General features: G+C 42.9%; 1 protein-coding gene across 1 annotated transcript; it reads right to left on the bottom strand.

The window, feature by feature from the left end:
• Positions 1-53,990: 53,990 nt before the first annotated feature.
• VPS37D (VPS37D subunit of ESCRT-I) lies at positions 53,991-112,535 on the bottom strand. The gene is made up of 4 exons (XM_082246024.1): positions 112,201-112,535; positions 86,459-86,630; positions 79,088-79,170; positions 53,991-55,372 (listed from the first exon to the last, which is right to left on the bottom strand). The coding sequence occupies exons 1-4, from the start codon at positions 112,420-112,422 to the stop codon at positions 54,581-54,583; spliced, it is 1,269 nt and encodes a 422-aa protein (XP_082102150.1). The 5' UTR covers positions 112,423-112,535; the 3' UTR covers positions 53,991-54,580.
• Between the last annotated feature and the right edge of the window lie 3,760 nt (positions 112,536-116,295).

Genomic DNA, 116,295 nt, shown 5'->3' with positions numbered 1-116,295 from the left:
TGGGGCGACCTGGAGGCGACTTGCATTGACTTCAATTATATGAAGTCCGTGCATGTCGTGCCGAGGTGCACCGCGACTTCCCAGGTCGCCCCAGCAAGTCGTGTCGCCCCTGTGTGAATGGGCGCTAAGACAAAATACCTTTCCCTAAATGAGACTTTGATTCTGCTGCCACATCCAAGCTTCCGTAACAAGTAATGAAAGTGGTTTGGGGTTCACCAATTGCAGCCCTATTTTTTTCTGCTGGAACACCTATGAAAAAGTTTGCCTCTGGTCAAATGCACCTTTAGGTGGACTGGAGAGGAACACCTCTAACTCTAAGCAGCTGCTGTCTCAGGATGCAATGATTTTTGTGGATGTCAACTGCCCTTTTTTTGGGATCCCATAAAATAATAAGCAAACTGTCTTAGAAGTTGGTGCTTGCTGACCTCTTTGGATTGATCAAGATGAGCCATGTATAAAGTGCGTGTTCCCGTTTCCTCTTCTGCTTTCTTAAAAAGAAAGAGCGAAGCTGGCACAAATTATTTTATTGGCTAGTCAACAGGCTGTCCTGGGGGCAGAGCATGTCACAGATGTGCTGGCAGGAGGTATCAGTGGTAGCCCTAATGTGGATGCGATGCCAGCCTTATGCCATCACATATGGCACCATTCCAAAATAGGCACCAGTGGATTGTGCAGTCAGAACAGCCAGATGTTTACGTTTAGCCGAGGACAAAAAGCCTGTAAAAAGCAATGACAAGATTGACATCGTCCATAGCTGTTTACATGTAATCCCTTCATGTGCGATTACATGCAGAGGGTGTCAGGCCGTCATCGATTTGTACAGGCTTCCTGTGCACAGCTGATCAGAAACACCTGGCTGTTCTCACCACAGCATGGGAAACGCGTATTTGGGCAATGTTCGGCCCTAATTGGCCATATGCATGATCCCTAAGGAATATAGCTGTTGTATGTGGCTTTTAAGGTGCTGGGACTTTTAGTACAAGTGAAAAATTGAGAGCCTCTAGTTGCCTACTCTTGGTAGTAAACCTGTTACAAACTTGAGCAATTCACCCTAATGAAAAATCCATGTACAGAGTTTACCTTTAATGGAAACTGTATGCCAGGAAGTTGGGTAGCCCAGAGAATAGATGGCTCTTATTACATTTGGATCTCAGCTTGCCCTGTCTTATTATTGGCTCCTTAAGATCAACAAATAGGTTACCGTATTTGTAAAATCAACTTTAGATATACCAAAGCTATGTAATCTTAAAGAGGATCTTCACCCTGCAAACTACTGTAGCTTCTGACTTTTAAAGCACACACTTACCTGTCCCTGGATCCAGCAATGTCCTCACCTGACCCAGCTCTTTGCCAGCCTTCAGGTGCAGGCGCCAGCATCCTAACTGTGGGCAGCCGATTGTGACTCCTTGCAGCTTCACAGCTGGCTGCCCACTGAGCATTTGCAAGCCATACTGGGCCCCATGAATGGCCCTGCATTCCCCTGGGACATGTCACATGTCCCAAGAGGCTGGGAATGGGGGGGGGGAACATCTGATTAGATTGCCATGGCGATCTGACCGGAATTTGAAGCGGGTACTTGTCCAAATCAAGTAACCACTAGACCCCCCCCCCCCCCTCCAAAAAATGAAAAGAATCCCAAATATTAAGGAGGAGTAAAAGCGGAACTTCCCCTTTTGGGTGACGTTTCACTTTGAGACCTATTTAATCTATCCAATCAATTTTATATTTAGTTAGGCGGGCCCTTGAACTTCATAATTTTTAGTACAGCTAAAGGATTGTACAGTCTGGTTGTAATGTTTGTGATGGGCAACCGAGATTTGTATATGATTTTATCTGCCTACATTTCTGCATCTACCAACCATTTAGACCTTTAATTTTTCACCGTTCATCTCTGCTTGTGCATGTTTCCATTATATGTTCCAGTTTTTAACAGGTTTACGTGACATACAAAAAATATATGACTGGTTATGATATCCTATTTTATGTACTGTTAATTACAGCACAGACAGATGACAGCAGAGCTACATCTAGTTAGAGGGGAAAAAAATCACATTGTATTGATTTAGGGCACTAAGCACTTTTGATAACCTGACATTCTTCAGCGTTCAAAGTACATAGGTTGAGATTTATGTATGGTGCTGCAAGATTGCTGTGTGTAATAAATAAAAGGAATCATTAGAACGTCAGATGCAATATGCCATTCTATGACTTCCAGGCAGCTTGATCGCTCAGGGCGGTGAAGAAAACTGGAGTCATTTTTAATTCCACATCCACTTATATGTGACTTGGGAGTCTAGGGGCTCGTTCACACCATATGTGTATGAAAACTGATGGAAAAACTGTGCAGATTTTACTTGTAGAAACATGAGTGTACATCAGTTTTCATGCACGTTCAATTCATTTTTATGCATGTTGAGATCATTCTTATTGCACATCAGTCATGTGTCCCCAATTCACACCAATATTAGATACCATCATAAATAATTGATCAAATAATATTAGCAAGTCCATACACAGTGCTACACATATTTGCTTACTATTTTTTTTGGATATTTTCTATTGATCCATGTGTGCTGCTTTTCCCCTTTTTTTTTTTTTCTAACACAGTTTTATCACTAGAATTTCATTTAATTTTTTATCGCAGAAAAACTCCCAATATTAATATTGGATTTCATGTCCAAGTTTTTTTTTTTTCCAGTGCAGAAAACTGCATACGCATTGTGGATTTCTGCACAGAAAAATCTGCAAGTTGTGTGAACAGGGCACATAGAGAACCATTGTTTTTTTTTTTTTTTTGAGCCCTTGCAGAATGCATGGAGAAAAGGCGATGTCTCTGCAGTCTGCACCATGGTGTGAACGAGGCCTAGGAGTGACAGTTACCATCTGATGCTTCATAATGAATCCCTTTTGCATTTAAGGCCTTACAGTGAAGTAAAGTTATGTGACCTATTCCTCAAACTGTACTTTACTAAATAATGTTAATTATAACATGGGTGACATGTTTGATGAGTTTATCATAGTTAGCTACTGTATGTCAGGGATGTACAACTAAGATGTGCCTTTCTTACATCCCTAGATAACCCTTCTGCTGCTGCACTTTGACTATTTATTATCATACCTGTAAATATTGTATCCAAAAATATTCAGTAATGTACAACTGTAAACATATAAGTGATTAAAGAATTTCAGGTGGTCATCCTACTTGGTGCTGTAAGTAGAGTTTATACTGCCTAATGTGGCCACAGTAGAGAAATGAATATTTTAAAGATTAAATAGTAATTGCACCCTGTAAAAGGAACCGTTCTAAGGCATCCTTTGCACTATGTATAGCAGGAACCTGCGCTCCCGCTCGCAATATGTTTCGCTTGAATGGGCTGCCCTATGCACGCCTAATAATCCAAATAAGCTGGTGGACCAAATCTTGGCCCTGAGCCAGGAGATATTTGGTACTTGTGGTTTTCTGCTATTCTCACACATTTTGTAGCTTGACGATCACAGCAAAGTTCATGATGAATGGCGCCTAAACACTTGTTGCACATTTTGCCGTGATTTGGAATCGTGTGCAAAATTGTGGATATACTGTCCAGGGTTCCAAATCGCCCACATGTGAATAAAGCCTAACAGTGGACATGGCTCTGACCTGCAGGGTGGATGTGATTTAAAAATGTATGAATTAATAATGTCTGAGCTTTGGAGGCTACATTCTATAGCCATTGTACACCATGGGGTACTGCTGTGTTGGGAGAGGATATGAAAAGACTGCACCAGAAAACATTCCCTGTGGGAGACTGCCCTGGAGAGAACGTGGCATGTAGAGTTGTTGCCCTGAGCCTGCAGAGTGGAGAAAATGCCCAGGTAAATTGCTGCCAGACCTGGGTAGAAATGTAGCCTGTTCCTGTTCCGGCCAGCATTGATTACACAGATCCCTTGTGTCCCAACGGGCAAGTAATATATGGCACTTTTCAGGAGGAACCAGGCATCACTTATCTGGACAGCTCCACAAGTAAGTAAAAATTCCATATTGGATTAGGCATTAGTAATCTTCCTCTGTACAACCAACTCAAGGTTGGGTACTTTTTGCACCATTTTGGACTCTAATCGGCTAGTATGTCAGAAGGTGTTGGGAGATTTGGCCAGGTCTAGAGGGTCCAGCAAATTCAACCTAAAAGATGTCTTAAAGAACTCAAATATTGAATCGCAGGGTGTTCAGGTAATTCATACGACTCTTACCTTTTGGTCAGCGTATGCATCTACTATTAGAAAGACATTGCACCAGTTTAACCTGCCTGAGATGTGTTGCTGTCAAAAAAAAAAAAAAGAACATTAGGTCAAGATTAGAGTTTGTCATTGAACATATAGGCAAGGACCAGCCCTTCTGCAACAACGTGCAAGTGACTGATCACTCAATGTTAAGAGCTTTTGCTTACAGTAATAGCAGATATGTTTGCCACACACTGGAGGATGCCTTTCAGGAGTAGAGCTTCTGAAGATACCCAGTGGGAGGGGCGAAACGCGTAAAGCAGGGGACAGACGAGTGACGTCCTATCCAGTGGTTGGCACGTATGCCGCCACCGCGGCATCCACCACGAATGATACTGTCTAACATACATTTTTATCTATTAAGTGTATTCACTTTTATATTTTAAATAAAATGTAAATATTTTACGCTATGAGCACCCTCCTCTCATACGTTGTTGGGAGCCTGGTACAAAGAGCAGCAGGAGGGATTCTCTTCCCCCCATGCTGCACCACTATACAGTCTCCAATTACTTTGCTGAACCTAGGGAAGAGAGGCAAAGGAGGCTATCCATAGCCATTTGTTGTGCTGACAGAAGCACTAAAAGCTGTTTTACATCATATGGTCAGTGAGTAGGAACCCAGGAGAGGAGCACCGAGTGGCACCATGTTCACTTACCATATGCATCAAGCACTTTGAAAGCACTAAAGACTTTTATTCAAGCACTTCACTTTATTTAACATTTTGTATTGATGAATTGTTGATTATGTATTTGCACTTTTTTGAATATGGTGGAGATTGTTTTATTATAGGAAAGGCTTAGAGAAGGCTAAAAAAAAGGCCTGGATTCTTTCCTAGGTGTACATAATATAAATGGGTACTTACATTTTTTGTTTAGGTAAAGTTGATCCAGGGAATATCTGATTGCCTCTCGGGGGATCAGGAAGGATTTTTTTTTCCCCTGCTGTAGCAAATTGGATCATGCTTTGCTGGGGTTTATTTTCGCCTTCCTCTGGATCAACAGCGGGTATAGGATTGTGTATATGGGATTGTATGGTTGGGTTATCAATACTGTTTTTTTTTGTTTTTTTTTTTTTTGTTTTTTGGTTGAACCGGATGGACTTGTCTTTTTTCAACCTGACTAACTATGTAAGGCAGCGCTGGTTAAATTATTTAATTACTGATTGTGAGGCCAACGCCTTTATAACTAGCAGCAGCCTGACACATTTACAAATTTATACACTAAACGCATATCTATGTCGTAGCGTGGGTATCCACATATATTTTTTAATTTCAGGAGTAGAACCTCATACCAGCTGTGAAGCAATATGGTGAATATGTGATGGGTTTAAGTTACATTGCTGCTTCAGGGCATGAGCAGTTATTGAGTCAACAATACATTCCCCATCATATCAAAGAATGGTGGCTTATATAGTGAAGCCATCTCTCCAAAAGCTGAACTGGAAATTTTGTCTTTCAACAAGATCTGATCTAAAGCACACTAGCAAGGCCACCACTAAATGGTCAAAAAAAAAAAGAAATAGAGGGTTATGGACTGCCTTCATTAACCCTTTCACACCTAAGGGTAAAACAAATCTTAATGCCTAAGCACAATTTTGCAACTTTGATGTGTTGGTAAGTCGTAACCGTACACATATAACTACTTTGTTCATGCAGGTGGAATTTCCCTTTTTTTTTTTTTTTTAAAGGAAAACTGGCCCAAAATCGTAAAAATCATTTTTTTTTTTTTTTTTTAAATTTAGCTGTATGTTTCTTGTTCCTACCATAATCTACCACCAAAGAACCCAGAATAAATTCTCCTGCTCCTTACAATCACAGTGATATCACATGTGTGTAAGTTATTTGTTGTGTGTACCCGTACTACAGACAAAAACAATAGTGAGAACCTAAAATACACTGACACTAATTTAAGAAAATATAAAGGAAAAAAAAATCCATCCCAAAATATACTGACCCTGACCTTTGACCCAAACATTAACCCTGGCACTGACCGTGATCAAACCTTGATCTAGATATTTTTTGTTTATTTTTTAATTTTTTTTTTTTTTTTTTTACACAATTTTTTTTTATTCTGCAATAAAACGGAGAGAGAAACGCAGGGGCGGGCTTCACAGTGACTGATCACTGTGGTAGTCAACCAGAGGCTACCACAGCAATCAGGTGACCCGGAATCAGGCGACCCCTGTCTCTGTGCTGGGAGCGCACATATATGCGGCCCTGCAGGAAAAAAAGCCCAGTGAAGTGGGGCTACATACGTGTTATGTCGGCGTCAAGGGGTTAAAGCCCTGCTTTTATTCCCATTGACATTTTGAAACAGGCAGTTTATACAAGGAAATCCACAAACCTCTTGCAACTGAAGGGTTGGGAAGTGGTCAAAATATTTTAGAGACTTGTGAACAGCTGTACAAAATGCCTATTAGAAGATATTTTTGCTAGGGGGGGCAATAACATCTTTTGATGCAAATTGTATTCAGTACTTACTTTTTCTGCAGTCCACTATTACCTCTATGGATATTGTATGTTTAAGTATGTTAAAATAGTCATAATTTTCCATTAAGCATATTTAATTTTTCAAACGACTGTACAAATCCTCCAAGTTGGTCATTATGGAGAACCTATCCCGGTAAGTCCTCAAATGCTATAAATAACAAGCAAAGATCTCACTTCTGTTAGTGTGTACTAGGCTTTAGTGTTTCTAGAGGTGAGTTCCTGTGAGCTTCATTGACACAATGCCATGGAAATGCCTAGATGTAAGGTAAGAAAAAAAAAAAAGGTGCAAAAGTCACAACTTTTAGGGAAGAAAGGTGATTTGGCAGCTATAACCTGTAGAAAGAATGTGATTTGCATCTTATCATCCACTTTTAGGCTACATTCACACCTGAGCATAGCGTTTTCGCGCGTTTTTTTTACCGTAATTTTTTCCGCGATTTACAGGCGTTTTTTGTGCAGGCATTTTTAGATTGCATAGAGACCAATGGAAAACGCCTGTAATCTGCCCAAAAAGAAGCTCATGTACTTTTTTTGAGCGTTGCCCGTTTTGCTCACAGCCTCAAAACGCTCAGATGGGAACAGGGGCCATTGAAATGGATAGGATTTGGCTTGTTGGGAGTTTTGAGAGCTGATCCTAGAGCAGAAAAACGCCCCAAAACGCCTACATGTGAACAGAGCCTTAATACTCCAGAAAAGGAAAAAAGAAAAACAGTAGACTTTATTGGTACCAGGAAAACAACAGTTAAAAATACCATTGCTTTATTGAATGATAAAATTACACTATAAAAATACCATAGGATGGCATATAATATAGAGTCACATCTCTCCTATTGACATTAAGTAATGTGGATGAATAAACATATAAGGTCATAACATAGCAGTCCAAGAAAAAGGTTGACACGTTTTGCATAAATGCTTTCTTTAGGACCTTTTACACATATTCATGAGGGAGTGACCTATAGGTCTCCCTAGGATCAAAAAACAGAGGCAGCATTATAAATTTGGCAGTGGCAATGACAGTTAAGCTTAATAGAGAGGAAGATTATTTTTAATTTTAGTAAGTGGGAATTCTATCCTTATAGGAAATCTCAATGTAAAGACTTCCTCTTTACAGAAAGCCCCCCTATGTATCCTACTTATACATTGTCTGCTGCTATCTCTTTGGATTAATGAATGTCTTTTGTAGATCTACCCTATCCATCCTGGTGCCTTTTGTTGATTGCCCTCAATGGGATTTGAGCTACCATTTTTATCATTTAAGCTTATGCTGACTGTTGCCAGATGCCACCCGGTTTTTATTCCAGCTTCCTGATAGAAGCTGTAGCTTTCAGGTAGGCTCTGATGGCCCTGGCAACGTCCAGACAGTGAAGAACAATCTTCTTTGGATGCTTTGGAGTAGAGCAAAACGAAGGACGAAGTCTTCATTTATGTAGAAGACTAACATCATGAGCAAATATTTGGAAGTTGATTACCCTACTGAAACCCTGAGGCATCCGAATATTCCTGTGGATGTTTGCAGATAGCTGGAAGGGAGAATAATCTTTCAGAAGAAGGTCATCTAGATACCCTGTAAACTGAGGGCAGAAGAAGCATTTGCTACACTTTTTGTTCTGACAGTGACTCATGCACCAAATTCAGGTAGTTCCAAAATGCACCACTTCTGCATTGTCTCACACTAAATGCACCAAATGTAAAAGTGGAGCTAATTAGGACCAACTCTCTTTTAGCATACAGAGAAAAACTCTCAGGCGGATTTTGTGACAGTGTCTTACGTGCACTGTAACAGTGGTGCAACATGAGCCAAATTAAAGTACAAGTTCTAGACAGATACAGTGGGGAAATACATTTTTTGATCCCTTGCAGATTTTGTAAGTTTGCCCACTTACAAAAAAATGAAGGGTCTATAATTTTTATCAGAGGTGTATTTTAAAGGATAGAGACAGAATATCAACCAAAAATCCAGGAAAAAAAACATGATATGAGTGTTATAAATTGAGTTGCAGCTCAGTGAGTAAAATACGTTTTTTAACCCCAAGCAAACCATGACTTAGTACTTGGTGGAAAAGCCCTTGTTGGCAAGCACAGAGGTAGGACATTTCTTGTACTTGGTTACCAGGTTTGCACACATTTCAGGAGGGATTTTGGTTCACTCTTCTTTTATAAATCTTATCTAAATCCTATAAGGTTTCTTGGCTTGTCACTTGGCAACTCGAAGTTTCAGCTCCCTCCATAAATTTTCTATAAGATTAAGGTCTGGAGACTGGCTAGGTCACTTCATGACCTTAATGTGCTGCTTCTTGCGCCACTCCTTTGTTGCTTTGGCGGTATGTTTTGGGTCATTCTCATGCTGAAAGACCCATCCACAACCCAGCTTCAGTGTTCTGGCTGAGTGAAGAAAGTTCTCAGCCAAGACTTTACAAATCCATGGCCCCGTCCATTAGCCTCTCAAAATGGCAAAGCATGTTTGCACCTCCATGCTTGCCTGTAGGGATGGTGTTCTTAGAGTCACAGTCAGCATTTTTCTTCCTCCAAACATGACTAGTCACGTTAATGCCAAAGAGCTCAATTTTGGTCTAATCTGACCACAGCACTTTCTCCTAGTCTTTCTCTGAATAATTTAGAAGTTAATTTGCAAACTTCAGATGGGCCTGTACATGTGCCTTGTTTAGGAGGGGGACCTTGCGGGTGCTGCAGGATTTCAATCCGTAGGGGCTTATCATGTTACCAATGGTTTGTTTGGGGGACTGTCCCAACTGCATTCACAAGCTCTTCCCGTGTAGTTCTGGGCTGATCCCTCACTTTTCTCATTATCATCCTTACCGCATGAGGCAAAATCTTGCATGGAGCTCCAGACCAAGGGAGGATTGATAGTTTTATTTTGTATTTCTTCCATTTGAAAATAATTACTCCAACAGTTGTCTCCTTCTCACCAAGCTTCTTGCTGATGGTCTTAGTTGACCATTTCAGCCTTGTGAAAGTCTTACAATCTTGTCCCTGATGTCCTTTGACAGGTCGTTTAGTCTTTCCCATGAAGGTTGGTTTAAATGGAAGAAAAAAATTCAGTGGAAAAGTGCCTTATACACATAACGAGTTGTTGTTAGGAGCGCCTTCTTAAACTGACAGGACTAATCTGTGTACCACATACTGTAGTCAGTCTGTGCGAGTCATAATTATTGTTGGTTGGTAGGGGATCAAATACTTTTACTCACTGAACTGCAACTCAATTTATAACATTTGTATCATGTGCTTTTGCTGGATTTTTGGTTGATATTCTGTCTCTATCATTTAACCACTTCAGTTCCGTAGGGTTTTACCCCCTTAATGACCAGGCCATTTTTTGCAATTCGGCACTGCATTTACTTTAAATTGTGTGGTGGTGTGACGCTGTACCCAAATACAATTGATGTAATTATTTCCACACAAATAGAGCTTTCTTTTGGTGGTATTTGATCACCTCTGCGGTTTTTAGATTTTGCGCTATAAACAAACAAAGAGTGACAAGTTTGAAAAAAACGCCATATTTTTTACTTTTTGCTACAAAACATTCCCAAAAAAAAAATTTCAAATTCGAATATTTTTTTTAGCAGTTTAGGCCAATTTGTATTCTGCTGCATATTTTTGGAAAAAGAAAAAATCCCAAAAAGCGTATTTTAATTGGTTTGAGCAAAAGTTATAGCGTTTACAAACTACGGGATAGATTTTTTTGAACTTTTATTTATTTATTTATTTTTTTATTAGTAATGGCGGCGATCAGCTTTTTTTAGCGGGACTGTGACATTGCGATGGACAGATCGGGCCCCTAACTGACATTAGAGCCTGAGGCTCTGAGGAAGAGGTGCCGCCTCGAAACGCGTAGGCCTATATAGCCTCGGGGGACGATCGGTTCCTGACCACGCTGCTGAGGATTTTATACTTTGTTTGATGTGTTTTTATCAAGAACTCATTTGTGAGTATTTTTAATCTATTTCTTTTAATAAACCTGCTGGAAGGATAATGCACTAGGCCGGTGCGCCCTTGTGTTTCTCTGTTGTTTTAGAGTTTCCAGACCTCCCTGGCCTTGTAAGGGGGCTGCAAGGCTGAAGCATTCCAGAGTTGCCGTGTCTATAGCTTTCGACATCTGCAAGTTCATAGCCAAGCTGGATAGAGGATTGCACCACTCAGAGCGCAGGGGACAGGTGTTTTGCCCCAACGGTTTATTTGATTGTGTGTGGGGGAATGGCTCTGTGACAAGCACAGAGAGATTGGGGTTTCAGCTTAGCTGAAACTCCTGATCTCTCCCTGCCTGTCTGACAAAGCAGGCGGGTCTTCTGTCAGTTTCTCTGACGATCGCGGGAAGCCGGTGGCAATCGACGCCGTTCCTCCCGCGGCCCACCTCCCACTGTGTCTAAATGTTCTACGTGATTTTGCGCAGCCGAGCCGCCCTGCCACAGTAATACTATGGTGTGCGGTCGGCAAGAGGTTAAAATACACATTTGAAAACAATTATAGAACCCTCATGTTACGGAACAGGGCACCCCTGAGCAGGTACCTCCGTTGACAGATGCTCCTAGTGCTTCCCGAGGGCTCCAAGCACTTCACCAGACACCGTAAGCACTTCAGACCGCAAGAACCGCCACAGCTTGGTTAGGGTCTTGACATCTACCCACCCTGGACCAACGACAAGGCTCCAGGTTCCTGTGGGTGAACCTCTCTTTCCCCAGAGAGTGCAGCAGAACAAGCTCTTACGCAAGCTCTTACAAGAGCTTAGTGATTCTCTAAGGGAGTATGGAGGACATAGCAATCCCTGCAGCAGATTCCCCCAATAACGAGACAAAGCTCCGAGTTGAGGGTAAAACAGGAACAACATTTATTGGAAGAACACAGCACACTTTTATACAGAAATTGGAACATCCTTCCCCCAACAACCGCTTTCCCATTGGTCAATTGTAAAGTACTTGCAGTTCCCAATAAGGTCCTCTCTAGCCCATGCAAATGAGGACTTGAAAATGAGTCAACAGGGATTGGTCAGATATCTTTGACCAATGCAAGGAGACAGAAGCCCCAGGGGGCAATCAATGTACACAATAGTCAGACACAGAACAATGGTTCCCTAACGAGCCCTCAATACACATTACTCTGAGTGTCAATAGACAGCCCGTCTCCTCAGAACTTCCTGTAATGCCCATATTAGGAGTTGACTTCCTGTTCCTTACAGTTTACATGAATACGTTTTAGCTTCCAGGATAGAGGCAAGACTCCATTAGCCACATTGGTTAAAGAAACACAAAAAGACACAAAATGCATAACTCCCAGTCTACTGAACAGAACCCCCACATTCAACCCATCCCCAGATAGCCTGGATCTGAGCGCTCAACATATCCAAACAGCGCTCAGATGCCACAAACACAGTCAAATTGCCATGGGGTTTACGTTTAGCATGGGCTGATGAGAGATGGTCCATAGTCACCTTGCAGGAGGCGGGCAACCAGGCTCCTCCAATGCAATGGGGCGAGATTGGTCTCGTCATATCTCTCCCCCTTTCCAAAAAGACTAACAGGGTACCTGACCTCCTGCCGGTCAGTGCCGTTGTTAGTCCAGCAGCCCACCCATAAAGCAGAAAAAACAGTACAGCCCACCCACAATAAATGGTTACTACACCTGGGTAGAGGAGAAGCTTGTCCATGTCTAGGTGCCTCACCACGGCTGTGTAGGGGACTGGTAGGCTGCCTTGGTGGGTTGCTGAGTGGGCAAAGACCAGCGGTACTCTGTCCTGGTGCCAGCACTACCACCGGAGTAGTCTGGTTGGAGCCTGGTGGCTGGAGACTGACTGTCCCCCCCTTGGATATACAGCCCTGTCGTGGGGGGGTAGGACCGACCATCCCTACCCCCTGTGTGGTAAGTGCAGAGACCACGGTCCCATCTGCACCGGTGGGGGGCTTACAGTCTCCCCCTGGTACATTAAGCTGCCGCTGGGGAGAGGGGGTAACAAGCTCCTCTCCCGATAGAACACTCTGCCCATTAATGATCCGCTGCTGGGGAGAGGTGGTAACAATCTCCTCTCCCATACATACTTCCAGTCTTTGCGGAGGGAGACCGACTGTCTCTCCTCCCAATACAGAGTTCTTCTGCTGGGGAAAGGAGACTGGGCTCTCTATTCCCTGCTGGATACTCTGCCGCTGGGGACTGGAGACTGGGCTCCCAATTCCCAACAAATAACACTGCCGCTGGGGAATGGAGACTGGGCTCCCAATTCCCTGCTTTATCTCCCGCTGGGGAATGGAGACTGGGCTCCCAAATCCCAAAAAATCACACTGCCGCTGGGGAGGGAGGACACTGCTCTCCTCTCCCTGCACTTCACACTGCCTTCCTGGCATATCACTCTGCTGCTGGGGGGCAGGAACAACTACCTCTGCCCCCTGTAACTCAGCCAGCCGCTGGGGAGGGAGGACGCTGCTCTCCTCTCCCTTTACTTAACACTGTCGCTGGGGAATGGAGACTGGGCTCCCAATTCCCTGCAGGACCGGTAGAGAGACCTCGGTCCCATCTCTACCGGCCACCTGGGGTTCTTCCCAGTAAAACTTTACCATCTCGTCCCCTCTGAATGGGTCTGGCTCTGGGTCTGTCCTGCTGCTCTCCTGCTGAGCCTTCTCATAGTATTGGAACAACTGCTGGTAGCCCTGTTCTAGCTCCATCTCCCGGGTCACCAGGTGGACCAGGTCTTGCTCAATTTCGTGAGTGTCGTCCCAGTCATACCTGCTCTCCCTCCACTCCAAGAGATCACTGAACCGGGCTTGTGTAGGGCTCCCAAATTCCAGCTCTGTAAAAGACTCCCATAACAAGCCAGGGCCATCAAACTCCTCTCCCTCTGGCTTGTCATGCTCGGCTGTCCAGGGCAGGTACTGTGCCCCATACCACCAGAGCGCCTGGTAGGCATCCTCCAGCCACATCTCCTGCCATACCCGGAGCTCCTTTACCCATTCCTCCAGGGGCTGCTCTCCCAGGAAGGGCATCCGCAGGGCTAGTCGCTTCTGCAGTCGCTGGTCTTCCTTGGGGAGTCTCTCGCCCCGCTGGTATTCCACCATACCCAGTGCCTGGTACCAGATGCCTTTGCAGACTGCATCTCGGTCATCCATGGCACCCTCATCGAACTCCACTGCTGGTTCCATGCTGGTGCTGTCAGGGTCGCTGTACTGGGACATGCGTTGCCCTCAATTGTAAAATCCAGAGCAATGGTGTCTCCTGTAGCTGTCCTTCTGGCTGTAGGAACGATCCCGCCGCTTGCCACCAATTGTTACGGAACAGGGCACCCCTGAGCAGGTACCTCCGTTGACAGATGCTCGTAGTGCTTCCCGAGGGCTCCAAGCACTCCACCAGACACCGTAAGCACTTCAGACCGCACGAACCGCCGCAGCTTGGTTAGGGTCTTGGCATCTCCTACCCACCCTGGACCAACGACAAGGCTCCAGGTTCCTGTGGGTGAACCTCTCTTTCCCCAGAGAGTGCAGCAGAACAAGCTCTTACGCAAGCTCTTACAAGAGCTTAGTGATTCTCTAAGGGAGTATGGAGGACATAGCAATCCCTGCAGCAGATTCCCCCATAACGAGACAAAGCTCCGAGTTGAGGGTAAAACAGGAACAACATTTATTGGAAGAACACAGCACACTTTTATACAGAAATTGGAACATCCTTCCCCCAACAACCGCTTTCCCATTGGTCAATTGTAAAGTACTTGCAGTTCCCAATAAGGTCCTCTCTAGCCCATGCAAATGAGGACTTGAAAATGAGTCAACAGGGATTGGTCAGATATCTTTGACCAATGCAAGGAGACAGAAGCCCCAGGGGGCAATCAATGTACACAATAGTCAGACACAGAACAATGGTTCCCTAACGAGCCCTCAATACACATTACTCTGAGTGTCAATAGACAGCCCGTCTCCTCAGAACTTCCTGTAATGCCCATATTAGGAGTTGACTTCCTGTTCCTTACAGTTTACATGAATACGTTTTAGCTTCCAGGATAGAGGCAAGACTCCATTAGCCACATTGGTTAAAGAAACACAAAAAGACACAAAAATGCATAACTCCCAGTTTACTGAACAGAACCCCCACATTCAACCCATCCCCAGATAGCCTGGATCTGAGCGCTCAACATATCCAAACAGCGCTCAGATGCCACAAACACAGTCAAATTGCCATGGGGTTTACGTTTAGCATGGGCTGATGAGAGATGGTCCATAGTCACCTTGCAGGAGGCGGGCAACCAGGCTCCTCCAATGCAATGGGGCGAGATTGGTCTCGTCACACCTCATTTCTTTGCAAGTGGGCAAACTTACAAAATCTGCAGGGGATCCAATAATTATTTTCCCCACTGTATATGAATTTGGTGCAGAGATACTTAAGCCAAATCTGCCTGCACCAGTCTTTATGAATTCCAGAGAATACTGAAAGCCCATGGTCTACTGGCCCTCAAACAGCACCGTATTAAAAATCAGGCATGATTTTATGACTCTATTGGAACGAGACTTGAATACCACTTTTGAATTATCTGACTGGCAAGATATTGTCTATGCTTTATCCTAAGTATCTAGTAACGCAACACTAATTGAAGCAAACTATAAAACACTCCTACGTTGGTATTTGGTCCCGACCAGAGTTGCCAGGATGCACCCCTCTGCATCCCCCACTTGCTTTAGGCATTGTGGCCAAATGGGTACAACGTATCATGTTTGGTGGCAGTGCCCTGTAGTCACCAGATTTTGGATTTGAATATTTCATTTGATACATTCAGTGACAGGGGTTAATATCCTTAGATCCCCGGAACCAGCGCTTTTTCAAAAGTTTCCTGAAAAGGTCCCCAAAAAATCAATAACACTCATTAAATATATACTTTTAGCAGCTAGAATTATTGCTAAATATTGGAAGTAATCAACGGTTTCCCTTGAATACATGAAGAATAAATTTAAATGGATCATGTTTAATGATAGACTTACCTGTATTCTCTGCAATTCTACTAAGAAATTTGATGTGACATGGGATCAATGGATATGATACTTATCTGTAACTTAATGAATTTCTGGCTGTCCCTTTTTTTTTTTTTTTTCTTTCCTTCCTTCCCATCCTCTGTCTTTCCCCCATGACATAGCCATTACCAGTATGACAAATCGAAACGGCTCAATGGGATATCACGCAGTCAGTCCCTAGTGGATTGGACATATTTTCCTTCACCCTATTGATAATAATTTGTATCTTACTATACTGTTTTATTATCTCTACTGGTATTCCTACCGAGATTGTTTAATGTTGAGATCTCCCTGTTTAATATCAGAGGTCCTGTATTTGTGTTTGGTTTAACATCTGTCTGCACTATTGTTCAAAGATTGTGCCTTATACGACATTGTCTTATTACTTAAAAAACAAAATACTGAATTATAAAATCAGGCATGATTCTGTGAACATCCCTGCAGGGACTCAGGAATACTTCCAAAATTCACTGTCTACGAACACAGTTCACAAATGCCATCCATAAATGCAAGTTAAACTTTACCCATAACAACTTGATAAAAATAATGTTCTTTAGCAAGAAACATACATTCCACATTATTCATTTTGCTACCAAAATTAGTGTGTACTGTTAATTGTCTTAAGCAATGCTCCTGTTTTATCTTGGAGGCTGCCATTTTGCTGAAGCCCAGAGCAACCATAGGCGCTGTGTCCCCCAGCCCAAAGAGGAGAGGAACCTTCCGGCATATCAGCGATCCGTACAGAATCCTGCATCTCTGATGATATTGGGGTGTATTAGTGTGTATGGAATGGGCAGCTTGCACATCTGGAAAGGCACCATTGGTGCTGGAAGATGCTGCATATTCAGGTTTTGGAGCCGCATATGCTCCCATCCAGATTACCTATTTTTCAGGAAAAGCCTTACATATTTCAGAAGGTATAGTCCTCGTAAATAGCTTGGCTTGCTTTCAAAAGGTCCCTCGTCCTTGCCTGAAGAAGGACCCAACCAGTAAGTAAACAGAAGAGGAAAAGGCTGTGGGCTGGAGCATCATGTGATGCTGCTTTAGAATCCGGTGGAAGTATTTATTATCCATCTGACTCCTGGATTTCCTAAAAGCGGTATAATACCCCAGTCTGGTAAGGGGCTCAATTTATCGGTGGTGGTTGATCTGATTGTCCGTGGGAGTCTATTCCTCATCTTTGATACCATACAAGTGTTCAATCACAGTTCGGTAAGGGGCTCACATATCGGTGGAGGATTATTTGCTTCACAAGCTTATATTATTTCTCTCTCTGTCTGGTAATGAGTACCTAGAAGAGGTCTCTCTGTGTGTTGGTTTATATCAAATTTACACCTGTGCCTATCTGATCTTCAGCTCTGGTAAGCAGCTTCACTATCGGTGGTGGATACACACTTTCCTTTCTTTTCCCTTTGATTTCCTTAAGTATGTGCACATATTGGTGTTTAAGTTACACCACATATGTTTTTGGGTTTTATGCAATGGCGTCCCTCTTTTTTCTTGTTTGATTCCATGCCATCCATTTTCAGGAGTTCAACCATGGATATCTACAATCAAGTTTGATCCTGATCTGATAACCTGCTTCAATTTACTACATGTTTGGTAAGCTCATTACCATAAGGGAGTCTGGATTGTCTTCAATGTGCTGACACAATTATTTTTTACATTTATTTTGGACTACTTTTTGAAGAGACTATTTTGATCACTTCACTTATTTTTCGTACCTTTGATATAAGGATCTAAGAATTTGACACAATACTCACTTTTTTGGACATTAATTTGGTCCATATTCACTGAGTGCGACTTACTATTTATATAGTTTCTGAGGGTGTGGTCACACTTAAAGTTGCGGCTTTAATTACTTTCACCTTTTAAGCAAGGTTTTTCCTTCTTTTTTAATATTTCAGCAGGACAATGCTAAACCTCATACTGCATTTATGACATCAGAATTACTGTTGAGCAGTAAGGATCCTATATCTGATAAGAATGGGACAATATTCATCTCCTAAACCTCCAGCAGCTGGTGTTCTCAGTTCCCAGACATTTTCAGAGTGTTGTTAACAATGAAGGGATGCTACAACATGGTAAACATGGCCCCGTCCCAACTTTTTTTAAGATGCGTTGCTGCCACCAATTTTACAATTACCATGTTTTTTTCTTAAAATGGAACATTTTGAAAAAATATGGGTGTATGAGATGTGCAAATCATTGCATTCTGTTTTTATGGAGATTTAACAAAGCGTCCCAACTTTTTTAGAATTGGGGTTGTACTGCAAAACACAAAGTGCTGATGAGGTGAGTAAATGGGAACATGCAGATAGGCATCTTGGATGTCTACGAAAACCAGATATTCCCTTTGCCTCAGAGAGGCAATAACTGACCTTACATAGTTATGTGTCAGGTTACCAAGAGAAACAAGTCAATCTTGTTTAACCAATAGAAGCAAAATAAATAAATAATAAACCTCTAAACACAATCCTATACCCAGAGTTGATCCAGAGGAAAGTAAAAACACAACGAAGCATGGTTTAATTTGCTCCAGCAGGGGGGAAAACCCTTCCTGATACCCCAGGAGGCAATTCGATATTTCTTGGATCAACATTCTCTGGTGTTATTACCTATAAATGTTAATATCCATCTGTATTTTGTGCATTTAGGAATGGATCCAGCTCCTTTTTTAAACAATCCACTGAGCTGGCCAGAACTTCTTGAAGGAGCATATTCCACATTTTTACAACTCTTACAGTGAAGAAGCCTTACCGCACCTGGACCTTGCATATTCTATACAAAACTTTGGAACTAGGAGGTACTTGTTTAGTGAATTTAGGTCCAGGATAGGACAAGTACCCCAGTTGGGTTTTTGAACTCCATTTTATACACATTTGAAACCACCAATTGAACGCCCAGATCTGAGATAGGTTTGACCCTTAGAAAAGCAAACTGTAACAGACATCCCCAACTGGTATTTCAATAGAAAGAGGGCTTCGGGATACAATTGGTAGATTTGCCTGTTCCAAGTCTTGCGCCAACAGGAAGGGCTAAATTTTGGCTTAGCAGTTGTAGTATGGGAAGTATGTTGAGCTGCTCTGTGTTTTGAGGTGATAAAAGTCCCTAAAGGAAGAGATCTTAGAACCTTGCACTGTGGAAGAAGCACCTTTCCTTTTGTGACATCTTTGAAGGAGGATATCCCTTTGGTGAGGCACTTGACATTTATCAAAGGGTATACTGTACATTTGAGGCATCCTACAATCAGCTTCAGCTGACCAAACTTTGAGCCACAAGATTCTGCATATCTCTATAAAAATCAGAGCCATTCTGGATATTTGTGTCATGACTTGTTCTAGGGCATCCACATAAAAGAGCAAAGCACAAGGTAATTTCTGTTGTTTTTCAAACAGTACAGGCCTGGAATACAGGATTGTGTTCATTGCTCTAGTTCAGTTTTTAGCTGGGTTTGGAAAAAAAACTGCAACAAAAGCTGGTTGCAGAGCTGGGCCTACAAGAGTAAAGTGAGCCTTTAAGAGCATCTTAGACGTTTTGTCGGAAAAATCCTTGAATTAAGGGATATCTTCTATAGGTACAGTAAGATGTTTAAGACTGAAATGGCAGGATCTTCTACCTGAACAGACCACTTTTTCCTGAGCTTTTTTTCCCACTGGATAGAGTTTAGTAAAGTCTCTCGGGGTAAAAATAATTTCTGGATTGACCTGATTGTGATAGTTTACCCATTCTATTTGTTGAATGTCTGTTTTAGACTTAGCAGGTCTCTTAGTACCTAAAGCGGCATTGCGTGACAGAGGAGAATCATGGGGAACAATACAGGGGCTTTTCCCCCCAGCATAAGTGAGCATTTCAACATTGGCAAGCATGTTGCATGAAGCCATAACTTCAGGTGTACAGGGGGTCAAAATATTTCCACGTCCCCATCTAACACCATTTCTGGGTCCTCTTCATTCCCCTCCATGTATACCTCTTCTATAGCAAGCATATCAGGACAGATTCAGGTAAAAGAGACAGAGAAGGAGCATGGCGCTTTTGAGCTCTGAACAGTGATGGCTGTATTGAAGCTGCCTATCTGAGGAATTGTGACATAGTTCTATAAAAATCTGCCTTAGTCAGGTAGGCTACTTGTAACCTGCCTGAGACAGAACTAGAATCGGAGGCAGAGACCTGAGATAAAATAGGGTCCTGCTGTGGTGCAAGGGAAACATTATCACTCTGAGTGGTTTAACCACTTAAGGACCAGAAAGTTTTACTCCCTTATTGACCAGGCCATTTTTTGCGATATGGCACTTCGGTAATTTAACTGACAATTGTGCGGTCGTGCGACACTGTACCCGAGTAAAATTGATGTCCTTTTTTTTACCACAAACAGAGCTTTCTTTTGGTGGTATTTGATTACCTCTGCGATTTTTTTTTTTTTTTTTTTTTTTGCGCTATAAACAAAAAAAATAGCGACAATTCTGAAAAAAAAAAAAACTTTTTACTTTCTGCTATAAAACATTCCCATATATTGTATATTGATTGGTTTGCGCAAAAGTTTTCGGGTCTACAAACTAGGGGACAGATTTATGTCATTCTTTATTTTATTTACTAGTAATGGTAGCAATCAGCGATTTTTAGCAGGACTGGGACATTGCAGTGGACAGATCGGACACCTGACACTTTTGAGGAAACTGGTGACACTACAGTAATCGGTGCTAACAATATGTACTAATGACACTGGCAGGGAAGGGGCTAACAGTAGGGGCGATCAAAGGGTTAAATGTATGCCTAGGGGGGTGCTTTCTAACTGTGTGGGGAATGGGCTCACTGGATGAACACAGACCTGTGTTCCTAAGTAGGAGGAACACAGGATCCCTGTGTTAATCACTTCAAAGACAAGGTTGATGGAATACGTGAGGACACCTCCACTGCGTGCACATCTTCCCCACTCAACATACCTTGCCTAACAGCACAGTCAACACTCTCCTTCTTTGAACTGGCTACTACTGAAGAGGTTAAAAAACTGTTTTCAGATGCCCACCTAACCACCTGTTCCCTGGATCCTGTTCCCTCACAACTACTATGGACACCCTCTTACTCTATCCTATGCTCCCTTACTCACATCTTCAATCTCTCCCTCTCTAGTGGCACCTTCCCCTCCCCTCCTAAAACATGCACAGATCACTCCCATACTTAAAAAGCCCTCACTAGACCCCACCAACCTGAACAACTTAAGACCCATCTCACTGCTCCCATTCACTTCTAAACTTCTAGAACGCTTAGTCTACAACCGTCTCAGCTCCTACCTCAGTGAAAATAACCTTCTTGATCCCTTACAGTCTGGCTTTCGCTCGCAGCACTCTACAGAAACTGCCTTACTAAAACTCACAAACGATCTACTAACTGCTAAAACCAATGGCCACTACTCCATACTTCTATTATTTGACCTTTCTGCGGCCTTTGATACTGTTGACCATCCGCTCCTTCTAAATAAACTCTGTTCCCTTGGCCTCCAAGATTCTGCTCTATCTTGGTTCTCCTCCTACCTATCACAGCGCTCCTTCAGTGTTACCCACAACTCTACCTCCTCCTCCCCATTGCCCCTTTCTGTGGGGGTTCCCCAAGGCCCTTGGTCACTTGATAACCGCCCACGGCTTCCAATACCATCTATATGCCGATGACACTTAAATCTATCTGTCTACTCCTCATCTCACTCCTTCAGTCTCCTCTCGCATTGCTAACTTACTTACTGACATAGCAACATGGATGTCGCACCACTTCCTCAAACTAAATCTCTCTAAAACTGAGCTGGTAATTTTCCCTCCCGCCCGTGCCCCCCTCCATGACTTTTTTCTATCAAAATTAGTTATGCAACCATCAATCCCTCCCCTCATGCCAGGATACTAGGTGTAATCCTGGACTCTGACCTGTCCTTTCAGCCCCAAATCCAATCATTGTCAAAGTCTTGTAGACTTCACCTCCGCAACATCTCTAAAATTCGCCCCTTTTTAACAACTGAAACCACCAAGCTACTCATTCACTCCCTTGTTATTTCTCGCCTCGACTATTGCAACTCCCTTCTCATAGGCCTACCACTTCATAGGCTATCCCCTCTTCAGTCTATCATGAACGCTGCTCCCAGGCTTATCCACCTTACCAACCGCTCAGCATCTGCCTCCCCTCTCTGCCAATCCCTACACTGGCTTCCGATTGCCCAGCGAATTAAATTCAAAATACTAAAGACAACATACAAAGCCATTCACAACTCTGCCCCGAGCTACATCACCAACCTTGTCTCCAAATCTCACCCAAACCGTCCTCTCCACTCCTCTCTGTAACGCTCCTTGCGTTTCTTATAAGGTGTGGATTTTCAGCTGCAGAAGTAGTTCCACGTCAGTAGTCATGTAGGAGATATGCTGAGATACCAATCCCAACCTCAATGACTCATCATGTATGGAAGGTCTTATTTCAGCCAGTAAATACACACAGTAATTAAGCTGGTTCCTAGTGTGACTTTATATACATGTGGTGAGACAATGATAAAGGTCTTAGGGATAGGTTTGAGTGGAAGTGGTAGGTGACAGACACTTGAGGTGAGACAGTGCAGATGGATGCAGGAAGGGTTAGCGATCATGTATGATAATAGATGACAGAGTAGCAGGTGCATACAGGAGAGATCAACCCAGTGCAGGAAATAGTAGCAGTAGCCTCAAGAGCTAGCAATCTAGTTATGCAGATGTAAAAGACAGTCCTTGCTATGCAGAGCTAAATAGTGTAAGCCTAGTACAAGTCTATAGAGATTTCCCCTGTGGGGTACTTAGCACTAATAGCGATAGCCGAAGGATCGCTCAGGAGATGCGGATGATCCAGTAGCAGGATGCAGGGATCAGCGCAGCGAGGTTCGTCAGCGAGGAGAGCTTGCAAGCATGGAAGCTTCAAGCAAGATTAGTATCCAGGTACTGGTGTTTGAAAGAACACATGTGAGTGAGAACCGACGCCCTAAATAGCCATCTAGTCCGGCGCTGGGTGATGACAGCTTCAGCCTTAAAGGGAAACACACCTATATGTGTTTCTTCTGTCTAGGTAGATGGAAATCATCCGGAATAAATGTGATAGGAGGCACTGAGAGTGCCAGAACCTTACACTCTCAAGACCTCCTACTCTCAAGCTCCCTTGTCTCCTCCTCTCATGCTCGTCTCCAGGATTTCGCCAGGGCCTCTCCCATCCTCTGGAACGCTCTACCTCAACCTGTATGGCTATCTCCTACTCTAGCCGCTTTCAGGTGATCCCTGAAAACTCATCTCTTCAGGGAAGCCTATCACACCGCCAACTAATCTGCCATCAGCTCATTCCCTACTCTTACAACCTCTTGTAACACCTGCCCCACCCCACCCCATTAGACTGTAAGCTCTTCTGAGCAGGGCCCTCTTAATCCTCTTGTATTTTATTGAATTGTATATGTACTTTCTCCCTCTAATATTGTAAAGCGCTGCGTAAACTGCTGGCGCTATAGAAATCCTTAATAATAATAATAATAATCACTCACAGAACAGCGAGCCGTGTCTCCACGGGGAGCAATTGCGGGTGCCCGACGGACATCGCGGCCAACAAACCAGCTGATTGGCTCCCCCTCTAGCCCACACTAACTTCTACACAAAGCCATGTACATGTACGTCCTTTCGTATAACAGTGCCGACCTGCCGCCGTAAAACTACGGCAGCTGGTCAGCGAGTGGTTAAGCTTTTTTGCAGTCCTTCACCAGAGCAAATATTTGCCTGAGATTTTCCTGCAGTTCTGGTTTTTACCATTACTTATTAATGGGGGTGATCCACCGTGGGGTACTTACAGAGTAGGGTGTGGAAATAGAGTAAGAGGACAACGCAGCAACCCAGAGGTGACTGTCCTGTAGTGAAGTCCTTGTGTGAAAAGAGTGAGAGGAGGCACCTAAGTACTTTATAAAGGGCTCTAGGTGGAAGTGGCAGTAAGTGTGTGACCTGTGATGTGTTTAACACCTGCTTAGCCACCTGAAACTTAGCTGTTTAGTGCCAAGTTTAAAATGTTTAACACTGTATAACTGATTAAGTTTCAAACACATTCCTGGTTTCCTGATAGTTTTAATGTATAAACACATACGGTACTATTCAGGTTACACATAAACAGTGAAAAGTAATAGAGATTTTATATATTTTCTGTGGGACTGCAGTAACAGTGAAAGAAACAGGGTGACCCTGCCTGACCTGTCCATGTTGCTGGCTTCTATAGTGTCCAGGCTTTGCCCATCACAGTGGGCATATCCCCGAAGGAGTCTTCAGGATCTTAGTTCTAAGGGCATGGACCACAGCTCTGAACCTGTATAGCATCCTGCAACAAACTACACATGTTGCAGCGACAAGGTGCGTGCCCATGCAGGATTCACTGACTGAAGAAGCATTACGAAGCATTACAGGCCATCCTCATAGAGTGGGGACCTGGAATGGCTCCCAAAGTTTTACTGAAGTTGCACCAATCTGAGTGCATTGCCTCTATTTTTGTATTAGAAGACAGGTAAAAGTTGACTATGAGTTAAGCAATGAGTGATTTTTCCATCAGGGAGAAGAGGTGCATTACTTTAGAATACTGGAAAAGGCAGAGGGCCAGATGTGGCCCTTTGCTTGCCTTTATCTGGCCCTTGGGGCACTATTCCACCATCTTACACCAATAATAGGGCACTATTCCTCCCACTGAAACCAATGATGGTGCACTGATGCAGGGGCATCTCTTACTCTCACTGGCCACAGCTACCGCCCCCCCCCCCATCCTAAAGCCGGAAGAACAGTAAACCAGCCCCTTGCTTAGAAAGTTTGGAGACCCCCCCTAACCTAAAAGGTACCAGCCTATATCCCAGGGTCTATGAATATCAAGCCTGTGTCCTGTACTGTACAATTAGGGTAAAGCAGAACTCAAGGAATTATTATCTTAATATGTTTATAGAACTATGCAATGTTCAAACCCCAAAACTACATAAAATATGGAACTTGTGGTTCTTTATTTCACAACTTTTCTACGGCTTCTTTTACTAGTATCGTACTTCTGAACAACAACCCATGGAGAGGTTGTCAGTGCAGTCTTAAGCCTCGTACACACGATGAGAATATCGGACAAATGATCATCCATTTTTTTTTTTTTTTTGCATGCTAGTCTCATTTCTAAAATGAAGAGGTTACTAAAGCTACGAAAATTCTCTTACAACAGATTACAACTTCAGAATTGATGTAAATGCATTGTATTCTTTCGTTAACGAGCATGTGTGGTCTTGGTCTTCCAATTTTTATCAGACGAATACTGTACTGATTAAACAAACATTGTTTGCTCCTAGTATCGTACGAGAAACATTTTCGTGTTCGCCCCTTCGGATAATTTTGCAAGAACCGCCGTGATCTGCTCTCAAAAGCTTTGTACCAACCATCACTTTGAAAGCAGTATTTTTTGTCCAATTGTCTGATCGTTTGTACTAGACATTACCATTGTAGTTCCTGTCATTTGTGGTCAGCTTGCAGAACTGTTTATAGAGGCGGAATGAGGCAGATTATCATACAATCACTTCGAAAGCGGTATTTTTTATTCAATTTTCTGATCGTGTGTACTAGGCATTACCATTGTGTTTCCTGTCACTTGTAGTCAGCTTGCAGAACTGTTTATAGAGACGGAATGAGGCAGATTATCATACGATCACTTCGAAAGCGGTATTTTTCATTCAATTTTCTGATCGTGTGTACTAGGCATTACCATTGTGGTTCCTGTCACTTGTGGTCAGCTTGCAGAACTGTTTATAGAGACGGAATGAGGCAGATTATCATACGATCACTTCGAAAGCGGTATTTTTCTTTCAATTTTCTGATCGTGTGTACTAGGCATTACCATTGTGGTTCCTGTCACTTGTGGTCAGCTTGCAGAACTGTTTATAGAGGCGGAATGAGGCAGATTATCATACGATCACTTCGAAAGCGGTATTTTTTATTCAATTTTCTGATCGTGTGTACTAGGCATTACCATTGTGGTTCCTGTCACTTGTGGTCAGCTTGCAGAACTGTTTATAGAGGCGGAATGAGGCAGATTATCATACGATCACTTCGAAAGCGGTATTTTTCATTCAATTTTCTGATCGTGTGTACTAGGCATTACCATTGTGGTTCCTGTCATTTGTGGTCAGCTTGCAGAACTGTTTATAGAGGCGGAATGAGGCAAAATAATGGCTGTTTTAAGCAAGCTTTTTGAAGTTCACAGATCATTAACCACACTAATTAGTCAATGAGTAAGGAGTGTAGCTGAAAACAGCTGAGCAGCAATTAGAGAAAATGAGAACAGGCCAGGCCCTCCAGCTGAGCAGAGGAGACCTAGACAACATTCTTACAAATCCCGCTATAGAGGACCATTTGGGGTGCACTCTCAAGCTATGTTTTTGCTCCAAAAGAAATCAGACAAGAACAAATTGGAAACAAAAATGAGAAAGAAACAGGATTTATTTGTATATATCAGAGGATCATAAAGAGTTACATCAACCAAACTACTGCGCAGACTGAGTGACACGCAGTGTACACACAGAAACAAGAGGAGAGGCATCTGAACCCACATCTGCAGAGCCTCACTGCACATACCCTGCACTCACCAATCCGACATTCTAGGCGCATTGATTCTGCCGCACACTGGCAGACGTCACTGTGTACTCACCAAATCACACTTGCAAAACACAGGTATACATTAACATTCATCAGCACTCATACAGAATGGCAATCATTTTATACTATTGCTCACACTGCACTTTATTAATCTTTGTCTGGCAAATGTCACATTCTCCCTTTCATTTTCTTAGTACATTATAGCAGAATGAAAGGAAGGCTCTGGTTGATACAGGTGACAATTACAGTTCTTCTTTCAGACACTGATAAATAAAGCCTACAGATCTCTGAACTCACTACAAAGTAATGAAGGACAGATATCCATAGAGACTATTCATTCATGTATAAGTTCATACACACATAAAAGAATCAAATCCACATTGACATGTATATGGACACTCATCCATTATTTTATCATTACACCCAGTGTATATATTGTTACCATTTTCAGATATAATCTCTTATGCTGTGAGAGATTTAAATGTATACTTCTGAATACTGTTCAGTTTGATTATGAACACTAGAGAAATGGGTTTTCCCATTCGTTTTCAGTAGTTATTTTCTAAATTGATCCAGTTTTTTATCAACCATTCACACAACATCTCATAAAATGTAAAGTGTATGTCAAGGAAAAAAATAAAATATGCACAACATCTCTGTTTTATATCTTTACAGACCCTGCAAATACAGAAAAATACCTGTTAATTTGCCAGAAATGCACTATTTATAAAAATCTTGCTGTGTGAAAGTCTTATCATTCACACAAACGGTGAATAAACTGATAAAGTTTGTAATATGTGAAATATTTTCTATGCATTTCCATCAAGTGACCATAAAGAGGTATTTTCCTGAAATGCCACAATCAGGAAAATGCCACATTATGGCCACTAAATGGAGTTGAAGATCCTAGGGAAAGCATAGAAAGCGACATTTGACAAACATTTCAGGGATTATGCGAATACTGCGATATTTGCACAGTAAATTTATATCTACAGCCAAGCTTTTTTTTTTTTTATTAGTTTTGGATTGAGTGACGAAGGATAAGAACTTCTGTCAGGGTTTATTGCCATTGGAATCCTTCACTTTTTGTCTGGGAAAAAGGATATCCTCAGGACAGGAATTGAGGGGAGATCTCTGTAACAGCAACAAAGGGGAATTCTAGAAACAATATCAGCTTTTTATTGTTGTCGGTTTCTCTGTTTAAATTTTTCCCTGACTTCCTGTCCAGTTAAAAGCTGTCCCTAAAACATAATGTTAGGAGGGCTTTCTCTAATGGATCCCTGGATACAGTAAAACCTGACAAAGGTTCTAATATTTCCCCAGTCTGTCCTAAACTGAAAAAAAAAACTAAGTTTTGGGTGTAGTTACACTATAATTTCCTATTGTGTGAGCTGATCACTCATTAAGGACTGGGTGGTGTCAGCCCTGCCCAGTATCTTTTGCTAAACTACTCAACCACGCCCACTCTCTGATCTCTACAGCATAAAACCTAATCATTCTGTATTACAAAAAATAGCTTTTGGGCTTTTTGAGACATCAACTTTTTTTTTAAACAGATATAACAAAATGCTTCCAGTGGAATATGTAATAGAACATACGGGAGCAAAAAATAGAAGTTTATTGTAAGGGTTTATTTACACTTTAGAAGAGAATTTATTGGCAGAGCATTTCAGTTTATAGGGCAAGTAAACGGTTTATACTCAGAGATTTAATTTAGATTTCCACTGGTGACTCTTAATGTAATGAGGACAATATCGCTAAAAAGACTGGATCTACAACAAGGCCTGTAGATATCAAATCTTGGATACATTTTCCAGCAGTTGTAGGGCTGGAAGCCTCACATTCAGACATCCAGGCTATGCTATGTTGACTAATGGTTCCTAACTTTAATGGCACACCTCCCTGGACATTCATTGTTCCCAGCCAACTGCCCTAACTCATTGTCTGGTGAACTGCACCTCTAGATGAGGCTTGTGACCCAACCGGTGAAACCTTAGCACACATGATGCCACCATGACTGAAGAGCTTTAATTGACTAAAGAAATCTAAATTTTAATCATAATACAGACAAGGGGCTGATTTATATAGACCACAGCAAGGATAAAGATTTTTCTTACCACCAACTAGGTTTTCAAATAAAACATTGAATACAACTGGTCACTATGGATAACTGCTTTATCTGTGCTACAGTTTTTGCACTTGTTTTATAACTCAGACTTTAAAGTTCATTTGAAATAAGGTAAAACTATAATTAGGTAAAAATTAAATCCTCTCTCTTGCAATTTAATTTACATTGTATTTTATAATTCACATTGTACAAATAACCCTTTAATTCTAGAGTAACATCACATTAGGGACAACCTAGATAGGGATAACAAACCTAGAATTATGTGGCACATTTACATGTATGGGCTTATGCTGAAGATGTCTGAAGGGTGAGCATTTATTTGTTGTCCACGGTCAACAGATTTTCTATTTTACTCTTACAAACTGCACTAGAAACATGGAAGACTGTGTTTGACTAGTGCATTTGAAAACAAGATCTGCTTTTCCGTCAGATATTTTGATTATGACACTCCATGTAAGCTATACAATTTTAACAGAAATGGAAGTAATATTCAGACCTGTTCCTCTAGAATAAAAATTCAGTTATAAAAATTATAAAAGAGCAGTAACTAAACCTTCCATTCTAAATGGATCACCAATACACTGAACTATGATTTCATACAATTGTATAAACAACATATAAGTCAGTTTTTAAAAAGTTACCCACTTGTATACAAGCATTCAACTCATTCCAGGTCTTCCACAAAAATGGATATTCTTTTTACATCCTAGATGGATAGTTCAGGCCAGTTTTGAATTTCTCTTTTGGTTCTACAGAGTCTGTGTGAGAGGCCAAATAAGCAAATACAGTGGCTAACCAGGCTCATCCCCTATTGAAATCTAACATGATCAAGAAGGTTGGAGGGTTACTAAGAGGCACACAAGAGAAATGACACACTGTTACTTATGAAGCAACAGCTGGTACGCAGAGGTTCTAAGAGTCTTTTTATGGAGGCATTTTATACTTCAAACACAGAACACCTATGGAAATGTTACACTGATCTCACAAGCCCTAAAAACAATATTTTTACTTCTGAATATCAGGTTAAAAAATAGTTGTAGCTATTAGAATCCTGCATATGTTTAGCTATCAAGGCTGTTTTACTCTTCTGTTTTTTGGAAACATTATGCTGGTGGGCTGTCATCGTTCTAGAAAGCACTTAAATACATTAGATATTTCCCATACCGGCCGATTCCTCTACCTACTTTTGTTTTTTTCTGGTGCCAAAGATGACTGCCTTCTACTACCCTACAAGAATTATCACGCATGCTCAGTCAATCGTACAGTCGTAGCATGCTTGTTACCTAAAAGATTGTTTTAGAAAATATTTTTATTTTTTTTTTCTTTGTTGGTTGGATTGTGCCAGCCATTCCAACCATTGTCTAATGCCTCTAGACCACTCTTTATTCACATTAATACTTCTTTATTTTAAACACTTAGTCAACACTTGGCTGCTATGGGCCAATGAGCTCTGACAGCCCCCGAGGCTCCTTCACCCCTGACACTTCCCCTAGCAACAATCTTAAATTTCAAGAACTTCATTGTGTTGTCCTTAATGTGTCACTAAACTATCAATAAATGTTGTATTACATGCTGTTCGTACTCGTTTCTGTATTTTGAAAAAAAGAAAAACTGGTTTATCCTGCTGTTCTCTTATCTCCTTTTGTTCATGTCTTCTAATCAGCTAGGGATTGTGCAGCCATTTTGGCAACTCTGCACATGTTCAGTTTTCAGCGATATGCTGAGCATTTCTTCCCTATTACATCTGAGCAGCCCATGTGACTACAGATCTACTCCCTCTATCCTCCTCCATGCTCACTAACCAGCTAAACACAATAGGGCAGTATATTACATGTAGATTATTGGTGGCTTCACCTCTCTCTTTATTTTAAAACACAGGCTGAATGGGCATGACACAACTTGTGCCCGCACCATGTTACTGCCAAAATATCATAAAGATTTGATTTCATATATAATTGTATGACAATTAAAACTGTTTTTTGATATTATTTATATTTACTCTGTATTTCAAAGGCTTTTTTTTAAACGTGACCAGCAGCACTACACTAGGACTAGAAGATCCTCCTCCTTATGTTTCCCTGCAGACATGCTGAGATAGATCTGGGTCATGTGACAGCTGTATATCAATTAGGGAAAAGGTACTTTTTTATTTTCAATAATTACATTGCCATCATCCACATAAAGAAATAGAAGGGACAATGTAAATTAAACAGTGTGTGTTTAAGTATCACTTTAAATAGCATAAAAGCTATTGTTTTAGAGAAATTGCTATCTTGATTTTAGTTGATGCAGTAGAAAGCACAATTTAAAAATGTAAGGTTGTACCCTATCACAGCTGATGTATTAATGGTCCAGATATTTGCTTATCTGTATTTAGTGCTGCTCAAAAATAGTTTTATTAGTATAAATAATTGTACTGTATGTATATGATGGCTCTGTTAGGTTTCATCTTCCAGGGATGTATGCAGACTGGTCCAGGGAGAATGTGGCTCCAATGTCAGCCATACAGTTTGGTCCATATATATTTGAACACAGGCACAGGCTTCATATGCCACCAGAATAAAATTAAAATGAAACAATCCAAATTAAGTTGAAGTGCAGACTTTCAGCTTTAATTCAAGGGGTTGAACATAAATATCAAGTACAAATTTTAGGAACATCAGCCATTTTTATACACAGCCCCCCCCCCCCCATTTTCAGGGGCTCAAATGTAATTGGACAAATTAATATAATCATAAATAAAATGTTAATTTTTAATACGTTGTTGAGAATCCCTTACTAGAAATGACTGCCTGAAGTCTGGGATCCATGGACATCACCGAAAACTGGGTTTCCTCCTTTCTGATGCGTTGCTAGGCTCTATCTGCAGCTGTCTTCATTTGTTCTTTGTGGGTCTTTCTGCCTTTAGTTTTGCCTTCAGCAAGTAAAAAGCATGCTCAATTGGGTTGAGATCAGGTGACTGACTCTCCCATTGCAGAATATTTCACTTCTTTTCTTTCAAAAGCTCCTGGGTTTGCTTTTGCAGTGTGTTTTGGATCATTGTCCATCTGTACTGTGAAGCACCTTCCAGTCAACTTTGCTGCATTTGGCTGAATCTGGGCTAACTTTACAGATGACGTAGTGTGCTTTGGATCATGAGCTGTTCCAAGCCTTCTCCACACTTTTTTCTTCCTGTCATTCTGGTACAGATTAATCTTAGTTTCATCAATCCAAAGAATGCTTTTCCAGAACTAGTCTGCCTTTTTAGATGTGTTTTGGCAAAGTCTAAACTGGCTTTTTTATTCTTCAGGCTTACAAATGGTTTGCACCTTGTGGTGAACCCTCTGTATTTGCTCTCGTGAAGCCTTCTCTTGATTGTAGACTTTGACAATGATACATTCACCTCCTGGAGAGTGTCCTTCACTTGTCTGGATGTTGTGAATGGGTTTTTCTTTACCATAGATAGGATCCTGCGCTCATCCACCACTGTTTTCTTCCATGGACGTCCAGGCCTTTTTATGTTGCTGAGCTCACCAGTGCGTTCTTCTTTCCTCAGAATGTACCAAACTGTTGATTTGGCCACTCCTAATGTTGCTGCTATCTCTTTGATGGATTTGTTTAGTTTTTGAAGCCTTACAATGGCCTGTTTCACTTACATGGACAGCTCTCTTGAAGGCATGATGTAGGTTCAAAGCAATAGATTCCAAAATCCAAATACCACTCTTAGAATCAACTCCAGACCTTTTATCTGCTTAACTGATGAAGAAATAATGGAGTAGCCCACACCTGGCCATTAAACAGATTTTGATTTTATTGTCCAATTACTTCTGGTCCCTTGCAAAAGGGAGGGATAGCTATTCTTAAGAGCTGTAATTCCTAAACCCTTCCTCCGATTTGAATGTACATACTGTACCTTTTAAATGAAACCTGAGAGTGTGCACTTTCAGCCCATATCCATTATAGAACTATAGCTTAAATAAGTTTTGGTAAAAATCTTAAACTAAAATTGTGTCTGTGTCCAAATATATATGGACCTAACGGTATATGACAGATAGGAAACCTTACAGTGTAATATTCCGTCATTACATTTACAATGTCCGTTGTCATCAATATTAGGAGCAGGGCAATTTTAGAGATGAAAATATAAGTGCAGGCCAGTATAAAAACAAATATAGCTATATATTTACAGTATACGGAAATTAATAATCCTTGGAAACTTTGAAACATAAAATTATATTTTTGATGACTGTTAAACCTGGCTATAACATTATTTGGATCGCACATGATTATTATATTCTGAATGCACATTTGTTGCCAATCTTCCTTAGATACCACATCAATAATATCTTCCCATAAAATAGTTCTTCTGTTTACTGACCATCAAACACTATCCATTGTTTGCCATATCATTCTACTGAATACTGATGCTAAAGTTGACTGTACACATTAGATAGCGACACATTTCGTTCCTCATACTCATTTCTACATGAACACACACTTTTTGAAACCTGAAGTGTGCATGTTATTACTTATGAAGGTTGACTTATTTTGGGAAACAAAACAATGTACAAAAATAACCAACACTGACAATTGCTATATCATAAATTAACCAACACTGACAGTGGCTAGATAACTTAGGATCAGTTAACCAGAGATGTGTGATGTGCTCTTTTGGTGGCCATACTTATACCAGAGATGTGTGATGTGCTCTTTTGGTGGCCATACTTATACCAGAGATGTGTGATGTGCTCTTTTGGTGGCCATACTCATGAAGATTAGCTCAGGTCTTTGATCGCTTTTAGGAGAACCAGTCACAGTTAGGCTTATGCAAGAACCGGAATATTCAGTCTTAAATGATCGTAGGTTTACCTCTAAATGATTTATATTTGCCTCTTTTTCAGCTTCATTTATCCTGAGGATGACTAAGCCCAAATAATTAGAGGTGGGAGGCCATTTGAAGACCGTTTCTCCTCTGCAAATAGCCTGACTTTACATCACTGCCTCCAGACTGAGTTGGTGTAACAGCATCAAATAACCAAGCTTAAAGTTAAAGCAACTTGGTCAGTTTTCAAAAAAGAAAAAAATAATTTACTGCTCCAGAGAGTGTCAAATTCAAACTCTTGTCTGAAGCAGTACAGCCTCAAGCAATGTCTTCGGCATTGAAAACCTAAACCACATACTGTGGTATCTCCCACTGGCCACTAAGACACTGCAGGGCTCAGTATTGGCTTGGGGGCCAGCAGGAGGAACCATAGACTTGACAGTCAACTCTCCCAGAAGTATGGAACGCTGAAAATCTTGTTGGAAGCTGTACTGCCTAAAGACAGCGGAGATCAGAACTGTCACCTGCCAGGGGTCCTGCTTCAAAACTTAAGAAGCAGATAGTCTGTAGGGCCAATTCACTAAACTGTGTGGTTAGTGCTATTTTACCTGTATTTAATATTCACTCTAAAATAGTTTTTTCATAAAAATGTTTAATTTACAAACAAATGTCACATATGTTTGTAATTGGTAATTTTTGCATACAATTAATATTTACCATTATGATTCCCATGAATCATTTTAACTCTACCCCAAATGGCTCCTTTTTTCTGCTGTCCACAAAAAGACACCTGATAATTATCAGACAGAAGCTAGTGCTATTGTAAGCAGTGATACCCTGTGTGATATCCTGTACACAATGATCCAAGACTGTTAGCATACTTTAAGAGAGTAGAAAGGAAAGAACTGAAGGCTGCCCAATCAGTTGAGCTTTAAAACACAGCTTATATCTTAGCTTTAGGTAATTAAAGCCATATTACTGCATTTACGACAGGAACAATTGATTACTGTCCCATATCCTTTTTTTTTTTTTTTTTTTTTTTTTTTGCGCTAACATATCTTTTTTCAAAGGTTTGTCGTGAAAAATTATATGTTAAATTATATGTTAATATGTAAAAATTATTTGTTAGTGCAAATAAAAAAAGTATCACGGACAGTACCGTACTCAATTGTTTCTGTCTTGTATCTAATACATTTGTGACATGCTGGAGGCATAAGGGGGTACGATAAATAATGCCACTTGCTTCCATAATAGTCAGCATTTCCATAATGGAAAGACCTGGGTATTACAAGATCCTAAGCTCTCAAGCACCTGTAGGTGCCTTCTTGCAATTCCTAGTGACAATAACAGTTTAAAGTGAACATGTACACTCACCAGCCACTTTATTAGGTACATCTTGCTAGCACTGGGTTGGACCCCCTTCTGTCTTCAGAAGTGCCCTAATTCTTCGTGGCATAGATTCAACAAGGTGTTGGAAACATTCCTCAGAGATTTGGGTCCATATTGATATGATAGCATCACTCAGTTGCTGCAGATTTGTCGGCTGCACATCTATGATGTGAATCTGCCATTCCACCACATCCCAAAGGTGCTCTATTGGATTGAGATCTGGTGACCGTGGAGGCCATTGGAGTACAGTGAACTCATGGTCTTGTTCAAGAAACCAATTTGAGATGATTTGAGCTGATTTGAGCTTTGTGACATGCTGCATTATCCTGCTGGAAGGAGCCATCAGAAGATGGGTACACTGTAGTCATAAAGTGATGATCATGATCAGCAACAATACTCAGGCTGTGGCATTTAAACAATGCTCAATTGGTGCTAAGGGGCCCAAAGTAAGAAAATATCCCCCACACTATTATACCACCAGCCTGAACCGTTGATACAAGGCAGGATGGATCCATGCTTTCATGTGGTTTATGCCAAATTCTGACCCTACCATCTGAATATTGCAGCTGAAATTGAGACTCAGACCAGGCAATGTTTTTTAAATATATTGTCCAATTTTGGTGAGCCTGTGCGAATTGTAGCCTCATTTTCCTGTTCTTAGCTGACAGGAGTGGCACTTGTTGTGGTATTTTGCTGCTGTAGTCCATCTGCTTCAAGGTTTGATGTTTTGTGCAATCAGAGATGGTATTCTGTATTCCTTGGTTGTAGCAAGTGGTTATTTGAGTTACTGTTGCCTTTCCATTATCGCAACCCAGTCTGCCCATTCTCCTCTGACATCAACAAGGCATTTTCGTCCACACAACTGCCGCTCCCTGGATGTTTTCTCTTTTTCAGACCATTCTCTGTAAACCCTAGAGATGGTTGTTCGTGAAAATCCCAGTAGATCAGCAATTTTAAAAAACACTGAGACCAGCCCGTCGAGTACCAACAACCATTCCGTGTTCAAAGTCACTTAAATCCCCTTTCTGCCCCATTCTAAAGCTCAGTTTCAACTTCAGCAAGTAGTCTTAACCACGTCTAGATGCCTAAATGCATTGAGTTGCTGCCATGTTATTGGGTGATTAGCATTTTGTGTTACCAAGCAATTGAATGGGTGTACCTAATAAAGTGGCCGGTGAATGTATATTGCCCACGCGGGGCAAAGCAACAGGTTCACTTTAAAGCCTCATACAAACGATCAGATTATCAGATGAATATTCGTCCGTTTTTTGTTGCATGCTAGTTTTATATTGAAAGTGAAGACTCAACATATGACATTTTTCGTATAACAGAATACAACTTTAGAAGTAATGTAATGTGTTGAATTGTTTTGTATGTATTTCATTTCTGAGCATGTGTAGTCTAGCTTTTTTTTTTTTAGATGAAAACTGTACTAGGTAAATGAAAATCGGATGTTATGTTCATGTACAATAAAAATTTTATAGCCTGCACATTCAGTTTTTGTTGTCCGAAAAGTCGGAATTGCCTGTCTAAAGCACCGTACTATTGATTAGAAACTCGGCAGAACATTTGTTGGACGAAATTTTACATCAGATTTTCCTATTGTATGTACGGGCCTTTAGGGCTCTTTCACATAGGCAGTGAAAATGGGTGGTTGGGTTGTGTCTTTACTGCTTCCCAAGTGCCTATCAACGCCACTCAAAATGGGTAAAATATGGAGCAGATGGAGGTGTACACACTGCAGCATTACCATTGCCTCACGTTAGGGTGAGGCAAAAAGAAAGCTGCCTGCAGACCTCGGCAGGCGTTGACACTTTACAACTGCTTCCACACACTTCTACTGAAACCCACCAAAAGCTCATCATGAACATACCTATGGAGCTTACAGCGTCATTAAGGTGTGGTTCCGAAGCGTTAAAAGAGATCATTTCCCATTTTAAACTTGAAATAGCAGCTCGTACTTCCCATTCCTCTGCCACTTTGTTTAGTACAGGGATGCAGTGATCATTAAATATCCAGTTTATGTTATATACACATCTCAAAACTCTGCCCCATTAACAATCTGTCAATGGCAATTCAATTTATATTCACAGTAAGGGTTAATGCACACTGCAACTCAAAAACACCTAATTTAAGGCCCCTTTCACACATACGGTCCGTTCAGTTCATCAGTTCAAAATGTCAAAATGTATAAGTTTTTCATCTGTTTTTTCATCCATTTTCATCAGTTTTTCATCCGTTTTTTCATCTGTTTTTTTTTTTTACATCCACTACCAATGAAAAAAAGGATGAAAAACGGACCGTTTGTCCCTTTACATATGTTTTTCATCCGATTCGTTTTTTTGACAGATGAAAAATAGGGCATTCATCTGTTCGAAAAAACGGACATTGACGGAAGCGGATGAAAATGGATATTAACGGATGATCATCCGTTTTACATAGAGATGCATTGATGTCCGTTTTTCATCCGTCAACAGATGGATGAAAAACGGACAAACAGACCGTATGCGTGAAAGGGGCCTTAAGGCGTTTGAGCTTTTTTTTTTATTACTGCCTCTAAATGCCCCTTCATGTTAGCCTATGTGCCTATGTACACTATAGGCGTTTACAGGAGTTTAGAGGCAGAAAAAAAAAAAACATCCAAGTAGCGTTCAGGAGAGGGGCTTTTAAGCATAAAGAATGCTCAAACTTGCCTAAATGCGTGTAAATGCACAATAACGTTTGGTGTGTTTAGCTCTTGAGCATTCATTAATTTCAATGGCCGGACTAAGTCAATATTCTGGCCAATGAAATGAACATCCAAGCGCTTGACGCACCTCAATGCATTTGCAAAAACATGGCTTTAGTCGCATTTTTGATCCTTATTTTCTCCTGCCAGGAGGCCTAATTCATATATTTTCCTCCTTCTGCACGTTTAAGGTAAACCACAGCTAAGATAAAAAGAACCAGCAATAAAGAAGTATTAGATGATGTGAACTTGCAGTTTCTGTGTGAGCTCCAGCATTACCGGAAGGAAATTCATGAGATATCTCAAGCTGACTGTAAGTCTCCATTGATGGGCAAATATCGGTAAATGCTACTGCATTGTATTCAATGGATAGCTTGTGGGAGCCACAATAACAGAAATGATAAAGAACGCGCTTGGTCTTACTTTCCACCCTGTAGTAGACCAAATGACATTTGTCATCAAAGGCGCCTCTATTGTCTTTATAGATTTTTTTTTATATGTCCCACTGTTTAGTCCATATATGTGGTTTTAGAAAAACTAAGATCTATTTATGCCATTTGTAGCAAACATTTTGATTTCAATTCTGAATTTTTACATTTTTTCTCTTTAGCTCGAACAGTACTATTTATTCACAGTGCATAACACTTACTTACAAATATAGGGTACATACTACTTTTCATACTCCATTGCTGAGTGGACTGGCTCAGAAAAAGTTGTGGGATGTCAGGTATTGAGGTTGTATATTACGTGCTTAACCTTTGGAAGGTAAGTAACTAAATGTGGTAATTGGTTTTATTAAGGTTCCTTTCACACTGATACGGTATGGTCTGACCGCACCACACTCGTAGTGCAGCGTACCCATGGGTTTGGTGCGGGTTAGCTATGTTTTCTCATTGAGTACTCATATTGTAAAGCGCTGCGCAAACTGTCTGCGCTATATAAATCCTGTATAATAATAAAGTTCTACAGGTTTGATGCGCTATCAGAAAGCGTAACAAAACAATGGGACATATTATAAGTCAATGGGAAAGCACAGCTAATCCGAACCAAACCCGTAGATACACTGTGCTACACCTGAGATGCGGTCAAACCTGCAATGCATCAGTATAAAAGGAGTCTAAAGCCCCGTACACACGCATCGAAAATTGGCAGGGAATTTTCGGCCAACGTCTGATCTGCCGATTTTCGGCTTGTTAGTATGATGCTTCCGACAACCAACTCCGACTTTTCGGCCGAAAAAAATCTGGTGTGCAGACTATAAAATTTTTGTTGGCAGTCAACACAACGGCCGATTTTCGTGCAGTCAGTACAGATTTCGACAGGAAAAAATCTGATGAGCAAGTCTGGGCATGCTCAGAGATGAAAGAACACAAAGAAAGCAACCCAACACATGACATCTCTTCTGAAGTAGAATTTTGTTGGACGAGAAAATGTGTGTGCAGTCTAGGCACATTCCAACCAACAAAACACAACTCGTTGCGTGTGTACGGGGCTTTAGTGATTAAACAGTTCCTCAAAGTAAATGGCAAACAAAAAAGATCAGAATGAACAAATGTTACCCCATGTAAAAGAGAAACAACAAGAAAACAAGCATTTTGATAACTGCATATTGTTAGCACAAACAATTATAGTATTTAGTGTCTGAATGTTTTCTTTATTTCAAATTTCTTGGTTTATATTTTTGTAAATTTATCTGCAGGCCAGGTTGTCCAGCAACAGTGAAGGGGGTTTTCACAAAACTAACACTGCCAGGGGTGCTCAAGATGTTATAGCAAAAGGTATTAAAACAAATGAAATAATAATAAAAATAATAAGATACAAACTATGTGAATAAAAATTAACCATTGCATGCAGCCCTGGCAAATTTTATAATTTTTCACAAACTTTTTTTACCATAATGTGCTTGGACAGCTTGGTAGGCACAAAAATGTGAAGATATGTATAATTCATGGAACATATAATTTAAAAAAAATCCATCCATACTACCACTACATGTACAGTTATAGAACATTTCTCACCATAGTTGTAATTTTATCTATGATCCACAGAAAACCAAGATATTGGACATTGGTATCATTTTGCTCTCAACCCTTCGCCAATGGAGGCAGCAAAATGACAGTAGTAGTAGTGTAGTAGTAATAGTCATTGGGGTTTCTAAACAGAAGCTTAATTGTGTTTATACCACCTTAATTTTAAAAACTTTATGTTAAACTGCTGAAACTGTTACACATTCACCCATAACTAATATTAAAAACTATTATAGAAACCGGTTTATAAAAAAGATACCATTATAAAGGGGTGCTGTTTATCAGGCATGCTGTAGATCTACATACTTATGAGTTGTAGAAGAGTGGGGCTCAGTAAGGAATAAAACATTATTGCCAAAAATCATCTAATCAGTTTCCAGATTTTATTTTTCTAGGTCTCTGGGCAAACTGTCACAAAATGTGTCAAGATGTTTAGAAACATGGAAACTGACCGAGAATTAAGTGGAGTTAATTATGTCTACAATGTTTTATAAGGAGTTATAGCGAAATAAATTTTAAAGTGCACAACCAGGGCACATATTTAAGAATGGTTTTACTTGCCAAAAGATTGTAAAGTAGTGTCAGTGACAGTTCTCATTTATCCAGGTTAGGGATCGACCGATATCGTTTTTTCATTGCCGATACCGATATTTTGGTCATCGCGTATCGGTATGGGCCGATATTTAATATATTTTTTTACTTGACAGGTACTCTTGTGGAGGGATCTGGGGGTCTAAAAGACCTCAAACCCCTCCCCTGCACTTAAAAGCATTCAAAACGCCAAGTTTGGCTGTTTTGAATGCTGTCATTTTTTTTAAATCTGGCACCAGCACCCAGAAGTGATGTCATGACATTACTTCCAGGTTTTTGCATGGAGACCCGATCAGAGCCGAATGTGACTTTGATCGGGTCTGCGGCGGCCTTGCAGGCTGCTTGCCCGGGTGAGCGGCGGGGGGGGGGGGAATGTCCCCTCCCGCTCCTTGTAATGACAGCCGAGCGGCTTCTCAGCCGCATTGGTTGTCATTACAAGACAGCCGACCATCGGCTATGGGTGCCGGTACCGGGGTGATGCCTCTAGCTGTAGGCATCATTCTGGTACAAGCACTTTCCCTAAATATCGGTAACATCGGCCGATTCCGATATATCGGGGAAAGTGCATATCTGCCCTCGATATATCGGCTTTGCCGATAATCGGTTGATCCCTAATCCAGATCATGGTATAGCTAACAGTAGTTAGTCACATTCAGCTACACTTGTTCTGTATTGCTGAAGGTATTTCACCAGTGTTCTTGGACAATCAACATCTGTCTTGACACTTTTCATGACAGCATGGTGGTTGGATTAAGGCAACATGTATCAGTAGTGTGACTTTTATTACTAGGGTATGTTCCTGACACTCATTAAAACAGACTAGGCCACTTGAATACATGGTGAAACATCTTCAACATTACAGAACGAGTCCAGTTAAATGTGACACACTAGGGTTGATTTACCAACTCTTTATAGAAACCAAGCAACTTCCAGGATTTTTGTCAAAGCTTAATTGTTCAAGCTGAAGTTTGAAGCCGATTGGCTGCCATGCATTAGATTTTACACTCTAGTTTTATTTAATCAACCCCACTATTACTATTATAAGTAATGCACACACAGCTGTTGTGTTCTACCTACTCCTGCAATGCTAAATGACCGAGAGCCCACAATTCTGAAAACCCTTCGTTCTGTCTCTGCCCTGGCTCCTGCTTGCTCTTTGAACTACAAGTGGTAATACCCAATCTGAACTCTATCCTTTTGTAAGCTCAGCCAAGCACCCTGCCCTCCCCATCTGAATTAGCAGACAAACCCACTGCAAGTGTGATTTCAACATTCAGCTGGCTTGAAGCAACTCATTAAAAAGACAGACAATTTCAGCCAATACTGAAGCTGATTTAAAAAACAACTTCATACATTTGAAGAGTCACATTACTGAACGAACGGGGTGTTTTTATATATTTGCCTGTAGTTCTTATTTAAAGGAAAATCACAGTCATGACTAAACTAAGAAATTTTAGATTAGCAAGAAATCACAAATTTGAAATGATCAGTATCACACATACGCTTAGAGAACTACATATTTTTTTATCGCATATCAAGTTATTTACTATAATTAATACAGCCTGAATCTGAATCTAAAAATTTAATACGTAGCATATACTTATTCAACTAGAGTTCACTTGTCAATTCAATAACATTTTGTGTTCGGCTGGACTTTTACAAGCTACTCCTAAATTTATTTTACATATTTAGATTTTCTGGGACATTTTACTGTAATGTTACTTATTTAAGTGAAAAGACATCAAAGTATGAACATAAATACACTTCATTTAGGAGCATTTAGAGCAATGATGGTGTGAAAACTCATAAAAGCCAATTAACCATTTAGAAATTTCAGGTTGAATTTGGCACACGGCTAAATGCACAGTTGAAATATACATAAATGACCTTATCCGCAAAAAGGATGTGCAATTTTGTCCAGCCACTTTTGTGATTCATACACGTGGTGACACCACTTCTTCTGCTATAGGTAAATAATACAGTGGTGTCATTTCCCCACTTGTAGATGGCTGACTAGTCAATAAAGGAGCAGCAAAACATGGATAAGTCAAACTCGGCACACTCTGCTCCAGGGCCAGGAGAAGGGGTGGGTGGGAGGGGCGGTTGCTCTGGGCGCAATGGTTTACTGGAAGGATGGAGGTGCCTTCCTTCTGTTGCAAGGCTGACAGGAGTGGTGACAGCAGCAGTGATTGACTGCTTGGTGTAGGATTCCCTAAGCTTGCACATCATGAACAGGGGAGGGGGGGCGCAGTTTGGCATCTTTGCCCTGGGTCCTGGATGACTGTCATGGCACTGCTCTGCTCTATGTTGCTTTATGTTGTAAGCACATGTGCATTTAGCAGAGCCAGATTGTCTCTGTTTGCTGCCACCCCCTCTTCCAATCTCAGTGCTGCTGGGCAGGGGAGCATTTGATTCTGCCTTTAAGAGAGATTTAGTTATGTATGGAACTTGGTCCCTGCGCCAACTCCTAAAGGCTTTTCCAAAGCCTGCTTGACGTCTGGCAAGGCCACACAGTGAACTTGGGAGCAGGACTGAAGGTAAGCATTTTGTTCGGTGGCTGCCACTTAAAGGACAGCTTGCACAGAAAGTAAAGTTGTTCTTCAATAAAATGTTCTAGGACTGCACAACTACATTTAATTGTAATTTTATAAACTGCTCAAAAAAATTAAAGGAACACTTTGAAAAAAAAAATCTCATGCTGGATATCTATACTGATATGGACTGTGTAATGTGTTAGGAACTAAAGGATTCCACATCGTTTGATGGAAATGAAAATGATCAACCTAAAGAGGGCTGAATTCAAAGACACCCGAAAATAAAAGTGAAAAAATGATGTAGCAGGCTAGTCCATTTTGCTGAAATTTAATTGCAACAACTCAGAATCATACTCAGTAGTTTGTAGCCATCCAAACTACTGAGTACCATTTTGAGTCCCTGCAATGAAATTTCAGCAAAACGTCGGTGCATGCTCCTAATGAGATGATGGATGGTGTCCTGGGGTATTTCCTCCCAGATCTGGACCAGGGCATCACTGAGCTCCTGAACAGACTGAGATGCAACCTGGTGGCGTTGGATGGACCGAAACATATTGGCCCAGAGGTGTTCTATTGGATTTAGGCCAGGCAAGTGTGGGGAGAAATTCAATGGTATCAATTCCTTCATCCTCCAGGAACTGGCTGCAAACTCTCACCACATGAGGCCAGGTATTGTAATGAACCAGGAGGAACCCAGGACCCACTACACCAGCGTAGCGTCTGACAATGGGTCCAATAATTTCATCCAGATTCCTAATGGGAGTCAGGGAGCAATTGTCTAGCCTGTAGAGGTCAGTGCATCCCTCCATGGATATGCCTCCCCAGGCCATCACTGACCCACCACCAAACTGGTCATGCTGAATGATGTTACAGGCAGCATAACGTTCTCCACAGCAACTCCAGACCCTTTCATGTGTCACATGTGCTCAGAGTGACCCTGCTCTCATCTGTGAAAAATACAGGGTGCCAGTGGTGGACCTGCCAATTCTGGTGTTCAATGGCAAATGCCAATCAAGCTCCATGGTGCCAGGCAGTGAGCACAGGGCCCATTAAAGGACATTGGGCCCTCAGGCCATCCTCATTAACTCTTTCTGATTGTTTGGTCAGAGACTTTCAAACCAGTAGCTTGCTGGAGGTAATTTTGTAGGGTTCTGGCAGTGCTCATCCTTTTCCTCCTTGCACAAAGGAGCAGATACCTGTCCTGCTGATGGGTTAATGACCTTCTACGGCCCTGTCCAGCTCTCCTAGCGTAACTGTCTGTCTCCTGAAATCTCCTCCATGCTCTTGAGACTGTGCTGGGAGACACAGCAAACCTGCTGGCAATGGCACATATTGATGTGCCATCCTGGAGATAATGGACTGCCTATGCAACCTCTATAGGGTCCACGTATCGTCTCATGCTACCAGTAGTGACACTGACCCCAGCCAAATGCAAATCTAGTGAAAAACAGTCAGAAAAGATGAGTAGGGAAAAGAAATGTTAGTGACCTCCACCTTTAAAACTATTCCTGTTTTGGAGGTCGTTGCATTGTTGCCCATCTAGCGCACCTGTTATTAATTTCATTAACAGCAAAGCAGCTGAAACTGATTAACAACCTCTTCTGCTACTTAACTGACCAGACCAATATCCCAGGTGTTTAAATGACTTGATGTTATACTCTGATTAAAAAGAGTTCCTTTAATTTTTTTGAGCAGTGAATCTACCTCAAGTTCAGCTTAAAAGGGAAATAAATCCACATCATGGCGAGTATGCTTTATCCATTCTGTACAGGTTTTCAAAGCAAAGGGACTTCTCCAGCCCCCTGTAGTTCTATCGGCACAGCTGACATTTTTCATTGGGCTTCTTCCTAGTTTGCCTTCCTCTGTCATCTTGATTTGTCAGCTTGGGATGATGTAAATCCCAGGCATGTGCATGGGAGTTAATTCATCCAAGGCATGCTGAGAATGTACAATGAATTGCACATGTGCATCTCCATCAACATTCCACAGAAAACTTGCTTGCAGGCAAAAAAAAAAGCTTTATTGTAGTACAGACAACCTGAATCTCTTCTGTAATCACAGCCTAACTGCCAGCAATGTTGTTTTTAAAGGGATTAGTTCCACTTTAAAGCCTAACTCTAGGCACAATAACCCTAACAGGACTAAAGCAGTAAAACCATTCTTTTCCTCAAACACAACCCCTTGTTATGCAGGTTTCCTCCTACATCTAGCAAATCTGCTCTTTTACATGCCAGGATTAGTACTGCTCCTGCTGCACTTCCAGATGAATTGGAAGTAAGAGCTGCTGGTTTCATGGACTCCAGCGCTGGGGTTATGTCTATGCCCTTCCATTCAAAAGTAGAGCGTGAGACTGTGCGTCTTGTAATTGGCCCGAGAGTGAAGGGGTGGAGATATGACTGAGGGGCTGGGGTCTGAGATCTGCAGCACTTACATCTGAGTGCCCAGGAAGCACAGTAGCAGCTGTAGTAATCAAAGCATGTACAGTATCTCACAAAAGTCAGTACACCCCTCACATTTTTGTAAATATTTTATTTTATCTTTTCATGTGACAACACTGAAGAAATTACACTTTGCTACAATGTAAAGTAGTGAGTGTACAGCTTGTATAACAGTGTAAATTTGCTGCCCCCTCAAAACAACTCAACACACAGCCATTAATGTCTAAACCGCTGGAAACAAAAGTGAGTACACCCCTGGGTGACACTGTCCAAATTGGGTCCAATTAGCCATTTTCCCTCCCCGATGTCATGTGACTTGTTAGTGTTACAGGGTTTCAGGTGTGAATGGGAAGCAGGTGTGTTAAATTTGGTGTTATCGCTCTCACTCTCTTACTGGTCACTGGAAGTTCAACATGGCACCTCATGGCAAATAACTCTCTGAGGATCTGAAAAAAAAAGAATTGTTGCTCTACATAAAGATGGTCTAGGCTATAAGAAGATTGCCAAGACCCTGAAACTGAGCTGCAGCACAGTGGCTAAGACCATACAGCGGTTTAATAGGACAGGTTCTACTCAGAACACTACACTACTTTACATTGTAGCAAAGTATCATTTCTTTAGTGTTGTCACATGAAAAGATATAATAAAATATTTGCAAAAAATGTGAAGGGTGTACTCACTTTTGTGAGATACTGTATGTTTAACTTGTTTAACCCAGGTAGGGTCGGTGTCCAGAGGTGGGCTTTAAGTACAGGTGATTGAAATCTGGAAGCAGCTATGCTTTTATGTAAATTATGCTTGATAATGGTTTTATTAAGAGAATTGTTATTATATAACAATACAAAGTATTCTGATAGATAAGGGTGTATTTTATCTCTCCTGATATTTACATGTAAAATAAGTATTTTGTGGGATGATATAGAGCAAAGTAGTAAGAGTCCTTCATTATTAACATTATAAGCGGTATTAAACCCAAAGCCAAAAATGCAATACTGTATATTGCAGCTTATCAATCATACGATGTGCTGGCTGCATTCGTTTTCTTTTTTAAACTGGTGATCTGATCAGAACCACACCTCCTTTTTATGTGCCCCCACTCTAGATGCAAAAGCACAGAGACACCTTTGGACAGAAGCATTGTCAGTCTGGGGGGAGGGGAGTGTTAGTGTATCTAAATCCAATAGTATATCGAACAAGTTGAAGCCAAACTCCAGCTAATACGTTATAAGCAGTTAAAGCAACCTTTTGGGTAAAGGTTTTACATAAATAAAAGCTGATCATTGTAAGCACCTCTGTCAGCGTTCAATGGTTTGCCTTATCCCTGTAACTGCTAGATCAGTAGGACAGCAACAAATTTACTAGCTGGATCACCAGGTCAAAATAAATAGTAAAGAAAGCCTAAATAAAGAAAACTAATGCAGCCATCACATTTAAGAATTGGTAAGCTGCAATATAATAAATATTTCCTTTTGGGTTTAAAGTGGTGGTAAAATCTCTGCTTACTTGTACCTACAAGTAAGCCTAAAATAAGGCATGGTAAATATTTCTTAAATGTACATAGTTTAGGATATATTTACTATTGTAGCAGCCAGTGACGTCACCAGCGCATGCGCACTGCGTTCTCACTGGACAGCGTGCCATCCATTGAGAGAGCCATGCCGCGGGTGTGACTCTGCACATGCGTGGCGCCATTGCGGCTCAGCCAGTCAAACAGCAGAAGGCCTTGAACCCATAAGAAAAACCTGGTGAGCTTCGTTGTAAGGTACGTCTTTCATATTTGGCTAGTATGCGATGCATACTAGCACATTATGCTATTTTCCTGCAGGGGACCATTTTGTTGGAATTTTTTTATTGGGGTTTACTACTGCTTTAATATTGCTTTATTGTTTAATCCTGGGCAAATTGTAGCTGAAAGGTGCACGTCCACAATTAGAATTGACTTTATAAGTTCCTACAGTTATAAAACTTGATCTATTAATACTGTAACATAGTCTGTGTAGCTTAAAGCAACTTTCTGTTGTACATAATCAGAAAATTTTAAGCGAATCTGTCAGGATTTCTGATTTTTTCCAAGGTTGTCATACTCATATTGCTTAGTCAGTCAATGATGTTGAACAAACATATACAGTGCTCAGCATAAATGAGTACACTCCTTTTGAAAAGTAAGATTTTAATCAATATATTAATAAACACCAGAAAAATTTCTAAAATTAAAATTTTCCAAAAACATTTGAAAGTAAGATTAATAATATAACTTGTATTACAGTTTTACTCAAATTAGTTGGTGCAAAAATGAATACAACCCACAACAAAAACTACTACATCTAGTATTTTGTATGACCTCCATGATTTGTAAGGATAGTTCCAAGTCTTCTAGGCATGAAATGAACAAGTTGGCGAGATATTGCAACATCTTTTTCCATTCTTCAAAAACAACTTCTTTTAGAGCCTGGATGCGGGATGGAGAGTGATGCTCAACTTGTCTTTTCAGAATTCCCCATAGGTGTTTGATTGGGTTCAGCTCAGAAGACATACTTGGCCACTGAATCACTTTCACCCTGTTCAGAAATGTAACAGTGACCTTAGATGTGTGTTTTGGATAATTGACATGTTGGAAAAGTGCACAGCGACCAAGGGCATAGAGTGATGGTAGCATCTTCTCTTTCAATATAGAGCAGTACATCTGTGAATTCATGATACCATCAATGAAATGCAGCTCCCTGACAACAGCAGCACTCATGCAGCCCCAGAGAGGGATACTGCCACCACCATGTTTCACTGTAGGCCCCATGCACTTTTCTTTGTACTCCTCACCTTTGCAACGCCATACAGTTTTGAAGCCATCAGTTCCAAAAACATTTATCTTGTTCCCATCACTCCAGAGTACAGAGTACCAGTAGTCTTCTTTTTTAGCACAGGCCCTGGCAAATTATAGGTGGGCTTATTTGTGCATGAGCTTTAGGAGAGGCTTCCTTCGTGGACACCCATGCAGGTCATTCTTCTGCCGTGTACACCGTATTATGTAACGGGAAACAATCTTCCCAGTTTGGCTTTCTACTTCTTTAGCTAACTGCAGTAAACTTGCTTGGTGATTTTCTTCAACCCTTCTCATCAGAAGACGCTCGTGTTAAGGTGTTAACTTCCATGGATGGCCTGGACATCTCTGTGAGATGGTTGCAGTTGCATTTTTCTTAAATTTTTGTATCACTTCTGCTACAGTATTCTGACTGATAAGTAAAACTTTGCTGATCTTCTTGTAGCCTTTACCTTTCTTGTGTAAAGAAATTATTTTCTCTTTCTCAAGCCTTGTGACATTTCTCTTCCATGTGGTGTCATTGCTGACAGCATGAAATTGGAATTGTTTTCTTTGTTAAGTAACGCCCTTTTATAAATCAACTGTCTGCTGCACAACTGTTTAATAAATAGACTCACCTGTAGTTGAATTCTTATTATTTAGGATTTAGTTGTCTAAAATGTAGCTTTGCTCTTTAGAATTGTATTGGGGTGTATTCATTTTTGCAGCATGGTCTTGAATTAATTTGTTAGAAAAAATACTTTGTGTGTGCAAATTAACAAATCTTGGTTGCAATCAATGACCCCCCCCCCCCCCCATTTGTGGGAGTATTTTGTAGTATAGCGCCCCATAGAAAATGTTGATTTTGAAAGAAAAGTAAAAGATTTTCTGATAAATCTGTTGGGGTGTACTCGTTTATGCTGAGTATATGCAACAGGTTTCCCAGCACCCAAAACACACATAAGTGTTTTATGTCAGTGACCAATGCAATAGTAGAAGAAGGATATGGAGGAAAGCCCTGGAGTTTGTACCTTCAGGGGAAAAAAAGTCAGCAGTGGTAGCTCCCATATTTTTGTCTTTAAAGGGATTCAAGAAAGGTTTGTTTCATTGCCCCCCAGCAGAAATACTCAACATTAGCCCCCCACACCCTCAAATATATCCAATTCCAATAAAGTTCTGAATATTTTATAAATAATTCTGTTTTTTTTTTTTTTTTAAAGCTCCTTTAAATAAGTCATGTTATTTTTGAAACCAACATTGCTTTGTATAAAATAGCTATTATTTACAGAACACTATATTTGACTTACAGTATATCTTAATATACCTCAGCCAAGTAAACATTTTCATGTGAAACCATAATAAGCCCTACAGCAGCTCTCGCACTTGCTAATAAATCATTTAGGAAAATTAGGCAAACACACATCCACATAAAGGAAAAGTCCACTTACATTTTTAAATGTTGCAATGGAAAGGTGGTATGTCTGTGATTTTTGTATACACATTATATCACCGTTTGTCTCAGTTTGTGATTTAAAATTGCCTTGCCATGATCATTACATAGTAGAAAGGAAACTGTACAAAAAAGGGCTGATTTACTACTTTTGCAAGGGAATTTTTCCTTAGGTGAATAAGGTGGCTTTCATCATCCACTCATGTACAAGCAATATATACCCTTTGTGATTGGGTATATATTGCACCTTATTCACTACGCTAAGTGACAGTTCCCTTTGCAAATCAACCACAGAACAGCTCTGCTAAATTCCATTCTGAGTGTAGCTCCAATTATGCAATTGGGAGTACAGCAAAGTTATGTCTTCTATGTTTGCTCCAGAAGGTCAACACCACCACATTCAAAAGAGCAGTGTATGCAAACTCCTGCGTCAAGCTCCTGCTGATTTCTAATGATGTATACTTCCTAGGAAGCACCACCAATACCAACTGCCAAGTGACAGTAATAGCCTACCATATTAGTCACAAATGCCCAGCACTGTAATGACAGGAATCATAGATGTGCATTGTTTTCTCACTCCTCAAGACTGGTCTTGGTTGTTTTCAGCTCACAAATACCAGCTCTAAGTTCATACAGCACATACAATTTCAAAGCTATAAATAATACACATTGTTGTCAGCTACAGATATTTGTCCCTGATGCTTATACTGCATTCTTATACTGCATTGGGCACAAATCTGCAAATCAAAAACCAGTACTAAACAACTCAACCTAACACGAACCCTTAACCTAACCCTCATTAAAGTGTATCAAAACCCAAGAACAAAAATGTAATATATTACAGCTTACAAGTCCTTAGATATGGTTACTGCCCTAGTTTTAATTTTTCCCTTCATGTTGCCACCACCCCTCTGCTCACCCAAACCATGGAGGGGGGTTTGTACAGAACACAGATGGGAGCAGTGTAACTGTTAAGGGTACAGCACAGGTGGTTATCAGCTTGCAAGATTTCTGGCAGAATCAACAGGTATTCTTTTGCACTCATCAAACTGATATAAAACAAAACACTTTCAAATGTATATTTAACATACCAAAAGATAGCAAAAAGGAGAAGTTCATTGAAGTTCACTTTAACCAGAGTCCTAAACCTAACATGTAACCCTCAACCTAACCCCAAAAGCTAGCCCTTAACTTCAACATTACCTCTAAACCTCTCCATTAGCTTGAGCCTAAACCTTATGCCTAAACATTCATTTTAATCTACACCTTACCTTAAACCTCAAGCCCTGCCATTATTGTAGCACCTAGGATATAGTTGTGATGAAAGTTACACTTTCCCATCAATTGCCTACCATTTGTACTACTGTGGAAAAAGTCATATGCCAAAAACCATTTCACAGTAAGTATTTTATGCAAACATACTCATTCCAAATTACTAGTGCTGAGAAATGCTGAAACATCCATGTCAAAGGCAACCAACTCAATTAATAATACAAGATTGTGAACCTTCATTAATAATTACTGGCTTGTTTTCTTTATTAGAATTTCTAGCACACATTTTTATTACACTTTAATTTATAAGTAAATTTCTTCTTTAAATGTCATAAAAATGCCTTGAAAACATCACCACTGATCAAGGGTAAAAACAGATCATTAGGGAGTAATAATGAAACCATTAACTAAACTCCCCTATAGTTACAAAAAAGATGCATTATGTTTGTAGTGGAAAGCGTACTATATTGAAGTTAGAAACACACAGCTGGCAGCAAAGGCTGCCAACACACAGCAATTACCCTTACACAGGCCCATCAGTACAGCCCCAAAGCACCCTCAAAATTATTGTTCAAATGGTAACATTCTGGTGGTTCTGTAAACAGATATTCAACCCTCCAGGTGCCAATGGCCAGACCTGCTTGTGGGTTTTTCAGACCATTGAGCAAAGGATGGATCTCAAGAAGCCGCACATCAATACAGGCCCACTGGTATTGGAATGAATAGCATTCCCAGCCTTGGCTTCAGCCAGGCAACTCCCCCCCCACGCGTTTCACTCGGCCTCTTGGAGCTTAATCATGTGCGGCTTTATGGGATCCATCCTTTGCTCAACAGTTGTTTGGAGCCGAGACAAGCTCTTTTACTGGCCTGCACTCACAGTGGTGGACACAGGATTGCTTTCCCTTGTAGCCAGAGCAACACATATTTTCCATTTCTCAGATCATGAACTTTTAATTGTGGGAGGAGGGCAGGGTACGTACATACTCTTCACAAACAAGACTTAGAAAATATTGGGGGGCACTGAAGAAGTATATGTAAAAAGATAAGTTTTATTTGCCGAGAGATTAATTTGTTCATTCTGAGTATGACCTTTTAACGGCAGGAGTTAGATTTGAAGTCAAGTTGGTGAAAGATAACTTTTTGGGCTATTCTTGGTTACTAGGCTTTAATTTTTGCCGTACTGAATAAACCTGAAAGCATCCTCTAATTTTCTTTTATTCTTTTTTATTCCTTCATTCATTTATTTTTTTATTGGTTTTCAAAATTCACCACCCTTATGATAAAAGGTGTCTTGTTGAAGCTCTCATGCCTAAAAGGACCATGCCAATTTTACTTGACCGAAAACAAATGTAAGGAGTGGAGAAGCTACAGGGAGTAATCCCTAGACTCTCTGCAGCACTGGTAACACACAGCTATTCTCTCCAGCAGAGTTACTCTTTGCTGCTTGAAATTTAAAGACCGGTTGGTCTTGCACATGGAAAACATGTAACTTGTCTGCAACAGCAGCTCAAAATTAGAATTCTGCAAGAATAATTACAAAGCATGAATGTGAATACAGTAGGTGGAGCCTGTATGACAGGATATCATACAATTATATTACATCTTCCTAAGACAGGATGAGCTATAAATACAGCCTGTGTCCTTTAAAAAAAGAAACATCAGGTTGAGCAGCTAAATTCACAACTCTGAATACGTAAACCGGTACATCAAAAAAGAGTGGACAGCCCAGATAGCCCCTTCTTTGATAAATTAGTGGAACGGTAATTTCTTATTAATAGATTGTAAACAATATGAAATATTCCACAAGAAATATTACAATGGATGTTTGCTACAGATATAAATTCACAATATAACTACTAAGTGCAAAATAAACATAAGCAGCATGTCAATTTTAAATACCTATTCCAAGAACTGCATACGTAAAAACTAACCTACATCATGGATGTATGAGATTTGTGACTCACAGGTAGTAGAAGAAACGTAAAATGTCTATGTTTTACATATATATAAAAACACTGTTGAGGCCCAGTAAGGCTTAGGGCCTACTAGAAAATACTAAGGTGGCGTTCAGCCAGTCTAATACTGTGTATAATTCTGCATTTTGTAAATATGCCACTAGATGGAGATGTATTGCCACACAAATACAGTATATATGGCCGAGATAATTTCTTATCACTTTTCAATATTTGGGAATTTGGTCATTATGTGTCAATAAAAATATATAAATTAACTTGCCAGAATATGTAATAACCTCAAGTTGTCTTTGCATTTTAGCCTGTTATAAATAACAATAATAAATATATGATTTACAAAAAGTGCAACAATTCAGATAATTATGTTTCACAGTCATCCTTTATCCAAACACATTCTCAGAAATGGAGTTTTGTCACTGGGACCTGGAGACATACAACCTTTGGCACCTGTACCAAGAGCATCCATCAGGCAGAGCTCCGAAACATTATCCAGCTTTGCTGCTTTTGTTACTATAGAGAATACAGACTTACCATTTGCTTGTAGAGTTGCCTGTTAATTACTAGCCAAATATTGTAATGGGAAAACTTCCAAAAGAAACAAAGCAAGTTGGGAACTGCTATCACTTGTTGAAATAAAACCTGATCTGCTTGATCAGGACAGGACTTATGTCAAATCACAATTTAGGAGTCCTTAAATTGGAGGTATGCCTACATCCCATTGTCAATTGCTAATTAAAAGAAGATCATTTTCCCACTTACTGTGGGGAAAAAAGGTTCACCCATCAGCATACAGTCCACTTTAAAAGATCGCTTAAGCCAAAAGTAATACTTTAGTGTTTGGTGAATATTGGTGAATACAGAAATGTTAAACCAGAAAACGTTTTTCTTTATCTTTTAGGGACTTCAGTAATAAAGTAGGCCATAGATGACTCGATTTTCTTTCCTTCCATCATGGGTGGAAGGAAAAAAAAATCACTTTATTCCCACATCAACACATTCAATGTTGGATAGGGGATGGATCGGCTTGGGTACAATCAGCCTGACCATACATGGATCGAAATCTGCCTGGTCCCTGCTGAACCAGACGTTTTTCGATCCATGTATGGCCAGCTTAAAGCGGAAGTAAACCCATCGATTTGATAGTTTCAAAAAAGAGTTAATATTCCCGGCATGCCGGAAATGCTAGCTGTCACATTGGTTGTCCTCTCAACCAAACTGTCAGACCATCAAATAGCTGGTGGCATAACTTATCACATGTGCAGCATCAAGGCAGTTGCAAATTAAACAGAGGCTAAGATGGCAGCTTCCTTGGCTGAAAACGATAGGGGGGTTTACTTCCACTTTAAGATCTCTCTCTGTGCTTTAAATCCCAGGACTGCACAACTGCTGAAACCATTACTCTTCCCACCTGATTCATCGTTTTTTTTCCTGTTATACCAAATACAACAGGAGTAGCAAAACTCCAAGAGCGTGGAAATATGGCAGGGAGATCTACCCTAGAGAAAAAAGAATCCAGCCAGAGGCACAGCCCAGCAGTCTCCTCCTATAAAGGCAACATTCCCTTTTAGTTAACGTGACCTTTTAAGTACAGACTTATGACCATCATACATATAGATCACATATGCATAATGTCCAGTGGCAATGCACACATGCTTTGCATTCACACAAATTCAACATCCATATGGGTTACTCTAAAAACATCAGGCAGGCACAGAATACACAGTGATTCTGCACAGACACTCATTTTTTGATACACAGTAAACAACCAGGAGGGAAGTATTGAATACACAGCATTCACATACACATTGCGCGCCAAACGAAATGACTCATTCAGTTACATTCTATACAGGCAATAAGTTCACTTGGAGCCAGCCTACACCTGCACACATGTACACACCATGCATACCTTGAAAAGAATCAGACGAACATCCTGCTTGGACAGTTCCTTCGAAAGAACAATGTCTGCAGAAGAATCACACAGCCATACTCACCCACAGGCTCACAGACAACTACCCTGTCCCCCGTCCCATAAATTGCCCCACTCCCTTGTCCACCCGCAACCCCCCACTTATCGCTTTGGAGGGTGTTGCTGCTGCTGCTGCCGCTGGGCTCTGGACAGCACCCTTAGGTGCCGAGTGCTCAGGAAGTAGATGCGAGCGATGAAACGCAGAGGAGCCCGAGGTGGCTGCTGCTGCTGACCGTTAGATCGCCCCAGAGGTGGCACACATCCTGGGGACTGGGCATTTGGACCCTGAAAAGGAGACAGCACCTCCGCTGGGATCAACAAAGCAGGCCCCATCCCACATGGCAGAGGAGGCAGACGAAATACAGCCGGGGGCATCTGTGAGGGGGCAGCAGGGGAAGGGATAGACTGAGCACAGGCCTGGGGGGTCTGATCTCTGGGGTTGTGGGGCTTTTCCTTGGGATTGGAAGTCAGTTTCCTTTCAGGGGGCACTTTGCTGGTTTGGATGGGCAGTTCTCGGGGTCGAGAAGGCTGTTTTCCCCCTGGACCCACATCACGAGGCTTCATTTGAGGATCCCGGTTAGAGGGCATTTTGGTGGATTGAGGGGTGGGCAAGGCCTGCTTGGGGGGCTGTTTTCTGGACTGTGGGGGAAGTTCCTGCGACTTTGGAGCCAGGTTCTGGTCAGAGGGTAATTTGGCAGGTTGTGGGGAAACTTCCCGATCAGGAGGCAGTTCCTGGTTTGGGGCTGAAGTGTCCTGTTCAAGAGTTTCTCCCAGAAGCTCAAGCATCTTCTCATTCTGGATCCTGCGGATGTGACACTGAGCCCGAAGCAAGTGGTAAGAATCCAGGAAAACAAGGAGAGGGAGGGAGCCCTCGAGGAACAGCTGAGAGAGGGCCTGTGGTTGATAGAAGACATAACAGGGTCAGAAGAAGTCAACATACAATCAGAGAGAAAAAAGTAGAACATATCAACATAATATGAAACTATATGCAAGTAAAACCTGACTTATTACGAATAATAACACATTTTGTAATGCTTTTATCAGTAAACTTAAAATAAAGCATGCTCACATATAGAGAATTCCCTAATGTCCAAACTATGGCCCTCCAGCTGTTCAGGAACCACAATTCCCATCATGCCTAGTTATCTCTGTGAATGTCAGAGATTTACAATGCCTCATGGGAATTGTAGTTCCTGAACAGCTGGAGGTTTTGACACCCCTGCCCTAATGCATCAAATTAGCCTGAATTGGAACCACATGATGTTCTTATTCATGAGGTCCAAATGTCAACGAGGTCAAAAATAGCTCTAAAATGCCCTTGATACAGCTGGTATTGAAGACTGTATAAATGTAAATAAATGTATACTTATCACTTGGTTTCCATCCATACTAATCCAATCCAGATGTTTATTATAAGCTTTATACAACATACAGCACTACTCAAAGTTAAATATTTAAAAAAAAAACAATAATGCATATAATCAAAAGAAGTGCATTAAATCAATACATCAATAAATATAGGAACCAACATTAAAAAATGCTGTGCAAATCAATAAAGGTGCGTGATAATTTAATCATCATTAGTTCAATAAAAAAAATAAAAATAAAAATAAATAGATGTATTGATGTGATGCACCTTTTTTAATTTGCACAGCATTTTTTGTCATGAATTATATTTTTTGAAACATTGATGTAATGATTTAATGCGCTAATTTTGGTTGTAAACATTATGGTCTAGATCAGGCATGTCCAACCTGCGGCCTGGGGGCCGCATGCGGTCCAGAACCGCAGGTAATGCGGCCCACTGACCCCTGACAATTTTATTTTTTTGCTGGGGAGGAAGGAAGTCGGGTCGGGGGCATGGCCACAGCGGCTTCCAACTAACTGTAGGCAGAGAATGCCTCTGAGGGGGAAGGGGGGGGGGGGGTGAACATGTGCAGTGTTTCTGACTCCTACCACCATGACCACTTCAAATCACTGAAGTGGTCATGGTGGTTAGAGTGTTCCTTTAATATCTCTCAGAACAAGTAAACCTCTGTATACTGATTCCATTTCATTTGATCTCTAGTTGTGTTAAAATAGTGCGGGGGCGCGGCGGCATTTTATTACTTATGTACCTTAACTATAGTATATATTTTATAAGCGGCCCAAGAACATTTCTCTACACTCAATGTGGCCCAGAGAAGCCAAAAGGTTGGACACCCATGGTCTAGATTAATAATTTTCTATATACTTAATTTGAAGTAGCGCTGTATGATGTATATAGTGTTTTTAATAGCATTCCGATATTTATCAGCAGCTTGGGTTGAGAGGGTTTGGAGAGATTGCAGAAATTTTTATATTTGCTTTCTGATTATACAGTTGTGTTCAAAAGTACCCAAACAGAAATTGTGAAATTTTAGAACTATAATTAAAAATATGACTGATCATGCCAAAAAACTATTTTATTTAAGGATAGTGATGATATGCAGCCATTTATTATCACATAGTTGTTTGGCTCCTTTTTAAAACAGAATGATAAACAGAAATCACCCAAATTGCCCTGAATAAAAGTACATACCTTGGACTGTTTGGCTTTGTTACAGACACAAGGTGACACACGCAATATGCCCAACACCTTGACATGCCTCACCTTGGCTCGGTATCAAGAGATCCCCAAATTTCCCACTTCTTAACCACTTCTGGACTTATCCCATTTCTGACACATGTTGTTTACAAGTTAAAATCTGTATTTTTAGCTAGAAAATTACTTAGAACCCCCAAACATTACATATATATATATATATATATATATATATATATATATATATATATATATATATATATATATTTAGCAAAGACTTTAGCAAAGAATAAAATGGCAGTCGTTGCAATATTTTTTGTCACGCGGTATTTGCACAGCGGTCTTTCAAATGCCATTTTTTGGAAAAAATACATTTCACTGCATTTAAATAAAACTAAACAGTAAAGTTAACCCATTGTCTTTATATATCGTGAAAGATGATGTTACGCCGAGTAAATGGATATCTAACATGTTACTGTTTAAAATTGTGCACACCCGCGGAATGGCGACAAACTACAGTCAATAAAAATCTCCATAGGCGACGCTTTAAACATTTTTAACGGTTACCAGTTTAGAGTTAGGCTCCATGTACACGGGACGTTGTTAAAAGTCCCTTTGAATGCTGGAATTTTTAGGACGTTTGAAACGTCCGTTCAGTCGCGTTTGTACCCGCATTTAGCGGGCGTTTAGCAGCGTTTGCGAGCGTTTGCATTTAGAAGCGTTCCTAGAGGTCATAAAAATGATTCCCTTTTAAAATGGAAAAACGCGAACGCTAAACGCGGGTCATCGCGTTCAGACGCGTTCGGGCGCGTTCAGACGCGTTTGTGCTTTAGAAACCCCGGGAGACACACGTTCGAACGCAAATAATTGCGTTCTAAAAACAGTCCCTGAACGCAACTGCCTGCAAATGACTGTAAACGACCTGGTGTACATGGACAGATAAGATAAAATGTAGATGGGTTCAGGGGCTTCTGAAAAAAACGCCCAACTGCTCCTAAACGGCCATTTCCAGCGTCCCATGTACATGGAGCCTTACAGAGTAGCTCTTTTTTTTAGAATTATTGCTCTCGCTCTGGCGATTGCAGCGATACCTCACATGTGTGGTTTGAACAGCGCTTTCATTTGTGGGCGCGACTTCCATATGCGTTTTCTTTCGTGCGCGACCTCATGGTGACGGGGCGCTTTAAAAAAAAAAAATTCTTTCCTATTTATTTTATTAGATTTTTTTGGTTTTAGCACAGTTAAAAAAAAAAAAATCTGATCACTTTTATTGCTGTCACAAGCAATGTAAACATCCCTTGTGACAGTAATAGGCAGTGACAGGTACTCTTTATGGAGGGACCAGGGATCTAAAAGACCCCAGACCCCTCCACTGCACTTCAATGTATCCAAAATTCCGAAATCAGCATTTTTGAATACTGTCACTTTTTTTAAATTTGGCGCTTTAGCCGCAGAGTAACCTGGACGTGACGTCATTACTACATTAGAGACCCGATCAATTTGAATCCGGCTTTGATCGGGACCTCCAACCAGCCGGTGGACGTGCTGGCTGGTTCCTCGGGTCTCCTTGTGGGACAGGAGACCTGGGCAGAGCCGTAGAAGGCGGCAGAGAGGGGTAGGGGGTCCCCTCCCATTCGCTGGGGTGACGGCCGAGCGGCTCCCGCATTGGCCATTACCACCTGAAAGCTGACCACCGGCTCTAAAAAAAAGGTACCAGGATGATGCCGCTAGTTGCAGGCATCACCCCGGTACAACCATTTCTCCGAGCTAACTTAGAGCTACGTCAGCTTGCGGGAAGTAGTTAATAAGTGATTGCACAGTAGTTATTGGCAAATTTTTATGGCTTTGGATACCGTTCTTTATCCTTTTCTATCTTTATAAATTTCCAATACTTTCCAATACTTTGTTACGCAGGTCTTTTGACCGTTATTTTCTGCTCTCCATGGCCCAGTATCCAGCTTGCTCAGTGTATTCATGTGATAGCTAAAACTCATTGACAATTTATACACAGACACTAATTGCAATTTAAAAAAATAAAAAAAACACAGATGTGGAAAATTAACCTTTAATTGCCATTTTAAACTGTGTGTGTGTCACCTTGTGTGTCTGTACCAAAGCTAAACATTCCTGGGTATATAAACTTTTTGATCAGGGCCATTTGAGTGATTTCGGTCATCATTAGGATTTAAAAAAATGTCAAACTACTATGTGATAATAAATGGCTTCATATGCTCACTATCAATAAAGTGGTTCTAAAGGCAGAAGGTTTTTTTTATGCATTAATTTAAAAAATCAGCCCCCCTAATACTTAACCAAGCCCATCTAGATCCAGCGATGTTGCACAGGAGGCTCGGCTTTCCAGGACTCTCCCTCCTCATTGGCTGAAACAGCAGTGGGTGCCATTGGCACCTGCTGCTGTCAAAGTCAGTGAGCCAATGAGGAGAGAGAGGGGGAGGGGCTTGGCTGCGGCTTCATGTCTGAATGGACACACAGAACTGTGGTTTGGCTCAAGTGCCCCCATAGCAAGCTGCTTGCTGTGGGGGCACTTGGCAGAAGGGAGGGGCCAGAAGCGCCAGCAAGGGACCTGAGAAGAGGATGATCTGGGCTGCTCTGTGCGAAACCAGTACACAGAGCAGGTAAGTATGACATGTTTGTTATTTTTAAACATAAAAAAAAACAACTTTAGTATTACTTTAAATAAAAGTTTTTTTTTTAATTATTAGTCATATTTTCAATATTACTACCAAAATGTCCAAATGTCTACCAGGGTATGCACAACTGTACTGCCACAGTAAAATCACCCTATGGTAAACAACATTGGCCATGCTTATAGCCGAATACAGCAGCTTTTACCCTCATGAGTATCCAGTGCCTACTGCACTGGAACTGTCCTGTATCTAGAGCTGCACGATTCTGGATAAAATGAGAATCCTGATTTTTATTCTTGGAATAAAGAGCACAATTCTCAGCGTAACATCAACTTTCCCATTATGGAAAAAATTGTGCTAACTTTACTGTTTCGTTTTTTTTTTTAATTAATTGAAGTGTATTTTTTCCTAAAAAAATGCTTTTAAAAGACTGCTGCGCAAATACAGTGTGACAATAAAAATATTGCAACATTTTATTCTCTGCTAAAAAAAATACAAATAAAAAAAAAGTAATTTTCTATCAAAAACAATTAAACATTGTATAATTTCGTTCTTTTTAGAAAGGAAACTTTGGTCTGTAAATGAGGGCAGTTCCACCACGTAAAAACTAAGCCTTTTTCTGACATTTGTTGCTTACAAGTTAAATTTGGTATTTTCTCTTCCTACATCAGGGGACACAGAACCATAAACCATAACATATGGGTTACTTAGCGACCTACAGGTGAAGGACAACCATTAAGAAATGATGTCCCCCTATATAACCCCTCCCACACAGGAAGTACCTCAGTTTTTTGCCAGTGTCTAAAGGTTGTGGTCACTGTGGAGAGTCTCTCCACATTTCTCTTAAAAGAAGAAAGAAGATATGCTACATACCCTGATCAGAGATCACTGAATCTAAGGGGTTAGCTATCAGATCCATCTAAAACAGTCAATGGACTTAAAAGTTACCTGAGCCTCGGGAAGCAGATACAAGGTATTGCCTGTAATGCTGTCCTTTTTAGGCGCTGGACCCTGGGATCTGGACCCTTGGAATACCAAACCCCAAAGGCGCTCCATGCAGGGTGCTCTACAGGTCCAAGGCCGTGACCCCTCTAAAAAAAAAAGGGAACCCAGTCCTTCAAGGTCGCCAAGACAAAGCTCGCCGTGATGAGTGAAGATTGGATTCCTATTTCAAAGCAGAATCCCGAAGCAGGACTGGTGAGTCCAATTTAAAATATATACACATACAAGCAAACCATGAAGGTAAAAATTGCTGGCATAATTGTAAATATTTTATGCACTGTTCCTCTTAATAGGATAACAGAGACAAGTGCCATGTGTGTCTCTGCATGAGACTATGTACACATCTTGTTGTGGCAGTGTCACGAACCGGCAGGACTGATAGTGGATCCTCTGGACCAGAGAGGCGATGGCGTGGGTTGTACTATTTTTTTAGCAGAGAATAAAACCCACGATGGCGTGGGTTGTTCTAAGCAGTTACTGGTCTTCACCAGAGCCCGCCGCAAGGCGGGATGGATTTGCTGCGGCGGTAACTACCAGGTCGTGTCCCCTAGTAACAACTCGATCTCTCTGGCAGCTGATATGGCGTGGAACACAGGGAGTAGGCAAGAGCGTAGTCGGACGTAGCAGAGGTCAGGGCAGGCGGCAGAGATTCAAAGGCGAGTAGTCGGTAGCAGCGGGTTCGGCAACAGGCAAAGCAAACAAACTCAGTAGGGAATGCTTTCTCAGAGGCACAAGGCACAAAGATCCAGCAGGAAGTTGTGGGAGGAGAAGGTATTTATGGGTAGTGCACAGGTGAAACCTAATTAAGTCAGAACTGCCTCTCACAACCCTTAACCCTTAATAACCAGTTTGGACCAGGCATCAATCACCTGTGTACTGGTCCTTTAGACCTAAGAGTCCCGGTGCGTGCGCGCCCTAGAGAGCGGGGACGCACACGCCGAGACGCATGAGCGCCGCCTGGGGACACACGCTGTGAGCGCTCCGAGGCCCTCAGGGGGCCCGGAGTGCTGAGCGTAACAGTACCCCCCCTTTGGTCTCCCTCTCTTTTTGGTACCCAGGAACTCACGGATGAGGCTGCGGTCCAGGATGTTCTCCTCCGGCTCCCAAGATCTCTCCTCAGGACTGCAGCCCTCCCAATCGACCAAAAAAAATCTTTTCCCCCCGCATGACCTTGGTCGCTAGGACTTCTTTGACCGAAAAAATATCAGAGGTACCAGCGACAGGGGTGGGAGAAAGAAGTTTAGGAGAGAAGCGGTTAAAAATAGCAGGTTTGAGGAGGGAGACATGGAAAGAGTTATGGATTCGGAGAGAGGGAGGAAGATGGAGCTGGTAGGACACCTGATTAATGCGGCTCTTGATTTTAAAGGGACCCAAGTAACGAGGGCCCAACTTGTAACTTGGAACCTTAAATCTGATGAACTTCGAGGAGAGCCACACTTTGTCACCAGGACTGAATTCTGGAGGAGCTCTGCGACTTTTATCGGCCTGGAACTTCATACGGGCCGAGGCCTTGAGGAGGGATGAGTGGGTCTCTCGCCAAATAGAAGAGAAGTCCTGAAGGAGGTCCTCTACAGCTGGTACAGAAGAGGGAGCAGAGGTCCGAGGCAGAGGTGGCAGAGGATGACGCCCATAGACCACAAAAAATGGGGACTTATTGGAGGCAGAAGATTGCTTGAAATTATAAGAAAACTCCGCCCAAGGGAGTAAATCCGACCAATCATCTTGATGGGAGGACACAAAATGGCATAGATAATCTCCCAGAATTTGGTTCACCCGTTCTACTTGGCCATTGGACTGAGGGTGATACGAGGAAGAAAAGTCCAACTTGACTCCGAGCTGACCACAGAGAGCCCTCCAAAATCTGGATACGAACTGCACCCCACGGTCCGAGAAGATGTGTCTGGGAAGGCCGTGAAGGCGGAAGATGTGTAGAAAAAACTGTTTGGCCAACTGAGGCACGGACGGGAGACCAGGCAGGGACACAAAGTAAGCCATCTTCGAAAATCGGTCCACCACGACCCAGATGACCGTCATACCATGGGAGGAGGGAAGATCAGTGATAAAGTCCATGGCGATGTGTGACCAAGGGGTCTCAGGAACAGGAAGAGGCAGAAGAAGACCCGCAGGTTTCTGACGAAGAGTTTTGTCACGAGCGCAGATCACACAGGACTGGACGAATTCTGTGACGTCTCTCTCCAGAGAGGGCCAGCAATATCTTTGGGAAATTAACTGAAGAGATTTCTTAATTCCAGGATGACCGGCAAAAAGGGACGCGTGGCCCCACTTGAGAATTTGTAACCGCTGACGAGGAGGAACGTAGGTCTTGCCGGGAGGAAGAAGGCGCAGGTCCACAGGAGCAACCGAGATGAGACATTCTGGAGGGATAATGTGTTGAGGAGTGGGTATGTCGCCCACCACATCTGAAGAGCGAGAAAGGGCATCTGCCCTGATGTTCTTAGCAGCTGGGCAGAAATGAATCTGGAAATTGAAGCGGGCGAAGAAGATGGACCAACGGGCTTGGCGGGGATTTAGTCTTTGAGTTGACTGGAGGTAGGCTAGGTTCTTGTGGTCCGTAAAGATGATCACAGGGTGAGGAGCACCCTCGAGAAGATGTCTCCATTCCTCCAGGGCTAATTTAATTGCCAGCAGTTCTCTGTCCCCAATAGAGTAATTCTTCTCGGCGGAGGAAAAGGTTTTAGAGAAGAAGCCACAAGTTATGGTCTTGCCTCTGGATGACTTCTGAGTTAGCACAGCTCCGGCTCCCACTGAGGATGCATCCACTTCAAGATAGAATGGCTTGGAAGAATCTGGCCGGGACAGAACAGGTGCAGAAGCAAAGGCGGCTTTCAGGGACTGGAAGGCCTCTTCAGCGTGAGGAGGCCAGGTTTTGGGATTAGCACCTTTTCTAGTCAAGGCCACAATGGGAGCCACCAGGGTGGAATAATGAGGAATAAATTGTCTGTAGTAGTTGGCGAAACCCAGGAACCTCTGTATGACTCGGAGGCCAGAGGGGCGTGGCCAGTCCAGAACCGCTGAGAGATTGGTAGGATCCATTTGAAGTCCTTGGGCAGAGATGATATACCCCAGGAAGGGCAAGGAGGAACGCTCAAACAGACACTTCTCAATCTTGGCATAGAGGCGATTACTCCTGAGACGGGTGAGTACTTGTTGGACATGGACTCGGTGTTGCTCCAAATTAGAGGAAAAGATAAGGATATCATCCAGGTATACTACTACACAAGTGTAAAGAAGGTCCCGGAAGATATCGTTAACGAACTCCTGGAAGACTGCAGGAGCGTTACAGAGCCCAAAGGGCATCACTAAGTATTCAAGATGGCCGTCCCTGGTGTTAAAAGCGGTCTTCCACTCGTCTCCCTTTCGAATGCGTATCAGGTTGCAGGCCCCGCGGAGATCCAGCTTGGTGAAAATCTTGGCTCCTCTGAGACGGTCAAACAGCTCAGAGATCAGAGGCAGAGGGTAACGGTTTTTAATGGTAATTTTATTGAGTCCTCTATAGTCAATGCAGGGGCGGAGAGAACCATCCTTTTTAGACACAAAGAAAAAAACGGCTCCAGCAGGGGAAGAAGACTTCCTAATAAAGCCTCTCTGTAAATTCTCACGTACATAGTCTGACATGGCCTGAGTCTCTGGTGGTGAGAGAGGATAAATTCTGCCCCGAGGTGGAGTAGAGCCAGGTAACAGGTCAATAGGACAATCATAAGGCCTGTGAGGAGGAAGAGTCTCAGCTTGCTTTTTACAGAAGACATCCGCAAAACTGTGGTAAGGCTTGGGGAGACCTGGTGGCGGAGGAACTAGCGGGTCCCGTTTGATAGGAGCAGGCTTGAGACACCGGTCAGAGCAGGAGGAACCCCAACGCAAAATCTCACTGGTGGACCAATTCAGGACAGGATAAAGGCGTTGCAACCACGGTAGACCCAGCAGGAGTTCGGAAGAGCAAAAGGGAAGAACAAAAAATTCCAGAGTCTCTGTGTGTAACGCCCCAATGTCCATCTGCAGAGGCTGGGTACGGTATTGTACCGTAGCAGAGAGTCTCTCCCCGTTGACCGTAGAAATGAGGATCGGCTTGGGAAGACGGATTATAGGAATTCGGTACTTGTCGACCAAGGAGGCGTGAATGAAGTTGCCGGCTGAACTGGAGTCCAAGAAGGCTGCAGCAGAGAAGAAGGGCTTGGACGAAAGGAACAACTGCACGGGTATGATGAGACGTGGAGAGGAAGAATCCACACCTAGTAATGCCTCTCCCACATTCACTAGGTGCAAGCGTTTCCCGAACGTGGGGGACGAAGAGGACAGTCCTTAAGGAAGTGCTCAGTACTAGCGCAGTACAAAAACAGGTTCTCGTCTCTACGACGGCTTCGTTCTTGCGGGGACAGGCAAGACCGGTCCACCTGCATGGCCTCCACAGTGGAAGACCCAGAGACAAGTGGAGGTGGACGCTGGAACACAGGAGCCAGACGAGGGTAGCGTTTAGGACGAGCTCTTTCCTTTTCAAGATGGAGTTCCTCTTGTCTCTTGGAGAAACGTTTATCGATCCTGGTGGCCAGCAAGATGAGGTTACTCAGGGTAGTAGGCAGGTCACGTGCAGCAAGGACGTCCTTGATGTCACTATTGAGTCCCTTCTTAAAAGTGGCACAAAGAGCTTCATTGTTCCAGTCCAGCTCGGAGGCAAGGATACGGAACTGGATGGCATAATCACCCACGGTAGAACTTCCTTGGGACAAGTTTAGCAAGGCAGTCTCTGCGGAGGTAACCCGGACAGGTTCCTCGAAAACATTACGGAACTCCTGACAAAAATTCTGGACAGATGCGGTGGCTGGATCAGCGCGATCCCAAAACGGTGTAGCCCAGGCCAGGGCCCTCCCGGAGAGCAGACTGAGGATGAAGGCTACCTTGGCTCGCTCAGACGGAAACTGGTCAGACAATAGCTCGAGGTGAAGAGAGCACTGAGACTGGAACCCTCGGCACAATTTAGGATCTCCGTCGTACTTGTCCGGCAGAGACAAGTGGATTCTGGACCCGGTGGCAACCGCTGGTGTGGGAGGTGCAGCAGATGCTGACGGAGGAGCTGGCTGTTGCTGAGTTGGCAGGAGCTGCTGCAACATAGCGGCCAGCTGGGCCAACTGTTGACCTTGCTGGGCCACAATGGTGGTGAGGTCCGCTAGGCTTGGCAACGGAACATCAGCGGGATCCATGGCCGGATCTTACTGTCACGAACCGGCAGGACTGATAGTGGATCCTCTGGACCAGAGAGGCGATGGCGTGGGTTGTACTAGAGGACCGGTTCTAAGCAGTTACCTACCAGGTCGTGTCCCCTAGTAACAACTCGATCTCTCTGGCAGCTGATATGGCGTGGTACACAGGGAGTAGGCAAGAGCGTAGTCAGACGTAGCAGAGGTCAGGGCAGGCGGCAGAGATTCAAAGGCGAGTAGTCGGTAGCAGCGGGTTCGGCAACAGGCAAAGCAAACAAACTCAGTAGGGAACGCTTTCTCAGAGGCACAAGGCACAAAGATCCAGCAGGAAGTTGTGGGAGGAGAAGGTATTTATGGGTAGTGCACAGGTGAAACCTAATTAAGTCAGCACTGCCTCTCACAACCCTTAACCCTTAATAACCAGTTTGGACCAGGCATCAATCACCTGTGAACTGGTCCTTTAGATCTAAGAGTCCCGGTGCGTGTGTGCCCTAGAGAGCGGGGATGCACACGCCGAGACACAGGAGCGCCACCTGGGGACACACGCTGTGAGCGCTCCGAGGCCAGCAGGGGGCCCGGAGTGCTGAGCGTAACAGGCAGGTTTAATGCAAAGTATGTTTAAAACATTATTTCTTTGCCTTTTGACATTACACTGTTTTCTTGCCCTGGGCTGATCACCTGAAAGGTATCAGCTGTGACAAACAAGATTCAGCCTAAGCTGCTCTGACCCCATGTGGTTGCTGTTTTCGCTTTGGTGCATAAGCGCCCGCATATTAGCTTCCTGCCTTGATGGTGTGTCTGTGGCGAAGAGCTGTTCGCGCCTCGCGAGAAACTTTGCTTTTTAAAACCGGCGTACGCCGCATGGAGGGCGGTTTTGAATGCTATGGCGTGCACGTGGATACCACGTACCACGCCACACATGCTCTATACAGCATAAATGGGCCTGATTTATAAGGAACTGTTTCCAACATGCTAGCCTCAGATCCCCTAAAAAGAAGGTCTCTCTTTCTGGCATTGGACCAGCTGAGGGCTCAAAAGGTGATAAAAGAGATTCCGGAGAACGAAAGGTTCAGGGGTTTTTACTCAAACCTGTTCATAATCCCCAAACCAAGTGGGGATGTGAGACCTTTTCTGGATCTCAAAACTCTAAACCAGTTTCTGAATGCTGTTTAGCAGTGAATGCCGCGCCTGCACCGGAAGTGACGAGCGGGGCCGGTGCAGGCGCACTGATTCCTGGGAGCGATGACGTTCAGATCCCAGGAATCATCGCAAACCGTAAGTGACGGCGCGGGCCGCGGCCACAGAGGGAGGAAGTGGAAGGAAGGTGAGTATATTTTCTTCTATAATAAGGTAAGTGACCAAAAAAAAAAAAAAATCGCCAGTATACATTTCTTTTTCAGGTTCCCCTTAGCAAGCAGATGGCCCAAAATGGATTTTATCTCCGCTTTAAGTCTAAAGGCCTAAATGAGGAGTGGCCTAAGCCTAGAAATGGTACAATGAAAGGCATTTGGTCTCTTATGGGGACCCTGAGCAATGACAAAAAGAGTCAGTCTGAAAGAAGCCACAGCCAGGAGATGAACTTGAAGAGCTTGTGCCATATCCAAACAATGGAAATCTTCGTAGGATGTACTGAAGTACCTTACTGAAATGGAAGTACAATGTCCTGGTTAAGGTCAAAGGAAGAAACTACGTTGGCGAGAGAGGAGGCCATGGGTCTCAAGACAATCTTGTCTCTATTTTGCACAGGAAAAAAGTAAATCAAAGAGGTAATAGCAATGATGAAGGCTGTTTTTGTGCCTTGTGAAAGTAGGCAGAAGAATATAGTGGATAGGTTAAAAGTACAGTTTTTTAAGAGCTGACAAACCTAGGTTGAAATCCCATGGAGTCACAGGTGGACCTATATGAGCAACACCCTGAACACAGGCTTTTACCAAGGAATGAGAGGCAAGCAGCCTTTGGTAAAGATTCACTTTAGAGAATATCTGACCTACAGTATATTAGCAGGGCCGCTGATAGAAATCATGGGGCCCCGTACATCCTACCTGACGGGGCCCCCTTTAGCCCCACCCTCAACTCCGTCCCTGGTCCCGCCCAAGACCCTGCCTTATATGTAATATGTGCTGCTTTTACTAACAGAACAGTCTGGTTTTTCTCCTTGCTTTGCAGTGACACGAAATACCCAGATCGCTGATCTGTTTACAAAGCATACAGCAAAGTCAGTATAACTAGCAGAAGATGGAGATCTATAGGCTCACAACATGCATTGCTCTTTTCCGTTTGGAAAATTGTTACTGCCATCAGAACCTTATCACACAGGCATTTTCTCTTAAAGAAATACAGTGGTTACAGAAATTTGTAATCAGCCATTGCTGACCATTGCTTTCGAAAATGCTAGTTGCTTTACTGGCACATGATGCAATGGCTTCAATACATTCTGCAATTTTAGCTAAGATTAGCAAAACTAGTTTAAGTGGGTCTTATATTACAAAGCAAAGTATGCTTATTTACTTAAGGCCCCTTCTCCATGCCGCAGTACAATTAAAAATAAAAAACCTGTGGGAAAAAAAGTAAATAATTTACTTAGGAAACTTACTAAACCCGCAGCTTATATGTGCTTCACCCTCGATATAGTCTGGCTCCCTCTGCTCCCTGTAAGCTGTCTCTCCTTGCCACTGCTGCTGCCACCCACCTCACATAAGCCTCTTGATCTTGGCTACTGAGTGGGGACCTGAGCAGAGGAAGATCACTCCGTCAGGGTAGGCAATGGGCAGCCACAGTGGCAGGCATCCGGGACTTTAGCACAGCAGCCAGCAACATGCGGAGCATGCGTGGAAACGCGCATGCGCCCAAAATTGAAAAAAAAGTCCCTCAACTGCTTCGCCTCCACCATCCCATAATCAGAAGCGGGCCCTGGAATTGCATGTAGTATATAACACCCCCTAAGCTAGTAGGAGCGGAATGAGCGGGGGGTGTATTTTGAAAGCCCCCATTTTCTGCACTGTCTGCGAGGCTGCTCGGGCTCTCCCTGCTAAGCTGATGTACTGGCTTATCAGTGGCCCTGCACCTAGAACCCTCAAGTGTTTTTCTAAAGGGGTAAAGTCTGTTGAGGACCATAGCGTCAAGAAGTCCTGAACCTCTTTGCAAGTCAGAACCCAGGACCCATAGGACCTTGAAGTGCCTAGCCCAAACTGATCCACAATGGGTTCGGGCCCCAAAATCGTGCCAACCAATAGCCCCATCTATGAATGACTTGTAATGTCTCTATGGGTGGCCAGATGTAAATGCACTCATATCCATTTACATCATGCTAGCTTTGATCTATAACATTTAGGTCTGGAAAAATATTCAATTTTTTTTTCTAGACCTGCGCAGACCCAGAGGAAGGAGGGTGTAAATGGTCACAAGTCCATTTACATCCAAACCCCCGTAGACCTACATGGAACATTCAATCAGGTCCGCATGTAAAGCTGACAGGTGGACCTAATTGAAAAGCTTGGTTGAAAGATTATTTAAGGGGAGCGGTGGTAGTGGGGGGGGGGGGGGTAAAAACATGGCTCAGCTGCACGTTCTTACTCCTCCCACCCCCCTTTTCCCTTCCAAACACAAGTGTGAACTAGCAACTCATGCTTATAATCATAATCATTATGATATCACAGCGCAGCATGTACTTTATGGCTCTGGCTCTGTGTCACATGGCTGTTGACTTTGTAAAGGGTGTACTGTGTTACAATCAGTATGGCCATAAGTTAACAAAGTCAGCACCCAGCAGCCATGTGACACAGAGCCAGAGCCATAAAGTACATGTTGTGCTGTGATCATCATAATGATTATGATTATAAGCACACAGTCTGGGAGCTGTACCTTTCTTCCATAGAACTGTCAGTGTCACTGTGTGCAGTGCGTGCCGCTTGTCTGTGCACTGCTGAGCGCTCTTATCCATCTCTCATCAGTCTCTTCCTCACTCCACGCCATTTACTGAGAGTGATGTACAAATTAGCCACTTAAGCCCCGGAAGATTTTACCCCCTTCCTGACCAGGGGGTATTTTGCGATTCGGCACTGCGTGACTTTAACGGACAATTGCGCGGTCATGCGACGCTGTACCTAAACGAATTTGGCGTCCTTTTTTCCCACAAACAGAGCTTTCTTTTGGTGGTATTTGATCACCTGTGCGATTTTTTGATCACGCGCTATAAACAAAAAAAGAGCGTACATTTTGCAAAAATAGCAATATTTTTCACTTTTTTTATATGAAATTCCCCCAAAAAAAATGTAAAAATCAAAATGTTTTAACATTTTCGGCCAATTTGTTTTATGCTACCTATGTTTTGTAAAAAAAATCGCAAAAAGCGTATTTTGATTGGTTTGCGTAAAAGTTATTGCGTTTACTAACAAAGGGAAAGATTTTTGTCATTTTTGTTGTTTTTTTTTTAACGCGTAATGGCGGCGATCTGCGATTTTTTTTTGCGGTACTGCGACATTGCGGCGGACAGATCGGACCCTTGACTGACATTTTTGACACTTTTGGGGTTACCAGTGACATTACTGCAGTAATCAGTGCTATACATATGCACTGTTACTGTAAAAATACACTGGTAGTGAAGGGGTTAACTTTATTTGAGAGGGAGGGGCTGTGTGTGTCCCTAGGAGCGTGCTTTCTACTGTGATTGGCTGTGGCTTGAGCTGTAAGGACACTGATCAACGGATCTACATAGTAGATCCGTGTGATCAGTGTTTTTACACCGAGGAGAATGACAGGTGGCTTGTTTACACAAGCCGCCTGACTTTCTCCCTCTCCCCCGCCGATCGCAGAGTGGCCGGCGGACATCGGGTCCGCCAGTCACAAGCGCGGGGGGGGTCCGTGACCACGCGGGAGCGGGAGCACGCCTCCGGGGGCGCGCGCTCGCTCCCTAGACCCTCACAAGCAAGCGACGTAGCCCTACGTCACTTTGCCTGTGAGGGGCTGACCGCCGACGTAGATAGTCGTGCGGCGGTTGGCAAGTGGTTAATCACTCCATCAGGAAAGACATAGTAGGCAGTGGGTGGCCAGAACTACTTATCTCATACAGTGCAGCATGCGGCAAGGATAGTGTGCCTACGCTCCAAAAATGGAAATAAAGTCCCTCCTCTGCTATCACCTCCTGGGCCCCTCTGTTGACCTCATGGGGCCCAAGAAAATATATTTATACGCCCTGGTAAGCAAATTGGAGCGGGGGTTGGGATTTAAAGGCTTTCTATTTATTTAGGCAGAAGTTAACTTTAAAGCAGCCCGGGCCTCTAGTTGAGCTCATGGAGCCCGGGCCCGGTACAGCAGGGCTGGTTGTACTGCCCTATCAGTGGCAGTGTTGGGGGTAACTAGTTACAAAGTTACTGATTACAGTAACTACATTACTTTTTTGGTAACGAAGTAACGTAACTAGTTACAATACTAATATTGGTAACTACACTACTTTACTAGGCTATAGGAATGCGCTTTCCTGCGTTACCCAAGCCGTGCGATACAATCGTTATTTCGAAGAATAGAGAGGGATGAAGTTTATGACTTTTTGTTGCACTTTATGTTTTATTCTGTTTTTTCAGGTTTTGTTCTCATGTTTCCCAAAGCCTGTGTTTATACAATAAACTCTATGCAGAAAGAGTGTCATGTATCTTCTTCTACACGGTCAATTAAGAAAGAGGAAGGTAAAGTAATAAGTAGTGAAGTTACTTTTCAAATGCAGTAACTAGTAAAGTAATCTCGTTACAATTTACAGAAGTAACTAGTAACTAGTTACATTTTTTGAGTACCTACCCCAACACTGATCAGCGGCCCTGTATATTAGTACTCAAGACCAAATTGTTGATCCAGAGCAGGCCGGAGAAAGGTCAAGATGTGAACCACAAAATATTTCCTGGGATGGAATTGTCTTACTTGGTGCAATGCAAAGCACAAATTCCTAATGCAATGGTAAACCTTGCAAGAGATGGATTTCCTAGCATTTAGGAGTATAGGAATAACGGAATCAAACAGGCACACTATCGGTTAGAACAGCCATGTCGTTAAAGGCAGCAGCTTTGAAGCAGGGTGGTAAATCAGGTCTTAGGACAAAAGATCCATGTGATCTGAAAGAGCCCATAGAGTGTCTGCCACATCCGCCTAGGCCAGTTCATTGCGATAATTATGATCTAAATATATCCTCCATCTCAATCCTGCACAGCAAACAAAGAGGAAGGTTCAGGGGAGGAAAGATGTTGAACGGGTTGAACTGATCCCACTGAGTCATTAGAGGATCCACTGCAATGGCTAGAGGTTCCCTGGACCTGGGGACAAACCTGCTCAGTTTGTTGTTGAATCTCGAAGCCAAGAGGTCCATGTCTGGTGTTGCCCGCCTGCGACAGCAGTCTTGGAACACATCTGGGTAAAAAGACCATTCTGCTGAGTCCAGATGTTGATGATTGAGGAAATCTAACTGCCAATATTGCACGCCTAGAATGTCTATAGCAGACAGGGCTGGACTGTGAAGTCCTGTCCAAGCCAGAATCTAGTTGGCTGCTCTTTGAGCTGTGAGACTTGTCCAACTTAATCTAGGGTCAGATGACCCCGCAATCAAGAGGGCCAGCATTGAAGGGATAACAGAATTGCTCATGACTCCAGTATGTTAATTAAGAGATAAACTACCTTTGGTGACAAAGTTCCCTGCATTGAAAGAGTGTCCAGGCCTTCTCCCCAGGCTGGTATCTATTGTGAGAATCTTCCATGCATGGAAGGATTTCCCCACTTCCAGGGCTGGATCTGTGAGCCCCCAGGCCAGAGATAACCTGATCACGGGTGTAAGGAAAATCGAGAGACAGTTACTTCTTGTCCCATATAGCCAGAAGGTTGAGTTGCAACAATATGGAGTGTAACTGGGCATATAGAACTGCCTTGAAGGAGGCTATCAAGCCCGGAGCCCTCACACCAAAGCAGAGAGTTGGATAGCTACTGGTCTGGGAGCAGAGAGGATAAAGTTTGGAATGAGTAGTATGTAGAATGAGACCTAGATGCTCCAAGCGACGAGTCCGTTCCCGCACTGACTACTGGAGTTCAAACTGATTGTCTGAACAGAGTCTGAATAATTTGTTAGATATTGACTGATAAAGTCTGTGTTGACTGTTTTCTCTGTAGGAGGTCATCCTGGTATCTAACTATTGGGATGCTCTGTGAATATAGCAAGACTAGCACAGGGGCTAGTGCCTTAGTGAACAGATCAAAGGGAAAGGCAACAAGCGAGTAGTGATGCGTGCCCACAGTAAAAAGTAGGTATTGTTGATGACTGAAAAGAGGAGGACATGCAAGCAGGTATCCTTAATGTCCACAGAGGCTAGAAAGTCCCCCAGAAGGAGGTAAGCAGTGACTGACCAGGTAGATTCCACACAGAACTTTTTTACCTGAATTAAAGGATTAATTGATTTAGGGTTGAGGCGCTTGAAGTTCTAGCTTAAAGCCCCTGGACACCACACTGCTCACCCATGCATTTGATATGCACTCGGTCCAGGTGGTTGCAAAGGCCAACAGATGTCTCCCCACTTTTAGAAGTGGGGCACCTCCTCATTGTGATGAAGACTTGCCCACAGGTTTGGAGGCTTTAGTTTCCAAGGTTTGCGAAGGAAATAATGCTGGACTTGGTCTAAGACTGGATTCACACTAGCTGCGGCAGCGGCTCACAGCAGGGGGCCCGGTGTGTCTCTGTTCACCATTTCAGGTGCCAATCAGGTTCAAATTTTTTCCTGAATTCGGACCTGAAAGGGACCAGAAGAAGCACAGGACCCTTTTCCAGTGCGGAACGCGGCCGCCCCAGAAGTGTGTGAACCGGCTCCATTGAGAGAAGGTCACACTGTCCTAACATGCAAATTGGATGCAGGGAAAGTGTGAACCCAGCCTAAAAGAAATGAAAGAACTTCTTAATCCAAAGGAAGAAGGTTTTCCAGCCTGAACCTTAGCTTTCTTTTGCCGAAGTAAAAGGGTACTCTTTCTCCCAGTGACACCTTTAAAGCTGTCCACAGAAGCACCAAAGAGGCTGTCTCAAAGGACTTATACAGGAAGCATTTTTTCAAACTACTGCTCAGCTGACAAACATTTAGGCCAAAAAAGTCCTTCACACATGTATGAGGAGCTTCAAAACTGTAAGGTAGGGTAACAGACAAAACCAAACGATTATTTAAGATAGTTTCAACTTACTTAGACATATATATGGTCCAAATCCCCAAGGTCTGGCAAATGGACATAACTGCAATAGCGAGATACAAAGCAGGCAGAGCCTGCTAGGGAAAAGAGGAACTTGGAAACGGTTTCCGATCATTTTCAACTGGGTTTTAAACTCCTAAATGTCCTCAACAGGAATGGTCAGAGTTTTGTTAAGGTAGGAAATGGCCAGGTCCACTAAGGAAAGGGTCCACTTCTCCTCAATAGGATATTTTGCAAAAAATATTGAGAGGAAAATAGCTTGGCAGGAAGGAACCAGTCACTACGAAACTGGCTGTAGTGTATGTACCCAGAAAGGTTTTGACTGGTTGGGAACTTTTAAGGGAGACCTGACTGGTAACGTTGGAGCATTCAGACGCAGGTTGCTCAAACCTAGACATGCACACCGCGTCAATAAGAACGTAAATTGTATCTTTAAGCCTAGGAGTTATTGAAGAATACTGAATCTCCTCAGGCACAAAATGATCAAAAAGGATAGGGTAAACTCAGATGCAGCTGTGTGTGCAGAAGCAATTAAAGGGCAAATCAGAGACAAGCTCTGGAGAAGGCATAGACAGAGGACTGTGGCCCCTGCATTCTGAGTCAGCAATCAAGACAGTTTTTAATGATAAATACCGACATAGTTATTGAAAATTCCTCCCTGCATAATGCAGAGAGGGGAGCCATGCAGGAAGGAGATAGGGAGGACTCTAAGGGCTATGTGGACTCAAGTAGGGGACAACAATCTAGCCGTTTGGCTTTAGATTTAAGAAGAGGAGAGCAATAGGCTGCCCCAAAGCTGTTAGTCATACTTCCCAACTTTTTGAGATGGTAATGAGGAACACCTATTATCAAAAGTATGAAACCATAGGACACACCCCCTGCCAGGCCCCTATAGGAGAATTATACAAAAAAATTATTGGTTAAACCCATGTGTTTTTGTTTCTTTTTTTACCCCTACTATTCCTTTATACTGGCTTTCGAAAAATACAAATGCAGCAATTTAGAACTTTTAGCACTAGGAAACACTTTTTTTTTAAAGATAACAAGTGCATTTTATATGGAACTATATAGATCAGACTAAAATGAGGGACAAATGAGAAGAAAAGAGGGACAGAGGGACAGAGGGACTTAGGGACAGTCGGGGCCAGATTAACGTAGGGGCTATTGGAGCTGCAGCTCCAGGCCCCTACCTTTATATAGGCCCCGGGTTGGCCATATTCACTGCTACCGCTCTTCTGTCACTTGTAAACACAGAAGTCTGGCTTCTATGCTCGCTTCCCCAGGCAGCTCCCTCAGAACCTTCCCACACAGCACGAAGGCCGGACAAGGAGAAACAGTTGCCGATGCATGGATGTGTTTATGGGCTTCAGAGACAGCATCCCATGTTGAATTAGGCATGCATGGCTGCACCCTTCCTCCTCTGGGTGCATGCCAAGGCACGGCCCTTAAGGCCCTTCAAAATCCTCAGCACCAAGCCCATGATGCTCTTAATCCGGCCCTGGGGACAGTCTCTCGAAATCAGGGACAGTTGGGAGCTATGTGTTAGTGGATGGTGATGGAAAGGCCCGCAGAACCAGTTCTGCTAAATCTAAAGGATAAAACTGAGTTGATAAATAAATCTCTGTGTGTGAATGAGGTGTTGGGCCTCATGCACATGGGTGCTGTGATCTGTACAGTGTGAATTAGTGGTTCATTTATGTGGCCTGAGCCACTTGGAGCTGTACGAACACCGCTGCAGGTCTTAATTTGACAGGTGTGGGGATGCAGGTGGACAGCCCGAATACAGACAGTGTGCATTTGCAGACCGCTCAACTGCACACCTGTCCAATTAGGGCCTGTGGTTTGTACAGGCGCTGCATCCCCATAGAATGACAGGTAGCTCCAACCCAAACCCCTCCTTCACACAGTCAGAGTACCTTAATTATATTTTTCTAACCTAAAAAACAGATCTCTCCAACTGTGTGCTGTCATTACTAAGAGGGATTCCATCTTCGTCTGGTCTTCTCTCTGGGTTCTTGGGCCCCAGTCGTTTGGCCAAACTGCAATGATTTAACTCACACGTATAAGCGTGGGAGTCATGGTCACAGCACATCTTTCTCAATGGATGATATGCTGTCCATTCAGTGCACAGTGCACATGTGCTGGTGCTATCAACGGCTGCTATGTTTAGGAGATATTCACTGTACCTACATGTAAGCCCTATTATAGGCTTACCTGTAGATACAAGATACAAAATGGAGTTTACTACTGCCACATCAGTTAGTGAATGGTTAAATAGAAGGCGTTGATACAAGGATGCAGAGGGAACTGACAGTGAAGGGGAGAAGAAGCAAAGTTGCATGGATCAGGAAGCAGTCTGGGGGAGAGGAGTGGGAAGCCCAATCACATAAAACACACTAAAATGCACTGAGACAAGATAACAGGAAGCTATGGAACCAGTGTATCAGTAAATTTCACCCCATGGGAATGCAGCTGATCAGCTGTGACTGTGTCAGGGAGACAGATGAATAAAATATACAGGCTAGGACAAGGAGTATAGGAAGAACTGCAGGGAGAGAAACAAGTTACAGAGATAACAAACTCAGGAGCAGAGTCAATATTAGAGCCAGAGCTGGGAGGGGGGCCCACACAGGGTGGGGGATTCGTGACAACTTTCTCTTTTTTAGCAGGAAGAGGGGGAGAGATCAGCTTTGAGCTGCTGGAGGAAGATTTCTGTAAATGTCATTCATCACTAATCCCCCTCCCTGTGTGGGCCCCCCTGTGTGCTCGGGCCCCCTACAAGAGGACTGGTGTTCCCCTGCTATCAGCGGTCCTAAGTACATGTAAGAAAACAGAGGCACTAGGGTGCAGGAATCAGTTAAAAAAAAAACAAAGTACCACATTTATGGGTAAAAACAAAGCACACTTAGATCAGAGTTGCCTGTGTTCGTCTCAGAGTGCAGAAGGTAATTGTGAGTGTACCACCAGGTGTGTGGCAGTACACACACAATTCCCTTGTGCACTCTGAGCCCAACACAGGCAACTCTGATGTAAGTGTGCTATGTGTTTACCAATAAACATAAAACTTTTTTTTACTGATTCCTTCACCATTGCAACTCTGTTTTCTTACATGTACATGTACTGGATCGGTCCCATATCTGTTATAGAAGCTGCAGAACCAACTTTTTCTGCTTCATCATCCCACCAAAAACACTCTTGGACTTAAGTGAGCGTTTACATTGAGCGCTGAATATATTTGTGGGCATTTAAAGTACAAAAACAAGTGTTTTGTTCCCATTTCATTGTTCCCACATATGAACCATGACCACTACAGAAGCATGACCTTCTGTGACCAAGTCATTGTAGGTAGCAGTGAGGAATGACTGACTTCCCCTTGTGGGAAGCGAACGATGATCTTTCTTATGCCAAAAGGTGAAAGAGGCAAATAAATGCTGCACACGCATACACAGGGCAGTGTACTTAATTCAGCTTATTGTAGCAGTGGTCTCGAGAGCGCCCTGCAGCTAATGACACAGCAGTAGGATACCAGAAAGTGCCAATGCAGGACTCAGTGAAAAGATAACATTCCAAATAGTTTTCGTCCCTCCAGTGGACATGCTCCAAAGGGAGTCTTCAGGGACAGGATAAATTCAGACAGCTGTGTCAAGGTCTTAGATCTATATAGTGCTCTGTGGCCAATTGACGTAGTAAACAGGGTATCTGGAGAGCACCACAAAAGGCAGGTCCTGCATTGTCAACATAACAGGATTCAGGAACAGGGGTGGGGGGGGGGGGTTCTCTTGGCACTGCAGTAAATGAAGAATCTTGATTAAAAAAATGTTATCAAAAGGATAAAAAAAAAAAAAAATTGCTCAGGAGAGAAAAAAAAATGTCAAATCTTCTAAGACACCAGCAAGAAACTGAAGCACGGTAGAAGTAGGAGAGGTTATTCTTGCTGACTAATGTTTTTCAGTTGCCATTGTCCAATTCTCCTAAAGATGGAAGTATAACCCATTTGTGTCAGAATTCCTTCTGTGTCCCTTAATCAAGGATTAAGAAAAAAGTGTTTTGCACATTTTTTTATTTTGACCATTTCATAAACTGATTTGTAGATTTTTTTAATGAAATGAGAAGTGTAGGTAATAACATTCAACCTATTTTGTGGTAAACCAATGCCATGGCATAAATCAGCAGATACATTCAAATATTTTGATGATTAACTTTGCTTATATAAATATCCTATTCCATTTCGGAAACACATCAATCAAATGTGTATTCTGTACATATAACATTTGGAGTCCTTTACTATTTCAATTCCAAGATGGATGAAGCCTCTTCCATAACGAAGGGACAAGGGAATCACAGTCACCTTTATGTTTCCAGTGTAGTAGTACAGAAGAGCAGAATTAGATAATATATTCTGGGCAACAAGACCCTGAGAAAGACTAATACAGAAAGGGGTCCTAGGCAAAGTAGCATCACCTCTCCCCCATATTTTCAATGGACATTAATAAGTATTGCAATAGGCACATAACGGCCATCCTTTCTGCACTGAAGCATCTTTAGTCCCACATTTCTTTAACGGACGTTGATATAGATTGTAATATTCACAGAGAAGCCACCCCATTTGCATTACAGCATCCTTGCCCCTCCCCCCACCCCATTTCTTTACTTGACTTTGATGAAATAGGCACAGTGAAGCCACAATACTTGTCTGTACTGCCATGGACTGCTTCATCAAACACCAGCTGCCTACAAGTTCATCTTCCCTTGTGAAGGACTAGCAAGTACACAGCTTTGAATAATTATGCTATTCCCCTATTTACATCAGGGTCATGAATGGTGTAGCTGGGCACCCTTCTCATCCACCAGGCTCTAGGCATCTTAGCTAAATTTCCTCATAGAAAAACTGGCACTAACAAGACCTTCCTTCAGACATGTCCTGCAGGAGACACACAATTATAATCAATTACATTTTGTTCCTTTTACTTAAAAGAACACTGACCTCACATTCTGCCTCGGTGCTCTGCAGCTCCTCCTGCAGGTGGCTGAGTGCAACATGTGGATTACATTCCTGCAAGAGGCACTCTGGAAAAGAGAAAGAAAGAATTATTTTCTTTGGTGTACTGTACTGGGGCTTTCACACTAGCTCCAATGACTCATTTCTATTGATCACATTACAAAACATTTGGCAGGCTTTGAGGGTGATGTGTTATCTACAAGAGGAGGAAATGGCTGTGTTGCACTTCTGAAGGACTGACCTACTGATTTTTTAAACATAATGCACTGGGGGACTTATCAAGTACATATGTAACATTTATATTTTATCAATGCAGCTTCAAGGTTTTCCCCATTCAGATACAAAAAAAAATATTACTATGAACTGTATGGAATCAGTACAATTCGCAGAATTAATTAAAGTAGAAGCTCTAGGATGATTATCCTGTTTCTGGCTTTACTACCTAACAAGTCAATGACATGAATAATCTTTCAGATTTCATTGGCTGCTTCCTTGTTCCTGCTCATTTATGCACTAGGTAGTGAAACCAGGATCAGTTAGTTATATAACTGAAATTGAGTTATTTTTTTTTTGGTATAGCTGCAGTCACATAACTTACCTGTAATGCGGTATATCCCACATCCCCAAAGATTGATGGTTCCTGTTGCAATCTTTTCTCCAGCGATGCATGGTCCTCTTTACAACACTGAACATCCAGCTCCAAGGGGGTTAATATTTTTGGGTCTAACACTGAAGAAAGTCCCAACGAGCGTCCACCCCTTTCTGTCCCCTCCTTCATTGATAAAAGTTTTAGCATTGTTTTGGCAGTATGTAATATGTTCTGTGAATAGGGGAAAAGAGGATGAATGATAGGATCCTCTCCATTAATTAACAGGATGTGTTGCATTCTGTGAAAACAATGCAAAAACCTTTATCAATGGAGGAGTGGACAGTCCTGAGGGGACTTTCAATGTACTTCAGTTTTTGACCCAAAGCCATTAACCCCCCTCAGAGCTGGAAATTCAGTGTTGTGAAGAGGACCAGGAGAGAAGATTTCTACAGGAACCATCAGCCTGCAGGGCCTGGGATAAAGTGTATTACAATTAGGTTATATGACTGCAGTTGTAGCAAAAAAATTAAATAATTACCTAAACTTAAGCTTTAAAATCTGGGCGCCCATATATTTGAAAACTATTTAGCTTTGGTAGGTCCCACATCCCATTCTTGACAGGTTGTCTGTGCAGTGTATTTATTCAGGTCATAGTATACCTAGTAAAAAAAAAGAAAAGTGATGTTCAACTGGACTTGTTCTGAAATGTTGAAGATGTATTGCTACTCACACAAGAAGCCTCCTCAGCTGAACAAGCTACTTGGGGCCAAGTAGCGAAATGTCAACATTACAAAACAAATCCAGTTGAATGTCACTACTACTGGGCATCCAGACAGGTTCACATTAACATTTTCTTCTCATACAAGAGTATGAGAAAATAACACAATAAAAAAACTGTTTATAGAACATACAACTCATAATGCACAATACAGTATCTCACAAAAGTGAGTACACCCCTCACATTTTTGTAAATATTTTATTAAATCTTTTCATGTGACAACACTGAAGAAATTACACTTTGATACAATGTAAAGTAGTGAGAGTACAGCTTGTATAACAGTGTACATTTGCTGTCCCTTCAAAATAACTCAACACACAGTCATTAATGTCTAAACCGCTGGCAACAAAAGTGAGAACGCCCCTAAAAAAAAAAAAAATCCAAATTGGGCCCAATTAGTCATTTTCCCTCCCCGGTGTCATGTGACTTGTTAGTCACTTGTTGGTCTCAGGTGTGAATGGGGAGCAGATGTGTTAAATTTGGTGTTATCACTCTCACTCTCTTATACTGATCACTGTAAGTTCAACATGGCAAAGAACTCTGTGAGGATCTAAAAAAAAAGGAATTTTTGTAAAATCTTACCTGTAAAATTCCTTTCTCTGAGTCCTCCGACAGTCGCCGCCTCCTCTAAGTCATCACTATTGGTAACACTCTGTGGGGCTCTGCAGACTATCTCTCCACCTGTGGAGGCACACACCATCGCGATTCCGTAGCCGGTGCAAAGGGATAAAGTAACTTAAACCGGCTAGGCACCATAAATGGACGTTTTAAAGTGCGCCACAGTTCATTCACAGTGTAATGAAACTCAGCGGGGCAAGGAAAAACCTGCGCCGACTTGCGGGTCCTGTGTGTACAAAAAGAGGACACAATGCCCGGAGGACTGGGCTCATCCTCCAAGTGTAGTGTTTCTTTCTCAGAAGAAATCAACTCATCCATGGTCGCACGTTCCTCCGGCGACCTCGGGGAAGAGACATCAGTCCCTTCCACCTCCGCCTCCCCCTCAGACCCCAGAGGGTCCAGGGATGAGCGAGACCCTGAAAAGGGCACGCCTGCTACAGCAGCCACATCACCATCTGAATCAGAGGAGAACGATAATCTGGGTCTCTTCCTAGCAGCACGTTCAGCCATCAGCACTTCCATTTTGGACACTAAAAACGCCACTATGGCGGCTAAATCAGGCAGAACAGGGGTCCCAGCAGGACTGGGGTCCCCCACCAGATCTGTAGGGAATTTGCTGTCCTGAGATTCCATTGCCCCAGTTAGAAATAACAGTGCAAAAAAAGGTACTGGCCCTTTAAGACCGCCACGGAGTGTGCAGCCCACCTCTATATGTACAGTGCAAAGAGACCCCCAAAAGGAGAAGAAACTGAGCCAGAAATGACACAAACAGAAGGTTATGGAGCGATAGTCTGCAGAGCCCCACAGAGTGTTACCAATAGTGATGACTTACAGGAGGCGGCGACTGTCGGAGGACGTAAGAGAAAGGAATTTTTGCTCTACATAAAGATGGTCTAGGCTATAAGAAGATTGCCAAGACCCTGAAACTGAGCTCCAGCACGGTGGCAAAGACCATACAGCGGTTTAACAGGAAAGGTTCCACTCAGAACAGGCCTTGCCATGGTGGACCAAAGAAGTTGAGTGCACGTGCTCAGCGTCATATCCAGAAGTTGTCTTTGGGAAATAGATGTATGAGTGCTGCCAGCATTGCTGCAGAGGTTGAAGGGGTGGGGGGTCAGCCTGTCAGTGCTCAGACCATACACGCTGCATCAAATTGGTATGCATGGCTGTCATCCCAGAAGGAAGTCTCTTCTAAAGATAATGCACAAGAAAGCCCGCAAACAGTTTGCTGAAGACCAGCAGACTAAGGACTGGAACTGGTCCTGTGGTCTGACATTACTGGAACCATGTCCTGTGGTCTGATGAGACCAAGATAAACTTATTTGGTTCAGATGGTGTTAAGCGTGCGTGACGGAAACCAGGTGAGGAGTACAAAGACAAGTGTGTCTTGCTTAAAGTCAAGCATGGTGGTGGGAGTGTCATGGTCTGGGGCTGCATTAGTGCTGCTGACACTGGGGTGCTACAATTCATTGAGGGAATCATGAATGCCAACATGTACGGTGACATACTAAAGCAGAGCATGATCCCCCTCCCTTCAGAGACTGGGCCGCAGGTCAGTATTCCAACAAGATACTGACCCCAAACGCACCTCCATGACGACCACTGCCTTGCTAAAGAAGTGGAGGGTAAACATGATGGACTGGCTAAGCATGTCTCCAGACCTAAACCCTATGTAGCATCTGTGGGGCATCCTCAAATGGAAGGTGGAGGAGCGCAAGGTCTCTAACATCCACCAGTCCCGTGATCTCATCATGGAGGAGTGGAAGAGGACTCCAGTGGCAGCCTGTGAAGCTCTGGTGAACTCCATGCCCAAGAGAGTTAAAGCAGTGCTGAAAAATAATGGGGGCCACACACAATATTGACACTTTGGGCTCAATTTGGACATTTGCACTTAGGGGTGTACTAACTTTTGTTGCCAGTGATTTAGACATTAATGGCTGTGTGTTGTTATTTTGAGGGGACAGCAAATTTACACTGTTATACAAGCTGTGCTCTCACTACTTTACATTGTAGCAAAGTGTCATTTCTTCAGGCTGCATTCACACTTGAGCGTAGCGGTTTCGAGCGATTTTTGGAGGCAGGCATTGACATCTAACAAAAACGCTGGTAATTAGCCCAAAAAGAAGCTCCTGTACTTTTTTCAGCTACAGGCGTTTTGCTTCAGGGGACAAAATGCTCAGATGTGAACAGGGGCCATTGAAATTAATGGGATTTTGATTGTTGGGCGTTTTGGATTTTCACAGATGAGCGTTTTATGAGCTGAAAAACGCTCAGGTGTGAACAGAGCCTCATTGTTGTCACATGAAAAGATATAATAAAATATTTACAAAAATGTGAGGGGTGTACTCACTTTTGTGAGATACTGTATTAATATATGCCAACATCTATATTAACCTAACCTTCAGGAATTCGGCACAAAATGGACTCCGCTGAAAGTAATAATTAGTAATTAATGTGATAATTCCAACTAAAATGAATCTTGCCTGATCTACGATTTGACAAATTTTGCCAGTGATATAATAGATAAGAAAGAAAAAAATGCATGCTAAAAAGAAAGAACAGATAGAAGACAAAAACAGCAAAATTACTATCATCCCCCAACCCATACATTCTAGGTTGGGCCATCTGTCTATAAGCTTGAATATCTATGCTTGACGCATTTTAGGAAACATGTTTCATAGGTTACACATCTGACCTCTTTATTACCTACCACCTTTATTTTGCATTGGAAGCACTTTGTTCCTTGAATAGTTTTACTGAAACATTGTCCTGTTAGGGCCTTATGATAAATACATCCCTATGACATTGTGCCTGGATACAGCTTTTGTGGATGAAAATGGAGCACAAGGAACTGCACTGTTCATATTTTGTTTCTCTCCCTGCCCTAATTTCACATAAAGCTCTTCTAATCCACACACAAGTTCAGATATGGGCCAATACAACAAACCAGTGTATTTACATTACACATTCCTAGGACCTGCAGTACAAAAATGCATTCTATAGCAGCATAAAAAAAATAAAAAAATAAAAAAACACATCCTATTTAGCATATTTTTTTCAGAGCAGCACTGATTCATGTAAAATCGGATTTAATGCTCCTGGCAATCATCTAGAAAAACCTGTCACTTTTATAAATATAAAGATTCAACTGGTACCTCAAGCACCTTTGAACACTTTGCTCCAGGTATTTTTGCACACTGGCCCAAAAATGTAAAATTTATATCAAATACTTACCGTAATTTTCCTTTCCTGATGGATTCCATGGAAGCATACGTATCGGGTTTAGCCCCACCTCCAAACCTACCCTATAGGACACCACTCCCATAAATCTTTGCACCTGTTCAGCACACGTGTTCTGTAACTATCCTCCACAGAATCCGGGAAGGAACTCCTGCTGCCATAAAGTCCATCAGGAAAGGAAAATTACGGTAAGTATTTGATATCAATTTTCCATTTTCCTGACAGACTCCATGGCAGCATAAGTATCGGGAAATAACTCGCCGTACACCAACAGGGTGGGCAGGTGCTGAACAAAGTTTAATTTACTCTGTCAACTGACAGGACTTGTAAACCAAAATTAACAGAAGAAAGAGCCGCTGGCTCAACACAATAGTGGGACAAAAAGGTATTAATGGAAGACCAGGATGCTGCTCTACAGATTACATCAGGAGCGACGTGTCTGGAGACTGCCCAGGAAGTGGAAACACTCCTAGTCGAGTGAGCCGTAACCGCCACTGGAGGAGTCAAGCCCTTTGCCCTGTAAGCCCATTGAATGGCCTGAATGATCCAGGAGGAAATTGATCTTGACGAAGCTCTTGAGCCTTTATTTTTCCCATGAAAGGCGACAAAAAGGTATTCCGACTTCCGGAAGGGAACCGTGGCATCCAGATATTTCTTGATGCAACTACTTACGTCCAAAGGGTGGACTGCAGAGCCTTCCTCCTGCCTGAGTCTCTTACCATCAAAGAGGTGACTTTGGTGACGGTCTTCCTAGTAGCCGGGACTTTGGCAAAAAGAGTGTCTGAAATTGGGGCCTTGGGGGCACAAGAGCCTTTTCTGACCTTTTTTCCGGACAGAGTGGTACTTATTCCTATGTTGGATGCAAGACCGAAAGTTACCTCTGTCTTTCATGAGAATGCTGAGATTGTGTTGCCTACCTTGGGACACAGCCACTAAGACTTTGCAACATGTGGATTCATATTTGTGATTCATATTTGTGAACACGCCACACAGGTGAAACAGAGACGTCACATATCTACAGAAATCTGGTTGTGATAAGAAGAGCAGAACAAATATTCATAGTTATTCAAATATTTATATTAACTAAGTACCACCCATCTCTAAATTTGAAAAGAGAAGTATGGCCAAGGTTATTTTGGCTATTCTTCTCTTGTAGCTAAAGCTCACTGTCAGCTGACGTCACTCAGCCGGTCCAGGCTCTGGATCAATCCTGACTTTACAGTCGGCATCCACCCAGATGCCTCGACCGACAGCTGGCTCAGCCTCTCAGCAAACTGCTGGGAGACTGAGCCAGCTGCTCCTGCCCCCTCCACAGCCCAGCATTACATTGAGTGCTGGAAGGGCAGAGCAGAGAGCTGGTGACTATCAGTCACAGCTCTCTGCTCAGAGTGGAGGGGAGTACTGGGTGATCAGCTGTGTTTGATCGCTCAGTTCTCCGTGCAGAGCCACCTAGGCTAGTATAATTGTTTGGCTTTTTTAACTCGATACCTTGACCGACAGCTGGCTCAGCCTCTCAGCAAACTGCTGGGAGACTGAGCCAGCTACTTCTGCCCTCTCCACAGCCCAGAGTTACATTGAGTGCTGGAAGTGCAGAGCAGAGAACTGGTAACTTTCATTCACGGCTCTCTGCTCAGAGTGGTGGGGAGTACTCAGTGATCAGCTGTGTTTGATTGCTCAGGTCTCCGTGCAGAGCCAGCAGGTGACAGATGCAAACTGCTGGGAGATTGAGCCAGCTGATCCTGCCCCCTCCACAGCCCAGCATTACATGGAGCGCTGGAAGGGCAGAGCAGACAGCTGGTGACTATTAGTAATAGCTCTCTGCTCAGAGTGAAGGGGAGTACTGAGCGATGAGCTGTGTTTGGTTGCTCAGTTCTCTGTGCAGAGCCAGCAGGTGACAGATGTAGCATCACCTAGGTGAGTATAATTGTTTGGTTTTTTTAAAATCCATACTTCTCTTTTAAAAAGGAAATCCAACCAAAACAATCTGGATAAAATGAGGGAAGGGTTAAAACCGGTGTCAGACTTTTACTGCCAAACCCAAGAAAAACTCAGCATGACCATTCCGAGCTTATATAAAATTGACAAATTTTGTACATTCTTATGTTGAGTAAACAAAAAGGACATTACTTACGGATTTTTCGTAGTTTCCCACGACAAGATGCACACGTCTCACGTAACAGCTGGTACTTAATTGCCAGGTTGGCTTTCCCAGTTTCCAAACGTGGGCGAAGAGACAAGTTTTTCTGAGCAAGCTCAAAGTTAGAAGCCAAAGAAATTTTCCTCTCCTCTTGGAGTGCTTGTACCTGGATAGGAGGTATGAGTTAAAAAGTACAGATGCAGGCTTTAGAAATGAAATATAAAGAAATATAGGTAAAAAAAACTGAGTGAAACTGTGAGAAGAGTAATTTGCCCTAAAAAAAAAAAAAATACATAATTATACAATCCTATTAGATGAACAATGGATGAACCAATGGAATGAATACAGATTTTAAGGAAAATAAATATTATTCTATATTTAGGCCTATATACAGTGACATGCATTTATCTGACCAGGAATAGGATTTGGAAGACAAATGTGCGGAGGTTCATAACCCAACACATTTGGCTTCACTTTGCACCTTGCAGGAACATAATAATATAATCATTGAGGGATCTACCATTATTTGTATCCAAAACCACAGACTCATCAGGGAGGCAATCCAAGCTCAACTGCATTGGCAACTTGGAATGGTAAGTTAGTACTGAGATCTGCATTATGCTAATTTTATTGTATCTTCACCTTGTATGCTGAAGTTGGACGGATTTTCAACAGCTCCACACCAGGGGCTCTTGATGGCAGATTTCTTACTGAATCACAGCAATAAATCATACTGTAGTAAAGTAATACAGCTACAGTATCTCACAAAAGTGAGTACACCCCTCACATTTTTGTAAATATTTTATTATATCTTTTCATATGACAAAACTGAAGAAATTACACTTTGCTACAATGTAATGTAGTGAGTGTGCAGCTTGTATAACAGTGTACATTTTCTGTCCCCTCAAAATAACTCAACACACAGCCATTAATGTCTAAACCACTGGCAACAAAAGTGAGTACACCCCTAAGTGGAAATGTCCAAATTGGGCCTAAAGTGTCAATATTTTGTGTGGCCACCATTATTTTCCAACACGGTCTTAACCCTCTTGGGTATGGAGTTCACCAGAGCTTCACAGGTTGCCACTGGAGTCCTCTTCCACTCCTTCATGACGACATCACAGAGCTGGTGGATGTTAGAGACCTTGCGTTCCTCAATTTTCAGTTTGAGGACACCCCACAGATGATTAATAGGGTTTAGGTATGGAGACATGCTTGGCCAGTCCATCACCTTTATCCTCAGCTTCAGTAGTCGTCTTGGAGATGTGTTTGAGATCATTATCATGTTGGAATACTGCCCTGCGGCCCAGTCTCCAAAGGGAGGGGATCATGCTCTCCTTAAGTATGTCCCAGTACATGCTGAAATTCATGGTTACTTCAATGAACTGTAGCTCCCCAAAGCCAGCAGCACTCATGCAGCCCCAGACCATGACACTCTCTCCATCATGCTTGACTGTAGGCAAGACACACTTGTCTTTGTACTCCTCACCTGGTTGCCGACACACATGCTTGACACCAGTGGCGGCTGGTGCTCAAAATTTTTGGGGGGCGCAAACAGAAAAATGTAATAGGCATTGCTTTGCGGCAAAAAACGCTGTAAAAAATTGCGTGACTTTGAGGTCCACCCTTTGCATCGCCCTATTAGAGCCTCTGGCTCTAATCAGATGATGCAAAAAAAATCCCCATTGAACTCCAGGCGTCCGGCGCCACTGCATGCAGATTAGGGGGCCGGACGCATGGATGGGGAGCGGCGCCCCTAACGAACCGGCCGCCACTGCTTGACACTATCTGAGCCAAATAAGTTTATCTTGGTCTCATCAGACCACAGGACATGGTTCCAGTAATCCATGTTCTTAGTTTGCTTGTCTTCAGCAAACTGTTTGCGAGCTTTCTTGGGCATCATCTTTAGAGGGAGTTTCCTTGTGGGAAGATAGCCATGTAGACCAATTTGATGCAGTGTGCGGTGTATGGTCTGAGCACTGACAGGCTGACCTCCCACCCCTTACACCTCTGCAGCAATGCTGGCAGCACTCTATTTCCCAAAGACAAGCTCTGGATATGACGCTGAGCACCCTCACTCAACTTCTTTAGTCAACCATGGCGAGGCCTGTTCTGAGTGGAAACTGTCCTGCTAAACAGCTGTATGGTCTTGGCCACCATGCTGCAGCTCAGTTTCAGGGTCTTAGCAATCTTCTTATAGCCTAGGCCATCTTTATGTAGAGCAACAATTCTTTTTTTTAGATCCTCAGAGAGTTCTTTGCCATGAGGTGCCATGTTGAACTTCCAGTGACCAGTATGAGAGCGACAACACCAAATTTAACACATCTGCTCCCCATTTACACCTAAGATTTTGTAACACTAACGAGTCAGATGACACCGGGGAGGGAAAGTGGCTAATTTGGCCCAATTTGGACATTTTAATTTAGGGGTGTACTCACTTTTGTTGCCAGCGGTTTAGACATTAATGGCTGTGTGTTGAGTTATTTTGAGGGAACAGCAAATTTACACTGTTATACAAGCTGTAAACTCACTACTTTACATTGTAGCAAAGAGTAATTTCTTCAGTGTTGTCACATAAAAAGATATAATAAAATATTTACAAAAATGTGAGGGGTGTACTCACTTTTGTGAGATACTGTATGCCCTCCCCTTCTTGTTTTCTGCAATGAGTCAAGCAAGTTCTAGTGTTTCCAGAAATATTAGTCTTGTGTTTGTTCAAATAAGAGGGCTGGCAGGATGTGAAGTCTATGCTGTCAAAGAAAGGGAGTGGAGCTGTGATTTCAGTGCCTCTGTTGTAAAATCTGCAGATCAATGTCTCCACAGTGTCTACAGCTACAGGTCAGTTAGGAATACATAAAGGCCTCAATTATTGGGGAATCTATGCCCTTTAAAACATATACAAAACAGTTTAAGGCAGGTAGACGCCTGAAAGATCAACGTATTGTACCAAGTTATTGATTGAAATCACTACTACTAAAGCCAAAGGCCTAATGTACACAGAGTGTTTAACCTTGGTGCATGAGACTCCAATGTTTAGGCTCCATTCACACCAATGCGGTTTTTCATGCTTATTGCAGAAATGCAACTGTGTTTTTTATTTGTTTTTTTTTGTTTCAATATACTTCAGAAAAGCATGTAGTGTTTTTTTTAACCGCAATTTTGCAGCGACTTGCGTTTTTAAACCTGTGCAACAACAAATTCCCCCCCCCCCCCCAAAAAAAAAAAAAAAAAACATTAAACCCAAATCGCGGTACAATCGTGGCAAAAAAAATAGTGGAAAGCACAGCAAAAAGCATTACAGAAACAAACACTCTAAAGCAACATGCATACGTGTGAATCAAGCCTTAGGTGCAGGCGGAAGGCACAAGTGCACAGTACTGCCGGCAGCCTGTAAAGTCTATGAGAGGCTAACATCCGCTGTGGCTGGACGATGCACTGAATTACACTAACATTTAGGACAGTATGGGGGCACATACTGCCCTAAACATTAGTACTGCTCAGTGTACTGTCTTGCCCCATCCAGCTGTCTTCCTCTCATAGCTTTTACAGGCTGCCGGCAGGACTGGTGCAGTTAAGCCTTACATCCGCAAAATCCAGACTCTCATGCACCCCAGCTAAACACTCAGTGTACATGAGGCCTAATAAGTTTCTATATGTGTTCTTAATCACAGTTAAAATTTCATGAGACCATCCAACCACCTGCTGAGATAGTCATGCCTCATTAATTGTCACATATTCCTATAACAAACTCAGAAATGGTCAGGTTGATATGGGTGTAAGGATGGTAAGTGATTAATTGAGAAGCATAATCCTGCGTGCCACACAGTCATATAGGCTGCTCATATGCAACTCGATAAAAGCAAGATATATTCCCAATTTTAAGCAATGCTTGTGACAATGGGGCTGATTCTCATACATTTAAAGCCAAACTCTAGGCAAAAAATTGGATTTTTTGGGGTTATATAATGCCTCCTCCAGGAGTAGGACTAGGCAGAACAAAAAACACCTGGCTACACCCATGGGCTATCCTCAGCTTGGTATATAACCCCGCTCTCTGCTCTAGGTAATCAGTTTAGTAGCAAGCAGTATTAGAAGTATCAGAACTCCATCGAGGGGTGGGTGCTGTGTCTGTCGATGAACTCAGAGACTTGGATTTTACGGTAAGAACAAAAATTCAATTTTCTCTTTCGTTCATCGATGGACACAGCGCTCTATAAATCATAACTACTGGGACGTCCAAAAGCAGTGCCAAAAGGAAAATGAGGGGTGGAGAAAATAACCCAAGGCTAACCATAAGAGCCCTTAACCAAGACACAGGAGCCTTAACCAGGTCACAGGAGCCCTGTCTGAAAAATAAAAAGTTTAAAGAAAAAACACCCCTTAAGAGGGAGCAGCCCCTCTTTAACAGCAGCCTGCAAAACTTTGCAGCCAAAAGAAGCATCCGCAGATGCCAAAGTATCTACCTTATAGAATTTTGTAAAGGTATGCACTGACGACCAGGTGGTGAAAGGAGATGGTAGCCGAAGAAGTGGCCAGCCCTTTTCTTGATCCGTCCATAACCACAAAAAGCAAGTCTGATCTCTGAAAGGACTCGGTAGCTGCCAGATACACCCGAATCACACGAACCACATCCAAGGTATGCAACGCAAATTCCTTGAGATGGGACACAAGGAAGACAACACAATGTCCTCATTCAAATGGAAGTCAGAGACAACTTTGGGCAGGAATGATGGACAGGGATGAAGAACCACTTTATCCCTATGGACCACTAAATAGGGACTGCGACAGGATAATGCCACCAATTCCGATACCCTGCAGGCCGAGGTAATAGTCACCAAGAATGTCACCTTCTGGGATAACGTAGGCAAGGGAATCTCCCGAATATTCTCAAATGGAGGTTTCTGGAGAACCGAAAGTACTAAATTTAAATCCCATGGCGGCAAAAGAGACCGTACACGTGGAGCCACACGTCAAACACCCTGAATGAAGGTATGAACTAAAGAGTGCGTGGCTAGGGGTCAATGAAAGAAGATTGCCAAGGTAGACACCTGGCCATTGGTGGTACTCAAGGCCAACTTCTGACCAACGCCCTGTTAATTGCTTGCCGACTGCGGCGGTCAGCCCCTCACAGGCAAAGCGACATAGTACTACGTCGCTAGCCTGTGAGGCTCTAGGGAGCGAGCGCACGCCGCCGGAGGCGCGCTCACGGACCCCATGTCCGCCGGGCACTCGCGATCGTCCGTTACGCCGGACGAAAGGCAGGCGGCTGATGTAAACAAAGCCGCCTGTCATTCTTCCCTGTGTAAGAATGGAGATCAGACGGTTCTACTATGTAGGACCGTTGATCTCTGTTCTTACAATAGTAGCCACAGCCAATCACAGTTAGAAGCACGCCCCTAAGACACAATTAACCCCTCCCTCTCCAATACAGTTAATTCCTTCACTGCCAGTGTCATTTTTGCAGTGTCAGTGCATATGTATAGCACTGATTACTGCAGTAATGTCACTGGTAACCCCAAAAGTGTCAAAAATGTCAGTCAAGGGTCCGATCTGTCCGCCGCAATGTCGCAGTCCTGCAAAAAAAAAAAAACGCAGATCACCGCCATTACTCGTTAAAAAAAAAAACAACAAAAATGACAAAAATCTTTCCCTTTGTTAGTAAACGCGATAACTTTTGCGCAAACCAATCAAAATACGCTTTTTGCGATTTTTTTTACCAAACATATGTAGCATAAAACAAATTGGCCGAAAATGTTAAAAAATTTAGATTTTTACATTTTTTGGGGGGGAATTTCATATAAAAAAAATGTGAAAAATATTGTTATTTTTGCAAAATTTACGCTCTTTTTTTGTTTATAGCGCATGATCAAAAAAATCGCACAGGTGATCAAATACCACCAAAAGAAAGCTCTGTTTGTGGAAAAAAAGGACGTCAAATTCGTTTAGGTACAGCGTCGCACGATCACGCAATTGTCCATTAAAGTCACGCAGTGCCGAATCGCAAAATAGGCCCTGTTCAGGAAGGGGATAAAATCTTCCGGGGGTTAAGTGGATTAAGATCAGAGCCACAGAAAAGGATCGAGGATGAGCACCAATCGACTCACGGAATTAATATACTTGATATGTATATCCCACGCGCCAATGGGTGGGGTCAAAGGTGTGCCCAAATATAATAGTGAAATTAAAAAATTAATAAATATATGAAATTATAAAATTAAAAATGCAGCTGCTATAGGAAGGGTAGAAGGCAAAAAGAGTAAAGCCACAATAAATGGGGCTAACTATACAGCTTGCTGTGGATGAACTGTTGCTGGAAAATTTCTTAACCAATGCAAATAGTTACAATAGAATTGTGAGGTTGGTAGGCTTTAAATCATATATGGTGCATAAACCTTAATAAAGTGCTTTGGTGTCACTTTCCGGTTTTGGCGTCCCTTCCGGTTCCTGGGGCACAGGGTCACTGGAAATTACCCACCAGAGAGGACATTTAAACATAAAATCTTCTACAGACAGTGCAAAGCAGAAGCAATCTGACCCCAGTCTCAAGAATAGGACCTATCTACCACAGTCGGACTTGGAGGTGGTGCCGGAAAACAGATACATGGATATCCAGGAGAGGGCAATCTGGTGCACAGTGGCACCACAAAGCCCAGCGGTATCTACTCTGGTCCAGGCAGCCAAACAAGTGCAAATAGGTCTTAATACCATAAGGTATATAAGACCCACATCGTCTGGTGAGTGTGTTATTCTATTATTCCTCACGGTGACACCAAGTACCAGCACTGGATCATTGGAGGATTCAACACAGAGCACCTGCACTTTATATCCACTCTGCACTCAAGATAAACCTGCATATTTGCACCTAAGTCACTCATGAACTGTAATTTATGAACTGCTTTGAATCAATTTTTGAGCACTTTTTGATTGAATCACTACAAAGAACTGCACTTCCCATCACCTTGACTTTTATGATTATATTGTTTATATTTAAATTGCACTGCATTTATTTTTAAGATCTGCATATTAATATTGTGGCACACTATATACTCTAAGCAGCAATATAAGGTTATTGATATTTATAATTTATTGTGTTGAAATTTTGAATATATATATCTCATTATTTTCCTTGCCACTAGCACCAAAGCACTTTATTAAGGTTTATGCACCATATATGATTTAAAGCCTACCAACCTCACAATTCTATTGTAACCAATCGACTCACACCAAGAAATGTACGCTTTCTTCATCCGATGGTATATCTTGCTGGAAGATGACTTCCTCGCCTTCCCCATAGTAGGGAACCCTGACCCAGACAGACCTCCATCCCACAGTACCTGGGTTTCAATAGCTAAGCCATTAAATCAGCGACTGTAAAGCAGGATGGTAGATCAGCCCTTGGGACAACTGGTCTTCTCTGAGGGGAAGCCCCCAAGGGACATTTATGGCCAACAGACTGATTGGAAGATCCTCACCCTTGATTCCTGGCAATAATTGCGGAAGAAGCCTGAGCCGCGGATGATACTGGCCTTACCGTGGTCCTTGGATGCCTGCGGCGTCTGCCAGAGGAACCCGTGATCTCCCCACGAACCTTGGTATCCTCCTGTGGAGCAGAACATACTAAAGAAGCTGCATGTAGGACTGTGTAAACAGAACTGTCTTGAAGGAGGATACCGCCAGAATCAGAACCTGTATGCAAAATGGGAGAAAGAACTATCTGTGTGACACCAGCTGATGAATCACCGCCTGTGGTTCCTAAAGTTTGTCCAGAGGAAGGACCACCCTGGTCAGCTTAGAATCAGACCTAGGTAAATCAATTCCCTGGACAGGGATAGGGGGGACCTTAGGTAGTTCGGACATCACCTGAACCTTTGCAGGAATTAAATCCGCACAAGGAGACTCGGGACCTAAAAAATCTGAAAAGGACAAGCTTTGTCCCCCTTTCTGGGGACCCCCAAAATAATAATTTTGTTGATCCCCTTAACGCCCATGAATGAGGTCCACGAGGCCGGAAACCAGTGAAGATGTCCCCCCACCCCAATAATGGGTGAGGGCAGACCTTCATGCTGAAGGGGTCTTGTCTGTTGGTCCAGAGAAACTAGCTCTAGGCTTACCAGACTAAGGATGCTTGGAACCTCCCGGAGAAGATTTGAAAGATCTATTTCCCTCATTCTCTGTCCCAGAAGCATAAAATAATTTTCTATGTGCTGGGAAGGAGGGCCCCCGTCTACGACAAGGCTCCTTCCCTTTCCTAGACTCTGGCAGGGAGTGTACTCTACCCCCCTTCCCCCCGTGATACCCTTTAATGATGTAATCCAGGGTAGCCCCAAACAGGCAATTGCTTTGAAAGGGCAGATCAATAAGAGCTTTCTTGGAGGCTTGGTCTGCGGACCAATTCTGAAGCCACAGCATGCACCTATCACCACTGCTGAAACAGAAAGTTTGGACAGCACAGGAGCTGTATCCAAAGCTGCATCACAAATAAACTGCAGCCCATGGACCAACTGGTCTGCTAAATCAACACAAGCAGCGGTGACCTGCTCACCCCCTAGGCCCTTTGTGCAAAAGCTTGGCTCATTTAGTTAGGGTCTGAGACACCAGGGCTGAGGCAAAGACTGGCTGCAATGTTGAACCAGTCATAGTAAACATGCTGTGTGCCACAGCCTCCGCTTTCCTGTCAGCCAGGTCCTTAATGGGCGGGAATTCCTCTTATGGGATCAAGATAGCTTTGTTCAACCTGGAAACAGGAGGGTCCATGACTGGTGGACTAGTCCACTTTTTTTAAAAGTGACTCCTCAAAAGGGTAACATACAGCAAAATGTTTGGGGACCACAAACGGTAATTTTGGTTGTTCCCATACCTGTCAAAATAAGGAAACACCTTTGGAGTGCGAGGTGACTTATGTGTACCAAACGACACAGCCATGTCCGTGGCTACATCAGCCGCATCCTCCATTTTTAAAGTCTCACGCACTGCAGTGAGGAATCATCCTCACTATAGGATGGATCTGGGGGGTGTGATATTAAGCCCCACTGGATGGGCCGCATCCACGGCAGCATCAGACTCAGAATCAGATGAGACAGACTGAGCAGAGTGCTTCCTTCTGGGCCTTTGCCCACATGCCACTTCCACCCGGGACACTAAGGACTGAAGGACCACCATCAGTGCAACCATGGGAAGCTGGGTTTCTGAGGGACCTGCCACCTCCATGAGGGGTGTCAATGGGGGAAATGTGACCCTGAGGCTCCAAAAGGAAAGGTAGACCTTGCAGTACAAAAACAATCTTTTGGCACCACTAAAGGATCCCCCCCAAGGCTCAGGGAGAGAGGTATCAACAGAGAGAGAGAGATAACAGGGACCACCAAGGACTCAGAGGAGCGACAGGAATTCGGACCCAGCATCACCTTGGACGCCATCCCTGTTCATATGTCCCGGGCACAGGAAGAGGAAACTGAGGAGGAAGGGGAAGATGATGAGCTTTGCCATCCCCACAAGGCTTCGGTCGTCTACAGCTTCTCCTGGACTAAGGGAAAATGGCCCCCGTGATGTCATCGGGCTACACAAACATGGCCGCCAACCGGAGACTAGACAAACTAAGGGCTGGCTGGGGGGGTCCACTGGATCTAGATTATCTAGCCCACCTCCCAGCCCTGCAGTTAATTGTAGATCTCCCAAGAGAAAAAAAAAATGTAAGGAAAAAATTGTTAGGACCAGAGATCCCAGCCAGGAGTCTAGGTCCTTACTCCTGACTAGACAGAGTAAAACTGATTACCTAGAGCAGAGAGGGGGTTATATACCAAGCTGAAGACAGCCCATGGGCATAGCCATGTGTTTTTTGTTCGGCCTAGTCCTACTCCTGGAGGAGGCAATATTACCCAGTAGTTATGATTTATGGAGCGCTGTGTCCGTCAATGAACAAAATCATTTTTTTTTTTAAGTGGGGCTTTGCCTGCACTGCATGGGTCAACTGCTCATTTTTCTAGGGGTGAGCACAAAGTTTATACTCACCTGATCCGCTGATCCTTTGGAAAACTGTGCTGCCCCACGGTCCAGCGATAGACTTTCTGTCCATGGAGTGTACTTTGGGTGTGCTGACGTCAGAAACAGTCCATTTTCAAGACCACTGAAGCGTGGAGGTGCTGGACCAGTCTTGTGTATGGAGGATCAGTAGATCAGGTTATCTCTGCTGTCCTCTCCCCTAGAATAAGTTGAGCAGGTAACCTGTGCAGTGCAGGCACAGCCCAGACATTCTTGTTCAGTTTCACAGCTTTTTTGGGGGACCATTTCACAGCATTGGAGCAGAGTTTGGTTTGGGTAGTGAGAAAATATAAGCATTTAATATTTACCCCAACCGCCCGCTGCAGATTTACTGAGGCAGGCAACCTCTCCTGTGCGAACCAAAGTAGGGCTACGCCGGTCACGCACGGGGCTCGGGGGCATGTGAGGGCGCACCCTCCGTCCCCGCAATGGTCTGATTCGGTTCAGAACCGATCAGTCATCAGGTCCAGGCCAATGATTTTTGGCCAGGACCTGGTGATCTCTTGAGAGAAGAGAGCATCTAACTGTGGGTACACAAATCAGAACACTGACACCAGTACACATAGGCACATTTAACCCCTTGATAACCCCCCAGTTATCCATTTCACTCCCTGTCACAGTGCACACTATATATAGTATATAGCTTTATAGCTTTTTTACTGATTACCGTAAGAGTGTGACTTGTGACTTCATTTAGCGTTAGAGACTGTTAGTTTCTGTCCCAAATAGGTTTAGGGTACCCCCCCGCAATAAAGATTTAACCCCCTGATCACCCCCTTCATTGCCCAGTCACAGTGTCACTTTTATAGTGTACAGATCTTTTTTTCTGATCACTATATTGGTGTCACAGTTGACATCAGTTAGCATTAACACTAGTTAGCGTCAATCTAGGACAGCATCACCCCGCCGCATATTTAGTAATATACGTTAATCCTTTCATTGCCAGTGACACACACATACACACACACACACTAAACACCTCCTCTACCCTGACAGGTAGCTCTGACTACGCAGTAGTGGTCCCTGCTAAGGTCAGGCGTACCTGACTGTTCTGTTGCTGAGGTGCAGCGATCGCAGGGTTCTCGTATGCAGCAGAGTGTCGGTACTAGTGCCGCTCAACCTTTGTGCCGCTCAACCTTCTAGTGAACTGGCAAGCACCAGTGGCCTAGTACATCCTGGTCAAACCAGCACTGCAGTAACACTTGGTAACGTGGCGAGTCCCATAAGTGCAATTCAAGCTGGTGCAATGGCTAGCACAAGTAGTGTCCCGTAGCCACCAAGAATTCAGACAGACCGGTAGAGCCCCTAGCTTCCTTCCTGATGCGCTGGGAAATCCTATTTGGGAGCCCACCACTTCTACAGCGCCTGTACTTCCCCCATTCACTGGCCAACCCGGAATTTAGGTGGAAACAGCAGATTTTACTTCCCCTGACTTTTACGAGCTGTTTTCCACGGAAGATCTGTACAGATCTATTGTGGACCAAAGCAATTTATATGCTGATCAATTAATCGCCGCAAATCCAAATTTGTCCCTTGCCAGAGAATTTGCATGGAAATGTATCACTGTTTCCGAATTTAAAACCTTTCTGGGCCTATCCCTCCTGATGGGCATTACTAAAAAGAGTCAGTTGCGGTCATAGTGGTCCACCGACCCAATTCTCTATATGCCCGTGATCTCTGCTGCCATGGCCAGGACTAGATACAAGCAAATCCATGCACTTCAGTGACAATGAACTCTGTCATCCTCGGGGTGACCCTGGATATGACCATTTCCACAAAATTCGGCCCCTCGTAAACCACTTAAACCAGAAGTTTACAGCCTTGTAAACGCGCCCAACAAGCTGTCAAAGTTTTCTCTCTCTGATTACGTTTTCTTGCCGCCTTGTTTTCAAACAGTTTATCCCCAGCCAGCGTGCCAGATACGGGGTCAAGATGTATAAGCTCTGTGACAGGGCAACAGGCTATACATGTAGTTTCCGTGTTTACGAAGGCAAAGATAGCAATGTGAAGCCCCCCAACTGCCCAGACTACATACAGAGCAGCGGCAAGGTTGTTTGGGACTTGGTGTCACCCTTATTCGGGAAAGGGGTACCATTTATACGTGGACAACTTCTATACAAGCGTGCCACTGTTTAGTCACCTTTCTGAATTTGCAATTGGCGCATGTGGCACCGTGTGACCTAATCGCTGGGACTTCCCACAACGGCTTGTAGATACCCGACTTAGACAGAGGGAGAGAGCCTGCTTGAAGTCTAACAGATTGCTTGCAGTGAAGTGGAGGGACACACAGAATGTTTTCGTTCTGTCCTCCATTCATGCAGATACCACAGTACAAATTCCAACGGCGACTGGTGTTGTTGAGAAGCCCCTCTGTGTCCACGAATACAACCTTAATATGGGAGGGGTGGACTTCAATGACCAGTTGATGGCGCTATACTTAATTGCCCCGTAAGGCCAGACGCTGGTACAAGAAAAAGTGTCTGTATACTTATTCCAGTTGGATCACGTTTATGTGCTATACAACGTGTCAGGAAGAAGTAGATCCTTCCTAAAATTCCAGGAAGAGATCATCACAGCCTTTCTGTATCCAGTAGGTGCTGTGGCCCAAATTTACAATCCAGATGCATTGAGGTGGCTGCATTAGAGGCATATTCCGATGTCCTCCCGAGTACCTCTACCCAAAGATACTCCCAAAGAAGATGTGGTATCTGTCAAAAACCTGGATATAGGCGTGACAGCCGCTATTTTTGTCCCCCCCTGTCCTAGCCAACCTGGTCTCTGCATCGGGGGCTGTTTCCGTTGCTACTAGGCGCTAGTGGATTATTAGTATAGGGTACAGCACGGCACAGTTACACAGGGTCTCAAAAGATGTTAGATGGCGATCGCATTTTGAGAGACCCTAACCTGGAACTTTTGTAAAAAAAAGTTACAAAAAAGCAAGCCAAAAATAGTTGTCATTTTATTGAGGTAATTTTCTGTTCTTACTTTTCTACTCTTTCTAATTTTACTGTACTTTATAATATAGTGTTATACTGTAATGTTTTATTGTTACTGTTTTTCATTTTTAACCATTTTTTGCTTTTCAGATACCAACATTCTATGCTATTATAATGTAATGTTTTATTGTTACTGTTTTATTGTTAACCATTGTTTGCCTTGCTGGTACGCTCATCAGCTGCCGCACTGATTTATATATTCTGACAGCAACAGCATTTGCTCTCAGCATATATGGCAATCTATGATAGCAATGCTGTAGGAGGTGGTTTCACCAGCGTAATTAAAAAATAGAGCACATATGGCGAAGCGATGGGGTGTGGACAAAGAGGGAGGATCTCCCCTATGCTTCTCCATATATTTCTTAACACTTTTCTTGGCAGAGATTTCTTCATCCACATCGATCAATGCGAATGGAGGAATCCACTATGTTCTTTTTTTTCCTTCAGCCCATGGGCTGCATGAAAATAAAAGAACATTGCATGTATTCCTATCATTAGAAGTTGGTGGATGTTGGGAGGTCTAATGGTGGGCATACCACACATTTTCTGGCAGAGATTTCTTCGCTGGACTTTGAGTGGTCATACCAGGATGATGCCTGCAGATTTAGGCATCATCTTGGTATCGTTTTTTCTTACATGTAAAAGCGATCCTAGCGATAATTAGCCGCCAGACTGCATTTACAACCAGTGGGAGGGGACCCCCTCCCGCCGCCTTCCACGGTTTTCTCAGGCTCTCCTGTCCTACCAGGTAACCCAAGAGTGCAACCGGTGGTTCCATCATCTGACCATAGAGTTGATTGGGGATGAGAATGGCTCCATCATCTCTATGCCCTAAGATACCAGAAGCTACGAGCATTTTATGACTTTGGTTTCGCCAGATATAAAAAGCCCCATTGGAAAATTGGAAAAGGCTCTTATCGCACCAATCTTGGTGTGGTCAGATGCTTTAAGGGCAGAGGAGAGATCTAGAGTCTAATAGACTCCAATTTTTTTTTTTTAAAAAAAGAGTACCTGTCACTACAGATTGCTATCATAGGGGATATTTCATTTCCCTGTGACAACGATAAAAAGCATTAAAAAAAAAAAATGAAAGGGAAGGTGTCAAAATAACAGAAAGCAAAATAAATAATAATAAAAAAAAAAATAATTCAAGCACCCCTGTCCCCCCGTGTTTGCGTGCAAAGACGCACAAAAGCGTCAGTCTAGTGTCATATGTAAACAGCAATTGCAGCATGCATGTGAGGTATTGCCGCAAACGTCAGGTCGAGAGCAGTAATTCTTGCAGTAGACCTCCTCTGTAAGTCTATAGTGGTAACCTGAAAAGGCTTTAAAAGGCTTTTAAAAATGTACGTAGTTTGTTGCCACTGCGCGGCATGCACAACTTTAAAGCATGTCATGTTTGGTATCTATGTACTTGGCATAAGATCATCTTTTAAATTTTACCAAACAATTAGGAAATTTATAGTGTATTTGTGCATTAGATTTTAAAAAAGTGTTTTGTTTTTGCAAAAATTGTGTTTGGAAAATCTCTGCGCAAACACCGTGTGATAAAAAAAATTGCAACACCCACCATTTTGTTTTGTAGGGCCTCTGCTTTAAAAAAAAAAAAAATATATATATATATATATATATATAATGTTTGAGGGTTCAAAGTAATTTTCTAGTAAAAAAAATAAATTTTTTCATGTAAACAAAAAGTCACAGACAAGGCTTGGTCTTCAAGTGGTTAGAAGAGTGGGTGATGTTTGGCATAAGCTTCTAAGATTGAGCATAAAATGCCAGGACAGTTCAAACATCCCCAAATAACCCCTTTTTGGAAAGTAGACAACCCAAGCTATTTGCTGAGAGACATGTTGAGTCCATGGAATATTTTATATTTTGCCACAAGTTTTGGGAAAATTATATATTTTTTTTTTTGGTGGCAAAATATAAAATATTCAATGGACTCACCATGCCTCTCAGCAAATAGCTTAGAGGGTCTACTTTGCAAAATGGGGACATTTGGGAAGGGGGGGGGTTTGTGCAACCTTGAAATTTCAGGGCCTCCGAAACTGTGATAGGTAGTGAGGAATTAAAATAAGCAATTTACGCACTTAGAAACCTGAAGGTGGTGATTGGTTTTCGGGGTCCTGTACGTGGCTAGACTGCCAAAAAGTCTCACACATGTGGTATTCCTGTACTCAGGAGAAGTAGCGGAATGTATTTTGGGGTGTCATTTCACATATAACCATGGCATGTGTGAGCAATCTATAATTTAAGTGACAACTTTGTGTAAAAAAAAAAAAAAAAAAATTGTAATTTTTTCAACGCTTGTGGCAAAATATAAAATATTCCATGGACTCAACTTGCCTCTCAGCAATTAGCTTAGAGTATCTACTTTCCGAAAAGGGGTCATTTGGGGGGGGGGGGGGGGAATTGTGCTATATTGCCATTTCATGGCCTCTGAAAATGTGATAGGTAGTGAGGAGTGAAATCCACAATTTACACCCTTAAAAAGCCTAAATGCAGTGATTGATTTTTGGGGTCCTGTAAGCGACTAGACTGCCAAAGAGTCTCACACATGGGGTATCCCCCAAACTCAAGAGAAGCAGCAGAATGTATTTTGGGATGTAATTCCACATGTACCCATGGCAGATCCTTCTGGTCCAGAAGTGGTTAAAATGTAATTATTTTGGATTTGGCTTTCTTGGAACTTTTTTTGCATAATGACAACAATGCTTTAAAGTAAACCTGTACTGTTGGGCTTTTTATTTGCCCAACAGTTAGAAACAAGTCAAAGACCTGTACTTTTGGTAAACATTTGTGGAATATTTTCTAGAGGTCACCTAATGTTACTGTCCTCACACAACAAGTGATAACCTCAGAATGCTATCACCAGTATCCTGAAACCTGAAATGAGAAAATGCTAGCAAGGGGCATCGTTTTGTCAGAAAAAAAAAATGCTGACAGCGCCTAAACTCTCCCAAACTCTGCTAAACACTAGTGTCCAGCGTTTAGCAGAGTTTTTTTTTGAAGTGGAGGCCGACGGCGTCTTTAACAACCAGTGATTAGCTGGTTTCTGGTACGGATTTTGAGGGGAAACCCCACGACAAATTATTTTTTTTAAAAATGGCGTGGGGTCCCTCCGAAAATCCATACAAGACCCTTATTCAAGCATGCAGTCTGGCAGACCAGGAAAGGGGGGGGAGGAGTGGACTGAACCCTCCTGAATCATACTAGGCCACATGTGCTCAACATGGGGTGGGGGGCACCTTGTCCCCATGTTGATGTGGACCTGAGCCTCTTTCCCACAACCCTGGCCGGTGGTTGCATTAATTTACAGTAATATATTTCTGCTACTATCACACCTATATATGTCTAGGGGTATATATTCAGACATATATGTGTATATATACCCCCTATACACATGTTCAGATGTTTTGCCTGCCTTAAAAGAACCCAAAAAAATGCCAAAAAAACACTAGCGTCAAAAAAAAAAATGCCCAGGTGTGTTTTTGCTGGCATTTTTTGGGGGGTTTTGGAGGCAGGCAAAACATCTGAACTTGTGTATAGTGGTGTGTATACACACATCCATATATTTATATACACACCTAGACATATATAGGTGTGATAGTAGCAGAAATATATGCTTGCGCTAATGAAATCATTTACAGTAATATATTTCTGCTACTATCACACCTATATATGTCTAGGTGTGTATATAAATATATGTATGTGTGTATATATACCACTATACACAAGTTCAGATGTTTTGCCTGCCTCAAAAGAACCCAAAAAAATGCCAAAAAAACGCTAGCGTAAAAAAAAAAATGCCCAGGTGTGTTTTTGCTGGCATTTTTTGGGGGGTTTTGGAGGCAGGCAAAACATCTGAACTTGTGCACAGTACCACTATACACAAGTTCAAATGTTTTTCCTGACTGCAAAGAACCCAAAAAAATGCCTGCTTTGAAACCAGCAAGGTGTGGAGAGAAGCTAACCCCCTGAGCTGAAAGTTTTCTAATACATACAATCCTTTTTTTTTCTGGTTCTGGACATGCTACAGAGCTGAAACTTCACATGTACACCTTTTAGACCCCCCAGACAAATAAATCACACAAAAAAAGGTTCTTAAAAATTGTCATTTTTGATAAAAAAAAGCCAATTATTGAAAAAATTAAAAAAAAAAAAAAAAAAGAGATTCTTTGGATTTCAGATCTGGGGGGTCTAAAAAGTGTACATGTGAAGTTTCAGCTCTGTAGCATGTCCAGAACCATAAAAAAAAAAGATTGTTTGTATTAGAAAACTTTCAGACAGGGGGTTGGCTTCGCTGCTGTAACACCTTGCCGGTTTAATAGAAGGCATTTTTTTGGATTCTTTGCAGTCAGGAAAAACATCTGAAGTTGTGTATAGTGGTACTGTGCACAAGTTCTGATGTTTTGCCTGCCTCCAAAAACCCCCAAAAAATGCCAGCAAAAACACACCTGGGCATTTTTTTTTTTGACGCTAGCGTTTTTTTTGGCATTTTTTGGGGTTCTTTTGAGGCAGGCAAAACATCTGAACTTGTGTATAGTGGTATATATACACACATACATATATTTATATACACACCTAGACATATATAGGTGTGATAGTAGCAGAAATATATTACTGTAAATGATTTCATTAGCGCAAGCATATATTTCTGCTACTATCACACCTATATATGTCTAGGTGTGTATATAAATATATGGATGTGTGTATATACACCACTATACACAAGTTCAGATGTTTTGCCTGCCTCAAAAGAACCCCAAAAAATGCCAAAAAAAACGCTAGCGTCTTAAAAAAAAAAAATGCCCAGGTGTGTTTTTGCTGGCATTTTTGGGGGGTTTTTGGAGGCAGGCAAAACATCAGAACTTGTGCACAGTACCACTATACACAAGTTCAGATGTTTTTCCTGACTGCAAAGAACCCAAAAAAATGCCTTCTATTAAACCGGCAAGGTGTTACAGCAGCGGAGCCATATTCCTGTGCTTAAAGTTTTCTAATACAAATGATATTTTTTTTCATGGTTCTGGACATGCTACAGAGCTGAAACTTCACATGCACACCTTTTAGACCCCCCAGATACTAAATTTAAAGTAAAAATCAAAAAATCTCTTTTTTTTTTAAATTTTTTCAATAATTGGCTTTTTTATCAAAATTGACAATTTTTAAGAACTTTTTTTTGTGTGATTAATAGTTAATGGGGCATGACCCAGAACCCTAGGCACTTTTTAGGGGCATTTATTGGGTTTTAGGGCTTAAAAATTGTGTTTTTTGATTACCGAAGTTCGGGTCCCATTGATTTCAATGGGGTTCTGAAATCCGAACCGAACTTTTGGGAAATTCGGGTGTTCTGGTCGAACCGAACTTTTCAAAAGTTCGATCATCCCTAGTACCCATCAGCATGGGGACAAGGTGCTTTTGGGGAGGCGGGAGGCCCACTCCATTTTTTTTATTTTGGCATGGGGTCCCCCTTAAAATCTATAATCTCTCACTTTTTTTCACATTTCTGTATTGCCAGCAATGTTTTTTATATTCAGCTGTCAGCAGGGAATCCCGCTGACAGCTCATGACTCATCCGTTAAGGACACAGCGGCTGGCTTTCCGGTCCGCTGCAGCTACTAAACATGGTGTACACACTAGGCTAACACTGTTAAACGTTGGCAAAAAACACTAAAACATTAGCGTTTTTACAGCAGTTTTTAGCTTTCTAGTGTGCATGAGGCCTAAGAAACCCAACAAAGATTTTTTTACTTGTGCTAAATTCACACGTGCTGAACACTGCTTTTATTACATAATCAAGTCGCATCAACAACGCTCCTCTAATGCCCTCCTTGCTGTGTTTTCCTGAGCACTCTAACACTTTGCAACAGCTTTAAACATGCCATAAACACTATAGGTGCATTACAATACAAGTCAATAGAGTTGCTTGCAAAGCTTCAGCGCCTGCTGAACTCTGCAGGCAGTGTTATTTTTGTCTCAACAAAATGCGAGGCAAATTATTGTATGCAAGTGTGAAGGCCTTAGCCTTGGTTCACATTGAATGCAGCTTTGAAATCACGTTACTTCAGCTGAAGTAGCGCGATATCAATCCCGCCGGTCAGTGCAAACTAATGTGTAGCTGGTCAACATCCGTGCGACTTCACGCACAGATATCAATGCAAGTCGCACATGAATTTGCCAAAAATAGTGCAGAAACCTTTTTTCAAATCACACGGATGTGAACAATTCCATAGGCACAAATAGGGTGCGACTTGTCATGCAACAAATTGCATGACAAGTTGCACTGGTGTTTACAGGGGCTTAAAGTGTATGTAAAGACAAAGTTGTTTGTTTTCATTTTGTATAGAGTAGCAAATTATTTGCTGTGTCCTGCTGGGGAGATTTTGTTGTGTTTTTACTTACCTGATTATCTGCTCCTGTGGGCTGCTCTGTACTGCTAGACTGGGGTCCTCTTGTCCTCCGCACTCTTGCAGGCTAAAGTCCTCTGACATCACCAAAACGAATGCAGGGCCACATCCTTGCATAGGATGTTAGGACACCGGGGAACAGTGTATATACAATATTTGTGTCTGCCTCATCTTCACATAGGCAAGGAAGTAAAAGTAGCAGACTGCACAAATTACAGATACAGTATTTTAGGCAGAACTTCACTAGAAAAAGGGAAGTTCTGCTCATCCTCCTCCCCCAGTCCTCTACTACTTTTGGATGTTTTTTTTATCTGGGAGCAGGTAAAGATTTCTGACAGCTATCTGCTTCCACTTCCACTCTGCCCTAAGCAGAAAGTTTGGCCTCCTCCTCCCTGCCCACCAACTCCTGGGATACGTCACATGTCCCAAGAGATTGCGGGACCACTGAGAAAGCCCAGTGCGTCTCACGCATGCACAGTGGGAAGCCATCTGTGAAACATCAGGAAGTCACAGCCGGGTTCCCACAAGCAAGAAAGATGGTGGCGCCGTGGACCTGAAGACTGGTGAAGAACTAGCCCGGGTAATGCCAGCGCTGGATCTCTGGGCTGGTAAGTGTCTGTATATTAAAAGTCAGCAACTAGAGTATTTAGCTGCTGACTTTTGAATTTGGTGGAGTGGAGCTTCTCTTTGAATTGCCTTACTTAAAGCAGAACAAAGCCACAAATACTTACATCTTCTCCAACAATCCAACATCCACAAGGTCCCTCACTGGCTCAGGCATCTTCTCCTCTGCTTCCTCCTGGTGCTGGGGCTTCGCCGCTTTGATTGGCCAGCAAGAGATCACTTCACTACTACATGTGCATAGGAGTTCATTAACCCCGGTACACATGCATCATGCTGAAAATGTACCCTGAGCTGTGCATGCGCAGCTCAATGTACATTAAACTGAAGACTGCAAATAGACAAGTAGATTTGTTTCATTGCAATAGTGACATAGCAAATATTTTATTATATCTTTTCATGTGACAACACTGAAGAACTGACACTTTTCTACAATGTAAAGTAGTGAATGTACAGCTTGTATAAGTGTAAATTTGCTGTCCCCTCAAAATAACTCAACACACAGCCATTAATGTCTCAACCACTGACAACAAAAGTGAGTACATTCCTAAGTAAAAACATCCAAATTGGGCCCAAAGTGTCAATATATTTTGTGGCCACCAATTTTTTCCAGCACTGCCTTAACCCTCTTGTGCATGGAGTTCACCAGAGCTTCACAGGTTGCCAATGGAGTCCTCTTCTACTCCTCCATGATGACATCACGGAGCTGGTAAATGTTAGAGACCTTGCGCTCCTCCACCTTCCATTTAAGGATGCTCCACAGATTCTCAATAGGGATTAGGTCTGGAGACATGCTTGGCCAGTCCATCACCTTTACCCTCAGCTTCTTTAGCAAGGCAGAGGTCATCTTTGAGGTGTCTTTGGGGTCGTTATGTTGGAATACTGCCCTGTGGCCCAGTCTATGAAGGGAGGGGATCATGCTCTGCTTCAGTATGTCACATTACATGTTGGCATTCATGGTTCCCTCAATGAACTGTAGCTCCCCAATGCCCGCAGCACTCATGCAGCCCCAGACAATGACACTCCCACCACCATGCTTGACTGTAGGCAAGACACACTTGTACTGAGTGGAACCTGTCCTGTTAAACCGCTGTATGGTCTTGGCCTCTGTGCTTCAGCTCAGTTTCAGGGTCTTGACAATCTTCTTATAGCCTAGGCATCTTTATGTAGAGCCACAATTCTTTTTTGCAAATCCTCAGAGAGTTATATGCCATGAGGTGCCATGTTGAACTTTCAGTGACCAGTATGAGTGAGAGCGATAACACCAAATTTAACACACCTGCTCCCCGTTCACACCTGAGACCTTGTAACACTAACGAGTCACATGACACCGGGGAGGAAAAATGGCGAATTGGGCCCAATGTGGACATTTTCATTTAGGGGTTTATTCACCTTTGTTGCCAGCAGTTTAGACATTAATGGCTGTGTGTTGAGTTATTTTGAGGGACAGCAAATTTACACTGTTATACAAGCTGTACACTCACTACTTTACCCACTTGCTGACAGCCGCAAGTACATATACTGCGGCGGTCAGCCCCTCCTGGGCAAAGTGACGTACCGGTACGTCACTCGCCCACGAGCCAACAGGGGACGAGCGTGCGCCGCCGAGGGGAGTCCCCGCCGCCAGGGGCGCACTCCCGACCCCGCTCGTTTACAGGGATCGCTTGTTTACAGGGATCGCGAGTGACCGGCGGACATCGGAGCCGCCGGTCACTCGCGATCTCCCGCTGGAGAGGGAGAAAGGCAGGCGGCTGATGTAAACAAAGCCACCTGTCATTCTCCGCGGTGCGGATTCCAAAAGGGTCCTGTGCGTTTTTGGGTCCGGTTCAGGTGCGAATTCAGGCCAAAGATTCAGACCGGAATCACACCAGAACCGGAGAACAGAAATGCACATAACCCACAGGCTGGAAACCGCACATATGTGAACCCGGCCTTTGAGTTTGGCATATTGAGTGCTTTGTATCTTCAAGCTACAAAATTCTCAGGTGGGAATGGAGCCTAATAGTTATAGGTCAAGTTACTTTTTAAAGTGGTAGTAAACTCTGTTACACCACTTATACCTACAGGTAAGCCTAGAATAAGGCTTACCTGTAGGTACTGTGAACATCTCCTAAACTTGCACTGATTAGGAGATAGTCAGTGTGAATGCAACCGGTGACGTTACTCTGAAGGTCCGGCACGCATGCGTGGGAGTGACATCATCACGCCCCTGGCCACTCATGTAGCCGGAGGCCGCAAACCTGGAAGGAAAACCAGGGAAAGATGTCAGTCCCCTCAACGGTGACAGCGTGGTGCTGGATGGCTTCGTTCTAAGGTACGTTTCTCATAATGTGCTAGTATGCAATGCCTACTAGCACATTTTTTTTTTAACCAGCTGCAGTTTACTATAGCTTTAAATGCAGAACTAAACTCAAAGAAATACTCTTCTCCTTATTCCAGCGATGTGGCAGCTAAATCCTTTGCTGGCAGCTATCACCTTCTCCTTGGCTATTTCCAGGTACCAGGTTTTCTTGCTTGGCTAGCTGGGAAATGATGTCATCATGCGCACAGGAGTCCATCATTCCGGCACAGCTGGAGTGTGCCATAAGTGCATGCTGAGCTGAGCATACGCATCTCAACGTGCATTCCTTAGCAGACTGTGAGCGAGCAGGTCATGATTTGTTATTGCAGAATAGGCGTTGCATGTCCCTTGTCTGCCTGCTCACAGTTCTTTGTTAGTTCTATTTAGTTCCGCATTTACACATGACATATACTGCTACTTTCATAGTCCTACAATTCAAACACTATTCTTCAAAAGAACTTAAAAATATAGCAATAAATAATAATAACAATAAACTTTATTTTATATAGTGCCTTTTATATTATATATGGTCTCAAAGCGCTTTACAATGGAGACAAAAACAAATGATGCTCTAAAAAAGTAACAAAAACAGGAACATTAGGGTGAAAAATAAAGTTTTGACTTGAAAGAGTTTAAAGCAGAATTCACCCTCGTCCCCTACTCCTCTTCTGTTTTTGGAACTTTTTTTGGGGGGGAGGGGGAAGGTACCTGTTTTTGACAGGTACCCGCTCACACTTCCGGTCAGATCGCCAGGGCCGCAACCTTCTGGGACATGTCACAGGTCCCAGAAGGCTGTGGGACCAATCACAAAGCACAGCGTGGTTCGCACATTTGCAACCTGCTGTGAAGCCGCAAGGAATCACATCTAGCTGCCAAAGTCAACTTGCTGGCTCAGGGGATCCCAAGAACTGGTTTGGGCGAGTACAGTGCTGGACCCCTGGACAGGTAAGTGAAGTGTCCTTTTATCAAAAGTTAGCAGCTACAGCATTCGTAGCTGCTGACTTTCAATTTTTTTCCAACAGGGCAAAGAACTGCTTTAAAGCGGTAGTAAAGTCTATTAATAGAATTAAACATAAAGTGCCCTCTGCAGATTTAAGTCATAATGTACTAGTATGCAGAGCATATTAGCACATTATGAGAGTCTTACCTATCAACAGGGTCCTCCAGTGCTGGGCTATCACGGTCTCCCCAGTCCCTTGAGCTTCCATGTTAACCTGGTTTTCCTTCCGGGTTCAGAATCCTCGGCCGCTTGAATGGCTGAGCTGCGGTGACGTCACTCCCGCTCATGCGCACAGGAGTGACTTTGCTGCGGCACAGGGCGGACTGCAAATGCGGTCTGATCTGTGCATAAATGGCTCAGTTTGAATTACCACTGTCAGACAGGGGGGGTCATTTATCGCAGAAGAGACCTTTAGGGTCTCTTCTGTTTTAAAGAACCTGCCTGTCAGTATATATTTTTTTTTAATGCTTGGGTTTGCTACCACTCAAAAGCGGTAGTAAAGTCCCCATAAAAATGCTAAAAAATGGTTCCCCTTCAGCAGTGGTCCTCAACCCTGGCCTACAGGGCCCACTAACAGGCCAGGTTTTAAGTATTACCTTGGGGAGATGCAGACTAGAATACTGCAATCACTGAGCAGCAAATGATATCACCTGGGATGTATTTCAGTTATCTTGCAAACCTGGCCTGTTAGCGGGCCCTGTAGGCCAGGGTTGAGGACCACTGCCCTACAGATTTAAGTCATAATATACTAGTATGCACCACATACTAGTACATTATGGCAGACCTACATACAAACAGAGCCCACCAGTGCTGTCATCACTCCCCCGGTGCATCCTTCTTCGCCCAGTCTTCCTTCCAGGTTTCGTAAGCTCAGTCACCTGAATGGCCCAGCCGCAGTGACGTCACATCTGCGCATGTGCACGGGAGTCACTGCGCTGTGGAACAAAGATGAGCGTTATTGTGGTCTGATCTGCGCATGAACAGCACAGATTGCATTATCGCTAACAGGTGTGTGGGGGGGGGGGGGTAATTTATGAAAGAAGAGACCTATTGGGCCTCTTCTGTTGTTGAAAGACCCTGCCTTTTCATAAGATTTCATTATTCTTATTATATATTTATTTTTTTATTTATTGATTAATAATAATTTCTTGAAAAAAAAAAAAAAAAAAAGGTCATGATCAGCCAGCACCACATAAATCGGCACAGACTTGCAGACATCCAACACAGAATGACATCGGTGTATGAAAACACAGCTAACGACTAAAGCCTTACGAGGGAGACAATCATGCAAGTAAACAAACATATAAAACACACATAGACCTGACGGGAGAAAGAGAGAGAGAAAAAAAAACCCTGAATGACAATAATGAGGAGGAGAGAAAAGGGAACAAAGGAAAGATGTAAGGGGAGGGAGACGTAAAGAATAGACAAAAAAAAAAAAAGACAGACTGAGGGATCAGCTCACCAATACAAAAGCATGTCACCACCAGCAGGCCTGTAACACCATAACAAAACACTGGTGTACGGTATAGGAAGCCATCGGTAGGCTATAGGTGGACAGATGTGGCAGGTGTGATCGGCCAATAAAGCCTACCATACCTAGCACACATCTGCACACCCGGAGAAGGAGGCCTGTATGGAGGCATGACAAAGAACGCTACAGGTTCTGTATACAGTACACCATCCTAGAGCTACAGGCTGGCTGGAAGCAGGAGAATGTGGGTGGTACAGGCCCCAGTCTCTGCCCATACACAGCCCACATTGTGTGTTTGTTGTAAGCCTCTCGGAATATGGATGAAGGAACGATGCTGCCTTGGTGTGGAGGGTTCCCTGGTCGGAAAGGAAGGGAGGGAGGCCAGGCCTTTGATGAACCTTCATCCATAGCACAGGTTTCTCCGACACAACTCCATCCATGAAGACGGCAGGCTCTGTTTATTGACAAACAAGTGCAGATGATGATGATGATGAGGATGATGATGAGGTCTATGGAATGAAAGGAGAGGCACAATGAAATATGTGACAATGGCAGGAGAAATAAGACACACAGGGGCCTAGGGGGGAGCTGATGACCACCAAGGCCCATGGATAGGTCTATATAGGTGTATAGGATGGAGAAGGTGGCCAGGCACCATGGATGGAAGGTGTCTGGATGGTACAGGTGATGAAGGCTCCATATATTGGGGTCCTGAGGATGGTTAGTGAGGTGGATGATGGTCTCCAGGCTCAACAGGCAGAGTGTGCATCCTGTCCATGTCTCCTCCTCAGGTGATGTATGAACCTCCATCCATCCAGACACCTCTACACCCACTAGCGGCTCCCTCTCCTCTCACCTGCTCGCTCAGGCGGACGATACGTTGCAGCTTCCCCTCGTCCTGCAGCAGCTGCCGGAGCTGTTCGGTGCTGAGCACCCCGAATCGGTCGGCCTCCGGGGAAGGCTCAGTGCGGGCGGCGGGCTTCGATCCTCCGGCTTCTGTGGACGGGTGGGGGCGGGCGGCCCCGGGCTTAGCGCTTTCGTGCTCCGGGGACGGATGGGAGCGGCTCCCCGGGTTCATGCTTGCCGGGCTCCGGGTCCACTCTCAATCCCGCGGTCCCCGCAGTCTGCAGCGGGGGGGTGCAATACCCGGAGCGGCCGGCAGAGGGAGCCCGGAGCCTTCTCTTCTGTGTCCGGCTCGTAGTGTATGGAGCTGCCGCCTGGAGCCGTGTCTGCCTATACACAGAGCTAAATATATACACCATCCGGGCACAGCCAGACATACCGGCCTACACCCGGGCTCTACACCCGGCATTGGACGGTCACTCACCCGCCAGGGGGCGGGGAGGGACGCCTCACAGCGACACAGGACCGCCCAGCAACCGGCTGCCTCAGGAACTTTCAGGAGGAAGTTTATGTGAAGAGATTCCAGGAACAAAGAAGTCAGCTGCCTCTAAAGATGGAGAGGACAGACATTCTGAGGAGAATTCTCACAGCATTCCTATGTCCTTCCACACACTTTCTTAGGTTTTTACATTTGATTCTGGAATGAATGGACCTTACCGAACGAAAACCACAATATCTGCTGATAGAAGTTCTTTCGGTCGGTAGAGAAAAATTTTCCATCCTGCGCCTTAAAATTTTCTTATCACTGCCGTCGAAAACGAACGTCAATTTATCGATTAACAATTTTTTTAAATGCATTTGAAAAAAGAAAATAAATTTACACCACTAATTATTAGAAAAAAGAAGGAGGCAAGGGGTCTCCGGAAGTTTGGTCCCGCTACTCCTTCCATGCGATACAGTATTTGTAGCTGCTGACTTTTCATCTTTGGGGGGGGGGGGGGCAGGGCCAGATTAACGTAGGGGCTATTGGAGCTGCAGCTCCAGGCCCCTACCTTAATATAGGCCCCGGGTTGGCCATATTCACTGTTACCGCTCTTCTGTCACTTGTAAACACAGAAGTCTGGCTTCTATGCTCGCTTCCCCAGGCAGCTCCCTCAGAACCTCCCCACACAGCACGAAGGCCGGACAAGGAGGGACAGTTGCCGATGCATGGATGTGTTTATGGGCTTCAGAGACAGCATCCCATGTGGAATTAGGCATGCATGGCTGCACCCTTCCTCCTCTGGGTGCATGCCAAGGCACAGCCCTTCAAAATCCTCAGCACCAAGCCCATGATGCTCTTAATCCGACCCTGGGGGGGGGGGGGGGCATGCGATACAGTATTTGTAGCTGCTGACTTTTCATCTTTGAGAGGGGGGGGGTGCTGGAGTGCCGCTTTAAGCCAGCTGTACATGAGTAGAGTGTCTAACCAAAATTTTTACAAAAATTCTCAGAACATTTCTACGTCCTTCCAAAAGTTAACATTTGATCTTGAAATGAATGGACCTTACCGAACGAAAACCACATCTACTGGTAGAAGTTCTTTCGGTCGGTAGAGAAAAATTTTCCATCCTGCGCCTTCAAATTTAACAATTTTTTTATAACTGCATTCGATAAAAGAAAATCAATTTACCCCACTAATTATTAGAAAAAAGAGTAAGGTAAGGTCCCCAGAAGTTTGGTCCCGCTACTCCGTCCACTACTGCGGGGCCATGCGATACAGTATTTGTAGCTGCTGACTTTTCATCTTTGGGGGGGGGGGGGGGGGGTTGCTGGAGCGCTACTTTAAGCCAGCTGTACATGAGTAGAGTGTCTAACCAAAATTTGTACAGAAATTCTCAGAACATTTCTACGTCCTTCCAAAGACTTTGCTGTTAACATTTGATCTTGAAATGAATGGACCTCACCAAACGAAAACCACATCAACTGGTAGAAGTTCTTTCGGTCGGTAGAGAAAAATTTTCCATCCTGCGCCTTCAAATTTTCTTATCACTGCTGTTGAAAACGAACGTCAATTTATCAATTAACAATTTTTTTTAACTGCATTCAATAAAAGAAAATCAATTCACCCCACTATTTATTAGAAAAAAAGAAGGAGGTGAAGTCCCCGGAGGTTTGGTCCCGCAACTCCCTCAACTGCCGCGGGGCCATGCAATACAGTATTTGTAGCTGCTGACTTTTCATCTTTGGGGGGGCAGGAGCGCCGCTTTAAGGCAGCTGTACATGAGTTGAACGTCTAACCAAAATTTGTACGGAAATTCTCAGAACATTTCTACGTCCTTCCAAAGACTTTGCTGTTAACATTTGATCCTGGAATGAATGGACTTTCCTGAACGAAAACCACATCTACTGGTAAAAGTTATTTAGGTCAGTAGAGCAAAATTTCCCATCCTGCTTCAAATTTTCTCATCACTGCCGTCCAAAACGAATGTCAATTTAACAATTAATTTTTTTTAACTGAGTTTTTAAAAAAAGAACATCAATTTGACCTACTGATTAGAAAAAAGAACAAACTTTCTTTGAACATTTTTTTCCAAAGAAATGTTTTATTCAAAATGATGCCCATCTATAGCCAGCTTAAGCTGTATATACATCAGTAGAATTTTCAAAATTTGTACGGAAATTCTCCGAACATTCCTACGTCCTTCCAAAGACTTTGCTTTTAATATTTGATTCTGGAACTAATGAACTTTACTGAACAGAAACCACTTATACTGGTAGAAGTTCTTTGGGTCGGTAGAGAAAAATTTTCCATCCTGCTCCTTCAAATTTTCTCATCACTGAGGTGGAAAACGAACAATAATTTAAAGATTAACAATTTTTTTAACTAGGTTTGAAAAAAGAACATCAATTTAACCCCACTAATTATTAGAAAAAAAGAACAAGGCGAGGACTCCTGGAGGTTTGGCCCCCTCCTCCTTCCACCGCTGCCGGGCTATTCAGTAAGTGCAGCGCACTTCGCACATGCGCAGTAGAGAACCGGCTGTCGAGCCGTGAGGCTTCACTGCCAGTTTCCCCTACCAGGAATGGTGGTGGCAGCACCCGAGAGCTGATTGACAAATCAGCTGGGGTGCTGACATGGCAGGATCCCTGGACAGGTAGTCAGCAGCTACAGTATTTTTGGAAGTGGGGGGGGCTGGAGTGCCGCTTTGAACCAAACACGAGTAGAATGTATAACCAAAATTTATATAGAAGTTCTTAGAACATTCCTATGTCCTTCCAAAGACTTGCGTTCAACATTTGATTCTGGAATGAATGGACTTTACCAAATGAAAACCAAATACACTGGTAGAAGTTCTTTCGGTCAGTAGAGAAACATTTTCCAAACTGTTCCTTTACATTTCCTCATCACTGCCGTTGAAAATGAACATCAATTTAACGATTAAAAATTGTTTTGGCTGCGTTTGAAAAAAGAACATCGATTTGACCTACTAATGATTAGAAAAAACTTTCTTTGAACATTGTTTTCCTAAGAATTTTCATTCAAATTCTACCCATCTATAGCCAGCTTACAGTAAGCTGCTGGATATACAGCATTAGAATTCTCAACCAAAAATTGTAGAGAAATTCTCAGAACATTCCTATGTCCTTCCAAAGGCTTTGTTTGTAACATTTAATTCTAGAATGAATGGAGTTTACCAAGCAAAAACCACATACAGTATTGTAGCACCCTTCTAGGTAGGTGTATATAGTTATTGGTTTCTCTGCCTAACAAGGAGAAAGCTAGGTAAATCTAGGAGCTTTCTGCTTAAAGCGGAGTTCCGGCCATAAAATCGACATAGTCGATTTTGGGCCATCCGCTTGCTTATGGTCACCTGAAAAATAAATGGATAGTTACGATTTTTTTTTTTGTTTATTTACCATGTTATTGAAGAAAAGTATACTCACCTTTCTTCCACTCCCTCCCTCTGCGGCCGCGGCCCGCGCCGTCACTTCCTCTTTGCACTGATTCCTGGGAGCTGAACGTCATCACTCCCAGGAATCAATGCGCCTGCACCGGCCCCGCTCGTCACTTCCGGTGCGGTGCCTCATTCCCTGCTAAACAGCTTCTGGGCATGCCCAGAAGCTG

This window comes from Pelophylax lessonae (genome assembly GCF_965119305.1).
Source record: "Pelophylax lessonae genome assembly, chromosome: 2".
In the NCBI taxonomy this organism is placed as follows: domain Eukaryota; kingdom Metazoa; phylum Chordata; class Amphibia; order Anura; family Ranidae; genus Pelophylax; species Pelophylax lessonae.
The sequence above is the reverse complement of the archived record's forward strand: the minus strand, read 5'-3'. Positions and strand labels throughout refer to the sequence as shown.

What these genes read in the sequence shown, in the direction of transcription:
- VPS37D (XM_082246024.1), bottom strand. Translation starts at nt 112,422, where the DNA reads ATGAACCCGGGGAGCCGCTCCCATCCGTCCCCGGAGCACGAAAGCGCT. An exon ending in TCGTCCGCCTGAGCGAGCAG is followed by an intron (nt 86,631 to 112,200) that starts GTGAGAGGAGAG and finishes CCTCCTATCCAG; the next exon opens with GTACAAGCACTCCAAGAGGA. An exon ending in GCACCGAGGCAGAATGTGAG is followed by an intron (nt 55,373 to 79,087) that starts GTCAGTGTTCTT and finishes TATCAACCACAG; the next exon opens with GCCCTCTCTCAGCTGTTCCT.